Genomic DNA, 131,075 nt, shown 5'->3' on the forward strand with positions numbered 1-131,075 from the left:
CAAAGTCAGACTGCTTAAGAAAGTCAGACTGCTGACTTCATCCCATCCAGACTGGTTCAAGATCAGCGAACAGGAATGCTGCCACCTATAAGCACCCAAACTCGTCCTTCTTTCTCAGGCAAACACTGCTTAGAATTCAAACAGAATTCTAAAACTAACTTTTCCTGTCAAATAAGTCACTTCATTACAAGGTCTCATCTGACACAGAGATTCCTTTCAGTATATTTTCTCAAAACAACTTGTCATTTGAGAAGTTGAAGGCACTTCAATTGTTTTTAGTAGTAAGTCAAAATATTTGAACAGTTGTTATAATCAGGCCTAGAAATGTCATTTCCACTGAAAATTGGATCAATTTAGATATTTTATTCATTGAATAATAAGAGCAGCAGGTTGTCTTTCTAAAACTCCAACACAGAATAATGAGATCAATTACTGGGTTAACTCGGCCCTTAGGAGGTCAAGAGGGCAAATATTCTTGGCAGCTATCCAACTTGAAGAGTCTAGAAAAGCAGCAGATGTTGTACAGAGATTGCTGATAGTACAGGGCTCAGCCAGGAAGCTCAAGGTATGAGGTGGGTGCCCTAGGAAGAAGATAGGTGTTCATTTAAATTAAAAAGAAAGAAAAGAAAGAAAGAAAGAAAGAAAGAAAGAAAGAAAGGAAGGAAGGAAGGAAGGAAGGAAGGAAGGAAGGAAGGAAGGAAGGAAGGAAGGAAGGAAGAAAGGAAGAAAGGAAGGAAGAAAGAGGGAGACAATGGATTTAAAGTATTTTCCAAATACAAAGCAATTTCAAACTTTTCAATAACTGTGCAACACGTTAACTCAGTCATTCAGTAAATATTTATTAAGCATTGTTTAGAGTTGCAGATACAGTAGTATAGACCTTCCAGCCTAGTAAAAGAAATAGACATTAAACTAATAACCACTTAAATAATTACAAAACCATGACAAATGTTCCAAAAGAAAATAATATTTGTCTGGCTCTAACCTGTTTGGCTCAGTGGATAGAGCATTAGCCTGCAGACTGAAGGGTCCCAGGTTCGATTCTGGTCAAGGGTATATATATACCTTGGTTGTGAGCACATCCCCAATAGGGGGTGTTCAGGAGGCAGGTGATCGATGTTTCTCTATCCCTCTTCCTTCTTCTCTGTAATAAATAAAAGAAAAGAATATTAGTCTGGAGGATCTGAAAAAAGATGTTCTGAAGATGTGAAGGTTTTTTTAATTAAACATTTTATTTTTAGATAATTGAAGATTTACATGCAGTTATTAAAAGATGATAAAGAAAGATCTCTTTTTTTAACATTCAGTTGAAGGGTTCTTTATATTTTGTAAATGCTAGTGCTTTGTTGGATATGTGGTTTTCAAATACAGGGTATCCCCCAAAAAATGTATACACATTTTAACAGCTGATAGTTCAATTTTGAAAATGTAATGTATTTTAATAAACACTAACTTTATAATTATTCAAAGTGTGTTATACATTTGGGGGGAGGACCCTATATTTTCTCCCAGTCTGTAAACTGTCTTTTCATCCTTTTTACATGAGCTTTAGCTGAGCAAATGTTTTTAGTTTTCATGAAATCAAATATATCATTTTTCCTTCTATGGATCATAATTTTGGTATCTAGTCTAGAAACTCTGCCTAGATCCTAAACATTTTTCTCCTAAGGCTTTTCCCTAAAAGCTTTATAGTTTTTCATTGTACATTTTGGGTTATAGGTCAAGATTCACTTTCTGCCTATGAATGTCCAATTGGTCCAACTGTTTGTTGAAAAACTATTCTTCCTTCATTGAATTGTTTTTGCACCTTCGCTGGAAATAAGTTTGATATATTTGCGTGGTTCTATTTTTGGGTTCTCTATTCTTTTCCATTGACCTATGTGTCCATCCCTTCTCTGATATTCTACTGTCTTGAACATTGTAGATGTATAGTAGGTCTTAATATTGGGTTAGGGTGATTCTTTCATAATTTTTTAAATTGTTTTAGTGACTATAGGGCCTGTGGCTTTCCACATAAATTTTTTTTTTTAAATCAATCTTTATTGTTCATATTATTTCAAAGGTTCCTCATTTCTTCCCCCCTCCACCAGGTTCCCACCCCACCCACCGCCCCGTCCCCATCCCCCCTTGTCCTCATCCATAGGTGCACAGTTTATGTTCAGTCTCTTCCTCCCTCCCTTTCCCCGATAGTAAATCCCTTTTCAGATAGTAAATCAGTTACTTAGCATTTTCTCATATCAATAATACCTCCACATGCCCAATGATACACTTCACACAAAAGACATTTCCAAATAGGTCAACCAGCCTCATCAAGGCCCCACCCAAGGCACTCACAGATCAACACCCCAGCGCTATACTAACTCAACACATCCAGATCTAAGCCTTCATCACTTGATTCAGCAGACCCTCAAGTTCCCGCAAAAGTTTCCAGCCATGTCTGAGAGGCAGCCGTGGGGCAGGGGCAGGCGAGAAGCGAGCTGTTCTGGGCCTGGATGCTCCGGGCCTGGCCTCTGTTGCTCTGGTTCATTCCACAACCAGCTGCTCCGGGTCTGGTCACTGCCGCTCCTGACCTAGTTGCTCTGGACTTGGCTGCTGCTGCTCCGGGCCTGGCCGCACCCTACCCGGCTGCTCTGGGCCCGGCTGCTCCGGGCCCGGCCACTCTGGGCCTGGCTTCTCCCAGCCTGGCAGCCGCTGCTCCGGGCCTGGCCATTCCCAGCCTGGCAGCTGCTGCTCTGGGCCTGGCCGCACCAGACCCGGCTGCTCCGGGCCTGGCCGCTCCCAGCCTGGTAGCTGCTGCTCTGGGCCTGGCCACACCCGACCCGGCTGCTCCACATAAATTTTAGAATAAGATTAGCTACATCTATAAAATACCTTGCTGGGATTATAATAGGACTTACATTAACCCTATAGATCAATTTAGGGAGAATTTATATCTCTACTGTGTTCCAATCTATGAACACAGTAATTCTCTTCATTTATTTATTTATTTATTTATTTTTCTTCCCTTTTTTTTTCCTCTTTTTTTTTTCTCTTTTTTTTTTCTTCATTTATTTAGATTTTCTTTGATTTACTTTATCAACCTTTTTCAATCTTCAGCATACAAATCCTGCACATGTTTTATTAAGTTTACATCTAAGCATTTCATTTTCTTTGGAGCAACTGAAATATAATTGTGCTTTTAATTTTGGTTCCCGCATCATTAGTATATAGAAACATAATTAATGTTTGTGTGTTGATCTTGTATCCTGTGATCTTCCTAAACTTATTTATTAGTTCTAGGAGGTTTTTGTTTTGTTTTTTTGTTTGTTTTTTTGTACATTTCTTGAGATTACCTATGTATATACTCATGTGATCTGCAAATAAAGACAATCTTCCTTTTCAATCTGTATATGTTTTATTTTGTTTTCTTGCCTTATTGCAATACCTAGAACTTTCAATACTGTGTTAATAAGAGTGGTGAAAGTGCACATATTTTCCTTGTTCTTGATTTTTAAAAAGAAAGCATTGTCTTTTCCAGTAAGTATTTGTTAGCTCTAGCTTTCTGTACATGTTTTTGAGTTCTGGATGGTTTCTATTCCTAGTTTGCAAAAGTTATTATCAAGAATGAGTCTAACTTTGCCAGATACTTTTTGTGTCAACTGATGTGAGCATATGGTTTTTCCTTTGGCTTGTTGGCATGATGGGTTATACTGATTGATTTTCAAATGTTGAACCAGCCTTCCATATCTGGAATAATTTCAGTTGGTCATGGTGTGCAATTCTTTTCACATATTGCTGGATTGAATTTCCTAGTATTTTGTAGAGGATTTTCCTACTTAAATTAATGAAAAACATTGGTCTATAGTTTTACTTTTAGTAAGTATCTGATTTTGACATCATGTAATCCTAGCTTCATAAAATGAGTTAGAAGCATTCCCCCCTATTCCATTTTCTGAAAGAGATTGTATACCACTGGTGTTAATTCTTCTTTAAGTTCTTGGTAGAATTCTCCATTAAAATCATCTGGGAGCTTTTTAGGTACAAATTTAATTTATTTCATGGTTATAGGACTATTCAGGTTGTTTATTTCATCTTGGTTGAGTTTGGGCAACTTGTGGTTTCTGAAGAATTGGTTCATTTATTCTAAGTCATTGAATTTATGAAATTATTTGTAGTATTCTTTTATTATCATTTTTATGAGTGCATGATCTGTAGTAATATTCCATTTCATTCTCTATATTAGTGATTTTTGTATGCTTTCTTTTTTCTTTGCCAGTCTTCCTTGAAATTTATGAATTTTACTAGAGGTCTGGTGCATGAAATTCATGCATGGGGATGTGTATCCCACAGCCAAGCCTGCACCCTCTCCAATCTGAAACTCCTACCGGAATTGGGCCTAAATTGGCAGTCGGGCATCCCTCTCACAATCCAGGACTGCTGGCTCCCAACTGCTCACCTGCCTGCCTTCCTAATTGCTCATAACCGCTTCTGCCTGCCAGCCTGATCACCCCCTAACCATTCCCCTGCCAGCCTGATTGATGCCTAACTGCTCACTTGCCAGCCTGCTTGCCCCAACTGCCATCCCCTGCAGGCCTAGTCACCCTAACTGCTCTCTCCTGCAGGCCTGGTCACCCCTTTCTGCCCTCAGGTGTAGGTCTGGTCCCCCCAACTGCTCTTCCCTGCAGGCCTGGGTCCCCCCCACAACTGCCCTTCCCTGCAGGCCCGGTCACCCCTGACTTCCCTCCCCTGCAGGCTTGATTGCCCCCAACTGCCTTCCCTTACAGGCCTGGACCCTCCCAACTTCTCTCCCCTGTTGGCCATCTTGTAGTGGCTATCTTGTGTCCACATGGGGGCAGCCATCTTTGACCACATGGAGGCAGCCATCTTGTGTGTTGGAGTGATGGTCAATCTGCATATTACTCTTTTATTAGATAGGATAGAGGACTGGTGCACAGGTGAAGGCCAGCTGGTTTGCTCAGGAGGGTGTCCCAGATCAGTGTGGGGGTTCCCTTGGGGCATGGGGCAGCCTGAGGGAGGGGCCTCTGGTGGTTTTCAGGCCTGCCACGCACCCCCCCCCCCCCCAGTGATCCAAGAAGAGGCCCTGGTGTCTGGGATTTATTTATCTTCTATAATGGAAATTTTGTAGCCTAGAGCAGAGACAAGCCTCCTGCTCACTCCATGTCCACAGTCATTTTTGTTGGGATTTAGTTATCTTCTATAATTGAAACTTTGTAGCCTTGAGTGGAGGACTGGGCTGGCCAGAGTGTGCAGAAAGCTTTGCTTCCTCCATCGCCAAAGGCGACAAGCCTCCTGTTCGTAGCCATCTTGGTTGGCTGGTGAGCGTGGCTTATGAGTGTAGCAGAGTGATGGTTAATTTGCATATTACTCTTTTATTAAATAAGATTTATTTTTTTTAAGACCCAGTTTTTCATTGCATTGACTTTCTCCATAATTACCTGGTTTTAATTTCATTGATTTCTGCTCTTTATTATTTCCTTAATTCTGCTTGCTTTGGGTTTATTTTTCTCTTTTTCTAGTTTCTTTTTTTTTTAATTTAATAAATCTTTATTGTTCAGATTATTACAATAGTTTTTCCTTCCCCCGCCCCCCATAGCTTCCCTCCACCTGGTTCCCACCCCTCCCTCTGCCCTTACCTCCTCCCTCCCCTCTTCCCCGCACTGTCCTCATCCAAAGGTGTACAACTTTTGTCCAGTCTCTTCCCACACCCCCCAGAACCCTTTCCCACAAGAATTATCAGTCCACTCCCTTTCTATGCCCCTGATTCTATTATATTCACCAGTTTATTCAGTTCATCAGATTTTTAATTCACTTGATTTTTAGATTCACTTGTTGATAGATATGTATTTGTTGCTCATAATTTTTTAATCTTTACTTCCTTCTTCTTCCTCTTGTTAAAGAATACTTTTCAGCATTTCATATAATACTGGTTTGGTGGTGATGAACTCCTTTAGCTTTTTCTAATCTGTGAAGCACTTTATCTGAGCTTCCAATATGAATGATAACTTTGCTGGGTAGAGTAATCTTGGTTGTAGGTTCTTGTTATTCATCACTTTGAATATTTCTTGCCAGTCCCATCTGGCCTGCATAGTTTCTGTTGAGAAATCATCTGACAATCGTATGGGTGCTCCCTTGTAGGTAACTAACTGTTTTTCTCATGCTGCTTTCAAGATTCTCTCTTTGTCTTTTGCTTTGGGCATTTTAATTATGATGTGTCTTGGTGTGGTCCTCTTTGGATTCCTCTTGTTTGGGGTTCTGTGCACTTCCTGGACTGGTAAGTCTATTTCTTTCACCAGGTGGGGGAAGTTTTCAGTCATTATTTCTTCAAATTGCTTTTCATTCTCTCTCTTCTTCTTCTTCTGGCACCCCCATAATTCTGATGTTGGTAAGCTTGACGTTGTCCCAGAGGTTTCTTACACTATCTTCAACTTTTTGGATTCTTTTTGCTTTTTGCTTTTCTGGTAGAGTGTTTTTTGCTTCTTTGTATTTCAAATCTTTGACTTGATTCTTGTGTTCCTCTGGTCTGCTTTGGGTCTCTGTATAATATTTTTTATTTCAGTCAGTTTATGTTTAATTTCTAGTTGGTTCTTTTTCATATCCTTGAAGGTCTAGCTAAATTTATTGGCTTTTCTAGGAAATTCTTGAAAAACCTTATAACTGTGGTTTTGAATTCAATATTTAGTCTTTTATTTTCCTCTATTTCATTTGTGATCTGTTACTTTGTCTCTGCATTTTCGCTGCTTCCCTGGTAGGGTAGCTTTGTGTGCTAGGTTTCCTATATAGCCCAATGGCTCAGCATCCCCAGTCACCCAAGGTGGACACTCTTGCTGCACCCATTTGTAGACTGTGTGTACAGCCTTGTTGTAGTTAAGTCTTGATTGTTGTTGGTATCACTGGGAGGAATTGACCTCCAGGCCAATTGAATATGTGTATCAATTGTGTCTACACTGGCAGACCTGTGCTGGAGATAGCCTTATAAGACCAGACTTGCAAAATTTCAAAAGCCTCTGCGCTCACATTGGATGGGGTGGAGTCTGAGGGCTGAGCAGACAGTCTTAGCTTCCCATAAGTCCTGCCCTTGCATGCACACCTCCAGATCTCTGCCTTCTGCAGCTCTCCTGAGTTTCCACCTGACAATCCATATTCCCCCAGGCTCGCCTGGAACTGTGGTTCAATGAAGTCAGCAGCTTCGACTCCCTTCCACTAGGGAGAGCTAGCGGAAACCTCTGTAGTCAGTCTTGAGCATGCACCTCCAAACCCCTGCCTGCCATAGCTTCCCCGAGTCTCCGAGTCTCCATATGCCTTTTTCTCTACCTGTCAATCCAGATTCCCCCCATAAGAGCCTGGGCCCACAGGGTTTCACCCAGAACTGGGGTTCAGTGCAGTTGTGACTGGAGTTCAGTGCATTCGGGGGCTTCCTTCCCTCTCCTGCCAGAGAACTCTAGCCAGGCACTCAGCCGCCCTTCTCTCTGCACACAAGTCTCCATACCTCAATCCCTTGCAGCTTCTCTGATTCTCCGTGTGCCTTCCTCTTTCCTTCTAGTTGTAGAATTTGTACTCAACCAGCTTTCCTGTGGTTCTAGATGATGTCCATTCTGTCTTTTAGTTGTAGTTTTGAAATTTTTGTGCAAGGCAGCAGTTTAGGTGTTTACCTATGCTGCCATTTTGGTTTCTCTCTCATCTTTTTCTAGTTTCTTTTTTTTTTTTAAATATATTTTATTGATTTTTTACAGAGAGGAAGAGAGAGGGATAGAGAGTAAGAAACATCGATGAGAGGGAGACATCGATCAGCTGCCTCTTGTACACCCCCTACTGGGGATGTGCCCACAACCAAGATATATGCCCTTGAGTGGAATCGAACCCAGGACCTTTCAGTTCACAGGCTGAAGCTTGAGCCAAACCGGTTTTGGCTTTTTCTAGTTTCTTAAGGTAGGAGCTTAGATTATAAATTTGAAATATTTCCTCTTCTCCAGCATTTAGTACTATAAATTTCCCTATTGGCACTGCTTTAGCAACAGTTCATATGTTTTGATACATTGTGCTTTCATTTTGATTGAGATGATGATGATGTGAAATTTAAGCTGCAACTTGTATGATGAGTTAACCAAGAGAAGTGGAAAGTAAAAGAAGAAAGCATTAAGTTGGTGGATTGAAACTACATCGCCCAATCTTCCTTTCTCAATATCTAACAAAATAAATGAAAACTCCTAAAAACCAGTAATCATATTCTCCTTCAGGAAACAAACAGGTATAGGTTCCTAATATAACATAATATAGTCACCTTATACACCACAATAACTCCAAAAGCTGGTAGAATATGGACATAGAAAGCAGAATACCATTAGTCAGGGCAGGCTTCATGAACTTCATGGGGCCTATGCTCAGAAGGGCCCCACATTCCGTTTAATGCTCTGTTGTCACCATCTAAAAATTCTCAATACTTTGAAAGTAAGGTCAGATGGGACAATTGAGCATATGCATGAACAGAGGAGACAAAAAAATATGCTTGCCCCCATTTCTTGCTCTTCTTTTGCAAGTAGTGTTCATGATACTCCATAATGTTTGAGAATTTAGTGAGAATCAACGCAAGTACAAGATATGTTACTTCTATAACTGGGCAAGCAGGAGCACTGATAACCCCAAGAGACCCAACTCTCCATTCAAGCCAGAACCTGCTTCCATTGCAGAAAGAAGGCAATGATGGTCTAAGAAACACTAATGATCAAGAAACCTTACTTTAACCTTTTTATCTGTGTCATTGCCCTGTGTTAGCCAACCATTTAACTTTTGCTTAATTTTCTAACTATTTTTTCCTTTAAACAGATAAAGGTAATATATGTCAACTGTTACTAGACAACATTGCTTGTAATAAAAAATGACCCCTGGTTTGTAACTGGTTTGTATCTGGACTGGCAGTCACCATAGCCTTGGGTTCCTTTTCTAATCTTCAAGTCCCTTTGGGGAACCCTAGAAGCCATGCTTATGGATTTGTTAACAGAGATATTGGTTGCTGGACAGCATGAAATCAGAGCAATTTGTGCACCTGCCCAATGTAGGTCTTTTTTATTATTGTTGTTGGTTTATTAATCCCCTCATGAAAAGTGCACAAAGTCACTGAAGAATCTTTACTCCTTATGTTATCCAACCTCCCGATCACACTTTGCAGCACCAGCATTGTCCTTTGAGGTTCCCGGTTTTCTTCATTCTTTTCTTGCATTGCTTTCTGTTTTCTTGATGTCTTCTTCGCATACAGGCCAGGTCTTGCAAGTCTTTGTTTGGGTTCATTTGTCTTTATGTAATTCAAGGAATCATAAATCATGCCAAGACTAGCTGTCTTGCCACCACCAAAATAGGTTCTGAATCCAAATACAAAGATGACATCTGGTGTGATCTTACACATTTTGGCTAGTTTTCTCTGAATTTATCTAAGGTACTATTGCCTTCCCAGGGTGAAGGATGTCAGTGACCATTTGTTTCTGCAAAAGTAACCTCTTGGTTATAAACTTCCTGGTCTGGATAGTGTCATTTAAGTTGGTGGCCGATCTTCAAGCAGCCAGGTAGGAAAAAGAGTTTGTCTTCTTGCACCTGAGAAGTCTGCTGAGTAAACTACTATAAAGATTCCCACCCCTAGCCAAAACCGGTTTGGCTCAGTGGATAGAGCAACAGCCTGCGGACTGAAGGGTCCCGGGTACGATTCTGGTCAAGGGTATGTATCTTGGTTGCGGGCACATCTCCAGAAGGGGGTGTGCAAGAGGCAGCTGATGGATGTTTCTCTCTCATCAATGTTTCTAACTCTCTATCCCTCTCTCTTCCTCTCTGTAAAAAAATCAATAAAACATATATATATTTAAAAAAAAAAAAAAAAAAAGATTCCCACCCATAGGAATATCTGACACTGCCTTGTGGGCATGAGGGCTTCCTGTCCTATGTCCTTCTGAATAGGCCAGTGTCCTGGGTGGCCTCCCATAGTCTTGTGAGTCTAAATGCTTAGTGGAATTTAAGAAGACCCTTCTATGGGCATTGCAGAGTGGTGGCAGCAGTAGGGTAGCCTTCCCACCCTTAATTCAATTTGACCAATGGATTATGAAATAAAGGAATGAGGAAAGAAATGCTGACAAGGCACTGAATGCCTGGGTGGGTGAGTCCACTTAACCATTCTCTGATGTTGAAAACTCTGCAATATATGGAAGGATAAATCATCCCCTTGTGGAGCAGATGCAGGTTGCAGTAAAACCAAATTCATACTGAGGAAAAACTGCTTACTGTTCATGAAAAGGGACCTGGCCAGAAACCCAGCTGCAGCTGGACTACAGGAATGAATTAATGTCTGGCTGAGTGGGTATTGGATGAGGGCTGTGAAAACAAGAGAATGAACCCAAAGATCCCATGCTTGTGATGGAACTGTCACCGGATAAAACAGGTGAACTACCATGCTGACTCCTACTCCATTCAAACTTTAATCTACATGGGGAAATGTTGGAGAGTACCTAACAGAGTAAAGGACAAAAGCAGACAAATGTCTGTGTGGTGGCCAGAAGGTCCATGCAGAGCTACAATGAAAACAGTTTAATAGGATTTCGAATCACCAATAAAAGGTTAAGGAAAGCTCTTCATGTGTACTTATCCCAGATCAACCCCAGCCTGACAAAAGCTATGGACAGAATACTTGTGTGAATTTAAGGCTACACTAGAGCCAGACTGGAGTCCTCTGCTGCCGTCTAGTGAAAAATTGATGGGAATGCAAACATTGCTAAAGTTCCAGATGAGATTTTTAAAGCAATAATTAGTCATTTTAAAGGCCTAAACTATACTTTCAGCCTAAAGACTCTTGATTTACATATGGTATATAGGGGGAAAGACACTTCATCTAAATTTTTTTTTAATTTCACTGTATTTTTTGTTTTGCTAAAAGCTATCATATGATATCATTTGTTGTAAAATGCCTAGAATTCCCATAATAAAAGGGACATTATAAAGACAGATTGCCAAAGACTATTTCAGTCATGTAGGAGATATATATATATATATATATATATATATATATATATTTGATTTCAGAGAGAGGAAGGGAAAGGGGGAGAGAGAAACATCAATGATGAGAGAGAATCACTGATTGTCTGCTTCCTGCATGCCCCCTACTGGCGATTTAGCCTGCAACCCAGGCATGTGCTCTTGACCGGAATTGAACCCAGAATCCTTCAGTCCACAGGCTGATGCTCTATTCACTGAGCCAAACCAGCTAGGACTATTTTTTCACTTTTTATTATGAAAACAGAGACCGGTGCATGAAATTTGTGCACTCAGAGGGTGGGGGGGAGGGGTCTCTCAGCCAGACCTGTGCCCTGTCACAGTCCAGGAGCCCTCAAAGGATGTCTGAATGCTGACTTAGGTTCACTCCCCATGGGGAACAGGCCTAAGCCAGCATTCAGACATTCTTAGCGCTGCCACAGAGGCTTCTGGCTGAGCAGGCAGCTTCTGGCTGAGGGAGTTACAATTTTACCAATACTACTGCATGCTCATATCTAAGACACTTTGGAATTCCAACTAACACCAATATGATGCTCAGATCTGAGAATTCCACCATGATCTGGAACTCCAAGGAGTCTGAGAATTCCACTAACCACCATAGGGTAGCTCCTGCATCAAGCATCTGCTCCCTGGTGGTCAGTGTGCATCATAGCTACTTGTCATTCTATAGTTCGGTGGATTTGCATATTAGCCTTTTATTAATATAGGATACTTTTGAACTTACAGAAAATTTGTGTGTGTATATATATATATAGAACTCCTAGAAAGGCTTTACAGAGATTCGGTTGTTAACATTTTGCCACATTTGCTTTATTTTTATTTTCTCTATCTATAACTATGTATTCTTATTCTTATTATTTTTTTTGTTTTTTTACTTTTTAAAAATTACTTTATTGATTAAGGTATCACATATTTGTCATCATCCCCCCATTCCCATCTCAAACCCCTCCCCACGCATGCCCCCGCCCCCCTGTTGTCCATGACCACTGGTTAGGCTCATATGCATAAACATTCTTTTTATTCTTATTACTTAAGAGTAAGTTACAGCCATCATATCCCTTTATTCTTAAATTAGTGACTCAGTGCACAAAATTTGTGCACATTAAAAGGGAATTAATTAGAGGAAATATTTTAATATTGCTATTTGTCCTTTCTCTATGATAGAAGTGTCAGAGATGAAAGAAAATTAGTAAAATGTATATGAAAATTTCTCTCCTGTCAGAGTCTGGGGCGTGCCATGGAACCCAGAGTCAAGTCCCCGTCCACCAGCTCACACCTCAAAATCCCATAAGGCCCAGAGTTGGCCAGCCCTACCCGCATCAAGCCCTGCATGGCAGGGGGTGCAGCCTCAGGTCCCCTGTCAAGCCCCACCAGGCACGGGGCGCAGCCTCAAGTCCCCCAACAAGCTCCATCAAGCGGGGGGATGAGGCCTCAGTTCCCCTGGTGCAGCTTCCGGTGTCCCAATCCTGGCGCCAGAGCGGGAAACGTGACCGCAGGTCTTCCAGCCCCAGCACTGGGACAGGGAGCACAGCCTGGCCTCAGGTCCCCCAGCCCCAGCACTGGGGTTGGGGGCACAGCCCCAAGTCCCCTGTCAAGCCCCACCGGGTGAGGGGTGCAGCCTCAGGTACCCCGGTGCAGCCTCAGGTCCCCCAGCCCCAGCATGAGGGTGTGAGGGCGTGATGACCATTTGCATATTAGCTCTTTATTATATAGGATACTTTATTGTGTGTTTCCTAAAAATAAGACATCTACTTACATAATCAGAGTATAATTCTCAAGTTGGGAATTAACATTAATACAATGCTATTACCTAATTAACACGCTTTTGAAATTTTTACCAGGTGTCCCAATATTGTTTTTTATAGCTTATTTTTTCCTGGTCCCACATGCAATCTTTTAATTGTCTCATTGCTTTTAGTTATCATGCCTCTTTAGTCTTTTTTTAATTGGGAATACAGTGTAGTTCCTTACCCTTGTTTCATCTTTCATTGGATGGGCATTTTGAAGAGTACAGGCCCTGTTATAAAATAATGTCCTTAAAATTGACATTTGTCTGATGTTTCCTAATGGTCAGATTCAGGTTTGGGGCCCCTCACTTGGGAAACTTCACTCTGGCCCTCCTCTAGCTGCATTTTCTCAAGCCTAGAGCCAAGGAGGCAAGCCCCCTGGAGCCTACCACTCCCCCTTCCAGACCAGAGGTCAGCAAACCTTTTCTTAAAAGAACCAAAGAGTAAATATTTTAGGCTTTGCAAGCCATATGATCTCTGTCACAACTACTCAACTCTGCCATTGTAGCAAGAAACCAGCCATAGGTAATATGTAAATGAATGAGTGGGGCTATATTCAAATAAAATTTTACTTATGAAAACAGGTGGAGGGCCAAGATTTGCCCATGAGCCATAGTTTACTGTCCCCTATTCTAATGCATGCCCAGCTCTAAGAACTCCAGAATTCCATGCCCAAATAGCCAGGCCCATTTCCAGGGTGGGTCTGTATTGGCCTCTCTCTCCCATGTCTACCATCCTGAAGTGTCCCATATTGCCACTAGAATGTGCATTTCCCTAGGCTTCCATGTAACTAAAAGGGCTGTTTTGAGGAATATAAATGGATTTGAAATCACAGTTGAGTGTGAAGGTGAGATTTCACAGTGGGGGAAAGAGCTGAGAGTGGGAAGAGAAGAGAGATTGGCTATAGTGGGGACTGTCTCTCCCCACTTCACCATGTTCTAGAACTCCAAGGAGTCTGAGAATTCCACATTTGAACCTGGCCTTCCAGATCGGTTTGAAAGTATAATTTATCCAGAGAAAAGGGGTATAACATATTTTATTTAACTGTTAATTGTTTGAATTACAATTTTTAAACATTTAGATATACGGTATGTGATCTCCATTGGTAATTTACCCCTGCCCCCAATGCAAGGAGTTGTCTGTGTAAAAACACAAATACTTCTCAGAACAGCCTCAGTCAGGCTGAACTGGTCCCTGCAGGTGTTTACCTGCAAAGGGAATCAACAAGCTGGAGCCTGTCTCTGCATTGCCCCTGGGAGAGTCAGGAACCATCTGGGGCAATGCCTCCCAGCCTCCCTTGCCTACAACCATTCAACTTGGCAACAGGCCCCAGGCTCAGTGCTCAGCTTCTCAACAACAGAACAGAGAACACCTCTCCCTCTGGAATGCTTTCTCTTTCTAGTTTATCTATCTTCTTTGAACCTCTTGATGTTCTAACAACAAATTCCCCTATGATAGACTTAACTTTTGAAGGTTTCTTTGTCTCCCTCTTATTTATTTAAAACACCACCAACACCACCTTCATATCTACTGACACCTCTGCTATCACCACAATGCCCACCACTAGACCAGAGGCACATTTCCCTTGCCAGAACACTCCAAAGCCAGATGTTGTAGGGAGTTACAATTTTACCAATACTACTGCATGCTCATATCTAAGAGACTTTGGAATTCTAACTAAGGCCAATATGATGCTCAGATCTTGTAAGTATTGAAGTATAACTGGAATAATGAGCAATTCTTTAAAATGTTACCCCATGAAATACATCTAACTTTAATAATATTTTTATATAATTCATGTAAATATCACTTTCAATAATGTATTCATTTTTAAGACATCCAATAACATCCAAAATTAATAATTATTGTTATATAATTCACATAAGTACTATAATATAGCAACATAATTTACTGTTCTTTTCATTCTTTTCTTCAATGTTTTTATTTTTGTCCTAAAGTTATTTTATATAAATATACTCTGAAAGTTGTCCCATTATAATACGTCACTATAATTGTTTCCTGGCCTGTTATGCTCTGTTACTGAAGTTCCATCACAGTGGGATTAGAAATCATTGGAGATATATATATATATATATATATATATATATATATATACACACACACACACACACACACACACACACACACACACACACACTAGAGGCTCGGTGCACGAAATTCGTGCAGTGGGGAGGGGGGGTTGTCTCTCAGCCCAGCCTGCACCCTCTCCAATCTGGGACCCCGTGAGGGATATCCAACTAAATGGGCAGTCGGACATCCCTCTCACAATCCAGGACTGCTGGCTCCCATCTGCTCCCCTGCCTGCCTTCCTGATTGCCTCTAATTGGTTCTACCTGCCAGCCTGATCACCCCCTAACCACTCCCATGCCAGCCTGATTGATGTCTAACTGCTCACTTGCCATCCTGTTTGCCCCTAACTTCCCTCCTCTGCCAGCCTGGTCACCCCTAATGGCCCTCCCTTGAAGGCATGGTCCCTCTCAACTGCCCTCCCTTGCAAGCCTGATGCCTCCCAACTGCCCTCCCCTACTTGCCTGATCACCCACAATTGCTCTCTCCTGCTGGCCACCTTGTGATGGCCATCTTGTGTCCACATAGGGGCAGGATCTTTGACCACATGGGGGCAGCCATATTGTGTGTTGGAGTGATGGTCAATTTGCATATTACTCTTTTATTAGATAGGATAGAGGCCTGGTGCACTTGTGGGGGCCAGCTGGTTTGCCCTGAAGAGGTGTCCCGGATCAGGGTGGGGGTTCCCTTGGGATGTGGGGTGGCCTGAGCAAGGGGCCTTTGGTGGTTTGCAGGCCAGCCATGCCTCTCAGCGACCCAAGTGGAGGCCCTGGTATCTGGGAAATATTTACCTTCTACAACTGAAACTTTGTAGCCTGGAGCAGAGCCAAGCCTCCTGCTCACTCAGTGGCGGCAGCCTTTTTGTTTGGATTTGTTTATTTTCTATAATTAAAACTTTGTAGCTTTGAGTGGAGGTTTAACTTGGCTTCTTCCATTGCCAGAGAAACCCAAGCCTCCCTCCTGTTCTCTGTGGCTGCAGCCATCTTGGTTGGGGTTGATTTGCATACTCACTCTGATTGGCTTGTGGGGCATGGCTTGTGGAGCAGAGTGATGGTTAATTTGCATATTATGCTTTTATTGGGATAAAATAAGTATTTTATTGGGTACATTCTTTTTTATTTTTATTGTTTAAAGTATTACAAATAGTAGTATATATGTCTCCTTTTCCCCCCATTGACCTTCCCCCAATCTCCCCTACCCCCCAGCACTTGCCCTCACCTTCCCCCACCTCCCCCTCCCCAGTTTCTTGCATATATTGGTTGTACTTATATGCATGTATACAAGTCCTTTGGTTGATCTCTTACCTTCCTGCCCCCACCCCCAAGTCAGTGAAAGATAAGTATCACATGATCTCTCTCATTTGTGGAATATAAAGAACATTATAAACTGTTTAACAAAAATAGATAGAGGGTTGGTGAGGGGGTAAGAAATCATTGGATTTTAACTCCATGTCCCAATTGTGGCTGCCCACAGAGACTAAGTCTCCTCTATGCAAACTTTACATCTGCACATACACTTCAAAAAGAGGTACAAGAGCAGCTATGAAGCCCTACTATAGACTCCCTTTTAATTCTTCGACTCACTAAATTTCTGAACACTAGTCTGAAATATTTTTTCTGTCCCATTTTTTTCTCCTCCCCTTTTGGGACTCCAAATATGCACACTTCATAATGTCCCCACAGGTCACTGAGAATCTTTTTCAATCATTTCTCCCTATACTTTATTTGAATAATTTCTACTGAACTTTTTTCAAGTTGACTCTCCTGTATTTTACAGTTACAGTTTGCTAATAGATCTGTTTATGGGTGTTTTTCATTTCTAATGGCCCTTAATCCTGTGCTTACTTTTAAGCATGGTCGTTTGGAGTTTCAACAGAAAGCTTTAGGAATTCTTCAAACCTAAGGTGACCAGATCATCCTGCTTTTGGTAGGACAGTCCTGATTTTTAACAATTTTTCCCGCGTCCTGAGGCATTTTTAAAAAGTCCCGATTTTTGAAAAGAATCTTTCCAATCTTTAAAAAAATCAGGACTTTCTTTAAATGCCACGGGACGCGGGGAAAAAATGTTAAAAATCAGGACTGTCTCACCAAAAGCGGGATGATCTGGTCACCTTATCCAAACCCCTCTTGTTTGTCAGAACTTGAACTTCAAAGAAGTACTAAAATTTCTGCTTACAATTAGAGTTAAAACTTTCAGCTGAGTTCCCTGAGGTCTTGCAATGGATTTGAGGGGAATTGATATAAATATTTTACAACTTTTCCTGACGACTCTCTCCTTTCTGGGATGTCCACCCTCTATTTCCAGCTGTTTTGGCAACCCTAAAATCAAACTTCTACTTCTTCAGCTAGTAAGACCACCACGTTATGTTTTAGCTCTATTTTACTGTGGATGGTGTGTTGCTGATAACTGGAAGCGCCCTCAGAGAAAAAGCCTGGTAAATCAGAGCTATCGCAGCTTCCTTCCCTTCTTACAACACTCAGATGCTCTTCAGTTCCTACCTGCTCTAGATTGCTTACCATTGCCTTCAAGCAACAAGCATTTAATATTTTTTTGTCCAGGCTTAATCGGTTATCAACAGGCAAGTGGGTCCAATACAAGATACTGCCATTCCCATAATTAAATCCCCATCTTCCATAGCATTTTGAAGTAGTGACTTTTTCTCAAACACTTGATATAGTAAAATTATATACAATGAAGTTAGAAATCTTAAATATTCCCTTTCTTTAAAAGGCAGCTTTTATTTGTAATAAAATATACATAACACAAAATTTACCACTTTTATCTTTTTTAAAATATATTTTATTGATTGTTCACAGAGAGGAAGAGAGAGGGATAGAGAGTTAGAAACATCGATGAGAGAGAAATACCGATCAGCTGCCTCTTGCACACCCAGTACTGGGGACGTGCCCGCAACCAAGGTACATGCCCTTGACCGGAATTGAACCCGGGACCCTTCAGTCTGCAGGCTGATGCTCTATCCACTGAGCCAAACCGGTATCAGCAACACTTTTATCTTTTCAAGTGTACAATTTTTAAAAAAATTTTTAAAGTGTTTGTAAGTATATTCACCTTATTGTATAACCATCACCATCAACCCATCTCTAGAACTCTTTTATCATCCCAAGTTAAAATTCCATACCCTTGAACAGTAAAGCACTCATGACTCCTTACCCACAGCCCCTGGTAACCACCATTTTACTTTCTGTCTCTCTGAATTTGACTATTTTAGATAACTCATGTAACTGGAATCTTACATGTTTATCCTTTTTCAAAATGAGTGGATTCCACCCAGCCAGCTGGCTTAGTGGTTGAGCATTAACCTTTGAACCAGGAGGTCATGGTTTGAGTCCCAGTCAGGGCACATCCTGGGTTGCAGGCTCAATCCCCAGTGTGGGGTGTCCACGAGGCAGCCTATCAATGATTCTCTCTCATCACTGATATTTCTATTTCTCTCTTCCTCTCCCTTCCACTCTGAAATCAAATACATTTAAAAAATGAGTGAACTCCTGGTGAAAAACGGCTCCTTAACCCCAGACTTTTATCTCCAAGTCCTACCCCTCTTAAAATAATAGTAGAGACAGTAAAAGTGCAAATCTACAACAAGAGATGGGCATTTCAACAGAAATAAAGAGATAAAAGTGTGGGGTTAAGATAAAAAAATTTCAGGCTTATTACAGTTGTATAGAGTATACACAAAGAAAATGTTGTATGATTTCTAGAGCAGTCAAGTTCATGGAGACAGAAAATAGAATGATGATTTTTTCAGAAGCTGTGGGGAGGGGAGAATGGGCACAAAGTTTCAGTTTGAGTAGATGAAAATTTTCTGGAGGTGGATAGTGGTGATGGTTGTACAACAATGTGACTATAGTTAATGCCACTAAACTGTATACGTAAAAATAGTGAAAATTGTAAATTTTATGTTATGTATATTTTACTAAACACACAAAAATAGGAAGTGGAGATAACTGATGAAGCCAAATACAGGAGGGAACTGGAATATACATGGTGAGGAGTGGGGAGGGAAACAGCAGCCAAGATGGAGCAAATTATCCTTTGTACTTCTATTACAGCCTACTACAGCAAAGGATAGGAATAACACATGGGGCTGAATCTTACGCCTCTCCCCATCACTCTCATGTAGCAGCCATGTGGTTGCCTGACATGTACTCCCCAGAAAAATTGCAGAGGTTCTTTTGTAAAAAAAACAATTGGGTGCCCCAAAACTTCCACAATCTGACACTTAGAGGTTCACCAATAAAATGTCTAGAGAGTGGCTTCCTACCTGATCGTCCTAAGTGAAGTCTCTCAATCACTGAGGCCACTAGAAACACAGAAGCCTCATCACAGACATGATTTATGATCTTGTTGTCATATATGCTCCAATGAAAACTTCCAACATAAGTGAACAAAAACCTTATCCAAGAAAGAGGCATCTGCATATATGGAACTGTCCATATAGCAAAGTCCTTAATAGTCAGAACAGGTACCACCAGGGCATAACAGGCTCATCTTACAATTAATGCAACATGGATCTCAGTCCAGCATGGATGAAATAAAGGCAACTCAGGAATGGAAAAGAACTTTAAAATATCTCTAAGTACATACCCTGTAAAATAAACCTTCATTTATAATAGCTGAAAATGAATAGATAATGTTTAAAATGGATGAATGAAAAACTGGTGACATAAGCATATTATTTAGAGTCAAAGACACCCACCAAGAAAAGCAGCTGAAAGAGTTAAATTGGCTGTCTCCAAAGGACCACGGTTAGGAGAGGTAGGCTGGGAATAATTGCTTTCATCATAAGCCCTTCCACATGATTTGATGATTTAACTTTATGCATGTATTTAGCAGCACTTTGATTTTTTTTTTCTTCAAGAAAATGACTGGAATGTTTTTTTCTTGTTTAGCATTGTTTCATTCTGGAATTTTCCAATTAAGCTTTTGGCTAAACACATACATATGATAATGATAATTATTCAGGAATAGGGAGGTTTGTAAAAACATTGTGTGCCATTAGAGTAATCAAGCTCAATTCTAACACATCTTGGCTTCTCAGAATAATTACACCACACTGAAGGGGCAGATGGGATGTCTGAGAAAGCCATGGGTGTCTTTCGTAATAGTAACAAAAAAAACCATCACATAGAACTGTTCGACTGATGATTGGAAATTGCATGTTAACTCAGTACACAATAAGAAATTAATGTTCTACACAACTTATTTAAGTGTTCATGTATTAAAATACATGAACTAGTTCCTTCTATAACTTCTATTTTTTTTAAAGTCACCTCCTACTGTGAGCATTTTTGTTGAAAATTCACAAAATAAAAAATATATAATTAATTGCCAAAACCAGTTTACTCAGTGGATAGAGTGTCAGCCTGCGGACTGAAAGGTCCCAGGTTCAATTCTGGTCAAGGGCATTTACCTTGGTTGCAGGCACATCCCCAGTAGGGGGTTTGTATGAGGCAGGTGATCGATATTCTCTCTCATTGATGTTTTTATCTCTCTATCCTTCTCCCTTCCTCTCTGTAAAAAAATCAATAAAATATATATTTTTAAAAATATCATTAATCTATTAATTCACCTGACAGAGATATTTTGCAAGTCTACTCTATGCAAGGACCTAGGCACTGCTAAGAATGCAACGGTGGAAAGGCACATATAGTCCTGCTCTCAGCACAACTTACTAACTAGTATAGAACATTTTATCTAATAAATAGGGAATATGCAAATTGACTGTAACTCCACAACAAAGATGGTGGTGCCCACAGCCAATAAAGAAGAAATATGCAAATCCACTGTCACTCTGCAATGAAGATGGCGGCTAGGTCTGCTTCATTGCCGCTGCCACGGGGGCTGGAGGAGCAGAGACACAAGCCCACAGGGGGCCCTGGGACACAGCAGCCCTAATCCCCATGGCTGAGGTGGCGTTGGGGCCACTGGGGCCACAGTGGAGGCACAAACCTGCAGGAAACCTGTGGAAAGGAAGATAAACTATCATAACTTTATCTCCCTTTCCTCAAGATGAGAAAATTGACCCTGGTTTATTTAGTGATATGGATCACACCTTTCTGCAAGCACAGGGTATGTTATGACCACTCCCAGAAAGATCTGGTCAGAATACTGTCTCCAGAGAATAATGGCAAATCGTCTAAGAGAGGAAACAAGCTTTTGTTGGGTTTATTCTGAAGGTCAGAGAACATGCCACCCCAACATAAGCCTTGTTGTTATATTGATGATCTTGAGCTGCAGATGCTTGAAAACAGCAAGTGCAAAAAAGAGGCTTTCACTGAAGTCTCCTGATCTGCCTAAAATCGGACCACCCAAAAGGAGCTTAAATGTCATAGGTCCCCTCGATGAGAAAGTGTCATCAGCCAGCGAAGACAAGAGACTAGAAGTTGACATCACACCCAAACTTTGTTACAAATTATCTCCCACCACCACCATTCATCTTTCCTAAAAATCATTTACTCTACTCTAAGAGGCCTACATTTCCCTAGGAAGAATGTATTTAAATCTGCATTCTAAGCCACATTGGGGAGTTATTCATTTTCCCCTGGGATCTCCTACATAAACACGAGGTACTCATGTTAATGAACTTTTGTTTTTCTCTTGGTAATCTGTTTTCATTACAAGGGCCTCTGCTAAGGACTCAGAAGAGTAGAGGAAAACTATTTTTCCTCCTCTGTAATTCTATCTCTGGAAATCAAGTCCCAGGCTGAACAGTGAGGTTGGCTCAAGTGCCAAGCAGTCCTGGTTGAGGAAAGAGAAGCTTCTAGGGGGAAATCAATGATATTGGCATCAAAATATGACAGAGGGCACACACATAGTTGCTGGTGGGAGTTTAAAGTGGTTCAACATCTGGAGGATGATTTGGCAAAATCAATATAAATGTTCAAGGTACATCCAAGAGTCTTCTTTTAGAATAGCATCTGCTGAGATAAAGCATGAGTGCATAAGCCCTGGTCAGAAACCAGGATACTACTGCAGGCTCCCCTTCCATGATAGGAAAACCTGCTAACAACCTGCATTTTTAGGACAAGGAGGCATCTATACTAATAAAAGGGTAATATGCCAATTAGACAGAACAACTTCCAGACAACCTTCCAAACGTCCCTCCAGACGACCTTCTGGACAAAGCTATGGTGGTGGGGCTGAGGCAAAGGCGGTTAGAGGTGATCAGGCAGGCGGGGGAGAGCAGTTAGGAGGATCAGGCCAGCAGGGAAGAGCAGTTAGAGGAATCAGGACAGCAGGGGTGTGCAGTTAGGAACCAGCAGTCCCGAGGGGTCCCAGATTGGAGAGGGTGCAGGCTGGGCTGAGAGACCCCTCCTCCTGTGCAAAAATTTCGTGCACCGGGCTTCTAGGAGATAAATAAAGAGGCAATTTCACCACAATGTGATTAGCACAATGGCTGTCAGTACTGGTTGGATAGGATCGTGTGGAAAGATAAACTATCTCAGACAACTACTCTCAGAAAAGCAATGAGAAGGCTTCTGGACTGAAGTGATATATAGGCTGGGAGCTACAATGGGAAAACTCCATGGCGAGAATCTGAGAGAAGTTTAATATAGCTTCTAGAATGGAGGACAACGGCTAGGGTGGAGGAAAGAATAAGGGAAAGTAAGGGAGAGTGGCAAAAGGGATATAGGAGAGTTTCCGTTTCACACCTCCCCTGGTCGACGGAAGGAAAACCTCAGTAGTTGCCATGTGTGGACTGGCACATGGACATCTCGTCATGCTGCACCAGGGCTCCTGTGTAACGCTCTGAGGCTGAGTCTGTCCTGAGCAAACCCTTCTCCAGCTGTCACTGCACGCACCATCCAGTCTCTGTATCTGTGTGAAATGGCGTTCTAGATACGGTTCCAAAAAGAACCATGAGCCCTAGGCCCTCTGTGCTGGTGGAAAATAAACAAACAGCGAACTTGTGCCCCCGGGAAGGAGGAGGAGACGCCTCGGAGGCCTGCATTGTTGAAGCAGTTGACCCAGAACTTGGTACAGGGAGGAGAAGGTCATTGCTTCCAAAGCCAGGAGACAGGCTGGAGGGAACAAGCCCCCAGATGTGTGACAGACCAGCAGATGGGGGTCTGGAGAGCTGTTTTGCCGAGGAGAGGATGTCAAGGAAGACACACTGACCCAGGTAGAGCCAGCTGGGATGCAGACTTCTCAAGGAGCCACGGAGGAGCCTGGGGCTCAGGCACTTAAACTGGGCCTGATCTCTAGGAAGACCTGTTTTAAGTTAAGTCAGGCTGAACAGCAAACATTCTGTAGAACTTGAACTGGGCCCTTATAGTTTGTGTTTTTATAATGTCTCAAATGTGTTGTAAAATAGCCCATCTTGTTCTCTTTAAGACCAGCCTAAAGGGTATCTGTTGAAGATGCAATTCTGGAGAAAAAATAAAAAATAAAATAAAAAAAGAAATAGAAAGTTATTTTAAAGGCGGGGGAGGGAGGAGCCCACATCTTTTTGCCTCTGGTTTTTCTCATTGCAGAAAATTTGGGAAAAAATTAAAGACAAAATATAAAGCAAAAAAAAGGGGGGGGGCATATAGGAGAGTTAAGCAGGAGTCCAATCACACATTTCTTTTTTATAAATGATATATCCCATCCCAGCCAGTGTGGTTCAGTGGTTGAGCATCAACTCATTGACCTGGAGGTCACAGTTTTATTCCCAGTCAGAGCACATGCCAGTGTTGTGGGCTTGATTCCCAGTAGGGGGCATGCAGGAGGCAGCCAATCAATGATTCTCTCTCATCATTAATGTTTCTCTCTTTTCCTCTCCCTTTCTCTCTGAAATCAATAAAAATATATTCTAAAACAAAAATAATTATATTCTCCAAGTAATTCTAAGAACATAGAGCAATGACAAGCCATTGAAGGTTTTTGGAAGGGTTTGTAGGCCAGGTCTGCCATCATCAAATTTCCATTTTAGAAATGCATAAACTCATTATAGGTTAATTTCCATTATTTTACTTACTTTCCAATCACCCACACTTTTTTAAAAAATATTTTATTGACTTTTTTACAGAGAGGAAGAGAGAGAGATAGTTAGAAACATCAATGAGAGAGAAACATTGACCAGCTGCCTCCTGCACACCCCCCACTGGGGATGTGCCTGCAACCAAGGTACATGCCCTTGACCGAAATCGAACCTGGGACCTTTCAGTCCACAGGCCAACGCTCTATCCACTGAGCCAAACCAGTTTCGGCACACTTTTTATTTTTTATTGTTTAACGTATTACTTATAGTAGTACATATATCTCCTTTTTTTCCTCCATTGACCTTCCCCCAGCCTCCCCTACCCCTGTCGCATGCCCTCATCCCACCGCCTCCCCCACCCCAGTGTCTTGCATTCATTGGTTGTTCTTGTATGCATGCATAGAAGTCCTTTGGTTGATGTCTTTCCCCAACCCCCTAACACTCCCCAGACTTCCCACTATAATTTGATAGTCTGTTCAGTACTTTACTGCCTCTGTATCTATCTTTTTGTTCATCAGGTTATAATGTTGTTTTCCATAAATGAGTGAAATTATGTGGTATTTTTCTTTCATTGCCTGGCTTATTTCACTTAACATAATGCTATCCAGGTCCAACCATGCTGCTGGGAATAGTAAAAGTTCCTTCTTTTTTTATAGCAGCATAGTATTCCATTGTGCAGATGTACCATAGTTTTCTAATTCACTCATCTGCTGATGGGTATTCAGGCTATTTCCAACTCTTAGTGCTGCTATGAACATAGGGGTACATATATCCTTTCTGATTGGTGTTTCTAGTTTCTTGGGATATATTCCTAGAAGTGGGATTACTGGATCAAATGGGAGTTCCATTTTTAGTTTTTTTAGGAAAATCCATACCATTCTCCACAGTGGCTGCACCAGTCCTCATTCCCACCAGCAGTGCACAAGGGTTCCTTTTTCTCTGCACCTCTCCAGCACTTGTCATTTGTTGATTTGTTGATTGCCATTCTGACAGGTGTAAGATGGTACCAAATTGCTGTTTTGATTTGCAGTTCTCGGATAATTAGTGACTTTGAGCATGTTTTCATATGTCTCTAGGCCTTCCTTCTGTCTTCTTTTGAAAAAATTCAATTTAAATCCATTGCCCATTTTTTTATTGGATCATTTATCTTCCTTTTATTAAATTGTATAAGTTCCCTGTAGATGTTGGAGATTAAACTTTTATCAGTGATAACATTTGCAAATATGTTCTCCCATACAGTGGGCTTTCTTGTTGTTGATGGTTTCTTTTGCTGTGAAAAAGCTTTTTATTTTGATGTAGTCCCATTTGTTTATTTTCTCTTTAGTTTCTATTGCCCTAGGAGTGGTATCGGTGAAGAAATTGCTTCGGCATATGTCTGAGATTTCTCTGCCTGTGGATTCCTCTAGTATTGTTATGGTTTCCCGTCTTATGTTTAAACCCTTTATCCATTTTGAGTTTATTTTTGTGTATGGTGTAAATAGATGATCTAGTTTCATTTTTTTTGTCTGTCCAGTTTTTTTGCCTGTCCAATTTTCCCAGCACCATTTATTGAAGAGACTGTCTTAACTCCATTGTATGTTCATGCCTCCTTTGTCAAATATTAATTGAGCATAGTGGTTTGGGTCAATATCTGGGTTCTCTATTCTATTTCATTGGTCTATATATCTGTTCTTATGCCAGTACCAAGCTGTTTTGAGAACAGTGGCTTTGTAATACAGCTTGAAATCTGATATTGAGATCCCACTTACTTTGTTCTTCTTTCTCAGGATTGCCATGGCTATTCAGGGTCTTTTTTATTCCAAATGAATTTTTGGAGAGTTCTTTCTAGTTCTGTGGACTATGCTGTTGATATTTTAATGGGGAGTGAATTGAATCTATAGATTGCTTTGTGTAGTATGGACATTTTAATGATGTTGATTCTACCAATCCATGAATACGATATGTTCTTTCATCTGTTCTATCTCTTTTTTTAGTGTCCTATAGTTTCCCGCATATGGTTCTTTTACCTCCTTGTTAAATTTATTCCTAGGTATCTTAATTTTTTTGGTGAGATGGTAAATGGGATTACTCTTTTACTCTCTCTTTCTGTAAGTTCACTTCACCCATACTTTTTAACATTTTCTATTGTGTGTTAAGATCATTGGATGAATATTTGAGTAATGATAATAATAATGTAATTATATATAGGCTTACAAAGCACTTTACCATATGTATTCTCACTGCATATACTCAGAAGGCAAGTAGAATAGACAAAGATTTGGACCTGGTTTCGCCACACTTCCATCCTGTGTCCATTTAAGATACTGATATTTGACCAGGATACAAGGTCCTGATTGTCTCAGACACAGCCTAAAAATTCTCAACACAAATCTCCAGGCAAGCAGGGCCATCTACTTGAGTTGTCACATGATGAAAAATTCAATTTGTCCCCTAAAGCACATACATTATGAAATCATACAGATTTGGCTGAAATTCATCATTTCTCACCTCAATCCTGGATCTAAGTTATTTGATTTCTCTAACTTCAGTTTCATTATTTTATTTTATTTTTTTTAAATATATTTTATTGATATTTTTCAGAGAGGAAGGGAGAGATATAGAGAGCTAGGAATATCAATGAGAAAGAAACATCGACCAGCTGCCTCTTGCACACCCCCTACTGGGGATGTGCCCGCAACCAATGTACATGCCCTTGACAGGAATTGAACCTGGGACCTTTCAGTCCGCAGACCGACGCTCTATCACTGAGCCAAACCGGTTTCAGCTCAGTTTCATTATTTTAAAATTTGGAAGAAAAACATGATTCAGAAGGCCACTATTAACTAAAAGATAGCAAAAATGAAATTATATAACCTGTGCATTTAACTATGTAAATTAAACAATTGTGCTCTAAAAAGTAAAAAGAAAAAGTGAGACAGAACTCAGTAATAATCCAACTCAACGTTCATGCACCCCAGAGTAAATACAAGATGGGAGACATATAATAGCACCCTTAATTAGTCTCAATTTCAGTGTGTCTCTCATAAAATGGGAATCTCATTGCACCGATAGTGGTTCTGGTGTTTGGGGATAGTAGTATTTTCTATCAGGGATATAGTAGTATTTTCCAAAAAAAACACAACCCATAAATTCAAGCCAACAAAGTCATATATTATTTAACTGAAGATCTATAAATCTATCTCAACTCTAGAAGAAAAACTGGTTGTGAGAGCCTTTCTAAGAATACAATGGATATGAATATGGCCAAAAATATCTTCCAACCTGGCCAGTGTGGTTCCGTGGTTGAACATCAACCTATGTATCAGGAGATCATGATTCGATTCCTGGTCAGGGTACATGCCCAGGTTGCAAGCTCGATCCCCAGTGTGGGGTATGCAGGTAGCAGCTGATCAATGATTCTCTCTCATCATTGATGTTTCTATCTCTCTCTGTCTCCCTTCCTCTCTGAAATCAATATTTTTTTTAATCTTCCAAATTCCTCTACCAAGTAGACTATAACAGGTCTCAACAAATGACCACTTCAACTATAATAACAGGGGGAAATGAGTAAAATACCATATATTTTTACAAAGATCACAAAGTAGTGTAAAGGAACTAAATTCTAGAGCAGGGGGACAAGACTTCATAAGTGAGAAAAGATTAGTGACTACTGGTGGCATTTGCCAAGTCTGGGCATGGGCAGGCAAATGATGATGGCTGTCAGTCAAAGGGCTCTGCTTGGCTAAGAAGAAATCATTGCCTGGATGAGGTGGCTCAGTGTTTGAGTGTGAACCTATGAACCAGAAGGTCATGGATTTGATTTCCAGTCAAGGCACATGGAGGGCAGGGGGTGGGTAGAGGAAGGTGTCAGTAAGCTTGATCCCCAGTAGGGGGCGTGCAGGAAGCAGCCAATCAATGATTTTCTCTCAACTTTGATGTTTTCCTCTCTTTCCCTCTCCCTTCCTCTCTGAAATAAAAATATATTTTTTAAATAAATCACTGATACTTTAAACATCTGTATGAGCTAAAGCAACAGATGAGGATATATAAGAACCCAAAACATAAAGCTAGTCCTCCTCTTTGGTTAAATGGGGGGCAGTGTACTAGGCTGAGGCCTGGACTGAAAGACAGATCTTCTTCAACTCCCAATAGTTGAGTCCAAATCCCACTAGGGGCCCTAAGACCCTCAGAATATTCATATCTTGCCTTTAAGACATTTGAAGCCCAGGTAACCTGAAACTAACTAAAGCTGCACCCAGCCCTAATTCAGATCAGCTCTCGATTGGATCCAAATAATCAGCTGCTCATTGGAGGAGCCACACCTTACACAGGGTTACGTTCTAAACTCAGCATGTATGTCAGTTGGTTCTTCTCAGAAATATATGTAAAATGACTGGTCTAATACCTGGCACAAAGTAGACCTTCAGTAGATGTCACTTACCTTTCTTTTTGCATTATTAGGTCATGCATTTGGCTGTTATTCAAGTGATACCATGGCTGCCTCAGGACCTGCCAGCTACATTAACTGAAGACCCCTGCCCTGGCACTGACCAATCAGTAGAGACAATGACCCTGAAAGAGCATACCTGGAGAGCTGATGAATATTCTATTAAGTCCCTACCCTGAGGCAACCCCTAAGATTTCCACCTGCAAGAAAGAGATAAATACCTCAGGACAAAGGACCCAGTATGTTCCTTCCCCTCCTAGAAGCTTGCCCGTGCCATTCCCTCACAAACATGGATCCCCTAACCTCTAAGCACCTCACAAAACTTGCAAACAGGAGAGCAATGGGCAGCAGCAGCTCATCCAGGACTAACTCCCCAAACCTGTCTCCAAGGCTCCCTTTTCTCTGGGTGGGCCTTCCCTTTGTGTATCCCTATCTCCCATCTCCTTTTCCTTAATTCAATTTTCTTTAATCACTGTCTGAGATGACTATTTAGTCTGCCCATGCACCACCCACTAAAACCTTTCACTTGATTTAATAATCTATATATATAAAAGCCTAAGTGACGGCCCTGACCAGTTTGGCTCAGAGGATAGAACATCAGCCTGCTGTTCTAGGCTCGATTCTGGTCAAGGGTATATACCTTGGTTGAGGGCACATCCCCAGTAAGAGGTGTGCAGGAGGCAGCTGATCAATTTTTCTCTCTCACTGATGTTTCCAACTCTCTCTCTCTTTCCCTTCCTCTTTGTAAAAAAAAAAAAAAAAAAAAAAAAAAAAAAATTCAAAAAAAAAAATCAATAAAATATATATATATTTTTAAAAAGCCTAAATGATCATTATGACAAAATGACTGGTCACTATGATGCACATTGATCACCAGGGGACAGATGCTCAACACAGGAGCTGCCCCCAGCCCGCAGGCCCTAATCACTGATGGGGCCTGCCTGCCAACCTCCCAGCCCCTCCCCTGCCAGCAGGCCAAGATCACCTGATCAGGGCTGAGCCTCCGGATTGGGACAGGGAACTAAGGGTAGGTGGACATGGCCCCTTTCCCAGGCGGGCCAAGAGCTGGCTCCCTCCTCAGGACCAGTGGCCAACCTCCCGGGTCCCTCCCCCAGTTCCTCTTCCCCCACCCCACCAGCAAGCCCCAATTGGCCACAGTGGCAGTTGGCCCCTCCCCCTGGCTGGCAGGCCCTGATCACCTGATTGGGGCTGGGATGAGTAATTGGGGTTCGGTGGCAGAGGACATGGGTGGTGAGGGAAGGAGAAGGCGGGGAGGCAGGGAGATGAGGCCCCTGACTGGCTCTGATCACCAGCCAGGCCTAGGGACCCCACCTGTGCACAAATTTTGTGCACCAGACCTCTAGTAGGGTTATATTTTGAACATTTTTTATTGAAATGCAATTCACATAGCATAAAATGCATCCTTTTAAAGTGTATAATTTAGTGTTTTTTAAGATAGTCAGAATGTTGTGCAACTATCACCACTATCTAATTTAGGATATTTTCACCACCCTAAAAAGAAACCTTGCATCCATTAGCATCCACTCCCCATTCCCACTTCCCATCTCTACCTTCAACCCCTGGCAACCACTAATCTACTAATCTATTTTATGTCTCTCTGAATTTTTCCTATTTAGGACATTACATATCAGTGGAACTATGTAATATGAGGCCTTTGTGTCTGATTTCTTTCACTTAGTATAATCTTTTTAATGTTCATCCATCTTACAGCATGTAGCAGTACTTCATTTCTTTTTATGGCTAAATAAAATCCAATTTTTGAATATATCAAATTTTGTTTATCCATTCATCAGTTGATGGATATTTGGACTGTTTCCACTTTGGCTATTATAAATAATGTTGCTTTAAACAGCTATGTACAATTATTTTGGGGGGAGAGGGGGAGGTAGAGGGAGCGGGTTCAGTTTCCTTGAGAATATATCTAGGAATAGAATAATTGCATCATATGATAACTCTATATTCAACTTTTTCAGAAACTCAAACTTTTTTCCAAAGTGGCTGCATTATTGTATATTCCCATGAGCAATATGTGAGGATTTCAATTTCTCCACATCCTAACACTTGTGACTGTCTGTCTTTTTAATTCTAGTCATCCTAGTAGGTATGAAGTCGTATCTTATTGTGGTATTTATTTGCATTTCCCTAATGATTATAATGTTAAGCATATTTTCCTTTGTTTATTTAGTCATTTACATATCTTCTCTGGTGAGAAGATATGTAAATCATTTACCCATTTTTAAATTAGGCAACTTAATTTGTGTTTTTATTGTTGATTGTAAGAATGCTTTATATATTCTGGACATAAGCCCCTTGTCAGATTTGCAAATCATGCTTGCTTTGATTTGAAAATATTTTCTCTCATTTTATAGGTTGTCTTTTCACTTTCTGTGTAATATCCTTTGAAACACAAAGGTTTTAAATTTTTATAAAGTCCAACTTACCTATTTTTATTTTGGTTGCTTAAGCTTTTGGTGCTACATCTAAGAAAGCATTGCCTATTTCAGATCACAAAGATTTACTCCAATGTTTTCTTCTATGAGTTTTATATTTTTAATTCAGACATTTAGGCCTTTGATCTATTCTGAGCTAATTTTTAAAAAATATTTTATTGGTTTCAGAGGAAGGGAGAGGGAGAGAGAGAAACATCAATAATGAGAATCATTGATTGGCTGCCTCCTGCATACCCCATACTGAGGATTGAGCCCACAACCCAGGCATGTGACCTTGGCTGGAATCGAACCTGGGACCATTCAGTCCAGAACAAGGGTAACTACTAATCTTGCCTGTCAAGTGGAGATAGGATATAGTCTTTCATATCAAACCAGAAATGAAGGACAGTAGAAGAGGAAGAGTGAGATTTATGTTCTGGGAAGCACTTATTTGTGACCATAGCCTCAGGCATGCAGGAGTTACAGTGAATAACAGCAACCACACCAAAAGGTGGTGAGGAGTAGGAGCCTTGTTTCTGCCATATTCTCCATCAGCTACTCCCCTGTCTCACCAAGCAAAGACACTGTAAGCAAAACAAAAAACAGTGTACTGACTTGATTTGCTTTGGACAAGCTTCTAATTTTTCTGTCCCCCCTTCCAACTAGATTGCCTCTTCTTAACCCCTCCAATGTAGAAATTCTAGAGTATCTTTTGCTGAAAGCATTCAATGAGAGGAAACTGTTTTTTTCATTTATCTTTATTGTTGAAAGTATTACAGATGTGCTCTTTTCCCCCCTATTGACCCTGTCCACTCCACTCCCACTCCTATCCCAGGCTTTCACTGTACTATTGTCTGTCCAAGGATTATGCATATCCTATCTAAGAGTAATATGCAAATTGACCATCACTCCCAACACACAAGATGGCTGCCCCCATGTGGTCAAAGATGACTGCCCCCATGTGGACACAAGATGGCTGCCACAAGATGGCCAGCAGGGGAGGGCAGTTGGAAAGGACCAGGCCTTCAAGGGAGGGCAGTTGTGGGCAATCAGGCCAGCAGGGGAGGGCAGTTGGGGGTGACCAGGCTGGCAGAGGAGGGAAGTTGGGGGCAACCAGGCCTGCAGGGAAGGGCAGTTGGGGGGGACCAAGGCCTGCAGGGGAGAGCAGTTGGGAGGGACCAGGCCTACAGGGGAGGAGAGATAAAGATGACCAGGCCTACAGGGGAGAACAGTTAAGGGTGACCAGGCCTGCAGGAGAGGGCAGTTAGGGCATACAGGCTGGCAGGGGAGCAATTAGGCATCAATCAGGCTGGCAGGGGAGTGGTTAGGGGGTGATCAGGCAGGCAGACAGGCAGAAGCTGTTAGGGGCAACCAGGAAGCCAGGCAGGGGAGCAGTTGGGAGTCAGCAGTCATGGATTGTGAGAAGGATGTCCGACTGCCTGTTTAGGCCCAATCCTAAACGGGCAGTCGGACATCAGGCCTAAACAGGCAGTCAAACATCCCTCTCGGGGTCCCAGGTGGAGAGGGTCAGGCTGGGCTGAGGGACACACACACACACACACACACACACACACACACACACACACATACACCCCTTCACAACTTTCATGCACTGGGCCTCTAGTCCTACATAATAAAAGGCTATTATGCAAATTGTCCCCACAGGCAGGAGTTCAACCAGGGAGTGGCACAGAACATGGCAGGCATCGGTGATGCGATGCTGGCAGTCGGCGGCAGTGGAGGCACTGCCAGCCCCAACGAGCCCCAAGGAGAATGAGACCACAGCGGGATGGTGGAGCAGGTGAGCAGATGGCACCAGGCCAAAGCAGATGGAAAAGGAGGCCTTGGCTGGAGGTCAGAAGCTGGCAGCCACTAGGGACCCTACTTGTGTACAGATTTTGTACACTGGGCCTCTAGTATGCATATAAATTCTTTGGTTAATCTATTCTTGGTCCCCCCACCCCAGGAAGTTGTTTTTCTGGTGGTGAAATGTGTCACAGTTCTCAACTTTTTTTTTTTTAGCACATAAATTGAAGAATAACATAGATAATACACTATGGCCTACCAACCTGATCAGATGCATGTAGGCATAGTTTCTGGTGCCCTAGGGTGCAGGAAACCATGAATTACAAAGCATAAAGTAGAATCAACAAGATTGATGACTGATTGGGTGTAAGTAGATAAGGACTCTTGGTTTCAGGATTGGACTCCTGGGTGAGTCCTGAAGTCAATTATGGGGATGAGGAGCATGGATAAAGAGCAGGTTTATTTTTGGGAAGAATGGGAGTAGAGGTAGATAATACTGAACATGTTGAGTTGAAGTGCAAGTGGGACACCCAAGTAACTGCATCTAGTTAATATGTAGTTAATGTGACTCTGGAAGTCAGAAGATCTGGAACGAAGATGTAAGTTTAGGAACTCTCAGCGTATAGATGGAAAAAGATGAGCTCACCCGGCAAGCATGGGAAGGTTAACTAGGTTCCAGGCCTGCAAGGTAGAGGAAAGAACAGACATAAGAGTTCAACTCCCTGGCAGCAACCTTGCACTTAAGCAGGTATTTCACAGTCTTCCTTTGAAGCCACTGTGTATCAGCCCCAACACAGCTTCTAGTGCTTCCTCTTCTCTCCTACTTCCCCTTCTTGGAGTTGCCAGACTTTTCACTATTTGTTTACTCAGCTTACCAGACATCCTGCCTATGCTCTGCCTTCCTCTAACTGTTCATTCATGCAGCCATTTACTAAGCAGCTGTCCTGTGCCAGGCACTGTACTCAGTCCTGACCATCCAGCAGTGACCAAAACTAAGGCACCGCCTCAAAACATTTACATTCTAGTGAGAAGACACTTGGAAATAATTACACATATTGGGGAGAGATAAATGCTTTGAAGAAAAGGCAAGCTGAGTAAGGGGATGTTGAATGATGCAGGTGTTCTCATTTTATATTTATTGATTTTTAGAGAGAGAAGGGAGAGGGGGAGAGAGAGAAAAACTGGCAATCTTTTGGTGCTCAGGAGGAAATCCAAGCAACTTAGCCGCACCAGCCAGGGCAAGGTATTCTTATTTTAAGTAGGACAGTAAGGAAAGTCATCTCTGACACTTGAGCAGAATTCTGAATGAATTGTGAAAGCTCTGGGAAAAGAAGGGGTCTGAAACAGAATGGGAAGTACGGTAACCAGGAGCTAAATCATGTATGTCTTTATAAGACAAAGTAAGGAGTCTGGCTTTTACTCCGTGTGGCATGGATTCATTGGGGAGAGGAATATTGAGCAAGGAGGGACATGATTTAACTTAGATTTTAACAGCATCCCTCTGGCTGCTGTGCTGAGAATAAACTATTGGGGCCAAGGACAGAAGTTGAGGGGCATTTTAGGCCATTGCAATAATCCTAGCCAGAATAATGGTAGCATGTCACAGAGAAGTAGGGGTGGAGATGGTGAGAAGCGGTTAGATTAGGTGGGTGGTTCTAAGCAAAAGTCCATTGGAGGAGAGTGAAAATTCCGGGTAATGGGGGCTTTTCATTGGCTGAGTGTGGTGGTTTCTCATTGGCCTGGCTATTGCTGGATTAGGAGAAAAACCTACCTTACACCTACTGGAGTAGCAAAATAAACTTCTTCATGACCAGATTTGTAAAGTAGCTTCCAGAGAACTACATTTCGGGGCTTCCCCTCTCCACTTTGAATGAGGTTTTCCTTTATTCGTTTTCACACCTCAATGGATTACAATAAAGGTTAGGTTTGGAGAGGAAATCGGGAATAAGGTTTTGGACACACAAAGTTGCCAATTAAGACATCCAACTGAGGTTGAGTCTTTTTTATATGAATCCTGAGTTCACAGAATTGATCAAAGCTGCAAATACTCAATTTGCCCTAGCAGGTTTGGCTCAGTGGATAGAGAGTAGGCATGCGGACTGACGGGTCCCAGGTTTGATTCCAGTAAAGGGCATATGCCCATGTTGCGACTTGATCCCAAGTAGAGGGTGTGCAGGAGGCAGCCGATCAATGATTCTCTCATTCATTTTCTCTCTTTCTCTTTCTCTCTCTCTCTCTCTCTCTCTCTCTCTCTCTCCTTCTCCCTCCCTTTCTGAAATCAATAAAAAAAAAAAAGTATATTAAAAAATACTCAATGGTTTTGAAAGCTAAGAGCCGGAATGGGACCATCTGAAAGTATGGACAGAATCCCAGCTCCATGCCAGGGTTGGGGGGTACGCATTGGGGGTGAGGGAGCTCACTGAGCGGTGGATGCTGTCATGGGGCCATGAGACCTCTGTTAGGGACCCAGTTGCCTCCACGGGGAAAGGATTGGGTCTTAAACGAGATCGTCAGGAGTATGGTGGCGGGTGGGCCACTTTCAGGCAGAGGGATCAGCCTTTGCAAAGACAAGATACAACGGGTATGGAAATAGTGAAGGCCACAGGTCAACAGGGCCGCGCGCACCCACGGTGTCTCGGCGCCATCGAGCATTTCTCCTCTCCTCACACTCCTCTCGGGCGGCCCAAACAGGATCCCACCGGGCCAGGTCAAGAGGTGCTATCAGGACAACAGAATCGCGGAGAACTGCGGAGCCTCACGCAGCCAGCCGAGTCTCGCGAGAGCCCGACCTCACTGGCCCAGCATGCCCCGCGCCGCCGCCGCTACTGCCGCCGCCGCCGCTGCCGCGCCGCCGCGCCGCGGTTTGAGGGCGGAAGGCTGGGGGAGGGTAGCGGAGCCGGCGCCGCCGCCATGTTGGGTCTGAGGCAGCTGCTGTAGGCACCGGCGGAGCGAGCGGTAGTGCGGAGCGGCGACCGCGGCGTGGGATTTGCCTTTCTGCCAGCGGCCCAGAGCGGCGGCGGCGCCATGAGTGGGGGCACCCCTTACATCGGCAGCAAGATCAGCCTTATCTCCAAGGCGGAGATCCGCTACGAGGGCATCCTTTACACCATCGACACCGAGAACTCCACCGTAGCTCTCGCCAAAGGTACTCCGGGTGGGGTGTCGGGCCTTGCGCCCCATCAGGGCTGCGCTCTGCTCTCGGTTTGCGGCCTCCTCGCTCCATCGCTGTCCCCTCCGCCGTCCTCCGGGAGGCCGCTACCGGGCCCTGGCATGGCGCGTCCGGCCGCGGCCTCCCCCAGGACTCCCTGGCTCCGCCGCCGAGGCCCGCGGCTTCCATCCGGGAACTGCGCGACCCGGAGCGGGGCGGGCGGGCGGGCGGCCCTGAAGCCCAGAACGGGCCGGAGAACGCGGAGAGACAGGCGTGTCTTCCACTCTGAAATTCGGCCGTCTGTCGTCTCACCGCGAAACAAAAGCCCTCGTAGTCAAATAGTTTTTCCTCCTCGCTTGAATTTAGTGCTGATTTCTTAATTCTACAGCACCGTTTCCTCACGTTCTCAATTTCAATTTGTTGCGATAGTCCTTAGGTGAACTGTTAAGTCGTGTGCTGAAACTTCGGGTTTGTTCTGTGATGCAGACAGTCTCGAGCAGATCTCATCCCTCTTGTCTCCTGTGAGGTATTTACCTGTTAAACCGGAATCCTTCACTAAGCCTGTTGTGCAACCACCTCTTTAAAAGTGCTTGCTGCACTCGCATTGCCCGTGTTTCCGAAAGCGTGTGGGGAGCAGGGTTCAAGCTGGACCCAGGACCCTTGTTCCAAAGGCGGCTGTGCGCGGTCCGGGGGCGCGGACCGAGCCCTGGGAAGGCTCGCTGGGACCGGGAGTTTCGGGTGTTGAAGAAGGTGTCCTCTCTGTAGTACTTAGCAGAGCCACAGTGTCTGTGGGTTTTGTTTCCGTTTCACGCGCTCTGAGCCTTCTCTCCGCCGGGAAACCAGAAGAAAATAAACTTTTCAGCTCTTCATCATAAAAGAAATCTCACAAGTTTGGCATGCTTATGAGAGGGAAGCACCATTTTTCACAGCACATCTGGTAGACTTATGGAATAAGAAGCTTGGTAGGGGAGGTCCGGGGATAGGAAGAAAATTTCTAAATCTGTTTTAAAAAATTTAATCTTTAACCGGTAGGAGAGTAACTTCATATTATCAAACAAATATTTAATGACATTTTTGGATGCTCTGGTAGATCCCTTTTAATAGCACTGGTATTGGAGCAAATTTTATACCTGATAAGGAGTCTTATTTTGTTTTCTGTTCTTTTCATTTTTTATCCCCAGATGGTATTTAGCTGTATAATGTTTTAGTTTTAATGACTTTATGAAATTATGAAACAGGCTCTCTGACGTTCTTGATGCAAAAAGTAGTCCTTAATAAAGTGATTCAATAACTTTTTAAAAAACACTGTTTTATCTAATCTGGATTTTAAGGTATCTTGTTAGTTTAGTGACTTACTCAGTTGGCTGTGCCACCTTTAAAGATCTATACATTTTTAAGATTTCTAATATATTAACTCCAGTCTTTTAAAAATCTATGAATATACTCTTATATAGGAGAATCTAAAAAGTCTATATTTTGTTAATGGCCCACATTTTTTAATTGTCTTTTCAACAGCTTCTAGAGTCAATAAACATTTTATTAATCTGTAATAATTAAATTTATGTGCCAAATATAATTTGTTCCTTGCATCATGACTTAAGAAATTTGGTATAGTACAATAAAAAGATTTTTAATCATTTAATTTATATGACTTTGATATTTAATCCTACATATGTAATGTATGCTTTTAAAAAATCAATATGAGTAATATGTTTGGGAATTTAATTGTTTGCAAAAACTGGAATTATCAAATCTTGGTATACTGATTCAGCAGTATCTAATCTTAAATTGCTATATAACTTCCCAGTCAACACTGGACACTTATTTCAAGTTACAAAATTATAAGTGGGTGTTGTTTTTTTTGTTTGTTTGGTTGGTTTTTTAAAATATATTTTATTGATTTTTTACAGAGAGGAAGGGAGAGAGATAGCTAGAAACGTCGATGAGAGAGAGTCATCGATCAGCTGCCTCTTGAGCACCCCCTACCGGGGATGTGCCCGCAACCAACGTACATGCCCTTGACCGGAATCGAACCTGGGACCTTTCAGTCTGAAGACCGACGCTCTACCACTGAGCCAAACCGGTTTCAGCATAAGTGGGTGCTTGATTTTAAAATTATATAGGATTTATATGACTTGTTGAGTAATTTGATATCTGAAATTCCACCTTTTGCAAAATTTGCCTGAAGAATGGCATTCTAACTTTAAAGTCCAACGTTTATTCATAGAGTTTAGGATACAGTATGCATTTGGAGTTAGAGATCCCGATTACTTTTTTAAAACTATAGATTGAGTTAATCTCTTTGAGTAACAGTCTTAAGATTTTCTTTAAGATGTTAATTTTGTTTTTATTCCCTCTGAGGAGAGTCTTTTCCTTTTTCTATTTGGAAATATAACCACACATGTTGAAATGATACATAAAAACAAGAAAAAAAAGAAAAAATATATCTTACTGATTTCAGAGAGAGACAGACACATCAATGATGAGAATCATTGGCTGGCTGCCTCCTGCATGCTGCACACTGGGGATTGAGCCCATAATCTGTCATGTGCCCTGACCAAGATTCAAACTGTGACTTCCTGATTCATAGGTGGATGCTCAGCCACTGAGCCAAATAGGCTGGGCAGTTTTTGTGTTTGTTTTTTTGTTTTATTTTGTTTTAACTTCCTAAAAATTTCATTGAATCTTGACACAATGGTCTGGCTTTGGGGTAACATAAAGATGCCAAACTTAAAAAAAAAAAAAAAAATGGGAGACATTTTCCAACAAGACAAATGTTCAGTTCTGAGCTTCCAGAAGCTCCCTGATGCAGATACCATCCCAAGTGAAGTCAACAGGAGGAGTATGCATAACTCTGAGCATCGCTGTGGATCTACCTCTTCTCCCATTCTCAAGGCAAAGGAAAGGTTCTCGCTCTGTCAGGCATTATTTAGCCAGTATGTGCCTCTTTATTCGAGGGCTCCCAGACTGCAGTCCAGCCACTTTGTTCCTTGGGTCACATGTAGTCCTGAAGCATGTACCATGAAATAGAAAGCCAAGTTTCAAGAATTAAAAATGGAGCTAGCCATAATCCTGAGTGCTGTGAGGAAGGCAACAGAGTGTTCAAACAAAAGATTAATAAAAGCAATTGTTTACAGAGTTACTGGCAGGGCTTGAAGATGAAATTAATATTCAAGCATGAAAAGCAGTTCACCAGCACTCAGGAACTGGGCTGCCTGCTTGAAGTAGGGGCTGACGTAGAAATCCAATCTACTACTGAGGGTCTATACATGGCAGTTGGCAGCAAACATGATAGAACAAAATGGCTCTGAAGGGGGAGCTTGAGATTTGAGTCCTTTTTCTATGGCCGTGCGTATTCAGCCATCCAGAGCTTGAAGGTCCTGTCATATGAGCAAGTGGCTATAACCTGCCCATTAGGAGAAATTACGCCCATCACTTTGCCTTCATGGCCAGCCAAAGTCTTCAGTGGGAACCAGCTTGGATGGGTCCAGATCTTGGGTGTGTTAATATGTATAGGTACCAGTGAGCAAGAAATTCCTATGGATAGGCTCAAAATTGACACCAGTCACTAAGTTTGTTTGTGTTATGTTTGTTTGTTTTACTATTTTTTACAGAGAAGAAGGGAGAGGGACAGAGAGCCAGAAACACCAACCAGCTGCCTCCTGCACACCCCCCACAGGGGATGTGCCCACAACCAAGGTACATGTCCTTGACTGGAATCGAACCTGGGACCCTTCAGTCTGCAGGCCAACGCTCTATCCACTGAGCCAAACCAGTTGATGAGCTGGGGTTGTATAGGTGCAGCACCGCTGTCAAAGGTCCCATACTTTGCAGGTGTTGTCACCACTGCTGGTTGCAATGTGGTAGCCATTCCATAGATTTCTTTCTAGAAATATGATACAACATTCTGTATGCAGGTCCCAACTGGGCAGTATTTTTAAACCGGGAACCTTGTAAATACCACCCAGGGCAAAACAGACATTGCCAACATCTGAGAAGACTTCCACACCCTGCATCTTCCCATCATGACTACCACCCTCTTATACTAGATATAAATGTTATTCTGACATTTATAGTTTTATCTGAGAAGTTTACATCCCTAAATAATAGAGTTTAGTTTTGATCATTTTTTAACCTTACATACATGGAATCATATAAAAGGATTGTAAAAGTAGGTTTAGAGTTGTTGATATGGAAAAATATATAATCCTATATAATAAAAGCCTAAAATGCTAAGTGTTTGGTCATCCATTCAACCAATCAAAGTATAATATGCTAACGGCTGCTCAACTGCTCACTGTGACATGCCCTAACCACCAGGAGGCAGATGCTCTGACCAGTAGGTTAGCTTGCTGCTGGGGTCTGGCCAATCAGGACTGAGCAAGATGGGCCAGACAGGTCCTGGAGCCTTCCCGCATTCCCTCCCCAGCAGGCCAACCTCCCTCATCTCTCCCCAGCCCCAATTGTGCACCTGTGGGGTCCCTTGGCCTGGCCTGTGCCCTCTGGGGACCCCTCAGAGGTTGTTGGAGAGCCAGTTTCTGCCCAATCACACAGGCCATGCCGAGGGACCCCACTGGTGCACAAATTCCTACACTAGGCCTCTAGTACAAGAATAAAAAATAAATACAGGAATAAACTTATGGCCTTAGCTGATTTGGCTCAGTGAGTAGAGTGTTGGCCTGTGGACCGAAGAGTCCCAGGTTCAATTCTGGTAAAGGGCACATGCCTGGAGTTTTGGGCTCGATCCCCAGTAGTGGGTGTGCAGGAGGCGTCTAATCAATGATTCTCTTTCATCATTGATGTTTTTCTGAAATCAATTAAAAAAGTATGTATTTTTAAAGAATATACTTGGGTTTCATATGCTCACAACTATAAACCTACTTTTCCCACCCTTTTTCTCATTTTGGGTTTTGTTGTGACATAGTATCTACACTAATAAAAGAAAAGGATGCGAATTGACCATGCCTTCGTGGCGCCCACCAGCCAATCAGGTGAAATTATGCAAATTAACCCAACAAAGATGGATTGATTTGCATACACAGGCGCCAAGAAGCCAGTAACGGGAAGCTTGTGTCATCACCATGGTGGTGACACAGGTGTTCCACACCGCTCCAGGCCTCTGTGCAGCATGGGAAGGTGGAGAGGTGACTCCGGGCCAGAGTGAAGGCAATGCTGGCAGCCAGGGCAAGGAAGGCCCACTCTTGCAGGAATCTTCATGCATTGGGCCTCAGTATCATAACACAGGTTTATCTATTCTGCAGTTTTGGATATTCTGCAATTGATTAAATTGCTTACAGGTTTTTTGGCTACTATGAACAACACCTTTATGAATGAACATTGTGTTTAAGTGTACTGATGCACATTTATATAATTTTCTTGACGTTATATTCTTTGAATTGCAGGATCATGAGGAATATGTGTCTTTATTAGGTAATGCCAAGTAGTTTTCCAGAGAAGTTTACTAGATTTTGTTCCAGTTATTAGTATATGAGAGTTTTAATTATTCTACATCCCTCATCCTATATAATCCTCCTATCTAATAAAGAGCTAATATGCAAATGGTCATCACACCTTAACTGATCAGACATTCAACACTGAGGAGAGAAGAATGGGGACCAGCCAGGCACAAATGAACTCGCGAGAGAGGAATCGGGACCAGCCAGGCTGTGGCCTGGGAAAGGGATAATTTGCCCACCCCTCTGTCCCAGGCACCAGTGGCAGGGGCTGTGGCCCAGGAGAGAGACAAAGCCACCTACCCTGTGGTCCCGAGCACCGGCAGCTGCACCTGTACCTGAGGCTCAGGAGAGGGACAAGCTACAATACACACCCCATGGTCCCAGGTGCCAGCAGCTGCAGCTGCACTGCAGCCCGGGAGAAGGCCAAGCTGCCCACCTTGAGGTCCCGGGCACCAATGGCTGCGTCTGTGGTCCAGGAGAGGGACAAGCCGCCCACCCCCAGTCCTGCACACCTGCAGCTGTGGCCCAGGCAAAGTCACCCGCCCACGGTCCCCTGTTGCTGTGGCCAGCACAGGCAAAGTATCCTGGATCCTGGTTGCCTGTGACTGGCCATAGGAGGGAATCCTAGGTCCTGAATGTGAGGCAGAGACGTGTGATCAAGCCAGTAGGGAAGCAGTTAGGGGTGATCAGGCAGATGGGTAGAGGTGGTTAGAGGCAGGCAGAGGGGTTAGAGGCTAGCAGGCAGGCAGGTAGGTGAGTGGTTAGGAGCCAGTGGTCCCGGATTGCAAGAGGCAGTTGGACATCCCATGAGGGGTCCCAGATTGGAGAGGGTGCAGGCTGGGCTGAGGGCGCTCCCCCCCCCCCCCCCCCTGCACAAATTTCGTGCATTGGGCCTCTGTTCAACAATAATACTTAGGATCAGATTTTTAATTCTATGATAGTCAATCTGGTGGGTATGTAGTTGAACCTGGTTTCAATCTCTAATTACAAATGTGGTGCATATCTTTTCATATCTTGGTCATTTAGATTTCATCTTTCATAAAATGCCTTTGAAATTTTTTGACCATTTTTCTATTGAATTGCATGTATTTTTTTAGAGTTGGGTCTTTCAAATATGAATCTTTTGCTGGATGTATTTGATGGGAATAATTTTTGTTACTTAATGGTTTCTTTTGGTGAACAGAGAATTTCTTAATTTTGATACAGATATGTTTATCATTGTTTTTCTTTATGGCTAGAGTTTCCCTCCCTCCCTCCCTTTCTTCCTTTGTTTTTTTACAGGAATTTTTTTCTCTTCCAAGATCATGGATATACTTTGATGGTCTTTCAAAATGTTTCACTTTGTCTTTTCACATTTAGGTCTACAATGTACCTGAAATTGACTTTGTGTATGATGTGAGATATTTAAATCTTTAAATTTAGTAAGGGATTCACTTGGTTTATATGGTCCAGATTATAATTTAAGTCCTTTACTTTGATATCCACAGTACATATATAAAAGCCTAAGCAAGTGAACGACCAGTAGCTATGATGTGCACAGACCACTAGGGAGCAGACAGTGCAGGAGCTGCCCCCTGGTGGTCAGTGTGCCCCCAAACTCCAGCAGCTGGCCAACCTCCCGTGGTCCCTCCCCCTGATCACTGACCAAGTCGAGGGACCTGTGCACGAATTTATGCACTAAGCCTCTAGTTTTGTTACTTATCATTTAAATTCATCTGGAACTATAAAATACTTTTGAAATTTTGGCTAGTTTTGTTAGATGTAGTATATAACTAGGGTGACCATATGGCCTTGTTTGCCCTAGTGGAAAGTCCTTGTTTGTGCCTGTGGTCTGGCATAATTATTAGAGCATCTCTATTTTTTAAATATTTTTATTATGTTTTTTAAAAATTGGTTTTGAGAGAGAAACATCAATCGGCTGCCTCCTGCACAATCCCTACTGGAGATCAAGCTCACAACCTGAGCATGTGGCCTACCAGAAGTTGAACCAGTGACTTCTTGGCACATGGGACGATGCTCAATCTACTGAACAACACTGGCTAAATAGAACATCCCTTTTCTCTCTTGAAAGTATTTTGTTTGGGTGATAAATTGTATGGTCACACTATAGCTAATAAAAAAAACTAACCCCAGCCGAAACTGGTTTGGCTCAGTGGATAGAGCGTCGGTCTGCGGACTGAAAGGTCCCAGGTTCGATTCCGGTCAAGGGCATGTACATTGGTTGCGGGCACATCCCCGGTAGGGGGTGTGCAAGAGGCAGCTGGTCAATGTTTCTCTCTCATCGATGTTTCTAGCTCTCTATCCCTCTCTCCTCCTCTCTGTAAAAAGTCAATAAAATATATTTTAAAAAAAAACAAAAACAAAAAAACTAACCCCAAATGTATTGCTGAATGGATAATGTCCTTTATTTTTTGCTAGAGATTTTACAGATTAGCTCTTAATTCTATAAAAATGAGATTAGGTAAGTTTGATAGGCTTTGACATTCAGAATCTTCTAAATAAATGTCAGGAAGTCTTAAAGACAACCTAGAAAGACTTTGATATCTGAATTGTAGTTTGTCCCTATCACATCTCTGAATGTATTTTATTCCTAGCACTGATCATGACCTACATGTAATCTTCCTTGCTTATTTGTATGTGTCTATTATCAGTGTTCACCTTCCCTCCCTCATAGAATTAGCTCCTGGGATGAACAAATATTTCTTTAATGAATGAGTAAATGTAAACCATTTAGTATTTAGTTTGTTAACCTTGTAGAAATCTCTTGGGTATATCTCCAAATAATACTTTTCTATGTTCACAATTGTATTTCTCTTTAAAATTAATACACCTAACATACATTGCCCCCTCCCCTTTCAAAAAAGTAACCAATTTTGGAGAATTGGGGTACAAAAGGATATAATCTTTGGGAAGTTTATATTATTGGGGAGACAGTTTAACCTATGGCTCAACCTCAATTATAATTTCTTTTTTAATATTCTCAAAATTGACTTCAGAGAGAAACATCCATATTGAGAGAGAATCATCAATCAGCTGCCTCCTGTACACCCCCACCAGGGATCAAGCCTGATACCCAGGCATATGCCCAACCAGAAATTGAACAGTGACCTCAACCACAGCCACACCGGCCTGGCTCAATTTTTAAGAATCAGTTCAGAATATTTGAGGGACTTGCAAAGATGTGACATACATGAATAGTTTGTGGGATATTTCCAATTATATATGTGGATATGATGCCCAGGCATATTCTAGATCCTGGATTCCAAGAGATTCCCCCCCAAAGTGGAAGATCCATGAAACCAAGATTTTTGTCTCATTCATTGTTCTATCCTTAGTATCTGGTACATAGCATGCTCTTGGCAAATATTAGAATAAATGAAAGGATATTTGTAGTTTCTGAAGATTTCTAATTATGGGAATTTCAAAGTTCAAGGAAGTACACTTTTTTTTTAAACATAAATTTTAACACTGTTTAAATAAAATGGGCTAAGATGAATGAAATTTATAACTAACATATTTAGTTAGCTGAACCAGGATAATCCACTAGTCAGTTGAAAACCAGATTGCTGCTGCAGTGGGAAAAGAAACTTTGTGAAGAAGAATCCTCATATAGTAAAAGCCTAATATGCTAAGTCGACCAGTTGCTATCATGAACACTGACCACCAGGAGGCAGATGCTCTGGCCAATAGGTTAGCTTGCTGTTGGGGTCTGGCCAATTGGGACTGGGTGAGATGAGCTGGACACGCCCTGGAACCCTCCTTAGGTCCCTCCCTGGCCCCGATTGTGGGCTGATTGAGTCCCTCGGCCTGGCCTGGGCCCTCGCAATTCGGGACCCCTTGGGGTATGTCAGAGATCCAGTTTCGGCCCGATCCCCACAGGCCAGGCTGAGGGACTTCACCACTGCATGAACCTGTGCATCAGGCCTCTAGTGATTTTATTTATATCCATACTATCTTAAAAAAAAAATTATTTATATATATATATATATATATATGTGTGTGTGTGTGTGTGTGTGTGTGTGTGTGTGTGTATGTGTGTATGTATATATATTTTAACCCTTTGCACTCTGCTGTCCCCTCTCAGGGGACATCGGAATTCTAGCATATCACTCGGATGTCCCCTCTCAGGGGACATTGCAGTTTATTAGTGATTACGGGGAATTGAGTTAATTCAACGCATGTTTCCGCCGTTAGCGTCAAGTAGCTGGTAGCCAATGTCCAGAATGGTTCGGAGTGCAAAGGGTTAACATGCAAATTGACCGTACCTCTGCTACACCCACAGGCCACACCCACCAGCCAATCAGGAGCGGTTATGCAAATTAACCCAACCAAGATGGCTGCGGCCACAGAGAGAGCAGGAGGCTTGGGTTTCCCTGGCAATGGAGGAAGCCAAGCTTTCCATCTGCCCTGGTCTGCCTTGGCCTCCTCTGCTCAAGGCTACAAAGTTTCAATTATAGAAGATAGATAAATCCCAACAAAAACAGCGGCAGCCGCAGAGCTGGAGAGAGCAGGAGGCTTGAGTTGCCCCCCGGCGATGGAGGAAGCCAAATTTCTGCAGCCCTGGCCTGTCTTGGCCTCTATTTAAGGCTACAAAGTTTCAATTATAGAAGATAGATAAATCCCAGATCCCAGGGCTTCTGCTTGGGCTGCCAGGGGCATGGCCAGCCTGCAAACCACCACAGGCCCCTCGCCCAGGCCACCCCACAACCCAAGGGAACCCCCACCCTGATCCAGATACAGGACACCCTTCAAGGCAAATCATCCAGCCCCCACCCAAGCACCAGGCCTCTATCCTATATAATACAAGAATAATATGCAAATTGACCATCACTCCAACACAAAATGGCTGCCCCCATGTGTGTCAAAGATGACTGCCCCCATGTGGACACAAGATGGCCAGCAGAAGAGGGCAGTTAGGGGTAACCAGGCTGACAGAGGAGGGAAGTTGGGGGCGACTGGGCCTGCAGGGGAGGGCAGTCAGGGGTGACCAGGCCTGCAGGAAAGGGCAGTTAGGAGCAAACAGGCTGGCAGGGGAGCAGTTAGGCATCAACCAGCCTGGCAAGGGGAGTTGTTAGGGGGTGATCAGGCTGGCAGGCAGAAGTGGTTAGGGGCAATCAGGAAGGCAGGCAGGTGAGCAGTTGGGAGCCAGCAGTGCTGGATTGTGAGAGGGATGTCTGACTGTTGGTACCAGGATCGGGCCTAAATGGGCAGTTGGACATTCCTCAAGGGGTCCCTGATTGGGGAGGGTGCAGGCTGGGCTGAGGGTTACACACCCTGTGCATGAATTTCGTGTGTGTGTGTGTGTGTGTGTGTGTGTGTGTGTAAGCTAGCTGCTTTTAAAATGGTTTGTCCTTAAAATCAAGGGATTAATGGAGGAATATAAAAAAGGGTAAAGTAGTAATAAAGTATTTCCATATTCCAAGGTTGCCCATTGGAATGGCTTACCCAGTTCTTGATTAATTAGCTACTTAATCATAATTTCTAGTGAGAGAGTGGGAGAGCTTGACATGATGGGTGAAATACCTGTGAAGTGCTGTATTGATTCCTTGCATTTTCACAGGAGTGGGGGACCTAAAATTAGCAGTTCATAAAATCACTACCTAGAATGTCAAAGATCTAGTGAAACTTCAAGCTGTAATTTCTTTTGGTTTGCCCTATTTAATCAGGTTACCAGAACTTGGAGCCTTGGAAACAGTTTATTGTTGCAGTATAGTTCATAGAGTACTTGGTAATTACGAGAGTCTGAAGCCAGGTGCCAAAACTAACTGTATTTTCCAGTGGAGTAAAATAAACCATGAATCAGAAGTAAGAGAAAACAACATAAAGCCTGAAGAAAATACAGTAGTTGAAGAAGAGAGTAAAAAAATCTTGTTATGTGCATGACATAATAACAGTAAGTGCAGGTGATTTAACTTGAATGTATTACTCCATGTAGAAGATGCTCTCTTATAGAGATAATTTATGTTTTATTTTCTCTATGCTGCTTTAAAGTATCACTTTAATGAACCATTTTTAAAACTGGATGTCATTGAAGTAAATCATAATGGGCAAAGTGTGAGTCTGTAACATTTTATTCAACAAGGTTCTTATTCTTTTTTTTTTTTTTAAATATATTTTATTGATTTTTTACAGAGAGGAAGGGAGAGAGATAGAGAGTTAGAAACATCGATGAGAGAGAGTCATCGATCAGCTGCCTCTTGCACACCCCCTACTGGGGATATGCCCGCAACCAAGGTACATGCCCTTGACCGGAATTGAACCCGGGACCTTTCAGTCCCCAAGCCGACGCTCTATCCATTGAGCCAAACCGGCCTCGGCACAAGGTTCTTATTCTTATTTTGTAGAGTGTGTGTTTGTTTCTGAAAGAAAATGTTAAATACTTGGTAGCTCTTTGATCATGGACAATTTATTTAATTTTAGCTTTAACTTGTTTAGTTTTTAAATAATGCCAATATTTCAGTCATTCTGAAAATTAAATTAGCACCAAAAATAACTAGTTTATTGTACCACTTAATAGAGTAGCTATCTCATTGTTAATTAAATCGACCTAGACATGCTATCAATTTTACTCTAAAATATTCACTAACCCCATAGTCATACTATATTTCCATAGTTCATTCCATTTTTCTGAATGACTGTTCCATTTCTTCTGTTTTCCTCGGACCTCCACACCTCCTCCCCTATCTTTGCTTTCAACCTGTAAACATTGCTTCCTATTGAATAGAGAAAAAAATAGCAAACATGCGAATTTTGATGAGCTCGTCCCACATGTACCTAGTTACCTGCATCTGTGCCCAAAACCTCAACCTTGTCTCTCAGTATAGACAAACTGTTCTTCTCTTGAAGGCCACCCTTCACTTGTACAGTAGGTGTCATCTCCTCTTGATGATTCAAGAACACTGTTCCAGCAATTTTCTACTATGTTCAGCTTTTCCTTCTCTATCAGATTTTTCTTTATACAGATAGGCTGTTGTTTCACCCATATTAAAAACAGCAACAACAAAATACTACCATATTAACAGCATTAACAGCACTTCCAGATCTCCCCTTCCTTTATACCAATACTTCCTGAAGTTTTCTGCACCGCCTGTTTTTATTATTGTTTGAGCCCACTTTATTTAGGTTTTTATTCCCACAAGTAAGAAACTTCTTATCAAGGTTACCAAAGACTTCTGTGTTGCTAAATCTAGTGGTTGTTTCTTATCCTCAATCTGCTTGACTGATCAGCAATATGCTACACAATTGGTCTTTTCGCCTTGAAACACTTTCTTCATTGTCATCCTGATTTTTTCTCATACCTCACTAGTTACATCTCCGTCTCCTTTGATGATTCTTCAGTTCTTAAACCTCCAAATGTTGGAGAGCTCCAGGGTTAGCTGGTTCTTTCTCTCTTAAAAAATTACTTACACTCTGGCCAGTATGACTTAGTTGGTTGGGCATCATCCCATGCTCCAAAAAGGTCACTGGTTCAATTCCCTGTCAGGGCACATACCCAGATTTCCGGTTTCATCCTTGGTCAGGGTGCATGTGGGAGGCAACTAATGGATGTTTCTCTCTTCTTCCTTCTCCCTTCCTCTCTCTCTAAAGTCAATGAAAACTAGAAAAATTATTTACTTATTTTAGTATCTGTATTCTTCTCTTGATCTCATCTAGTTCATAGCTGCAAATACTGTCTATACATTACTATTATCTCTAAGTGGACCATCTTAAATCTTGATTTGTACAGTAAATCCTCACTTCATGTTGTCAGTGGGTTTGTGACTTTAAGTGAAACTATGTAATGAAACCAATTATACTGTAGGCTAATTTATATAAACAAGAGTTTAGTTCCTAAAACATCAATTTTGAAATGAAAAGATACTATTCTAGAAACTGCTATGTATCAAACTGCCTCATTAACATCACCTGGAGGAATGTCTACTGGCATCTACTATTCCACATGTCCCAAACCTGTTTCTCTATTAGGTTTCTCCATATAATTGAATGACAACTTATTCTTTTAGTTGGTAAGACCAAAAACCTCTGAGTCATCTTTAATTCCTTTGTTCCTCTCACACCTCATATGTTTCTGATCCTATCAGTTCTACTTTCAAAATATATCCAGAATTTGACCTCTTACCACCTCTACTGCTCTATTCTGGTCCATTATCTCTTACCAGTATATTTATAGATACTCAAGAGTTCCTGTTTCTTGTTTACAGTGTTGGCCTTTCACTTAATTCTCTTTTCCCCTCAATATTTCTTGAGTGAATCAAAAAACATGGAATGTATGGGTGGCAAATTTTTTTAGTGAACCTGTGGTTTTCTTGATTACTTGGTTGATTGGTCAGCTATATTATACCAAATTCAGAATCTTTTTTTAAAATAAATTAAAAAAAAATATATATATATATATATATATATATATATATATATATATATATATATAATTGATTTTTTTACAGAGCGGAAGAGAGAGGGAGAGTTAGGAACATAGATGAGAGAGAATCATCGATCAGCTGCCTCTTGCACACCCCCTACTGGGGACGTGCCCAACCAAAGTATGTGCCCTGATCGGAATCGAACCTGGGACCTTTCAGTCCGCAGGCCGATGCTTTATCCACTAAGCCAAACTGGTTTTGGCAGCCTTAGACATTTTTTATTAGATAGTAGAATTAAAATATCATGTAGTATTGGAGTAGGATGATTTAACTTGGTGACTTTACAATGCTGGTTCTATTGTAGGTATAATTATGCAAACCTCAGAATCCAGGAAAGAATCGCCAGAGAAGGAATTCAAAGTAGATTTTATGTGAAAGTACCCACCTTGGTCCTAAAAGAAAGCAAACCAACGGCCATAGCAGCAATTGAGTGGAGTTTTGAGCATAGAAACCCAAATACACTCACTGAAGTCAGTGTGAACAAAGTAGAGATCAACTATTGATATGTACAACATCATATGTACCATAAGAATGCGTTCAATCAAGTAAATGAAATATATGTTTCATTTAAAAAAAAAAGAAAAAAGGAAGGAAGGAAGAACTATAAGGGTCTTTCCCAGAAGACTGCAAGGAAGCATGAAAAACATATTATTTCCACATGGAAATATCACTGGTAGAGGTTTTTTTGTGTGTGTGTTTGTTTTTTGGTGTGTGTCTGTGTGTCTGTGTGTGTGTAATATTAAAAAAAAAAAAAGCAATTTATCTATCACTCATTTGTTGATGGAAGTCTGCATTGTTTCCAACTTTTGGCTATTATGAGTAACTAGAGGTCCACTGTATGAATTTGGGCATGGGTGGGGTCCAGCCAGCCCAGATCAGGGCTCTGATCAGGGCCTCCATCAGGGGCAGGCTAGCTGGGGGAAGGAGCTGCAGGTGATTGGCCGGCAGGCCCCACCCTCGATTGGGGTTGGAGGGCTGATTGGGGGCAGGGCCAGCCATGTGCGTGATGGGCCGGCCAGCCCTGCCCCTGAATGGGGTGGATGGGGGGTACTGATCAGGGGCCAGCAGCTGGGGGGAGGGGCTGCAGGAGATTGGCTGGCCAGCCCCACCCCCTATTGCGGTTGGGGGTGTGATCAAGGGTTGGCGGCCAGAGGGAGAGACTGCAGGAGGTTGGCCACCCAGTCCCACCGCTATTGGGGTGAGGGGTGCGATCAGGGATGGGCCAGTCATGGGGAGGGGCTGCAGGCCTATTGTGGGGTGGACTGATCGGGGGTGCGGCTGGCCAGGGGGAAAGAGAGGGGGCATTTGGCTGGCAGGCCTGCTCTTGATCAGAGTGGGGGAGTTCAATTGGGCAGGCTGGCAAGGGGGGTGGGCGAGGTTGGCCGATGGCCTCACCCCCTGATTGGGTCGGTTCACTGGCCAAAGAGGGCATCATAGTGACCGGTTGTTAAGTCATTATGGCTGTTAGAGTATAGACTAGAGATCCAGTGCACAGAATTCATCCACAGGGGCGTCCCTCAGTCTGGCCTACACCCTCTCCAATCTGGGATCCTCGGGGGATGTCTGACTTCCTCTCACAATCCAGGACTGCTGGCTCCTAACCACTCACCTGCCTGACTACCTGATCACTCCTAACCACCTCTGTCTGCCTGCCTGATCGCCCCTAACTGCCTCTACCTCACCCTGCACCCGGGATCCAGGATTTTTTCCTCCAGCCGGTCACAGGCATCAGGGACCTGGGCTTCTCTCCCTCTGGCTGGCCATAGGCACCCAGGTCCCAGGCTGGCCGCAGCTGCAGGGAACTGTGGACAGGTGACTTTGCCCAGGTTGCAGCCGCTAGCACACAGGACCATGGGGCAGGTGGCTTGTCCCTCTCCCGGGCCGCAACCACAGTTGCTAGTGCCTAGGACTGTGGGGCATGCAGTTTGTTTCTCTTCCAGGCCGGACGGCAGCTGCTGGCACCCAGTACCACAGGGTGGTCAGCTTGTCTCCCAGGCCGAAGCCTGGCTGGTCCCCATGCCTCTCTCCCCAGGGTTGAGTGTCTGAGCAGTGAGGACGTGATGAAGTGAGGGCTTGATGCCTATTTGCGTATTAGCTCTTTATTATATAGGATACTGCTTTAAACATTCATGTGCAGCCGAAACTGGTTTGCTCCGTGGATAGAGCGTCGGCCTGTGGACTGGGGTCCCAGGTTCGGTTCCGGTCAAGAGCATGTACCTTGGTTGCAGGCACATCCCCAGTGTGCAGGAGGCAGCTGGTCAATGTTTCTCTCTCATGGATGTTTCTAACTCTATTCCTCTCTCTTCCTCTGTGTAAAAAAATAAAAAAAAAATTTTTAAAAAAACATTCATGCGCAAGGTTCTTTGCGGACATAGGTTTTCTTATACAGTATTTAAGTGAAATTGTTGAGTCATTTGGTAATTCTATGTTTAATTTTTTGAGGACCACCAAGCTGATTTCCAGAGCAGCTGCATTCCTATTTCTCCACATCCTTGCCAGTATTTGTTATTTTCTGTTTTTATTAAAACCATCTTAGTAGTGAAGTGGTATTTTATTATGGTTTTGATTTGCATTTCCATATTGTCCAAACGATTAAACATCTTTTCATGAACTTGGCTGTTTATATATCTTTTTATGAGAAATGTCTGTACACTTTTAATTGGGTTGTTTGCCTTTTTGTTGTTAAGAATTCTTTATACATTCTGGTTATTAAATCTTTATATATGGCTTGCAAATTCATTTCAACATTCTTGTTTTTTAACATTTTCTATATTCTTTGATGTACAGTAAGTTTTAATTTTTGTGAAGTCCAGTATATTTATTTCCTTTGTTGCTCATGTTTTTAGTGTAATAACTTAAGAATTTGTTGTCAAATTCCAGATCATAAAGACTTATTCCTATGCTTTCTTCTAATAGTTTTATAGTTTTGGTTCTTAGCTTTAGGTTCTTGAACTCACTAAAAGAAAAAAATCTGTGTTTCTTCTCTACTTACCAATTTACTTTCAGTCCATCTTACCACAAAATGTATAGTAGTTTTAACCACATCAACCAACTCTCCAACTCCCTGGACACCTACAGTTCAATTCAATTCAAAGTGTCAGACTTCACAGGTTAAGCACATAGCCCCACACCTGTTCCATCCCTGCCACCTACTTCACATGCCAGTACAGAAGGGACCTACACTTCTAACCAACTAGCTATAAATAAAGGCTTCCAATGACTCCCTCCTTGGTTTGATCATTTGCTAGAATAGCTCATAGAACTCAGAATGACAGTTTCCTTATTACATTATCAGTTTATTATAATAGGGTGCAACTCAGGAACAGCTGGATGGAAGAGATGTATAAGGCAAGACAGGTGGGAAGGAGTGCAGAGCTTTCATGACTTTTCTACGCTCCCAGCACCTCCACATGTTCCTCAACCTGGAAGCTCTCCAAATCCTGTAGTTTGGGGGTTTTGTGGAGGCTTCATCAGGTAGGTATGATTAGTTATCAACTCAATCTCCAGTCCCTCTCTCCTTCCCAGAGGATGGGAAGTGAGGTTGAAAGTTCCAAGCTGCTAATCTGATGACCAGCCCCTTTCCAGAAACTATCTAGGAGCCCACCAAGAGTCTTCTCATTAGAGCAAAAGATGTGCCAGTCATCCAAGAAATTCTAAGAGATTTAGGAGCTCTGTGTCAAAGACCAAGTATTAGAACAAGATTCACACTCTACTAGCAATCTTTATTTCTTTGGAAACTACAAAGGTTTTAGGAATTATAGCCAGGAGCTGGAGACAAAGACCAAAATATATGTGTGTCTCATTTCACAATATCACGCCCACTTTGAGCTAACTTTTATTTATTTTTATTTTGTTTTGTTTTGTTTCTGAACAGGTTTTATTATACAGATGGGGTGGGGCTCAGTCCTTCTTGGCTGCTGCCTTCCTCATGGCTGCAAGGACATTGCTCAGCTCCTCTCTCTTCCTTTTGGTGCGAATGTGTGTCCCCACCCTTTTCTTGATGAATTTCAGGGCCCTCTTGTCCTTAGAGACCTTGAGCAGCTCCATGGCACGACGCTCGTAGGGGGCAAAGCCACACATCTCTCGGATCATGTCCCGAACGAACTTGGTGTGCTTGGTGAGGCGCCCGCGGCAGCGGCTGTGCCTCAGCTTGCTCACGTTCTTGGTCACCTTGTGGCCCTTGTTGAGGCCCACGGCCATGGGGTAGGTAGCGCAGAGCCATGGCTGCTGCTCTCCTCAATGGCTGCTGCGGCGGAATGAGCTAACTTTTAAAAATATCTTTTTATTGATTTTAGTGAAGAAGGGAGAGGAAAATAAACATCAATGATAAGAAAGAATCATTGATTGGCTGCCTCTTGAACACTTCCTACTGTGGATCAAGCCCACAACCCTGGCACGTACCCTGACTGGGAATCAAACCATGACTTCCTGGTTCATAGGTTGATGCTCAACTGCTGAGCCACACCGGCCGGGCTGAGATAACCCTATCTAATAAAGAGAGGATATGTTTAATCGACTGTCACACCCTCACAAAGATGTCAGCGCCCACAAACAATAAGGAAGGAATATGCTAATTGACTGCCACACTCTCAAAGATGGAAGTGCCCACAGCCACAAGATGATGGCGCCCAATCCCCTCAGCCCCTCCAGGGCAGCAGACACACAGCATGGCCGAGCTCGCTCCCGGGTTGGTCCGGCCACTCCGTGTGTCTGCCTCCGGAGTTTCCCAGTCCCTTAAGCCCCCAGGGCTGGCCAAAGCACAGGCAAGCCTCAGATGGCAGCTGCCCAGCCAACCAAGTCTTGTGCTGCTGGTAGTGGCAGCAGCAGAGGTGTGATGGGGGCATCACCTTCCCCTGATCACAAGGTCTCCTCCCTTCCCTGAGAGCTCCCAGACTGTGAGATGGGACAGGCCAGGCTGAGGGATCCCACTCCAATGCATGAATTTTCATGCACTGGGCCCCTAGTCTGTATATATAAAAGCCTAAGAAACCATTACAACCAAACGACTGGTCACTATGATACGCACTGACCACCAGGGGCAGGCACTCAATGCAGGAGCTGCCCCCTGGTGGTCAGTGCACTTCCACAACCAACCTCCCATGGCTCCTCACTCCAGCCTGCAGGCCCTGAGCCAGGACAGGGAATTGAGGGTTGGTGGTAGCAGACGTGGACCCTTTCCCAGAGGGGGCCGAAGGCCGCCTCCCTTGGAGCCAGCGGCCAACCTCCCATGCTCCATTCCTCCCCCCAGTTGGCAGGCCCCAATTGGCCAGGCGTCCGTTTCTTCCACCAAAAGCTTTTCCCTAAGATCAGAAACGAGACAAGGATGCCCACTTTCTTTCTTAAATATTTTTATTGATTTCAGAGAGGGTGAGGGAGAGAGAGAAACATCAATGATGACAGAGAATCATTGATTGGCTGTCTCCTGTTTCTGATCTCAGGGGAAAGCTTTTGGTCTTTCATCATCAGATATCACCAGCTCGGCCACCATCGTCTCCTCTCCCAACCCCACTGGGGCCTTCGTGCCCCAATCAGCCCGGCCCCGATCAGCCTGGCCCTGATCACCAGCCAGGCCTCAGGATCCCACCCATGCATGAATTTTGTGCACCGGGCCTCTCATTTTTATATGTGGAGTAAGGTAAGTTCCAAATTCATTCTTTTCTATGTGGTCATCCAGGTGACCCAGACCTTTTTTTGAAGAGACTATTCTTTCCCTTTTGGGTGGTCTTGGACTCTTGTCCAAAATCAGTTAGCCATAGATGTTTGGGTTTATTTCTGGACTCTATTCCATTCCATAAATCTGTATATCTATCTTATGCCAATACCACACTGTTTTGATTATTGTAGCTTTATAGAAAGTTTTGAAATCTGGAAATATGGGTCCTCTAACTTTTTCAAAGTTCTTTGACTATTCAGGCTCCCTTGAAGTTACATATTAATTGAGGATTGGTTTTCAATTTCTGAAGAAAAGAAAAAAAAAAATCCATTGCAATTTTGATAGGGATTATACTAAATCTGCAGATAACTTTATAAAGCATCATAATTTTAAGTCTTCAAGTTCAAGAACATGATGGCTTTCCATTTATTTAAGTGTTTATTTCAGCCAGGTGTTGTAATTGTGTACAAGTCTTTAACTTCCTTAGTTAAATTTATTCCTAGATATTTTTAATTTAATATTTTTATTTAAAATTTTTTAATATTTTTTTAATATTATCATAAGTGAAATTATTTTTTAAATTTCTTTTTTGGATTGATCATTGTTGCTATGTGTAAACACAATCAATTTTTGTGTGTTGGTGTTGTAACATTGCTGAATTTATTTATTAGCTCTTGTAGATTTTTTTAAAATGAATTTCATGTCTTTCCTATACATGAAATCCAGTCATCTTCAAAAAGAGATCATTTTACTTCTTTGTCTCCAATATGGATACCTATTATTTCTCTTGCCTGATTGTGCTGGCTAGGACTTCTGATACATTGTTGAATAGCAGCAGCGAAAGTTGGCATCCTTGCCCTGGCCTGCTTGGCTCTGTGGATAGAGCGTCTGCCTGCAGAATGAAGGGTCGCGGGTTCGATTCCAGTCAACGGCATATGCTTGGGTTGTGTCTCGATCCCCAGTGTGTGGTGTGTAGGAGACAGCCAATCGAAGATTCTCTGTCATCATTGATGTTTCTATCCCTCCCTCACCCTCTCTGAAATCAATAAAAATATGTAAGAAAGAAAGTGGGCATCCTTGTCTTGTTTCTGATCTTAGGGGATAGCTTTTGGTCTATCATCATTGACTATGTTAGCTGTGGGTTTTTCATATATGCCCTTCATGTTAACGAAGTTCCCTTCTATTCCAAGTTCACTGAGTGTTCTTATCGTGAAATCATGTTAGATTTTGTCAAATGTTTCTCTTCTGCATCTATTAAGATGATTGTGTGAGACTCCCCCTTTCAATCTGTTAATGTGGTATATTGTACTGATTTGTTGAACCACCCTGAATTCTTAGGATAAAATCCCAGTTGGTTAAGGTATATAATTTTCTAAATGTACTGTAGAATTTATTTGCTAGTATTTTTTTTTTTTTTTTTTTTTTTTTTTTTTTTTAGAATTTTTGTGTTCGTATATTCATAAGAGAGATTGATTTGTAGTTTTCTTATGGTCTCTTTGTCTGACCTTTGGTATCAGGCTAATAATGCTGGCCTCTTAGAATGCGTTAAGTGTTTCCTTTTCTTTTTTTGAAGGAGTTTGAACAGGTTTGATCTTAATTCTTTTTTTTTTTTTATGTTTTATAAAATTCACTGGTAAAACCATCTGGTTCTGGTTCTTTGGAGGTTTTCGATTACTAGTCCAATCTCTTGTAGGTCTGTTGAGATTTTCTGTTGTTGTTTTTTTGTTTGTTTTTGTTTTGTTTTTAATCACTTTTGTTAATTAGGAATTTTTCTGTTTCATCTAAATTATTTTGTTTGTTTTGGCATATGATTATCTTATAAGCCTTTTAATTTCCATAAGACTGGTAGTAGTTAGTATCCTTGTTCTCATTTCTGATTTTAGTTATTTGCAACTTCTCACCTTTATCCTTAGTCACTATCCAAGGTTTCTATATTTTGTTGATCTTTTCAGAAAACCAACTTTCGGTTTTGTTGATTATTTTTGTTTTGTTGTTGATGCTCTTATCTGTGTTATTTCCTTTGCTGGATTTGGGGTTTATTTGTGTGGGGGGTTGTTTTTTCTAGTTTCTTAAAGGTGTAAATTTGATTTTTTATTTTTAATTTTTTAGAATATAAAACAATTAACCTATCTTTTGAATATGTGTTATTGTTAGTCCTTGGAAAGCTGTGGAGCTTCTCTATGATTTTGTAGAGGAAGGGCTTTGACTTTTCCCATCCTCTGCTCCAGGATGAGCTAATCTATTACTTTGGAGGGCTGGGACATTATACATTGTGTGATGGTGGTGGTGGTGACGGTGGTGGTCCTGAGGTTCGAAGGGAGATTGATTTATGTGTAATTTTCTTAGTAGCCCTTCTTTTTCTAACTCTTTAGCCTTTCTTTTGGATAAAGGACAAAATGTAAAACCTTGCCACTTACTCCTGCCCTGATAGAGTACTGTTTGGCAATCAGGAGAAAGGGAATTTCAACTTTTTTCCACATCTGTGCCCCTATCCTCATCCACCAAGTTGGTGGGTACCAGTAAAACTTTCTAAAGGCAGGCTACATACGGTTTCTGGAATTCCTCTTCAGTTCAGAGTAATTCATTCAACATCTGAATGATATCTAACAAAATTTCATGGTCATTTGGCCTGAGGATACTTTTAACTTTTATTAGTTCTGAAAACCTACATCTATGCCACCATCTTGTCTGGAAATCTCATAAGTACTAGAAAGAACTTTTAGGATTAAAAAAAGGCACTATTTAAACTGAAATAACATTCATCTTCAGTCTAGCTTTGGATCATTTCTGTGGATAAAATGCATACGTTCAAAACTTGGCACAATGTTCAGTTACTTCCTCTAGGATGCTCTTTATGTACTGGATAATATGTGGTCTTTCATACTTTCTTATTTGAAACTTCTATATGGATGCATGCATTTTCAGAACTTTGGCATTTTGTGGACTCTGTAAAATCTTCACACACTGCCCTCTCCTCCCAAACCCCACTTCCTCTCACCACACACACAGGAAATATTGCATAGGTTTCCAGTTTTTTATTTTGCTGAATGAGGACCTTAAAAATAGATCAAACAGTGAAAATAAGTAAACAAAAATAAATCAACACTGCCTCTCACCACAGTACCAAAGATATCCTATTTAATGAAAGGCTAATATGCAAATCGACCAATTGGCAGAATGACCAGTCACTATGACATGCACTGACCACCAGGGGACAGATGCTCAATGCAGGAGATGCAGGAGCTGCCCCCTGGTGGTCAGTGTACTCTCACAGGGGGAGCACCACGAAGCCAGAAGCTGGGCTTATAGCTGGCAAGCACAGCGGTGGTAGTGGGTGCCCAGCTCCGCAGCAATGCTGAGGACTCCTCGGAGGATGTCCACAGGGAGTGGGCCTAAGCTGGCAGGCAGACATCCCCTGAGAGTCTCTGGACTGTGAGAGGGCACAGGCCAGGCTGAGGGACCCCATCCTCACCCTCAATGCACAAATGTCATGCGCCAGGCCTCTAATCTATAATAATTCTATAATAATAAAAGCATAATATGCTAATTAGACCAGAAGCTGGCGCTGCAAGGGAAGCCTGGCCCTGGGTGCCCGCCAGCAGCCTGAGGGAAGCCAGCGCCGGCACTGGCAGCCAGGGGAAGGAAGGCCTGCTCCTCCACAAATTTCATGCATTGGGCCTCTAGTAAATAAATAAAAATCTGGGAAGAGCACAATCTTGTAATATAGTCTTTGTTTAAATTGAATACATTTAGCTCTAGGCAAAACTCACTTTATTTTCCTCTTTAAAAAAAAATTATTTAGCTATAAATTAATGAGTACTTTCTCATGGGTGACATTTAAGAACTGCTGCTTAATACTTGGAACAATACACTTATAAGAGGTACTACCTGAATACCATGAATAGGCACATATCTTATGTCTTCTGTTTTTTTACCAGTTCGGTCCTTTGGTACCGAAGACAGACCAACAGATCGTCCAATACCACCTCGAGATGAAGTCTTTGAATACATTATATTCCGTGGAAGTGATATTAAAGACCTCACTGTTTGTGAGCCGCCAAAACCACAATGTTCTTTGCCTCAGGACCCAGCTATCGTTCAGGTAACTGATAATAAGTTTGTCTTGGCGTTCAAATAAACTTGATGCACATGGCTAGCTTGGCTTTTGCCATTCCTGGGTTTTCAGGGTTTTGTTTGTTTCTCAGTTGAAGCCCATATATAGCTTATCGTTTTCTATTTCCCTAGATACCTAAAATACCTGGATAATGCTTCATCTAGGTTTTTCTCTCTAGATCATAAGAAACTAAATAAAGTCTGAAATAGCTAATGAATTTATTTTTATCATAAAATATTTTCTAATTTCAACATCAGTTAAAATGTTTATCAAGATCTAATTATATGAGAAGCACTATTCAAACCACTACACATAAAAGTCAATCCTCACACCACCCTTTTTTTGTGCTATGAGTGATAAAAATCTGTTTCCCACAAATCAGATTTTTTTTTTTTTTTTAAGAAAGGCCCCTCTTGGCCATATATATACATATATACATATATACATATATATATATATATATTATTGATTTTTTTATAGAGAGTCAGAAACATCGATGAGAGAGAAACACCAATCAGCCGCCTCTTGCACAGCTCCTACTGGGGACCGAGGCATGTACCCTTGACCAGAATCAAACCAGGGACCCTTCAGTTCGTAGGCCAGCCCTTTATCCACCGAGTCAAACCAACCAGGGGAATTTTTGAACTTTTAATTCATTTATTGAGCACCTACCCTGTTTTCCCGAAAATAAGACAGTGTCTTATATTAACTTTTGCTCCCAAAGATGCGCTAAATCTTATTTTCAGGAGATGTCTTATTTTTCCATGAAGAAGAATACGGTACACATTTATTGTTAAATGAAAATAAAGGAAATTTATTACTTGTATATGGTACGGTAGTTGTCAACACAAACCAGACAAACTGTGAATCCTACAGTATCAAGAATTTACTCATTTATTCAGTGACAGTCATGTCGTCATCTTCTGGAACATCATCATAACAATCCAATTCCTGAATTTCCTGGTGAATTTCTTGTGACTCCATTTCTTTTAGAATCAGTGGACCAAATCTCTCATGTTTAGCCTAGGGGGGGCCTTATTTTTTGGGGGATGCCTTATATTTCACTCAGAAGGAAACCTGTAAGTAGGTCTTATTTTCGGAGGATGTCTTATTTTCGGGGAAACACGGTCCCATGTGCCTGGTACTAGCAGTGAATACGCAGACAAGTCCTACCATCAGTGAGCTTATATGCCAGTAGTTGTTATTACACTTCATATTTATATTATGAAACTAGAGGCCCAGTGCATGAAAATTTATGTACTGGAGGGGGGTCCCTCAGCCTAGCAATCAGGAGAGGGCAACTCCCCCATCACACCTCTGCTGCTGCCTCTGCCGGCAGCATAAAGCCTTCGCAAACCCTGGTTACCTGAGCCTCAGGCCCTGGGTGGCTGGGCAGTCAACATCCAAGACTTGCCTTTGCCTCAGGCTTTGGCTGGGCAGTTGACATCCAAGGCTTGCCTGCACCTTGGGCTTGCCCTGTGGGCTGGGAAGCTGCCATCTGAGGCCTGCACCTCAGGCTTCAGCTGGGCAGCCAACATCCAAAGTTTGCCTTTGCCTTGGGCTGGCCCTGGGTGGCTGGGCAGCTGCTATCTAAGGCTTGCCTGGGCCTCAGGCCGGCCTTTAGTGACTGAGGGGACTGGGGAACTCTGCAGGCAAGCGCCCCAGCAGGATTGAAGGGACTGGGTGTCGCCATCTTTGAGGGCATGGCACTCAATTAACATATTCCCTCCTTATTGGCTGTGGGTGTTGCCATATTTGAGGGTGGGGCAGTCAATTAACATATTCCCTCCTTACTGGCTGTGGACGCCACCATTATGCGATGGCATGAGGGTCAATTAGCATATTCCCTCTTTGTTAGGTAAGATATTTTGTATTAAGATAAATTCATATTATAAATGTTTGTGTATCTGCCGAAACCAGTTTGGCTCAGTGAATAGAGCATCGGCCTGCGGACTGAAGGGTCCCAGGTTCGATTCCGGTCAAGGGCATGTACCTTGGTTGCAGGCACATCTCCAGTAGGGGGTGTGCAGGAGGCAGCTGATCGATGATTCTCTCTCATCGATGTTTCTAACTCTCTATCCCTCCCTCTTCCTCTCTATAAAAAATCAATAAAATATATATTTTTTTAAAAAGTCATCAGTAAAATGTTAAATAAAGAAAGAAATGTTTGTGTATCTACATATTTAACTATATTTCAGGTTTAGTAACTTAAATGCTTTTTTTAATATTTTCTTTAACTTGATAACTATGTTTAAAAATTAAATTTTTGTTTGGAATACTTTGTTTTTCCATCTCTTTCCTGTAAATTTAATAGTGCGCTTCACATGATAGAAAATAAGAGTAAATGCAAAAGTGAGATGTCTTATTTGTCAACATGGATTTAAAACTCAATATAACCAAGTATGACTTTTCATGTTTTTTCCCTTTAAGCAAAGTTATTTTACTTGATAGCCAAGTAACTTTTCTTCAGTTTTTTCCTAAATCTGCCATAAAACTCTTTACTCAAAGGAGGAGGTTATTGTAGAAAAAAAGTATATATCATGAGTATAAAATTAGCACATATGGCCCTTGAACAACACAGAATTTGGGGGTGCCAACCCTCACACAATAAAACATCCACGTGTATCTTTTTTTAACTTCTATTCTACAAAAGATACTCTTTTTTTTTTTAAATCCTCACCTGAGGATATGTTGTTTTCTTTTTTCATTGATTTTAGAGCAAGGGGGAGAGAGAGAGAGAAACATCATCAATCAGTTGCCTCCTATGCGTCCCCCTACCATGAATCGAACCTGCAACCTTTTGGTGTATAGCAAGCATATCATACTCATGGCCACGTGCCTCATTTATTTGGCCTGTGTTAGCCTTTGAGTTTGACATGGTTGGTGTACAAGATGATACTCCGCCAACTGAACCATCTATCCAGGGCCACATGTAACTTTCGACTCCCCAAAACTTAGCCATAGTTGTTTCTTAGATTGTGCGGGTTATTGGTTCGAGGACTGTCTATAGATACCAAAATCTGTGGATGCTCAAGTCCTTTATATAAAATGGTGTATAACAACACATACAATGGACCCTCTCCATTTATTGAGTACTGACTATATTGAAAAAAACTCACATATAAATGAACCCTCACAGTTCAAACCTGTGTTGTTCTAGGGTCAGCTAGGTACACAAATAGTAAAATCAGATTATCCAACTGTTCTAATGTTAAATGCATGTTGTAAGATTATAATTGCTGTTGTGTCTAGTAGTTATAATTTAATAGTTTTCTTAAAAGTGTAAATATTCAAATTTCTTTCCATTATATGTATGTTGTTTAAAGCTTGAAAAAAATAACTCATGGTTTTTCTTCAGTCTTCACTAGGTTCATCTACTTCTTCATTCCAGTCAGTGGGTTCCTATGGACCTTTTGGCAGGATGTCGACATACAGTCAGTTCAGTCCAAGTTCATTAGTCGGGCAGCAATTTGGTGCTGTTGGTGTTGGTATGTTTTTCTTTTCTTTTTTTATAACCACATGTTTTTTGACCTTGTTTGATACTCCTTTTGTAGCCTGTTACTGTATTTTAAAGGCTTTATTTAATGTCCTCATTGACCAGTGGTTCTAAAATTGTCATCTCTTGGCCCCGGCAAGGTAGCTCAGTTGGTTAGAATATCATCTCAATGTGCCAAGGTTGTGGTCCAGTCAGGGCACATGCAATAATTAACCATTGAATGCATAAATAAGTGAAACAAAATTGATACTTCTCTTTCTCTCTTTCCCTCTCTCATTTTTGTCTCCCTCCCTCCCTTCTTCCTTCTTTAAAATCAATAAATAAAATGGTCATTTCAAAAGAGTCACTTTTAAAAAACACAAAAAACCTAGATATATCCAATGATTAGATTTCATTGAATATTATTTTAAGTTTACATAAGATATATACATTTAAAATAAGTTTGTTTTTAAAAAAATATATTTTATTGATTTTTAACAGAGAGAAAGGGAGAGAGATAGAGAGCTAGAAACGTCGATGAGAGAGAAACATCGACCAGCTGCCTCTTGCACACCCCCTACCGGGGATGTGCCCGCAACCAAGGTACATGTCCTTGTCTGGATTCGAACCTGGGACCTTTCAGTCCGCAGACCTACGCTCTACCACTGAGCCAAACCAGCTTCGGCAGTTTTTTGTTTTGTTTTTTGTTTTTTCAGTAGAATAGATTTTCAAAAAGGGATTGGAGGTAATGCCATTGTGAATAGGGAATATTAATGCCATTAAGGAGTATTTATGTTATGTTGAATGTGGGTGATTATTCCATTACCTATGGAAGATGCTCACATATAGCATATTTGGGGGCTTGGTGCTTTGTTTATAGTAACAGTGTTTTAGAAATATGACACTATATGAAGAATGTGTGGGAGGGCTGGGCTAATAACAAACAGTTCTATTATACTTAAAAGGACAAAGGCCATTCATTGTGTGCAAAAGCTAGATGTAACCAGATCAACTCGGTGTTGAGTTGTTCTGTTTTGTTTTTATGTCTTAGTATGCTAATGAGTTTTGTTAAAATTACTTTTTTTATATAATTGTAACTTTTCAAGTATGTAAATGTTTGACTTACAATATAAAAAAGGATAGGGACAAAGGTGAATCCAAAATTGAATGGATATAAGCTGAAGCAACTGGTATTAAGTATATATCAAATCGATAACAATAGCCACATAGGAAAAAGGTATTTAATTTAAATAACTTTTACTCTCTTAATAGGATATATGGTAGTAAGTAGAACTATTAAAAATTTTTGACTTGGAGTTTGTAATTGGTAGTGGTATAGGTGTTAATTTTGAAACCTTTTTTAAAAATATATTTTTATTGATTTCAGAGAGGAAGGGAGGGAAAGACAGAAATATGAGTGATGAGAGAGAATCATGGATTGGCCGCCTCCTGCACACCCCCCACTGAGGATCGAGCCTGCAACCCAGGCATATACTCTGGTTAGGAACCAGGAATCAAACTGTGACTTCCAGGTTCATAGGTCTGCACGCAACCACTGAGCAACACCGGCCAGGCAATTTTGAAACCAATTTGTATGTATAATGGGGTAGGGAAAATTAGTAGTATGTTAATTTTGTTGGGAAGTGGTGTGGAGAAGGGATATAAAAATATGGAATGGGGAAGGTACGGAAGAACCCTGTGATATTGAAGGCAAATTGGAGGTATGAGAATTAACTCATTTAAAAAAAAAAAAAACAAAAACAAAAACTGCTTATTTCCTGACTGACAGGCCTACAAGCAGTGATATCCCGTAGCAAAGAACATGTGTAGACCGTGTTTTTGGTTTCTAAATACCATTCCCCACTAAAAGAAGGGGAACCTTGCTCTTTTTTAACAGAAAAATACCAGCTAATAAAAAGTAAGGAATGATAATAGAAAATCACCATTTAATAATCTGGTGTAATAGCAGCACTATTATCAGTGGATGCTAAAATCATTGAGTGAATGGTGTTGAAACAGCATATTAAAATGGCCTTAAGGTAGGTATTCAACCCACAATTTACTTACTAATTACAAGGGGGAGAGGAGGGGAGTGCTGTGCCTTTATAATGGAACTAAGAGGGCCAGTGCATGGGATTCGTACACTGGTGGTAGGGCAGGGGATCGGCCTGCTGTGGGAGCACTGCTCATCCCAGTCAGCCTAGCAGCTGTGGGCCCACCCTCTGAGCAGCTGCTCCGTGGTCCAAAATCTTACATGGAGCCGGAGCACTCACTTCTCTAAGGGACCTGGTTGGGGCCAGGCCCAGGAAAAAATAGCACTTAGAGGCAGCAGAGTAGGCCTTAGTCTGTGGCAGCCACAAACTGCCTCCCAGCCTGCTGGGAAAGTCCTGCGAGCCCAGCAGCAGCCTTCGGACTTTCAGAGGAGGCAGCAGGGAGTGAGGAGGAGGAGCCTGGGGTGAGGAGGCGAAAATCAATCGCAATCAATCGCAGCCAGGTTCCTGCCCAGCAGCCTGAGGTTCACAGTGGGAGCCACTCATTCCAGTCAGCCAAGTGACACTCCCACTGTGGTAGCGCACTGACCACCAGGGGGCAGCTCCTGAATTGAGCATCTGCCTCTTGGTGATCAGTATGTATCATAATGACTGGTCTACCGGTTGTTCTGGTCATTCAGGCATTACATCGCTGGGCTTGTATTACATAGGATGTTATATAGGATGATTTGGTAGTCACCATCTTAATCAGATTGTCAAGTTTGACATTGCCATAGTTAAATAATTAAATCTCTCTGGATGTAATTATATAGGGGAAGAGAAAGAGGTTACCCAGCTCTCTGGTGTTCCTTTGATGTTCTTGCTGAAAATGCACATTCTAATCGGGAAGAAATGTTACATATGTATCCAGAAGTCCAAACTCTTCAAAGAATTCAGTGTTGTAAAATACAGACTTGGGGAGACTAAAGAGACATAGCATCCAAATATGTGATTAGATCTGGGTTTTGTAAAAAAAAAATTATCTGAAGAACATTGTAGGGACTCCTGAGGAACTTTCGGTATGTTGGATGGTGTTATTTTGTTGATTTTCCTAGATGTGGTAATGGTTTTGTGGTTAGCCATGTAAAAGAATGTCTTTTTATTGGAGAGATAGTTTTGAAGTATTTAGGGGTGTTTATACTCTACATTGGCAAAAGAGAAATGTGTATATCATAAAGAAATAAAGAAACAGTAGGCCTAGAAAGATGTTAGCAGTTGATGAATTTAGATAAAGATTATATCAGTATTCAAGTGTATACTCAATTTTGACCTAGGTTTGACATTTCTTAAAATTAAAAACTGTAAATAGTTAATTCTTTTTAGACTTATTCTTGGATAGGTGAAATAATATAACTTTTTTTTTAATATATTTTATTGATTTTTTACAGAGAGGAAGGGAGAGGGATAGAGAGCTAGAAACGTCGATGAGAGAGAAACATCGACCAGCTGCCTCTTGCACACCCCCTACCGGGGATGTGTCCGCAACCAATGTACTTGCCCTTGACTGGAATCGAACCTGGGACCTTTCAGTCCGCAGACGGATGCTCTACCACTGAGCCAAACCGGTTTCGGCAAAATAATATAACTTTTATTCATGTACCTCCCAAACCTACTCAAGCAGTAAGACCAGTGTTAATTATACATATTAAATCTAGATATATCCTATGTTAGCTATAACTGTTTAGAATACTATTCAAATAAGAGACAATTGCAAATTATATTATTCTTTTAAACTCCTTTCACTAAGTCAGATAATTAATAAACATTGGTATTATCATTGTACTTGTCTCCTACTTTACTGTGAATTCTGAATGACTTAATATGTATAAAGCATTTGAACAAAGTCTTAACACAGTGTCTACCTAGTAAATATTGCTCTGCCATTCTTCATAGCCTGCCCCTCTAATCAAAGTATTTTGTGGTGATGAAATATATGTGCCTTGTAAGTGCTTTTGTTTAATTTTAATATTATTGGGGGTTAATGGTGTGGTGTTCTTTGGGTATCACAGAGGCAGTGTTTTCCATGCTGGTAGGGTAATTTTTGTAGTGGCAGATTCTTTTTAGATTGTTTGATTTTCATATTGGTAGGATAATTTGTCAAGTGGCTTATTAGAGAACATATATTTTAAAGTTGTGCCAGCCAGTGTTGCTCAGTAGTTGAGAGTCGACTCATGAACCAGGATGCCATAGTTCAATTCCTTGTCAGGGCACATACCTCAGTTGCAGGCTTGACTCCCAGCTCTGGTCTCCGCCCCTGCAGGAGGCAACCAATCAATGTGTTTGTCTATCATCGATTTTTTCTCTCTCTCTGTTCCTCCCCCCCTCCCTTCCACTGTCTCTAAAAATCAGTGGAAGGAATGGGTGATGATTAACAAAACAAAATTAAAGTTAAGTGAGGAGAAAAACTATAGCATTGATTAAGGTGAAAATTAACTAAAATATAGTCTGTGCTGACACAAATTAAGCCAGATTTTAAGCTATCTCTTGTTTTCAACTTGTTTTTTACATTCTCACCTGATAAAAAGAGACAAAGATGGACATTATCTTTATGTATAAAAGCCTAAGCAACCATTCAACCATTTGACTGGTAGCTCTGATGCGCACTGAATACCAGGTGGCAGACACTTCCATCCCAGCTTGCTGCTGGGGTCCGGCCAATCAGGACTGGGCAAGATGGATCGGACATGCTCTGGACCCCTACCACGGTCCCTCCCCAACCTCAATTGTGTACCAGTGGGGTCCCTTGGCCTGACCTGCGCCCTCTCTCAATTAGGGACCCCTTGGGGGCTGTCAGAGAGCCAGTTTTGGCCCGATCCTCACAGGCCAGGCTTGTGCACCGGCCTCTAGTCTATACTAATAAAAGTGTAATATGCTTATTAGACCAGGAGACCTTCCAAACATCCTTCCAGACAAAGCCATGGTGGCGGGGCTGGGGCAGAGGTGGATAGGAACGATCAGGCTGGGAAGGGAGTGCAGTTGGGGATGAACAGGCCAGCAGGGGGGCAGGCACTTGGAGGTGATCAGGCCAGCAGGGGAGGCAGTTGGGGGTAGAGTTGGGGGTGAGCAGGCCAGCAGGGGGCAGTGGAAGCAATCAGGCCAGCAGGGGGTGGGCACTTGGAGGCGAGCAGGGGAAGCAGTTAGGGGCGATTAGGCCGGGGGGAGGGGCAATTGAGGCTGAGCAGGCCAGCAAGGGGGCAGATGGGGGTGAGCAGACCAGTGGGGGGGAGGGGCAGTTGGAGGCGAGGAGGCTGGCTGGGGACGAGCAGGTTGGCAGGCAGAGTGGTTAGGGGCAATAAGACAGGCTGGCAGATGAGCAGTTAGGAGCCAGCAGTCCCGGATTGTGAAAAGGATGTCTGACATTGGAGAGGACGCAGGCCCCGCCCCGCGCCCCCATTGGCAGCTCTAGGTACTTCATCCAAACAGAAAATGTGTGTGTGTGTGTGTGTGTGTGTGTGTGTGTGTATACACACACACACACAGGCACGCACAATTCTAATATGCAAATAGACTGAACGGCAGAATAACCAGTCTCTATGACATGCGCTGACCACCAGAGGGTGTGCACAGGACATTGCGGACGTCGGCAGCAGGCAGGATGGTGGAACAGGAGAGCAGGGGTGCCAGACTAAGGCAGGGTAGGGTGCAGGTTGCTGTCATAAGGACGAGCCTCTGGTGATTACTGAAAATTCTTTGTTCCTGCACACTGCAGTCGGCACTCGCACCTGCTTCCGAGCCGACCCTTCTCACATCCGCTGCCAGTGCCAAAGCCACTGCTCATAGCTGCTGCCAGCACCTGGCACCAGCCCCAATCACTCAGCACCGTCAGCGGGTGTGAGTGGCAGCTGCTGGACCCCATCACCCCTCAGGACTTCTCCATCTCCCCTGCTCCTGAGGGGCAATCGGGGCTGGCAGCCACTGCTCGCACCAGCCCCAATAGTTCCATACCATCTGTGGGTACAAGTGGGGCTGGCACTGTCAGTGTGAGGCAGCAGCGGTGGCTGGAGCCAGGGGCCAGCAGAAGGGGCTAGGCGGGGGCACGAAGAATTGGCCGAGACCTGCTCCTGTGCCCACCACAGCCTCACGCCCACAGTTCCTTTTCAAGGTGCACAAATTCGTGCACTGGGCCCCTAGAAAAAAGAATATCACCATTAAATGACACATTAGAGTGATTCCCAAAGTGGTCTATATCGACCCCCAGGGGTCTATGACAACCTGCAAGGGGTCTACGTCAGCGAAAAAAAAATTTGGGGGTCCATGATAGTGGATCTCAACATACACTGATAGTACCTATTTACTTGCATCATATTATCTTATAATATAAAAACATATAAATTATTTATAAAAGTACCTATGAAGTAAAAAAATTTATTATATATGTTTATAAAATTGTGTAAGTTGTAGGATAAAAACCTGCACATAATGATATACCAGTATCATCTTGTTACAAGCATATGCGCAGTAAACATTCTTGCCAATTTTTGTCTCGAAGCTTCGCGAACTTGCACCGACTTGTTCAATTCGTCACTCTATAAATATGAATGTGAGAAAAATACGTTCATTTGTTTCCTGAATCTTGAATAGGAAAGTGCTGAGAAAATATTTTAAAAAATATAAACTGGTAGTTTATTATACAAATTATAGTGAATCAGTGTTATTTTGTTTGAGAATGCCGGAGAAAAGTAGGTACATTATTTTTTATTAAATTTTAACACTAAACTTCACTACAGTTAGAAATTTACAAAAAAATCAATATCAGTTAAGTAGGGGGTCTACCCAAAACCGAAAAACATGGCAAGAGGTCTATGGCACAAACAAGTTTGGGAACCTCTGAGTTCCCAAACTAGACTCTAATGATTAGACCAAATGGGTGTAATTGATGTTTACAGAGCCTTTCATCCCAGAATATCAGATTATACATTCTTCTCCAGTGCACATGAAACATTCTCATCCAAGATTTCTTTTCTTTTTGTGTGTGTGTGGGGGGGGTTGTTTGTTTGTTTGTTTGTTTTAGAAAGAGAGGAAGGGGAGAGCAACATCTATCAGTTGTCCCCCATACTCACCCCCCGGCACTGAACCCTCAACCTGGGCATGTGCCCTGACCTTTCATTGCAAGGGACAACACTCAACCAACTGAGCCACACCGGACAGGGCAAGCACTATTTTTTTAAGCTGAATTAATTCTTGTGTGTGACAATTAGGTCATTATTAACTTTAGTGATTTACCACCGACCCTTAGGGAAAATTAATTATCTCACAATAAATAAAGAAGCAAAGCAACCATGGCATGCTGTTTAAGGCTCATAATACTATTATGGGCAAGATGGAGGAATATTGGCTGAACAGACAGACAGATGGATATATTTTATTTTAACTGGTTAACTAGTCAAATCATATTGCATGACGATTCTCTTAGTCTCCAGTGTTTTGTACAGATTAATTTTTAATTTAGTTTGATGAATACCTAGAAGGCATGCTTATGAACTTTACAGTTATAAAACTGGAGGTTATTTCATGCATTAGAACTAACAGACTAAAGGGTTGTTAAAGATGTACTTTAGTAAAGTGTGAAAGAACAGAGGTTATCAGACTGATTAAAAAAAAAAAAAAAAAGATCAAACTATATGATGTTTACTAGAGGCCCAGTGCACAGATTCATGCACTGGTGGGGTCCCTAGGCCTGGGCTGCCAAGGGGTCCTGGACATCCCCTGAAAGGTCCCAGATTGTAAGAGGGCACCCCACTGGTGTACGATCAGAGCCAAGGAGGAACTACGGGAGGGCTCCAGGGCGTGTCCAGCCCGTCTCACCCAATCCCAATTGGTCAGACCACAGCAGCAAGCTAACCTACCAGTCAGTGCATCTGCCCCCCTGGTGGTCAATGCGCGTCATAGTGACTGGTCAAACCGTCAGACATGTAGCATGTTGGGCTTTTATTATATAGGATTATATAGGATGAGAAATGCACCAAAAGACAGAAATAGCCACAACATATCACACAAACACTGTTAATAAAACTGTTAGTTAAGTGAACATCAGACAAAACATGAGAAGTACTATCAGAGTTAAAGTGATTCTTCATAACGGCATGGAGAATAGGCAGCTCATCAGGAAGTTATAACCTAAGTGTGTGTGTAACTTTTATAAAAATAGAATACCCAACTATTGTAGAAAATAGATTCTTTTCAAATAAAAATAGACCAGTCAATGGGGTAGATCAAATCCTGGGCTATAAAACAAGTACATTAAATTTAGAATGACAGAAAGCATTCATGGTGCCAAAACCAGTTTGGCTCAGTGGATAGAGTGTCGGCCTGCGGACTGAAAGGTCCTGGGTTCGAATCCGGTCAAGGGCATGTATCTTGGTTGCGGGCACATCCCCAGTGGGGGGTGTGCAAGAGGCAGCTGATCGATGATTCTCTCTCATCGATGTTTCTAACTCTCTGTCCCTCTCTCTTCCTCTCTGTAAAAAATAAATAAAATGGTGGGGGTTTTTTTAAAAAAGAAAGAAAGCATTCATGGTATCTTCTCAAGTCACAAAGATATTAAATTTGGAATTAATAATGATAACCTGAAAATATCCTAATAATTGGAAATTGAGAAAACTTGTAAACCACTAATGAATCAAATAAGCAATCATAAGGGAAATTAGCAAAAAACAAGTTTTTTAATTTAAAGTTTATAAAATGATACAACTCCCATAGCAGTATGTTTACAGATACATCTCCTAGGGCAAAGGAAACTAAAGAGAAAATAAACAAATAGGAATTCATAAAAATAGAAAGCTTCTGCACAGAAAAAAAAAAAAAAATCAACAAACTGAAAAGAGAGCCCACTGGATGAGAGAAGGTATTTGGCAATGATATAATACATCTGATAAAGGATTAATATCCAGCCGGGACCGGTTTGGCTCAATGGATAGAGCGTCGGCTTGGGGACTGAAGGGTCCCGGGTTCGATTCCGGTCAAGGGCATGTACCTTGGTTGTGGGCATATCCCCAGTAGGGGGTGTGCAAGAGGCCGCTGATCGATGACTCTCTCTCATCGATGTTTCTAACTCTCTATCTCTCTCCCTTCCTCTCTGTATAAAATCAATTAAAAAATATATTTTTTTAAAAATTAATATCCAAAAACTATAAGGAACTCATACAATCCAATTAAAAGGAAGACAATCAAATTTAAAAATGGGCAAAGGACCTAAATACACTTCTCTAAAGTGGACATACAAATGACCAAATGACATAAAAAAATTGCTCAGAGTCACTGATCATCAGAGACATACAAATTAAAATGACAAGTAAGGTATTACCTCACACCTGTCAGATGGCTACCATCAACAAATGACAAGTGCTGTCAAGGATATGGAGAAAAGGGAACCCTCGTGCACTGTTGGTGGGAATGCAGAATGGTGTAGCCATTATGGGAAACAGTATGGAATTTCCAAAAAAATTAAATGTGAAACTGCCATTTCACCCAGTTTCTTAGGAATATATCCTAAGAAACCTGAAACACCAATCAGAAAGAAAGTATGCACCCCTATGTTCATAGCAGCACAATTTACAATAGCTCGGGTTTGGAAACAGCCCAAGTGCCCATTATTTGGAGAGTAGGTTAAAAAAAGCTGTGATACATTTATACCATGGAATATTATGTAGCAGTAAAAAGGATCTCTTACCCTTTGAGACAGCATGGAGGAACCTGGAGAGTATTATGCTTAGCAAAAATAAACCAGTCAGAAACACAGGTATCACATGATCACACTCATGTGGAATTTAATGAACAAAATAAACTGGTGAACAAAATAGATCCAGAGGCATACAAGCATGGAACAGACTGCAGTATATCAGAGGGAAGGCAGGGGAGGGAGCGTAGATGGGAACTGATCAACCAAAGGACTTGTGTGCATATATGCGTAACCCATGAACACAGACTAGAGTGAAGTCCTGTGGTGAGCGGTGGGGGATGGACTAGAAGGGTTAATGGGGAGGGAACATATATAATACTTTCAACAATAAAGGTTTAAATAAATGGCCGAATCTGGTTTGGCTCAGTGGATAGAGCGTCGGTCTGCGGACTGAGGGGTCCCAGGTTCGATTCCTATCAAGGGCATGTACATTGGTTGTGGACACCTCCCCGGTGGGGGTTGTGCAAGAGGCAGCTGATCGATGATTCTCTCTCATTGATGTTTCTAACTCTCTCCCTTCCTCTCTAAAAAATCAATAAAATATATTTAATTTTAAAAAATGACTTAAATAAATGAAGTTTATAAAATGCAGCATACCAAAATTGACATTAAGCTTAATTAAGCATTGCTGCTGAAGGAAAATTCCATGCCTCTAAGTACATATATTAGAAAACAAGAATGTTTTAAACTCAGTATTGTAAGCTACCAGCGTAAACTAGAAAAACAAATTTAGTCCAAAAGTAGCAGAAGGAAGAAAAAATTTTTAAAGCAGAAAACAAAATAGTAGAAACAAGCCAACAGTTGGTTCTTTAAGAATTTTCATAAAATTAATAAGCCCTTATCAAGACTGATCAAGACAGCCCTAACTGGTTTGGCTCAGTGGATAGAACTTTGGCCAATGGGGAGTGTGCTGGAGGCAGCTGATAGATGTTTCTCTCTCATTTATGTTTCTAACTCTCTATTCTTCTCCCTTCCTCTCTGCAAAAAAATCAATAAAATATTGTTATTTAAAAAAAAAAAAAAACTGATTAAGACAAAAAGGAAGACCCACAAAAACTGATTAAGACAAAAAGGAAGACCCACATCACCAATATCAATTGGTTTGGAACGTCGTCCTGTACAACAAAATTTTGCAGGATTGATCTTCAGTGGGTTGGGAGGCAACTGTTCAATGTTTCTCTCTCACATTTCTCCTCTCAAAAATCAATAAACATAAACTTGGGTGAGGAAATTTTTTTTTTTAACCGAAGCCCTGGCCTGGGTTGCTCAGTAGTTAAGAGTGTCAGCCTGCACACCAAAGAGTCTCGGGTTCAATTCCTGGTCAAGGGCATGTTCCTGAGTTGCAGGTTTGTTCCCTCCCACAACCCTCCTTCCCACTGTCTGAAAAACAGTGCAAAAAATATCCCCAGGTGAGGATTAACAACAAAAAAGAAAGAGTAGACATCACTATATATCCTAAAAGAATATGAAAATATTGTTCATAGTATCAATAAATTTGACATCTTAGGTAAATTCCTTTGAAAATAAAACTTTCCTAATCTAACATAACAGGAAATAAATCTCAAAGAAAAAAGCTGTTAAAGAAATTGAAGCTGTAACAATCTCTCACAAAGAAAATTCTAGACTGTTTGCTTTACTGATAAATTCTACCACTTAAGGAAGTAATAATTTTACGTCTTAACACAAAATCTTTGAGAGAATAAAGGAAGAGGAATACTTCCTAACCAAATAAACCCGGCAACCTGATGATGTCATTACAAGAAAAAAATATTACAGCTCACCATCTCCCATGAACACACATGTAAAAGTTCTTAACACAATATTAGCAGTGAAAGCTAGCCATTCATAAAAAGGAGAGTACATAATGACAAAGTCAGATTTATCTCAGGAATGCAATGCTATAATTCAACACTCAATAATCATCTAAGAAATGGGAGGGAATCCTAAATTTGATCAATGAAATGAAAAGGCTTACATAATGATGAAATAATGAATGCATTTCTGTTGGGGTAAGGAATAAAAAGCAAAGGCAAATTTGTCTCAATATTAATGTTGTAGATGTCCTCAATTCAATGAGTCAAGAAGAAAAAATATTTAAAGAATGAAAAGGAAGAATTGAAAGTCTTTATTTGAAGGTGACATGATTGTGTACATAGAAAATGCAAAAGGCCCTGGCTGGTTTTTCTCAGTGGGTAGAGCATTGGCCTGCGGACTGAAGGCTTCCGGGTTGGATTTTGGTCAGTGGCACATGCCTGGCTCTTGGACTCAATCCCTACTAAGGGGCGTGCAGGAAACAGCCAATTCATGATTCTCTCTCTCTGAAATCAATAAAAATATTTTTAAAGAAAGAAAATGCAAAGGAATATTCAAACCACTAGAATGAATACGTGAATTTAGCATAATGAGATAAGTGCTAAATATACAACAATCAACTGTAAACCCATGGACATGGACAATAGGTATTGAAGGCCAAGGGAAGGGGAGGCGGTACCAGGTAGAAGGGGACAAATGAGAGAAATCTGCAATAGTGTCAAAATTAAATATTTTAAATATATTTTATTGATTTTTTACAGAGAGGAAGGGAGAGATACAAAGTTAGAAACATCAATGAGAGAGCGTTGTCAATCAGCTGCCTCTCGCACACCCCCTATTGGGGATGTGCCCGCAACCAAGGTACATGCCCTTGACTGGAATTGAACCCGGGACCCCTCAGTCCGCAGGCCAACGCTCTTTCCACTGAGCCAAACCGGTATTGGCTAAAATTAAAATTTTTAATAAAAAGTAAAATAATGCCCTGGCCAATGAGCTCAGTGGTTAAAGCATCAGCCCTCCCACCAAAGTGTCACAGGTTCGATTCCTAGTCAAGGGCGGATACCTGGGTTTCAGGTTCCAGCCCTGGTTGAGGTGGGTGTAGGAGGCAACCAATCCATGTGACTCACATCAATGTCTCTCTCCTCCTTACATACCCCCTCCCCGCCTTGCACTCTAAAAATCAATGGAAAGCCGAAACCTGTTTGGCTCAATGGATAGAGCGTCAGCCTGCGGACTGAAAGGTCCTGGGTTCGATTCCAGTCAAGGATATGTACCTTGGTTGCAGGCATATCCCCAGTAGGGGGTATGCAAGAGGCAGCTGGTTGATGTTTCTCTCTCATCGATGTTTCTAACTATCTCTCCTTCTCTGTAAAAAATCAATAAAATATATTTTTTTTAAATAAAAATCAATGGAAAAAATATCCTCTGGTGAGGATTAAATAAATGAATGAATAAAATCGACTGTATTTCTACTTGTATTCTGTGATTATCTGTCTGTGTATTCTAGTACAGACAGGTTGGCAAACTATGGCCTGTGAACCAAATTCAACCAGCCTCCTATTGGAACACAGTAACACTCATTTATTTACATGTAGTCTATGTCTGATTTTACAATACAAGGACAAAGTTGGGCAGTTACAAAAGATCATATGGCCTGTAAAGCCTAAAATACATTAACTCTCCGGCCAATTACAGATAAAGTTTGCTGACACCTGATTTAGAATAGATTATTTGGAAATAAAATGTAACATGCAGCACAGCTTAAAATAGCATCAGTAACATCAGGTGCCAGGAATGAATATAACAAAAGATATTTTTAAAACTACAACAGTGGTTTTCTATGGAGGGGAACTTTACCTTCCATCCTCAGGAGACATTTGGTAATGTGTGGACACATTTTTGGTTATCACAACTGGAGGCTACCACTGGTATCTAGTGGGTAGAAGCCAGGGATACTACTTAACATCCTACAATGCATAGACAACCCTTCACAACAAAGAATTACAGTAACTGGCCCAAAATGTCAGTAGTGCTAAAGTTAAGAACACTGCTATATGTTGGCCTGCAGACTGAAGGGGGTCCTAGGTTCAATTCCAGTGAGGCACGTCTGGTTGTGAGCTTGATCCCCAAGTAGGGGGTGTGCAGGAGGCAGCCAATCAATGATTATCATCATTGATGTTCATATTTCTCTCTTTCTCTCTGAAATCAGTAAAAACCATATGTGTTTTTTTTTTTTTTTTTTTCTTTGGCCTGTGAACTCAAAGGTCCTGGTCAGTCCCAATAAGAGGTGTGCAGGAAGCAGCCAATGAATGATTCTCTCTCATCATTGATGTTTCTATCTCTCTCCCTCTCGCTGTCTCTGAAATCAATAAAAAATATATACATACTTTTTCTTAAAAAGTACACTGCTCTACAATGAAAACCACAAAACATTGCTGAGAAATTAAAGATCTAAATCAATGGAGAATTAATCCATGCTTATGGCTTGAAAGATTCACTATTTTTTTTTTAAATGACTTTTTCCACAAAATTGATTTATAGATTGAACATAACCCTGATCAAAATCTAATCAGACATTTTAAAAATAGCAGTTGACATGACAATTCTAATATTTATATGGAAGTACAAAACCTAGATTAACAAAAACAAAACAAAACAAAAAACAGTCTTGGGATTGTTACTGTAAAGTTATAGTAATCAGAACAGTGAATTATTGGCACAAACATAAAGAATAAAGAAATAGACTCATTTAAATCCTGATTTAAAATAAAGATGGCCAGTGTGACTGAGCATCATCCTATATATCAGAAGGTTGCCGTTTCAATTACAGTTCAGGACATGCCTGCTTTGCCAGTAGGGGATGTGCAAGAGACAGCTGATCCATGTTTCTCTCCCTCTCTTTATAAAAATATTAAAAAGTATGCCAACACTTCAGCTTTCCGCCAGCAGGGTGCACACTCTGAGGGAGCTGGCAGTGCTCATGAGATCAGCAGAGGTGAGCTCAACGCAGATGGAATGAGGCAGCCACTCGAGGCAGAACTTCCCCTCTGATCCAACCATTAAATTAAGAGATTTCAATGGAGCCCAGTCTGGACTCACTTGTTCTGAGCCTCACAGGAATGTTTCTCATTCACCTTCTATCGGACAGGACAACTCTCAAAAAGCCAACATCGTGGTCGTGACAGGTGTGATGTGTAGGGAATGGGCTGGTGTGAACGAGAACAGCTCACAGGAATCACAGGAAAGGACCAACCCGGGTTTTTTCTCTCTCCCACTTGCACTCACGTGAGCAAGAAAAGCAGCAGCAGGCACAGGGTGGGTGATGGGGTCTTCTGTCCTTCTGCTCCTCATTCCTTGCTCCCTCCTGCCCTGGCAGAGCCAGAGCCGCGCCCACGGGTCTGGTTTGGAGATCAGGAGAGTGAAGAAAGGGGAGGCTGCCCAGGTGGGATGGGAAGGAAGAACAACTACACTGAGATCCTCCCGTCACTTTAGATTGTCTTTAAGGATTTAAACTTAGGAATCCTTTATAAAGCACTGATTATACAAAAACAAAAACAAAAAGTATGCCAAAACCCGTTTGGCCCAGTGGATGGAGCATCGGCCTGTGGACTGAAAGGTCCCGGGTTCGATTCTGGTCAAGGGCATGTACCTTGGTTGCGTGCACATCCCCAGTGGGGGGGGGGGGGGGGGGGGTGCAAGAGGCAGCTGATCGATGATTCTCTCTCATCGATGTTTATAATTCTCTATCCCTCTCTCTTCCTCTCTGTAAAAAATCAATAAAATATATTAAAAATAATAATAATATTAAAAAGTAAAAGATGCCAGTGAAGTACAGTGGAAAGAGGAATTTTTTTTAATTAATTTGAGAAAAAGACATCAATTTGTTCTGCTTGTTTATGCATTCGTTGCTGGTTTCTTGTATGTGTCCTCCCTGGATATCAAACCTGAATTTGGTTCACAGGCCATAGTTTTCCAACCTATCTGTACTAGAAATGCCTGCGGCCACATGCGGGAGGCAACCAATCTTTCTCACATGGATGTTTCTGTCTCTCCCCCTCCCTTCAACTCTCTAAAAATCAATAGAAAAAATATCCTCATGTGAGGATTAACAACAACAAAAGAGGGATGGATACACTACTGTTCAGTAGACCGGTGAAAAGGAAAGTGATGAGAGAAGAGGTAGACAGATGAGGAGAAGGCCATATAAACGGAGGTGTGTAGGTAGTTTGAACTTTTATCTTTAGAGCAGTGGAAACCCATCAGCATTGTAGTAAGATTATATTTATATTATAAAATATTGATTACTCTCTTTAAATAGGATTTAGGGATGGGAGAAGGACTATAAAAATATTTATATTTTGTTGTACATGCTTCCTAGAGAAAACCTGCATAGATTAAATAGTAAGAATAGAGCACAGAAAATGAAAATTTAATGATTGCCCTGACCTGTGTGGCTCAGTTGGTTGTATGTCATCCTGTGCACTGAAAAGTTGCCAGTTCTATTCCTGGTCAGGGCATATGCCTAGATTTGGGGCTCGATCCCCAGTGGGAGACGTGTAGGAGGCAGCTGATTGATGTTTCACTCTCACATCAATGTCTCCCTCCCTCTAAAAAAAAATCAAAAATATATTTTAGAAAGAAAAGTTGAATGATCCAATGAGTACTGTAGAAACTTATGGAAGAAAGAAAATTGACATAAACTAGTATAGCAAAAAATTTCTAGGGATTTATTACTTGCACTAATGGCCTGGTGCATGAAATTCATGCACATTAAAGGGAGATTAATTAGAGGAAATATTTTAATATTGCTATTTGCCATTTCCCTGAAATAGAGGTATCAGAGATGAAAGAAAATTAGTAAACTGTATATAAAAATCTTTGTCCTGTCAGAGGCCCACCCGGGGCGCCTCAAAATCACATGAGACCCAGCCAGTCCTTCCCCCTTGTCAAGCCCGGGGCCGCAGCCTCAGGTCCCCTGCCCCAGCCCAGCACCACACAGCCTCAGCTCCCTGCTGATTGCTCCTTAAGGCTTGTTTCAGGAACTCGGCCTCCACTGTGGGTGCCGCCGGCTCTGTGATGGCATGGCAGTCAATTTGCATATTCCCTCTTTATTATATAGTATTACCAAAGCTCTTGTGGTTGCTTTGGGCAGATTGCAGCCCCCCACAGTGCCATCTGAGTAGAAACATTAAAATGGACTGATATCTATTGTTGCCTTGGAGATGCTGGGAAAGCATATCATAGACCTATCTGCTGATTTGGCTATTTGTGCAGATACTTGGAATTAAAATAATGGAACCTTAATGTTGGTGTAGAATGTACCGTTTCTGCTTTATCTCATGTGGGTCCCTGCTATACCATCCACATAACTGCTTATGACAGTTAATCTAGGATACTGGATTATATATATAGCATGCTTTTTTCCTGTATAGTATTGTCAAAGATTTCTCAAACTAGTAATTTTTATTACACTTTCATTAAATTCCAGCATTATCAATAATGTGTAAGTAATACAGGAGTGCTTATGACAGAATTGCACCTTAGAAAATATTTTGCATCTATTATAGTATGCTGGATTATATAAATGGCATGCTTTTTTCCTGTATAGTATTGTTAAAGGTTTCTCAAACTAATTTTGTACACTTTCATTAATTTCCAGCATTATTAATATATATAAGTGATACAAGATTGAGATGAAAATTATCACTAAAATGGTACATTACTTTATATAACTTAAAGGTTTAAATTTTTAAAAAAGATTTTTTGTCATTATAATAATCTCTTTAAGCTGGAAGCTCCTTGACATCCTTTGGAACAGAAACATCAAACAGCGGTACCCTGTCCCAAAGTAGTGCAGTTGGTTCTGCCTTTACACAGGATACAAGATCTGTGAAAACACAGTTATCTCAAGGTAAGCTGTCTTTCTTTCATATATTTTCATTCTAAACTTCTATACTGGTTTTATCTTTCTCTGAATGTAAGAACTTTTGCAATTTGTTTTTCTCCTAATTGCTGTTGCAATAAGTATATTTAGACTTTTTCCAGTCTTAGATCATAAAACTAAAGCAGTGACCTTTCTGTAAGTTTGACAATTTTTGCAAAGCAAATATAATATAAATTGTATGATTATACTTAAATATATCAAATTAATCCTAGAGTCACCACTGAAAATGAACTCTCCTTGATTACTTTAAAATAACAACTGAAGAAAACAAACTATTTATTATGCTCTTGCATCTTTCTTAGCATCCTCACAGGATCTAGAGCAACGTTCAGTGGGTGTACTGCAAGAATTTTGAAATCATTATTTATTATTACCTGACTATTTTGTCAGGGGCACAGGCGTATTTTCCCTTTAATTGTCAAATGAAAAAAAAAATGACAACAGCCAACAACAATAGCCATCTGGTATGAATGAATGAAAATTATACAGTACCTGGGTGTTTGTTTTTTTGTGTTTTGTTTTTTTCTCAGATCAGCAAAACATACATTTACTTTTGGTTTGCCATAGAATTTTGGTAATTTATGTGCACCTTGGAATGAAAACTGCTCATATAGAGCAATGGTTCTCAGTGTTAGGCCACCCACAACCAATCATCTTGAGTGCTTAAAAATGTAGATCCTGAGAACCACATCAGAATCCTTCTAGAGTCAGCATTTAATAAGCTTCTTAAACTATCCTGTTCTTTTTTTTTTTTTAATTATATTTTTCCCTCCAGTGGTCCCAAGATATCTATTTTTACTTGTTGCCAAAGTGAATGTTACTGGCTCGTTGCTTTATATAGATGTTTACTTTTAAATAATGTGAAGTCATTTCAGAAAGATGCCATAATCACAGGACAATATTTTAAAAATATATTGAGAATAAAATCAGGCTAATTATCTTTCTTACTGCAGATATTTTGAAATAGTTGTAGTTACTATTACTCATATTGATTTAAAATACTTTTTAAACATTCTAAAGATTTGTTATAGATTAATTAGAAATACAGTAAGCATAAGGAGAAAATTTAAATACCCACAATCTCTACCCAGAAATAACAAATATTTATGTTTTGTTGTACATGCTTCCAGACTTTTTTGTAGGCTAATTTAAGTGTGTATTTGTATGTATGTGTATTTGTTATTTTAGTTATTAATCTTTTTAAGCATTAGTTCCTTAAACTATAAAATGGTACTTTACTGGTAACTAACAGAATTATTATGAGGATTAAATTTTTTTTAATGTATACAGTGCCATCAGCATCATAGTACCTAAACTTCTGTACTGGTTTTATCTTTCTCTGAATGTAAGAACTTTTGCAATTTGCAATGACCTGTATAATTTTTATTTGGTTCTTTGAAATTTTTTCTCCTAATTGCTGTTGCAATCAGTATATTGTTGAATGACTTCCACTATTTAGACTTTTTCCAGTCTTAGATCATAAAACTGAAGCAATGGCCTTTCTGTGGCAGCTCTTGATCAGACCTTGCCTCTCTCTCTCTGGGCAGCTTTGGGGGATTCTGATCAGGCCCAGAGATAGGCCTGGAAACCCTGACTAGCTGACCAATCAGAACCAAATCTGGTAGTCAGTATGCTCTGGGTGAACTGCGAGGAGCCGATGGCTCCCTAAGAGGCGGGCTTTTGATGCTGACTGGCATAGAAACTGACCAATCAGAATGTGATCAGTAAATGTTAGCTTTCTTAATGAATATCCAACATTAACCTTAATATGGAAGCACCAGAAGAATTCTTATTAATCATAAATAAGGATGCCTGTCATCATTGCTATTCAGCATTGTTCTGGAATTTTTAGCTAAATCTGAAACACGTAAAAAAGAAATGAGGCATAGTTATTAAAATTAGCATTATTTGTCAGTGCTATGAATTACTACTCGGAATTAAGAATTCATTAAATAACCTAGAACTGATAAAAGACTTAAATTAGAAGGAAAATATAATGTATAAACATCAATCATTGTTCTAAAATTTAACACACTAATTATGTAGTGGGGATAAAAGATGATGTTCACAATAATGAGAAATTATGTAAAAAATACATAACAAGAAATAAGACCAATTTCTATGTTGAAAACAAAATATAACAGAGGGATCTAATAAGATAATATAATTAAAGAATTATTTTATTCCTAAATACAGAGATAAAGTATTGGGAAGGCTTTACTTGTCATATTAATTAAGTTTATTTAATTTCAATAAATCTAAGTGGAATGTTATGAGAACTTAATAAAACAGATACACATACTATCTTAAAAATAAGCGTGGAAGTATAGTTAGACGTATCTAAAAAAAACAATGAAATAGGGCTTTTCTATTCAATAATGTATTCATAAAATAAAACAGTGCAGGAATAAGTTAATAGATGAATGGAATAAAAATCGGGAACAAATCCAAGTATAACTAAGTTATCTATATATATAAAGAGCCAGGGTCCGTAACATGCAGAATGATCAAACGGACGACCAAACACCAGAAGTCAGTGCTGGGTTGCTGCAACAACCCAGCACTAACTGCTGAGGGGGCTGCAGATCACGAGAGAGAGAAGCAGGGTCTGATCCACAGCCTCCATGGCAGCTGTGGATCAGCTCTTGCCTCTCTCTCTCTCTCTCTCTCCAGGCCTCGCCAGCAGCCTCGGAGGCTTCTGATCAGTCCTGGAGATAGACCTGGAAACGCTGACTGGCATAGAAACTGATCAGTCGGAACCAAATCTGAGTGAACTGCAAAGGCAGAATCTAAGGTGGTGGCTGAGGAGGGGTTTTAAGGGCAACAGCTGTTTGGTGTAAGAAAGCAGTTAAATTTTTTTTAATGACTGGTTTGGCTGTATAGTGTATATGGCTGGCTATCAGTCCAGATATAGGGATTATATATTTTTGTCGGCCAAGAGCTTCTCCTGCTGAAAAAAACCTTTAACCCCATTTAAGCAATCCTATCCTTTGTAATCTTGTCTATACTAATAAAAGGGTAACATGCTAATTAGGCCAGGTCAACTAGCCATCTTCCGGTCATTTGACTTCCTTCCACACAAAGCAGTGGAGGGCAAGATCAGGCTGGCAGGGGAGGCAGTTAGGGGCCATCAGGCAGGTAGAGGCAGTTAGGGGTAATCAGGCCAGGAGGGGAGAGCAGTTAGGGGCAATCAGGCAGGCAGGCAAATTAGTGGTTGGGAACCAGCAGTCCCAGATTATAAGAGGGATGTCCCTCAAGGGGTCCCTGATTGGAGAGAGTGCAGGCTGGGCTGAGGCACCCCCCCTCCCTTGAACAAATTTTATGCACTGGACTACTAGTTAGTATATTATAGAGGTATTATTAAGTTAGAGAAAGGGCAGCTGTTCAATAAATGATATTGGGACAGACAACTGCCTGATCATTTGAAGGAAATAACTAGATTCCTTCTCTCTTAGGATTAAATTAAATTCTAAATCTAAAATTTTTAAAGTACATATCTTTATATATAAAAGCCTAAGCAAACGAACAACTAGTCATCTGGTCATTATGACACGCACTGACTACCAGGGGGCAGACACTCAATGTAGGAGGTTCCTCCTGGTGGTCAGTATGCTCCCACAGCGGGAGCACCACTCAGCTGACTGATGGGCGCCAGATGCTGGGCTCACAGCTGGCAAGCACAGCTGTGGCGGCACGAACCTTTCCTGCCTCCACAGCAAGCACTACCAAGCTGGGATGAGCAGGACCGGCACGGCACCTGGCCTGGGCTTGGGCTCCTCCCCGGCCACCTGCTGCTTCACACACTGCTACATCCCCACGGGGATTGGGCCGAAACCAGCAGGCTGAGGGACCCCACCAGTGCATGTGCACTGGTCCTCTAGTTTATTATAAGAAAGATGTATATTTATATAAAGAATGGCAGTCCTGGCTGGTGTGGCTCAGTCACAGGTTCAATTCCAAGTCAAGGGCATATGCCTCCTGGTTATTGGCTTTACTCCCCATCTCCTGGTTAGGGTGAGTGCAGGAGGCAACCAGTCTCTCTTTCTCCCCCCCCCCCCCCCCCCCTCTCTCTCTCCTTCCCTTCCACTCTCTCTGAAAAGCAATGTTAATTGCTTTTGTTAATCCTCTAGTGAAGATTAACAAAACAATAACAAGGCTGATATGGCCTGGGAAAATACATTTTTTGCCAACTATAATTTCTAAATTTTACAAAATTAGAACATCTAGAATTTTAACTGTGATATCAGTATGTGAAGATAGCTCAAGGGGTGTGTTTTTATTTAAGCTGAAATGGCTATTGTATATATTCCTAATAATATTTCTAGTATCGCCTGTATTTCCCTATTTATAACAAAATTGCCATTGTGGCTAGTAGATTTTAATTATACAACAAATGAGATGTTGCTGTGATTGCCATATTACTTGTGTTTCTTTAATACTTGTCATAGGGTCTTTTCTCAAAGAAAAATCTGATAAAGTAAATTTTATAAACTTAGAAGAATATAGAACTGTAACATTAACTAAGCAATAGGATTTTCAAAAAACTTAATACTTATTTTATAAATTAAATCCCTTTAGAATATCATAAGTGATTATGAAATGTCTTCTGATAGGCCAAAACTTTTATAAACCTCCATGATTTCCCAGTATATACAGTGTTTCCGTTGATGGCAGAGTAAACTTTGGCATTAATGGCAGGAAATGCACATTTGCAATTGCATGCTTTAGATAACCATAATCTTGGGGACTGTCTTATATAATAAAAGCCTAATGTGCAAATTGAATGGCAGAACAACCGGTGGAACAACCAGTTACTATGATGTGCACTGACCACCAGGGGGCAGACGCTCAGCACAGGAGCTGCCCTTAGGCCCCAGGCCAGCCAAGGCAGGTGCCAGCAGGACCCCACCCCCATCATCCCTCCAGTCACCCCACAGATCAACTCTGATTGCCGGTCAGGCCTAAGGATCCTACTCATGCTTGAATTTCATTAATTGGCCCTCTAGTTACTAATAAATGATCCCTAGAGCATCCAATAAACAACAGCCAATGCTTTGTTAGCACTCACTAGTTCACCAGTTGTTGACATTTGCAGCATATATAATTTTTTATTTTTATAAAATGAGCACAATTTTTTTTTTAAACAAAACATTTTGGTGCAGTATCATGAGATATGAGAGTACCTTGAACAGAGATTTATCACAAACAATAGGGACAAAAAATATGGTGGGAGCACCAAATGTTGCATTATTCTGTTCATATTGTAACCATTTTATGAAGCTCTAACCTCTATTAAGTAAAAATTTGACAAGATGTTTTAAATAGAAAGAAATTATTATCACTACTACAGAATTACCTTAAGGGTTTATTTGTTAGTGGCCTTTTTGTTGTTGTTAATCCTTACCCGAGGATATTTTTCCATTGACCTTTTAGAGAGAGTGGAAGAGAGAGGGAAAGACAGAGAAGCATTGATGTGAGAGAAATACATTGATTGGTTGCCTCCTGCGTGTTCCCTGACCAGGTACGTGCAACCAAGGTACGTGCCCTTGACCAGAATCAAACCCAGGACACATCGGTATGCAGGCTGATGCTCTATCTATCCATTAAGCCAAGGACTGTTGCTTTCCTTTTAAGTATTTATGTTTAATTTACCCAAGCCCCTAAGGTATTGAAGAACTTAACCCATCTTTCTAGTTCTTTATTTATAATACTAATTTATTGGAGATAATATCTGTAGATATAAAGGTATCACTTTACACATCTTCAGAAAGTATTGAAAATATTAGAGCTTCTGGAAATAATGGCTTAAGTATCAATAGAATCTTGTGGTTATGGTTATTGGTATAAACCTGCATCTGACCAACAGCATGATCTTTGATAACATTCTTGGGGAATTTTGTATCAGGCAGAAATTTTTGAAAAACTTACTTAAACCTTATTTCAGTAGGTAGAAATACAGATAAAATTTCAGAGTATGTTGTTGTTGTTGTTATTTTAACTAATCTAATGACCAGCCCACTAAAGATTATCAGTTTTAAACTCTGGTCTAGTCAGTAGAAGAATTCAAGTTTGTGCTAAGGATTTGAATTGGTAGAAATAAAACGACATTTTTTTTAGAGTCTAGGTTATTTTGAAATCCCCAAAGGATAGGGTAGTTTCTTATCTTTTGGTTACGTTTTAGGTCGTTCAAGCCCTCAGTTAGATCCTTTGAGAAAAAGCCCTACCATGGAACAAGCAGTACAGACCGCCTCGGCCCACTTACCTGCTCCGGCACCTGTTGGGAGAAGGAGCCCTGTATCAACCAGGCCTTTACCATCTACCAGCCAAAAAGCAATAGAGAATCAAGAGCACAGGCGAGGTAGAACTTTAGCTGTTTACTAATTCCTTAATTGACTCATCAACATTTTCCATTCACCTTATTTTCATTAAAAAGATAAACTTTATATGAATGATGGATCCTAGAAGGTTTAAACTGAACTTGGTAGAATGTTCATTCTTTCAATTTTAGCTCAAAATAGTGATGGGGGGGTATAGATTTGGAGGGTTTTTTTGTTTTGTTTTGTTTTGTTTTCCTCATTTCTAACATTAAATTTTGATTTTTGTGTCTTGAGTTAATTTGTTATTCTGTATGCCTTATAGCTGATATACACAAAATTTCAAGACCAGAAAATGAGCAACTCAGAAATGATAGCAAGAGACAAATGGGTAAGTAACTTGGATTTAAAAGTCATATTCTATGCTTCTCAATAGAGAGAATATTTGAAATGTGTGGTGAATAACTGCTATAAAAAAATTTAAAAAATAATTGTAGCCTCAGCTAGGTTGCTCAGTTGGTTGGACCATCATCCCTTGCACCAAAAAGGTTGCAGGTTTGATTTCCAGTTACGGCCCATACCTAGTTGTGGGTTTGATCCCCAGTAGGGGTGAGTACAGGACACAACTGATCATCATTTTCTCTCTCTCACTCTCTCTCTCCAAAAATCAATAAAAATAAACAAATATCCTTGGGTGAAGATAAAAAATTTTAAAAAAGAATGGCAAGGGTTGGTAGCTAGCTGTAGCATGGGAGTTTCATTGTGGTAGCAGGTTGTTTTTTCTTTAAATATTTTTATTGATTTCAAAGAAGAAAGGAGAGGGAGATGAGAGAGAATCATTGATCAGCTGCCTTCCTGCACCCCACACTGGGGATTGAGCCCACAACCCAGCTTTCAGCTGGTCAGCCAGTCCGTTAGGCTTTTATAAAGAGAGAGAGGGAGGGAGGGAGGGAGGGGGAGAGAGACAGACACCTGGTGCATGAAATTTGTGCACTGGAAGGAGTGCCTCCACCCTCTCACAATCTGAGACCCCTCATTCCTGCTTGCTACTCCTTACCACTTAGCTCTCTGCTCCTTAGCATTGCTGCGGAGGCAGGAGAGGTTCCCGCCACTGCTGCTGTTCTTCCCAGCCATGAGCCTGGCTTTTGTCTGAACGGCGCTTCCCCTTTGGGAGCGCACTGACCACGGGGGGGGGGGGGGGGGGGGGGGGGGGGCTGGCACAGCTCCTGCATTGAGCATCTGGCCCCTGGTGGTCAGTGTGCGTCATAGCAACTGGTCATTCCACTCTAATGGTTGCTTAGGCTTTTATTATGTAGATATATGTGTTTGTGTCCGTTTCATATAAGCATTATGAAAAAAATATTTTGTTTTTAAGAATAGAATTATCTGTACCTTAAAAGTTTGACATTTTTACACTGGCTGGTTTGCTTAATGGTTAGAGTGTCGGGCCTAAAAGGGTCTCTGATTCAATTCCCAGTTAAGAGCATATACCTTGGTCAAGGCATGTACCTCAGTTGCAGGTTCCCCAGTCCCAGGGACCTGTGCAGGAGGCAACCAATTGACATGTCTCTCTTATCTCAAAGTGCCTCCCTCCCCCCCCCCCTCTCTCTCTCTCTCTTTCTTTTTCTCATCTCCCCCTCTCTCCTCTCCTCCTCCCTTCCTTCCTTCCCACCCCTAACCCCTCCTAATTTCCCATCCATTCTCTAGAAATCAGTGGAAAAAATATCCTTGGGTGAAAATTAAAAAAAAAAAGTTTGACATTTTCTCATTTAAATTATTTGTGCCCTGAACCTTCTTTTGAAGTAATTGTTCAAGAACTTTAACTTCCGCCTGGCCTATGTTATCAGTACTTAGTTGAACTTCTACCTGTGAATCAGGAAGTCACAGTTCCCAATCAGTGATTCTCTCTCATCATTGATGGTTCTCTCTCTCTCTCCCTCTCCCTTCCTCACCGAAATCAATAAAAAATATATTTCTTTAAAAAAATAACTTTAACTTCCTTTCATAATTATTGATTTAATAAGATTGTATACTTTGTGTTTTATAATCTATATTATTAATCCCAAATTTACCCATTCTATTAGCAGAAAACAAATTATAATTTAAAAGTCTTCCAAATTAAAAAATTAAGGCAATGTGTAATTACCTTGCTCAGATAAGAATGGAAAGTGGTCTTTAACTTAGTTTTTAAAATCTAGCCCTTTGCACTCGGATGTCCCCTCTCAGGGGACATTGCAGTTTATTAGTGATTACGGGGAATTGAGTTATTTCAACGCACTCCGCCGCAAAGTAGCGTCGAGTAGCTGGTAGCCAATGTCCAGAATGGTTCGTAGTGCAAAGGGTTAGATATATTTGAAATGTATAACCACCTCATTTGTCCTGTACATTTTTATCTGTTTTTTTAATGTTCTACGTGTCATGGTAACAAAGTTTCTGTTTTGATTTACTATATTACCTTTTTGTTTGTGATGGTTTTTTTTCTATTGCTTTTAAGAGAGAGGAAAGGGGAGAGGGTAGTGGGGAGGAGATATCAATGTGAGAGATGCATCAACCCATTGCTTTCTGCATGCACCCTAATGGGTAGGGGGAGGCAGAGAGTGAACCCAAAACCCCAGGTATGTGCTCTTGACCGGAAATCAAACCTCAGACCTTTTAGTGCACATGCTGATGCTGTAACCACTGAGCTTGCTGGCCATGGCTATAATCCACTTTTTTAATTTGGAAAAAGACAGAACCCTTTCTCAAAATAATTGCTATACTGCATCACTTAAAAATTATATAAAATAATAAATAAATATCTTTTTTATTATTATTGATTTTTTACAGAGAAGAAGGGAGAGAGATACACAGTAAAGAGTTAGAAACATCAATGAGAGTTATCGATCAGCTGCCTCTTGCACGCCCCCTAATGGGGATGTGCCCACAACCAAGGTACATGCCCTTGACTGGAATCGAACAGGCCAACACTCTATCCACTGAGCCAAACTGGTTTTGGCATAAATAAATATCTTTTTTTGTTTTTTGTTTTTTTAATCTTTATTGTTCAAATTATTACAGTTGTTCCTCTTTTTTCCATAGCTCCCCTCCACCAGGTTCCCACCCCCTCCATGCCCTTACTCACCCCCCCAACTGTCCTCATCCATAGATGTATGATTTTTTATCCAGTCTCTTCTCGCACCCCCAACACCCTTTTCCCCCCAAAGATTGTAAGTCCACTCCCTTTCTATGTCCCTGATTCTATTATATTCACCAGATTATTTTGTTCATCAGATTTTTAATTCACTTCATTTTTAGATTCACTGTTGATAGATATGTATTTGTTGTTCATAATTTTTATCTTTACCTTTTTCTTCTCCCTTTTCTTAAAGAATACCTTTCAGCATGTCATATAATACTGGTTTGGTTGTGATGAAGTCCTTTAGCTTTTTCTTGTCTGTGAAGCTCTTTATCTGACCTTCAATTCTAAATGATAACTTTGCTGGGTAGAGAAATCTTGGTTGTAGGTTCTTGCTATACATCACTTTGAATATTTCTTGCCACTCCCGTCTGTCCTGTATAGTTTCTGTTGAAAAATCAGCTGATAATCATATAGGTGCTCCCTTGTAGGTAATTAACTGTTTTTCTCTTGCTGCTTTTAATATTCTCTTTGTCTTTTGTCCTTGGCATTTTAATTATGATGTGTCTTGGTGTGGTCCTCTTTGGATTCCTTTTGTTTGAGGTTCTCTTGGCTTCCTGGGCTTGTAAGTCTATTTCTTTCACCAGGTGGGGGACGTTTTCACTCATTATTTCTTCAAATAGGTTTTCAGTGTCTTGCTTTCTCTCTCCTTCTGGCACACCCTTAATTCGGATGTTGATACGCTTGAAGTTGTCCCAGAGACTCCTTACACAATCTTCATATTTTTGGATTCTCTTTTCTTTTTGCTTTTCTGATAGAGTGTTTTTTGCTTCTTTGTATTTCAAATCTTTGACTTGATTCTTGCAATCCTCTAGTCTGCTGTTGGATCTCTGTATATTATTTTTTATTTCAGTCAGTGTATGCTTAATTTCTAGTTGGTCCTTTTTCATATCCTCAAGGGTCTCGTTAAATTTATTGGTTTTTCTAGAAAATTCTTGAAAAACCTTATAACTGTGGTTTTGAACTCTATATCCAGTCGTTTGCTTCCTCCATTTCTTTCATTTGTGACCTGTTTTTTTCTCTCCACATTTTAGCTGCTTACCTGAGTTGGTAGAGTAGCTTTTTGTGCTAGGTGTCCTATAGGGCCCAGTGGCTCAGCCTCCCCAGTTACCTGAGGTAGACACTCTTGGTGCACCCCTCTGTGGGCTGTGTATACAATCTTGTTATAGTTAAGCCTTGATTGTTGTTGGGATCACTGGGAGGGATTGACCTCCAGGCCATTTGGTTGTGAGGGTCAGCTGTGTCTATGCTCGAAGAACTTCTGTATTGGAGATACCCTTAAGGGCAAGACTTGCTTCAGTGGGGCTTTGGTGCTCACTGAGTCTGCCCCCTGAGTGTGTTCCTTATGGATCTGAGGAGTTGTAATGTAGATGGTCCCACTCTGATTTCTGGATACACTGGCTCTTGGATCTCCAAGGAGGTGCTAGTTTAGCCTCTGCCTGAGGCCACCTAGTAGGAGCTTTGAAGAGATCTGCAGATTCCTCTTCTTTGTTTGGGTTTTGGAGGTGCCCAGATTAGGGCCAACTGTGAAGCAATGCAAGCTGCTGTAGGGCCTTGGGCTTTCATTTGGATGTTCTGGGTATCTCTGACTCAGCTGCAGTTTATTAAGTTTAGATTTCCAAGGACCGGGCCATTCATATGCAAAAGCCTCTGTGCACAGCTTGGATGGGGTGGAGTCTCAGTGCAGAGCAAACAGCAATGGCTTCCTTTTGAGGCCCCTTGGTCTCAGTGTCCCTTGGTAATCCTTTCAAGAACCTCTGAGAGAAAGCTGCCCTCAAATTCCACCCACTGCCAGACAGTCCAGTTTTCCCCCATATGAGTCTGGGTCCCCAGAGTCTTGCCTAGAACTGGAGTTCAGAGCAGTCGGGAGCTTGTGTCTTTCTCTTGATTGAAAAAGACAGCCATGTACTCAGTTGTTAGCCCTCTCCGCACACCCTTCTCCGTACCTTTGCACTTTACTTCCACAGCTCCTTCGAGTCTCAATGTGCTTTTCTCTTTCCTTCTACCCTGTTTCCCCAAAAATAAGACAGTGTCTTATATTAATTTTTTCTCCCAAGGTTGCGTTAGGTCTTATTTTCAGGGAATGTCTTATCTTTCCATGTGCTAGGTCTTATTTTCGGAGGATGTCTTATTTTCGGGGAAACACGGTAGTTGTAGAATTTCTACCCAGCCAGTCTTCCTGTGGTTCTGAATGATGTCCGTTTTGTCTTTTTGTTGTAATTTTGAAGTGGTTGTGTGAGGCAGAAAGTTCAGGTATTTACCTATGCCACCATCTTGGTTTTAAAAACAGTATCTTTCACTCTAACTGGTTTGGCTGAGTGGATAGAACGTTGGCCTGTGGACTATAGGGTCCCAGCTTTGATTCTGGTCAGGGGCATGTACCTTGGTTGCAGGCACATCCCCAGTAGGAGGCATGCAAGAGGCAGCTGATTGATGTTTCTCTCTCATTGGTATTCTGGCTCTCTGTCCCTCTCTCTTACCCTCTGTAAAAAAAAGATACTTTTTTAAAAAAAAAAAAAAATATATATATATATATTTTTTTTTTTTTAAGTATCTTTCATTCTTCAAAATTCATCACCTGAGACTCATTAACAGAGCAGTGGATATTCTTTAGATCTTTTTCTTTAAATTTTATACTTTATAACCCAAGGTTATTTTTATTGATTTGAGAGTCAGATATCATTGTGAGAGAGAAACATCAATCTGCTGCCTCCCTTACACGCCCAACCTGGGGTCAAACTCACAACTTTTTGGTGCAGGGGACAACATTCCACCAGTTGAGCCACCCAGCCAGGCCCAGTGCACAAATTCATGCACCAGTGGGGTCCCTCAGCCTTACCTGCGGGATTGTACCAAAACGGGCTTTCCAACATTCCCTAAGGGGTCCCAGACTGCAAGAGGGCACAAATCAGGCCAAGGGACCCCACCATTACATGATTAGTGCTGGAGAGGGACCCTGGGAGGGCTCTAGGGTGCGTCTGGCCCATTTCATTCAGTCCTGATTGGCCAGGCCCCAGCAGCAAGCTAACCTACTATATGGAGCGTCTGGCCCCTGGTGGTCAGTGCATGTCATAGCGAGCAGTTGAGTGTCCTTAGCATATCATTAGCATATTACACTTTGATTGGTTGAACAGCTAACCACACACTTAGCATATTAGAATTTTATTATATAGGATAAATCCTGTTATAAAGACTAAGTATAGGAAGACTTGAATAATATGGAGCCACTTACAGCATAAACAATAAAGATGGAATAGAAATTGTTTGGAATGGTTGATACCTAGTGCTTCTTATCTTTTGTGTTATTTATAATGTGACGATGACACCTCCACCTTGCAGTTTGTTCTGATCCATGTTCATTTCTTTTTCTTACTCTAAATCTTGGTCCCTCTGATCCTTTCCATAAAAGGCTTCCTAAATTTTGGGACCCCACAGTGTATTTGATACTCTGTGGGTATTCTATATAATAAAAGCCTAATATGCTAAGGGTCTTGGTCATCCAGTCATTTGTTCAACCAATCAAAGTATAATATGCTAATGATATGCTAAGGCTACTCAGCTGCTTGCTGTGACCTGCACTAACCATGTGGGGGGGCGGGCAGATATTGGAACTGAGCAAAATGGGCCAGACACACCCTGGAGCCCTCCTGTGGTCCCTCTCCAGGCTGGCCAACCTCCCACATCCCTCCATGGCCCAAATTGTGCATTGGTGGGTCCCTCAGCCTGATGTCAGAACAACCAGTTGCTATGATGCACACTGACCACCAGGGAGCAGATGCTCAATGCAGGACCTTCCCTCTGGTGGTCAGAGTGCTCCCACAGGGAAAGCACTGCTCAGCCAGAAGCACTGGTGAGCGCAGCAGCAGTGACGGGAGCCTCTCCCACCTCCGTGGCAATGCTAAGGATGTCAACTGATGGCTTAGGTCATCAGTTGGACATCCCCCAAGGGCTCCCAGAATGCGAGAGGACGCAGGCCAGGTTGAGGGACGGACCCTTCACCCCCATACACACACACCAAGTGCATGAATTTCGTGCACCGGGCCTCTAGTAAGGAATATAAGTAAGCAAAACATAGTAGTCCCTGCCCTCAGAGAGTTACAGTAATTTAGTACCAACATCTCCCAAATTGTTTGGTTGTGCACTCTCTCGGCTATATATATTAGTGTGGACCTCATAAATATAAATTCATGTGTGCTGTTTGTATATATTAAATGTTAGTGGCACTTCATTTCTTTTTTATATAAAAATATAAATATAATGTATAGAGACTTGTAAGCATTTCTGTTGTTTTGTTGTTTTATATATTTTTTTATTTTATTAATTTTTACAGAGAGGAATAGAGATTTAGAAACATCAGTGAGAGAGAAACATCGAACAGCTCCCTCCTGCACACTCTCCACTGGGGATGTGTCCACAACAAAGATACATGGTTGACCAGAATTGAACCTGAGACCTTTCAGTCCCCAGGCCAATGCTCTATCCACTGAGCCAAACTGGTTAGGGCAGCATTTCCGTTGTTGACCATTCGATATAAAAACCATAATGATGACTTCTGTCTTAAACCAACTTACTTCTTTCCTTATTTCTTTAGTTCCAGGTGCTCCTTCAGCTCCAAGGAGAGGGCGTGGGTGTCATCGAGGTGGCAGGGGAAGATTTGGTATTCGGCGAGATGGTCCTATGAAATTTGAGAAAGACTTTGACTTTGAAAGTGCAAATGCACAATTTAACAAGGAGGAAATTGACAGAGAGTTTCACAATAAACTTAAATTGAAAGGTGAATTTTTATTTTTCTACTCAGAAAATACTCTTATTTGACTTGTAAAACATTGATGTTTAGTACACAAGTCTTGACTTTTATGGTATGTGCTTGTTTTTCAGTGGAAGATAAACTTGAGAAACAGGAGAAGCCTGTAAATGGTGAAGATAAAGGAGACTCAGGAGTTGATACTCAAAACAGTGAAGGAAATGCAGATGAAGAAGATCCACTTGGACCTAATTGCTATTATGACAAAACTAAATCCTTCTTTGATAATATTTCTTGTGATGATAATAGGTACTGTCTTTTAAGCTGTTCTTAAGCTTTTAGGAGGTTGGTGTGTGAAATGATTTCTTTTTTTATGATTTTTTAAATTTTTTTAATTAAATTTTTATCTATGTACATATACCATTGCCCCCCATTTCACAAAGTTTATTAGTAATGAATACTTAAAAAATATCTGCCCTGGCTGGTGAGTTCCATAGCTAGAGCATTGGCCCACACATGGAAGGGTTGAGGGTTAGATTCCCTGTCAAGATCAAGGGCTCCTACCTGGGTTGAGGTTTGTTGTGTAGGAGGCAGCCAGTAAGTGTGTGTGTGTGTGTGTGTGTGTGTGTGTGTGTGTGTGTGTGTGTGTCCCTCCCTCTCCTCCTTTCCCCCTTCCCCCTCTCCTTTCCATTCTCTCTGAAAAGCTATGGGGGAAAAATATATTCAAGTGAGGAGTATAAAAAATAAAACAAAAATATCTAATGACAGCAATTTTTTGATGTTTTATTTTGCTAAAAGAAAATAATTGAACAAAAATTAAAATTAGTAAACAGAAGCTTCCGTATAAGTTAATACCTTTTACAGTACTTTACCCTTTGCAGTGTAGTTCAAATAAACCAGGACCAAAAGTACTAATGTTACTTTGTGATTTGCTGATATAGTAAAACTCTGCAACATTTAAGTAAATGGAGATCCAGAAATTTGTCAGGTTAATTGTCAGGACCTAACATAAAACTAAAAGAGTTCCAGGAATTCTGCTGATCAGTCCAAATTGTCCCCCACGCTGTGGTTTAGTGCCACCTGGTGGTCATTGTTTAAACATGAATGGGGATGATTCTGAGCCCTGGGGGCTCTAGAATAGAACCCAAAACAGCAGCAATTCATACACTTGCCTCAGGCATCAGATCCAGGGATTGGGCTGGGATCATACTGGGAACTCTGGGACCTACCCTCCTGCTCCCAACTTCCTAAACAGTGTTTTCTTTTCTGGCTTTACTTTCTCTTCCGCAGGCTGAGCAGAGAGTGGAGTTAATTGCCAATCACATTATATCTAAATTCCCATTATATTGGTGCTGTTATCTTGTTTATTTTATCGACTGTATTTGCAAGAATCTAATACCAATTATATTTTTACATGAAATTTAACAGAATATTAAAGGAACATGAACAGTTCGTGATGGCTTTCACATGTGTCAAACACAAGGCCCGCGGGCCAAATCCAGCCCACCAGGCCTTGCAATGTGGCCCGCACCGCGCTGTCATCACTGCACTCCGCTGTCAGTTTATGCCATTGTCAGTTTATGACTGTTCAGTAAACCATTCAGCCCGCGATTTAGGCTGGATTTTAGATTTTGGCCCCTTCTCTGATTGAGTTCGACACCCCTAGATATAAGATGCTTTTTTAAAAATATATATTTTATTGATTTTTTAAGAGAGGGAGAGGGAGAGAGTTAGAAACATGGATGAGAGAAAAACATCAATTAGCTGCCTCCTGCACACCCCCTACTGGGAATGTGCCCTCAACCAAAATATATGCCCTTGACCAGAATTGAACCTGGGACTCTTTAGTCTGAAGGCCAATGCTCTATCCACTGAGCCAAAACAGTTAGGGCGATGCTTATTTTTACTTGATCTTTAAGAATTGCTTCACCTTAATTTAGGAATTAGTGTTACATAGTTTTGCTTGAAAAATGTTCTTTAAAACCTGATATACAGTAAAAATTATTTGTGCTTAAAATAGAGAACGGAGACCAACCTGGGCTGAAGAAAGAAGATTAAATGCTGAAACCTTTGGAATCCCACTTCGTCCAAACCGTGGCCGTGGCGGGTACAGAGGCAGAGGAGGTCTTGGTTTCCGTGGTGGCCGAGGACGTGGTGGTGGTAGAGGTGGTACCTTCACCACCCCTCGAGGATTTCGTGGTGGATTCAGAGGAGGTCGTGGGGGCAGGGAATTTGCAGATTTTGAATATAGGGTAAGTATTATATGTTTTTCATAAAACTACATGCCAAACAGCATGCATTTTAATGAAACTCAGAATTTTTTTCTTCTATCTATTTTGGATAAATATTTTTAGGGCATTGGTATAACTTTCATTTTTACCTGATTAGGATATTTATATAATTTTAAGGAGTAGTAATTTAGCTAATAAGTCTTTTTTGTCTTTTTATTATAGAACTATGGTTTTCGACTTTGCAGATTGGTAAAATTTCCCAAAAAAAACTATTAGAGACTGACTTAGCATTGTTTCTTTTTCTTTTTCTTTCTTTTTTTTTTTTTTTTTTTTAATTTTATTGATTTTTTTACAGAGATGAAGAGAGAGAGGGATAGAGAGCTAGCAACATCGATGAGAGAGAAACATCGATCAGCTGCCTCTTGCACACCTACTGGGGATGTGCCTGCAACCAAAGTACATGCCCTTGACCGGATCGAACCTGAGATCCCTCAGTCTGCAGGGTGACGCTCTACCCATTGAGCCAAACCGGTTACGGCCTGTTTCTTTTTTTATTTCTTCTTTTAAGATTATATTTTGTTGGATCACTTAAGGCATTAGCCACAAAAGTATTATTGCATACCATCTTTTTTTTTTTTTTTTTTAATATATTTTATTGATTTTTTACAGAGAGGAAGGGAGAGAGATAAAGAGCTAGAAACATCAATGAATCGACCAGCTTCCTCTTGCACACTCCCGCAACCAATGTACATGCCCTTTACCGGAATCGAACCTGGGACCTTTCAGTCCGCAGACCGACGCTCTACCACTGAGCCAAACCGGTTTCGGCCTTTTTTTTTTTTTAAATAACAAAGTATGCTTTAACACTAAAAGAATTTAGGAAGGACATACTTTACAATGGAAGACAAACCTATATGTTTAATAGCAGCTAATATTTATATAGTATTTTGCATATATATATCAACTCACTTAAACCTCCCAGCAACTCTGGTGTAGGTTCTCTTTTTAATCCCCATTTTACAAATGAGGAAATAGGAATAAAGATATTAAATATTTTATCCGAAGTCAGCTAGTAAGTGATGTTGCTGGGTCTTGAACCTAGTAAATTTTTTCCTGAGTCAGAGCTCTTAATTTAGTTTTGTGAAAAACTCAACCACATTTTCCTTGGTTTTCTTATTTTGCCATGGTCTTGAAAATCTCATGATATTGACATTTGGGAACTGCTGCTAGAAAATTGTATAGTTCTTATAGTATGTTTATATGTATTATTTACCTGAAGGAGTCTGTCACTATCCTAGTTTATTGATTTTTAGGCATAGTGGAGAGGAAGTATATAAACAGAAAGGTGTCTATTCAGCCATGGTGGCCTAATGGAGCTGCAGCACTTCTGACACAAAATTGCCATTCCAGCTAAAAAACTATATCTTAGGAACCTACTGCTCTTGCCTGTGACGTTTTGCTTACATAATTCAGTAGCCTTTTCACAAATATTTGCTCTTATTCCTCTGCAATATTTGACACCCAAGTGTTTTTTTCTTTTTTTTAAACATTTTTATTGATTTCAGAGAGGAAAGGAGAAGGAGAGAGAGAGAGAAACATCAGTGATGAGGAGAATCATTCAGCAGCTGCCTCCTGCACATCCCCCTCGGAGGGATCAAGCCTGAAACCTAGGCTTGTGCCATGACAGCTCATCAAACTGACCTCGTGATTCATAGGCTGATTATCACCCTCTGAGCCACATTGGCTGGGCAGTGTCTTTTTTTCTTGTTTTTTATACACAAGTTTTTTTTTTAATAAAACAACACATGTTTCTCAACACAGCCTATAAGATGCTTCAGGATCTTCTCCAGGTTAAAAGTCTAGAAATATCTCTAGTTCTTTTTACCAGTGGGACTTCCTTTCTCTTCATTCACCCTGCCACAGATACATGGGCCTTCTTAATCTTGTTTAGGGACAAGCTTAATCCTATCTCAGGACCTTTTTATCCATTCCTTCTGCCTGGAACATTCAGTTTGCTGCTTGAAAGCATTCATGCTCCCGTTTGCATCTTACATATGCTAAAGCATGCCCCAAGTGCGTACTTTCTCTCTTTCTTCCACTCTACCCCCCTTTCCTCTTCCTTCTCTGACTTTCCCTTTCCCCCTTTCCTTTTCCAGCTTGTCGGTGCAAAGCTTCTAATCAGTTTTTCAGTTTGGACCTCATATGCTTCCATCTGCATTACTCTATCTTCACCTGCTTTGTGCCTGTGATCAACTTAAATTTAACCTTCCTCAGAATGACCTCATCATCTTCTTGCCTTCCCATTATATCAGCTTTGCCTCTTTCTAGTGTTTGATTGGCTAATAATATACCATTCTTTTTCTTCCTTTTTTTCTTTTTCATTAATCCTCACCTGAGGATTTTTTTTTTTTTTTTTTCATTGATCTTTAGAGAGAGTGGATGGGATAGGGAGAGACAGAGAGAAACATCGATGTGCGAGAGACACCACATTGGTCTCTCACATGGTGCCAGGGTCGTGGTTCCCATACATCTAATTATTTTAATTTCACAGATATACATTGGCCTCTCACAGGTGCCGGGGTCGTGGTTCAAGCCTGCAACCAAGGTGTGTGCCCTTGACCAGTATCGAACCCGAGACCCTTCATTCCTTAAGCCAGTGTTTCCCAAAGTGTGGTACGCGTACCCCCAGGGGTATGGGAAGAGTTTGGTGGGGATATGCACTGCACCGTGCTTAGCTGCGCCTAATTCTACGTTCTCATGAGTACGAGGGATACTCAGCATTACGAAAATTATAGAAGGGTTACACATATGTCAAAAATTTGGGAAACACTACCTTAAGCCAACGCTCTAACCACTGAGCATTAACTCACCAAGGCTGACATTCTTTTGTCCCCAGGAGTGTGGAGGTATTCATGATCATGGCCCATTTTCACATCACCACATTCATTCCTTTGACATGTCCCGGCCAACTAACACAATAGCCTACTGATTGGTCTTCAGACCTTCAGTCTTTCTTTACCTTACTTTAAGCATATCAGCTACCTGTTGAAAAACTTAGGACAGTTCCTTGCTGAAGACTATATTGAGTCAGCTTGGTTTGAGGAAAGGTGCATTTAAATTAGAATGTGGTCCCAGTGAGGATTTTATTGCTAGTATGATCTCAAGTCGTTAAACCTTTCAGTCACTCAATTTTGACATTTGTGAAAAGAGAGTTGCACAGTCTTATCTCAGATACACCTTTTACAGATCATTAAAGTCTCGGTTGGAAAGCGTCTGAGAGGTCGGACCTAGCCAAACCTCATCTGTAGCTGGGCCCTTACTTTTCCTGAGACCATTATCCCACTCTAGGGATATCTAATTACTGGATTTCACAGATATACATATAGTTTGAGTGAAAATCTTTTTCCTATATCTTCGAACAATTAGTTTAACTCTGTCCTTTGTAAATACACAGAATATATATACTCTACATAATTTTTTAGATATTTGGAAAAATATCTGTCATGTTGTCTGTGTAAGACTGGACTGTTATTTCACTTTATCTAAACTGAATAATCACTGTGTGCATGATACATGCACTTACTAATGCAAATATTTTCTTGAAACTGTCTCACTATTCAGTCATTTTGATCCTTTGGTTAAAACCATTTCACAGCCGAGACCGGTTTGGCTCAATGGATAGAGCGTCAGCTTGGGGACTTAAAGGTCCCGGGTTCAATTCCGGTCAAGGGCATGTGCCTTGGTTGCGGGCATATCCCCAGTAGGGGGTGTGCAAGAGGCAGCTGATCGATGACTCTCTCTCATCGATGTTTCTAACTCTCTATCTCTCTCCCTTGCTCTCTGTACAAAATCAATAAAATATATTTTAAAAAAAAAAAACATTTCACAGACAGAGTGGAGCAGGAGTAGGTTTACAGTTGTAAATACGTATGCAAAACCTAGGCTTTGTTCTTTATTATTATTAATTGTATTATTTTTCATATGAACAACTGTAAACCTGCTTTTGCCCCACCCTGTATATTGCAGTATTAGAATACATTGTAGATGTTGTCTACATGAATCTTTGTCTGCACTAGTGTATTTCTGACACAATCTGCTTGAGTGTTTCAAGAAGTGACAGATTCACTGGACCCTGAGGCATTGCTGTGGTGGTTAAAAAGTTCTAATGTGACATTGCACTGCCGCCTCCTTTTTCTTTTTCTTTTTTTTTTCTCCCCCCCCCCCCCCAATAAATTTTATTGATTTTTCACAGAGAGCAAGAGAGAGGGATAGAGAGTTAGAAACATCGATGAGAGAGAACCATCGATCAGCTGCCTCTTGCACACCCCCCACTGGGGATGTGCCCGCAACCAAGGCACATGCCCCTGACCGGAATCGAACCTGGGAGCTTCCAGTCCGCATGCCAACGCTCTATCCACTGAGCCAAACCGGTTTCGGCTGCCTCTTCTTATTGTGAGGGTCCCACTTGACATGCCCAGCCCCATTTCTTATTACCCTTTAACTTATCTGATTTAAGCAAGTTGACTCATAGTCACATTGTTTTTTTATTCAGACTCTGGCCTCATTCATTCATTGACCAAATAAATATATTTAATTATTTTATATGCCAAGCACTGTACTGGACATTGGTAGTAAACAAAATAGACTCAGTCCTGCCTCCTTGGTGTTTATAGTCCAGAGGGAAGTCAGGCACAGCTAAAAGTCAAGGCCTCCCTTTTACTTACACTTCACAGTCTTACCCAAGGTTTCCTCTATCCTTATAAACATTATCTTCCTCCACTGATTTCTTCCTTTTCTCACCTCCATAGTATCTGCTTTCACCTATGTACATGTTAAATACATTCATGTTCTCTATTTCACGCATTTTGTTTTGTATCACCAGCTATGTGGGAGCCTCTTGACATTAGTGAATATGTATTCCACAAAAATACTTGCTCAGCATGGAGCCATAATGGGCTTGAAGTGCTTAGCATATGTTCATTAGAAGTACTTACTTTAGCCTTCAGTGGCAACAAAGGCCCATCAGTGTGGCTAGCCCTTGATTGTTCATTACAAGTTGAATGACCCTTCTGCCTGCCATCAGAGGTCTTCTCAGCAGCCTATGCCTTCTAGATTATATCATTTGGCTCCTTTAAAGGTAGAAATAGTGAGTGATCACTATTACATATAAGAGATTTACCTGCAGGAATTAAACTCATTTTTCAAAGTGGATGTCAATATTTAGAGTAGCTTTCATGTAATGGTTGGTTTTGGTCATTGTGCTCTGTTGGCATGAATCATTACATTTTTAGGTTGAGCATAAACAAATCTGATTGCCTAATGAAAATGTGTTTGAGAGGATTGTCAATTTTTAGGACTCTTTAAAAATAGCCATATACTGCCCTGGCCAGTGGGGCTCAGTGGTTACTGGGGGAGTCACAGGTTCAAATTTCAGTCAAGAGCACATACCTGGATTGCAGGCTCGATCCCCAGCCTTGGTCATGGTGTATGTGGGAGGCAACCAATCTATGTATCTGTCTCTTTCTCTCCCTGCCCCCCGCAATTCTCCTTTTCTCCCTTACTTTTCTCTCCCTCCCTCCCTCCATTCTCTGAAAAATCAATGAAAAAATACCCTCATGTGAGAGACTAGAACCTTTCTCCAAACCCACCCCAATCATAGGATTAGGAAACCAAGGACCCAGAGAGATTAACTCTCTAGATTTAGGTACAAACTACTGTATAAAGCCAAAACTCCCTCTCTTTGACATCTAGCCCAATTTTCCTTAAGGATAATGTTAGAAGCATAAACTTATGTTGCGTTTGGTCCTATGGCACTTTCTTTCTTTTTTTCTTTTTTTTTTAGTTGGGGGGTAGGGAGGTCAGGCCAGGGATAATAAGAGGACAGCCAGCTCCTGGTTTAAATGCTGCTGATAGCCAAAACCGGTTTGGCTCAATGGATAGAGCGTCGGCTTGGGGACTGAAGGGTCCCGGGTTTGATTCTGGTCAAGGGCATGTACCTTGGTTGCGGGCATATCCCCAGTAGGGGGTGTGCAAGAGGCAGCTGATCGATGACTCTCTCTCATTGATGTTTCTAACTCTCTCTCTCCCTTCCTCTCTAAAAAATCAATAAAATATATTTTTTTTAAAAAGAGCTCCTGCCGAAGCCGGTGTGGCTCAGCGGTAGAGTGTCCGTCTGCGGACTGAAAGGTCCCAGGTTCAATTCCGGTCAGGGGCATGTACATTGGTTGCGGGCACATCCCCGGTTGGGGGTGTGCAGGAGGCGGCTGGTCGATGTTTCTCTCTCATCGACGTTTCTAGCTCTCTATCTCTCTCCCCTCCTCTCTGTAAAAAATCAATAAAATATATATATTTTTTTTAAAAAAGAGCTCCTGCTGGGTATTGAAGTAAAAAGTATTTTCTGAAAATCAGTAGTACAGATTTATATGTTAGAGTAAAAGGAGAATATATTTAAAGATAATGGGAAGTATATTTAAGCATATTAGAAAGAAATGATTATTAACTAACCAATAATTTGAAACATGAGCTAATTTTTTTTTTTCCTTTTTTAGAAAGACAACAAAGTTGCTGCATAGTCTACAAACAAGTCTTTGGAAATAGGTGAACTTCTAGCTCTTCATGGTCCTGAGAATTGGTTTCAGTCTTTACCAAGAATGAAGAAGTGAATTCGCTGTATATTTGTCACCAGCACTGGGTTTTTGTTGTTGTTGTTGTTGTTGTTGTTGTTGTTGTTGGTTTGTTTGTTTTTCTGCTTAATTTCAAAGATATGATGTAGTTATATTGGGGGGGTAAGGGGCAGCTCATCTTTAAAAATGAGCATTAAATATATTTGAAATAGCAGAAGGTTAAGTAATTTCTTATGTGTAAACTAAAGCAGTACTTCAATGGGACTTACAAGTATTTTTTCATCACTGAAAGGATTTTTTTTATCACTAAATTGTATTTGGCAATTATTGTAAGTTACCTGCAGATAGGGCCGTGATACTGTGTTTCAAGCCACAGAAGGGTGTGTGTGTGTGTGTGTGTGTGTGTGTGTATGTATGTGTCTGTGTCTGTATCTTTTTCCCTTTCTTTTTGGCAATCCTGTAATATCCCTTTTGAGGTAGTTTATTTCATCAGTTAATTGGGATGCTGGATGGGAGAGAATTTTGTCAGTCAACTATGTACACACAGTAAATACTGTTTCTTAGGCAAAGATAACTTTTTTATATAGTTATAAAATTCCATTATATAGCATTGCCAAAGAAACATTAAGAACTTTGTATAGCTGTATAAAAAGCAACTAATTTTTTAAAGAATAAACATTTTAAAGTCAGCAAACATACTGTGTCCTTGCAGAAGTTGTGCTGAAGATCAGAGCTATGGGTGGGTCTTTTTTTTCTTCTTTTTTTTTTTTTTTTCCATAGCTTTCCAGGCTTAAGATTTTTTATTTTGATTTTTTTTTAAATGTTTAGAACACAAATGAAGATTTGATACATTCTTTTGTTAAATTATGCTCATTGTAAGAATTTCATTTTATAGTAAATGGCATATCACAGGATTTGTCCAAATAATAAATATTTTCAGTATATGAATGTAAATAATCATAGATAATAATGTACTTAGCTGTATTTTCAAATAAGTAAGTCCTCCCCTTTTTTTAAGACAGTAAAACTAGGCATCAATTAACCTGTTCTTCCTGATAATGCCTGGAATTTTGTCGTGATAAGTTGACTCATTCCATTATATTTCAAGAGGATTCAGAGTGTTAGAAATTATTTTGACAACTTATCAGATATCATAACACTGGTCCTTTGGCCTGTGATTCACAAATGACTCAATATAGAGTTCATTGCTAACTATAAATTACTAGTAAATCTTTTTGATACTTTAAGCTATACTGGGGGGAAAATCTGGCCACCTTTGTGTTTTTATGAAGGCCATGGAATAAAGGGATCCAAAGATTTAAATATTCTTATCTCTCTTGATTTTGTTAACTTTCTCCTTAAGCTACTCAGTAGTAATAAAGATGTGAAAAACTGCACAGTAGAATTAGAATATTTAAAGATGGTTGATATTTTTAATTTTATATCTTTTGTATAGCTCTACAAGATGTTTTGTAATTTGGTTTCATTATTAAGTTTCAGTACTTGACAGTCATAATTTAGATAATATTGTTTAATACTGTTTGCATGTTAACAAAATCTTTTGGAGGACCCATAAATCATGATATTGAACACATTTCTGAGGCATTCTGAACATTAAAGCAAGTGCTATGGCAATACTTATAGACTGTTTAAGATGTCCTGGGCCTATTTCAAGAAGAAAAACTGTAAATACCAGTTTTACATGCTCTAAAAATATGAATTCATGCAATTTCCAAGCCCTCTGGGTCACTGACTAGGGCATTTGGTGCCCTAGTAACTGGCAGCATGGCATACCTGCAGTGCACCTTACAATATTAAAGCAAGGTTTTTATTCTAAGACAGAATAAAACTCTTCAATTAAAAGTGTTCGTCAAAGTTTTTTCTCTTTAAACAGAAATGTTTTCTTACAATAGAAAGATAAAGGCATCTTTAAAATGTCAGAATGGAATTATGGTCATGTTTATATTCCCTAAAAAAACTAAATTATTTTCTCTCTAAGACTTACTTATTGTCGTAGATGTTTAGGTAAAGGAACAAGCCCCTTTCTCTCCCTGTATAGTGGAGACCACAACTAAGTTCAAATCTGTGACATGAGGGGACAGCCAAGTGGAAAACCTCAGGCTAGAATGTGACCTCTGGCCAGGCAGGTGCAAATGAGGGGAGAGGGGAGGGCTGGCTCCTTCTAAATTCACTTATTGGAGAGACCATTTTTCCCTCCAAAATCAGAACTTAATGTAAGTGGTAGAAAGATAGGTTTAGGAATGTTAATCCAGGTCAGTGCCTCTTAATCAGAGTCTGAATTGACATCCTAGGAGCAATTAGAAAAGTGAAGAAATGTGTTTTGGGCTGTCCCTATAACTAGGAACAATTGGCATTTAAGTGTCGGGTCAGGGATGGTAAATGTCCTACACTATGCTGGACAGTGCCACATAATCAGTTATCTAGCCCAAAATATAGCAGTGGCCCTTCCACTTTGAGAAATACTAGCTGAACTCCCTCCACATGTGAAGACAGTGAGTGGGGAATTCATCCCTCCCTGCCCCCAAAACTAACTATACATGGAACGTGAAAGGACAAGTATAAAGGAACTTTACTCCCAATAGCAGCGTCAACATTTAGAGAACCCATTATCACAGTAGGAGTTACCACTCCATCCAGTTCTCTCTGGTAGTTCACAAATCTCTTATCAGAATCTCCTTAGAAGCACTCTTACATAAAGTCCAAATTTCCATGCTCCACACCTAGAAACTCTCGTTCTGAAGTTTTGTAGTGGAGCCTGGGAATCAGTCTCGCTTCCATAGGCAGTTTCAATCATCCAGGCTTAGAAAAAGAGTTTTAAAACATCACAGCTGGCTCGTTTAAAATAGCCCCCTCCTCCTGTAGGGTTTTGGTGAAGTTTTCTCAATAGGATTACTTTTTCATTTCCCCATCCTTCCAAATCTGGTATATCCAGGTTGTGACGAGGGCTTAAGAGAGGGAAAGGACCAAGTGTGTGTTTGAGGGGGAGTGGGGGGCGGCATTTCTGGAGGACAGAATCTTTCCTCCAGTGTTAGGCTACTTTGAGTACCAAGACTTGAATATTTTGTTCCTAGCATACAGGAAATGAATGTGTGTTGTGTCTGTCAGATTTACATGGCTGTTGTCCTGCTTCTGTGTTACGTCTGAAAGAAGCTTCTGTAAGCACCAGTGCTAACAGATGTAATCATGTCTGATTCAGTGTTGCAGGATATCCCTGCCCTCTTAGTTTAGAGACTGTAAGCTGGTTTAAACGAACAGTGGGGAGAGTGTCACAATCATGAGTGATCTCTTAAAGGAGCTTAGATGTCTTCAGTTTGCTTAGTTTTCCTGTTATGAGTGTGTTTTTAATGGATGACAAGTATTAATACAATTGGACTCAAATTTAGGGAAGTAAAATAGCACCGTTAATCCCTTATTGTGAAGATGCTAAATGGGGATTTGCTCAGAGCAGGCTGTCTTAGCTTCTTGCAAGATAGAGATACAGGGACAACTTCTTAAAAGAGGAATCCCGTGAGGAGAAGTTGAGGAAAGTAAGGGAGAACGTAGCTTTGTGCAGCAGAGGCCAGCGCCAGCCAGCCAGCCAGTGTGTGCACTAGGAAGCTAGAGGTGCAGGTCCCAGTCCCTGCTCTTACAATCCCAGCCTTCTGAGGAGGGGTGATACAAAGTTCATATCCTGTTTTTCAGAGCCAGTGTTAATAAAAGCAAGCTTCTGGTTTGGGGACATCTATAAATCTAGCTACAAGAGCACATGCTGAAACTATGAATCTAATGTGGTTTCTGTTCTCAGTGATGGTGCATAGCTGAAGCCAGTGAGATGTGTGTCCTTTAAATTCCAGCTGTCTTCATATTAATTAACTTGGCTGACTGATATAATGTTCTCAGGTTTAGCTCATAAACATACCAAAATAGACCTGAATCTGATTTCAGTCTATAGTGAATGTTGGTTTTAAGGAAATGTTTTAAAATGCACTGATGTTCAGTGTTGTGGTTTATAAAGAAACAAAGCAGCTCTGTGAGACTAAAGCATATTTTAATTCAATAATGAGGCTTTCTTAGAGTGACTCATACTTTAGATGCACAGAAAAAAACTGAGAGTAGGCAGCAAAAGAGCTCATGGCTCAGAAAGCCTTGCCTTTGGCTCCAGACTTAAAGAGCAGTCTGGGAGTGGAAGGGGAAGAAAGCAAAGAATGCTAATCTTGAAGGGGTAGGAGAAGCCTGGGCCCAGACAAGATTGTACTGATTGTAAATGGTTTACAGTCATCCCATTACAGAGGACAGGAACAGCTGTCTGTGTACCTCTGTAATCCTTGTACTCACCTAATTCTGGTAATCCTTGGGTATTAGCCTCACACAGGATTGATGAGAATGCAAATTCCAACATTGTAATTCAGGATTTTGCTTGTGCTGAAATTGTTCTATAAAATTTTTTATGAGTTGGTTGAGTGATGGTTATCCCTTACTCCATTCCCTGTGTTTAATAGCATTTCTTTGTCCCAAAGTTGCAGCTTATAAAATGCAAGTAGGTATAGTTTTTTGTTTTGTTTTGTTTATATATATTTTATTGATTTTGTACAGAGAGGAAGGGAGAGAGACAGAGAGTTAGAAACATCGATGAGAGAGAGTCATCGATCAGCTGCCTCTTGCATACCCCCTACTAGGGATATGCCCGCAACCAAGGTACATGCCCTTGACCGGAATCGAACCCGGGACCCTTCAGTCCCTAAGCCGACGCTCTATCCACTGAGCCAAACCGTTTCGGCTGTTTTGTTTTGTTTTGTTTTGTTTTGTTTTATAAATTAATACAGTGTAAAAAGAATATGGGGAGTACTGAGGATGTTTTCTAAAACAGACAAAAGAAAAGAAAAAAATCAGCCAAAACCGGTTTGGCTCAGTGAATAGAGCATTGACCTGCGAACTGGGGGGTCCCAGGTTCAATACCGGTCAAGGCATGTACCTTGGTTGTGGGCACATCCCCAGTGGGGGGAAGGGAGGTGCAGGAGGCAGCTGATCGATGTTTCTCTCTCGTGGATATTTCTAACTCTCTATTTCTCTCCCTTCCTCTCTGTAAAAAAATAATAATAATAAAAAAAATCATCTACAATTCCACTACCAAGAGCTAACCATTGTTAATACTATTTGAGTGTATATTCTGCCTGGCATTGTTCTGTATAGCCATGTACTTTTCAACAAAAATGGATTCATGGTAAATGTACTGTTATAAAATATGTACTTGTTTTTTTTTCACATATATTGAGTATCCCTTTTGTTTTAAAGTATATGCACACAGAAATCATGTGCATAATAATCATGATTGCCTATGTAACAAGCACCCAGATTAGAAATCCGAATAGTAATAGTATACCTATTAGCTCACACACACACACACACACACACACACACACACACACAACTGCCTTTCAGTAGCCCTTGAATTACTACTGTCCTGACGTCTAACAGGATGAATTGCTTTTGCTTGTTTTTTATTCTTTATATAAATGGAATTATATAGTATATATTTAATGTGAGCTTAGCTTCTTTGCTCAATACTGTGTTTGTGAGTCAAACATATTGCATTTGGTTGTGGAATATTTGTTTTCATTGCAGTGTAATATTTCATTGTGTTAATAGACTTCAATTTATGCATTCTGGTGATGCCACATTTGGATAATTTCTATATTTGGCTTTTAAAATAATGCTGGCAATATCTTTCCCTCTGCAAGAGAAGCCAAAGCTAGAGTGGGTGAGAGGAACATTGGTTTACACTACTTGAGGACTTAGAATATGGTGAAAGATAAGAGTGCCCAGCTGTAATACCACTCCACACCAGTGTTCTCAGCAAGAAACCCTGATGTACTGTCAATGTAGACAGATGTGTATAGTAGAGCAGATTCAAAATTAATACTCTGTGTTCTTAGCCGTTCACCTCTAAAAACAGTTCCACATTTAGGCACAGTGAGCCACTCTTAAAAGTCCTGGACATGGAAATATTCCCATCACCAGCTTTCCCCGTGGTGGCATTGGAGTATTTCTTGTCCTACAAACCTATGTTCAGGCTGTGGGCTTGGTGTCTTTGATCTCTTCCCTCTCCTGATAAAACCTCAATTACTCTGTTGAGGTTCATATAATCCTCTCACCCTGCTGATTGGATCATTTAATGCCCATCATCTTGAAAAACCTGTTACCTGCTTGCCTCTTACTCTATGCTTCTATTCTTCCAAATGACTTCAGCTTTTGTGTGGTTTACACATCTCTGTTCAGAATCCCCAAATAACCATACTCATGGTTATGATTTCTTACAGCAAAATTAGCAAATGGAAAAGATGAACTGGCAAAGTCTGGGGGAAACAAGGCTGAAACTTTCAGAGGGAATTTTGAAAGGAGTCACACAGGATGTGCAATTTAGGCACAGTGAGCCACTCTTATAAATTCTGGAAATGGTGGAAAAACTGAAATTCAGGTTTCCAGATGTCAACAAGGGCCAAAAAGCAGGCCTTATAAGCAGGCCTGAAAAAATGATAGAAGTCAAGCTTGCTATGTTAACTCTTCTAGACAAAGCCTGGTTCTTGTTTCTGATCCTGTGGCTTTTTCTTTTATCCTTTTCTATCCAAAGCTTTAGATATACCTGGACCTTGCCCATCAGCCTCATCTAAATCATGGATTTAGACACTTCATACTTTGATCTTCCAATTGGCTTCCTCAAAAAATAACTTTTCTGCCGAAACCGGTTTGGCTCAGTGGATAGAGCGTCAGCCTGTGGACTGAAGGGTCCCTGGTTCGATTCCCGTCAAGGGAATGTACCTGGATTGCGGGCACATCCCCAGTAGGGGTATGCAAGAGTCAGCTGATCGATGATTCTCATCAATGTTTCTAACTCTGTCTCCCTTCCTCTCTGTAAAAAAAATCAATAAAATATATTTTTTTTAAATAACTTCTTTTAAATTTTATTTATTCAAGTAGAGGCCCGGTGCACAAAATTTGTGCATGGAGGGAGTTGTCCCTCAGCCCAGCCAGCACTCTCTCCAATCTGGAACCCCTCAAGGGATGTCCAACTGCCCATTTTGTCCTGATCCACGGGCAGTTGGACATCCCTCTCACAATCCAGGATTGCTGGCTCGCCTGCCTAATTGTCCCTAACCGCTTCTGCCTGATCACCCCCTAACTACTCCCCTGCCTGCAAGATCATCCCTAACTGCCCTTCCCTACCAGCCTGGTCATTCCTAACTGCCCTCCCTTGCTAGTCTGATCATCCCTAACTGCCCTCCCCTATCAGCCTGGTCACCCCCAACTGCCCTCCCCTATAGGCCTGGTCGGCCCTAACTGTCCTCCCCTTGTGTGTTGGAATGATAGTCAATTTGTATATTACCTCTTTATTATATAGGATTGATTGAGGTGACTTTGATCAACATGAACATACCAGTTCATGAATAGGTTTCTGTGTTAAAAGATTTAAGCAATGTACCATGTGCCCAACACCCAAAGTCAAATTTTCTCTTGTCACCTCATATTAAAACCCCCTTCTCTCCTACCCCCTTCCCTCTGGCAGCTGCCACTCTGCTGTTTCTGTACATAAGTTTTAGTTTTATATCCCATATATGAATGAAATCATATGGGTCTTAGCTTTTTCTGTCTGACTTATTTCACTTAGCATAGTGTTCTCATCCATATTGTTGCAAATAGTGCTATTTCTTCATTTCTTATGGCTTAAGTAGTATTTCATTGAGTGTATGTACCATTTCTTGTTTATCCAGTCCTCTATCACAAGACACTTTGGTGGTTTCCATGTCTTGGCCACCGTGAATAATGCTGCAATGAACATAGGGGTGCACATAGTTTTGCGAATACATGATTTTGCATTTTTCAGGTATATACTCAGGAATGGGATTGCTGGGTCAGATGGTAGCTCTATTCTTAACTTTTTGAGGAATCATCCGACTGCTTTCCGTAGTGATCACTCCCTAACTACTCCCCTGCCTGCACGTTCATCCCTAACTGCATTCCCACCAGCTGTGAATGAGGGTTCCCCCTTTTTTTTTCTTCCACAATTTCCCCAGCACTTGTTTGTCTTGATAATGGCCAATCTGACAGGTGTAAGATGTCATCTAATTGTATTTTTGATTTGCATTTTTCTCGTTGCCAGTGAGGTTGAATATATTTTCATATACATGTATCTATTAGCTCTATGTCTTCTTGGGAGAAGTTGAATTTCCAGGTCCTCTGTCCCCTTTTTTTTTTTTTTTTTTTATATATATATTTTTTGATTTTTTTACAGAGAGGAAGGGAGAGGAAGGGTTAGAAACATCAATCAACTGCCTCCTGCACACCCCTACTGGGGATGTGCCTGCACCCAAGGTACATGCCCTTGACCAGAATCGAACCTGGAACCCTTTGGTCTGTGGGCTGACGCTCTATCCACTGAGCCAAACTGGTTAGGGTTCTGCCCACTATTTGATTGGGTTGTTTGTTTGGTGTTGAGGTTTACAAGTTCTTTGTATGTTTTGGAAAATGAAACTTTGTCGGAGCTACAATTTGCAAATCATCTCCCATCTGGTTGACTGCCTGTTTGTTTTGTTGTCCATTTCTTTTGCTGTGTAGAAGCTCTTCAGTTTGATATAGACCCATTCATTTATTTTTGCCTTTACTTCCCTTGCCTTTGGGATCAAGTCTATAAAACGTTCTCTATGACCCAGGTCAATAAGTTTGATACCTATATTTTTTTTCTATGTAACTTATTGTTTCAGATCTTATATTTAGGTCTTCGATCCACTTTGCAATAATTTTGGACCTGGGGACAAACTGTAACCCAGTTTCATTCCTTTGCATGTGGCTTTCCAGTTGTCCCAGCACTATTTATTGAAGAGACTATCTTTTCTTTTTTCTTATTTTTTATTTATTTATTTATTTATATAATAAATCTTTATTGTTCAGCCGAGACTGGTTTGGCTCAATGGATAGAGCGTCGGCTTGGGAACTGAAAGGTCCCGGGTTCGATTCCGGTCAAGGGCATGTACCTTGGTTGCGGGCATATCCCCAGTAGGGAGTGTGCAAGAGGCAGCTGATCGATGACTCTCTCTCATCGATGTTTCTAACTCTCTCTCTCTCTCCCTTCCTCTCTGTACAAAATCAATAAAATAAAAAAAGACATTTAAAAAAAATCTTTATTGTTCAATTATTACAGGTGTTGTACCTCTTTTTTCCCTCCCCCCATAACTCTCCTCCTCCTGATTCCCCATCCCATCCCATACCCTTACACCCTGCCACTGTCTTCATCCTTAGGTGTAAGATTTTTGTCCCAATTTCTTCCCACACCCCTCAGACCTCCTTCCCCCTGAGAATTGTCAGTCCACTCCCTTTATGTCCCTGGTTCTATTATATTCACCAGTCCATTCTGTTCTTCAGATTTTTTATTCTCTTGATTTTTAGATTCACTTGTTGGTAGGTATGTAATTGATGTCTTTTTGTTGTTCATAATTTTTACCTTTACCTTTTTCTTCTTCCTCTTAAAGAATACCCTTCAGCATTTCATGTAATCCTGGTTTGGTGGTGATGAACTCCTTTAGCTTTTTATTGTCTGTAAAGCTCTTTATCTGACCTTCAATTCTGAATGATAGCTTTGCTGGGTAGAGTAATTTTGGTTGTAGGTTCTTGCTGTTCATCACTTTATTTCTTGCCACTGCCATCTGGCCTGCATAGTGTCTGTTGAGAATCAGCTGACAGTCATATGGGTACTCCCTTGTAGGTAACTAACTGTTTTTCTCTTGCTGCTTTCAAGATTCTCTTTGTCTTTTGCTCTTGACATTTTAATTATGTGCTCCTCTTTGGATTCCTTTTGTTTGGGGTTCTGTGTGCTTCCTGTACTTGTAAGTCTATTTCTTTCACCAGGTAGGGAAAGTTTTCTATCATTATTTCTTTCAATAGGCCTTCAATATCCTGCTCTCTTCTGGCACCCCAAAAATCTGGATGTTGGTACGCTTAAAGCCGTCCAGAGGCTCCTTACACTATCCTCACTTTTTACACTATTCTTATTTCTTTCTGCCTCTCTAGTTGGGTGTTTTTTTGTTTTCTCATATTCCATATCTTTGGTTTGACTCTTGGGGTATGTTGATCTACAGTTGAGTTTCTGTATATTCTTTATTACAGACAGTGTATGCTTAATTTCTGACTGGTCCTTTTCCATTTTTTTTTGCTTTCTCATTAAGGTCCTTGAAGGTCTCTTCAAGTTTCTCAGCGGTTTTTAGAAGATTCTTGAGTAACCTTAGAAATGTGATTCTGAACTCTATGTCGTCCAGTAGTTTACTTTTCTCCATCTCTCCCATTCGTGACATGCTTCTGTGTCTCTTTTTGCAAAAGGAATTGTTTTTTTCCATTTCTTTTCCTAAAGTTTTATACAGAAAGGCAGTGGATTTTTGCACATTGATTTTGTATCTGCAACTTGACTATTTGTTTATTGTTTCTAATAGTTCGGTAGTGTCTTTAGGGTTTTCTATATGCAACATCATGTCATCTGCAAAAAGTGACAGTTTGACTTCTTCCTTCCTTATTTTTATGCCTTTTATTTATTTCTCTTGTCTTATTGCTCAGACTAGAACTTACAGCACTATATAATAAAAGCCTAATGTGCAAATTGACCAAACAGCAGAATGACACATACTGACCACCAGGGGTCAGATGCTTAATGCAGGAGCTGCCCCCAGCTCGCAGGCCCCGACTGGCAGTGGCTGTGGAGGGTGGGGCCAACAAGCGGGCGGCACCAGGCCAGCCAAGATAGGTGCTATTGGTGTACCCAGATCAGTCCTGATCGCTGGCCAGGCCTAGGGACCCTACCCATTCACGAATTTTATGCACTGGGCCTCTAGTGTTGAATAAGAGTGGTAAGAGAAGACATCCTTATCTTGTTCTTGATCTTAGGGGGAAACCTTTTAGTTTTTCGCCATTGAGTATTATATTAGCTGATGGTTTATCATGTATGAATGGTCTTTATTATGTTGAGGTACTTCTATTCCTATTTTATTGAGTATTTTAATTGTAAATAGATGTATCTTATCAAAGGCTTTTTCTGCATCTATTGATAAGATCATACGATTTTTATCTTTTGTTAATGTGGTATATTACCACATTGTAAATGTTGAACCATCCTTGTGCCCCTGGATTGTGATATATTGTTTTTTGGATGTACTATTCTATTCGATTTGCTAGTGTTTTGTTTTGGATTTATGCATCAGTATTCATCAGGGATATTGGTCTATAGTTTTCTTTTAGTGTGTTATCTTTGCCAGGTTTTTGTGTCCAGATTATATTGGTCTACTAGAATATCTTAGGAATCTTTGTACACTTGGTAGAATTCACAGGAGAAGCCATCTAGTCCAGGACTTTTATTTGGGGGGGAGGTTTTGATGGTTGTTTTAATTTCCTCACTGCTAATAAGTCTATTTAGATTTTCCAATTCTTCATGAGTTAGTTTAGGGAGGTTGTATATTTCTAGGAACTTACCCATTTATTCTAGGTTATTGAATTTGGTGGCATAAAGTCTTTCATAATATTCTAGTATAATCCTTTGTAAATCTGTAGTGACTTCTTTCATTTCTGATTTTGTTTATATAGTTCTTTTTTTTTTAATATTTTTTATTGATTTCAGAGAGGAAGGGAGTGAGAGGAGAGAGAGAGAAAAAGAGAGAGCACTCAATGAGGTGAAAGGATCATTGATCAGGTGCCTCCTTCATGCTCCACAGTAGGGGATCAAGCCTACAACCTAGGCGTGTGTCCTGACCAGGCACTGTGACGTCCTGGTTCATAGGTCAATGGGCTGTTTATGTGGGTTTTTTCCCATTTTTCCTTAGTGAATCTAGCCAATTGGTTTGTCAATTTTTTTTTTTTAATCTTTTCAAAGAACCAGCTTTTTACTCTTGATATTTTTTTGGTATAGCCTTTTTGTTCTCTATATCATTTAATTCTCTAGTTTTTATTATTTCCTTTCTTATGCTGACTTTGGATTGCTATTTTCCTTTTTCTAGTATTTTAAGATGTGATGTTAGATTATTTACTTGGGTTTTTTTCTTGTTTCTTGAGGCCTATAATGATATAAATTTCCATCTTATGGCTTTCGTTGCATCGCAAAAGTTTTGATATGTTGTGCTATTCTCATTTGTCTCTATATATTTTTATCTTGTCTTTAATTTCTTCTCTGATTGAGTCATTTTATAGTAATATCTTATTTAATCTTCGGCATTTGTGGTTTTTTTACTTGCTTTCTGCAGTTGATTTCTAATTTCAAGGCATCATAATCAGAAAATATGCCTGGTATTATTTCAGTCTTTTTTAGTTTGTTGAGTCTAGTTTTTGATTCAATTATATGATCTGTCCCAGAGTGTTCCATGTGCTCTGGAGAAAAATGTATAATCTGATGTTCTGAGATGAAATGTTCTGTAAATGTCAATTATATCCATTTAGTCTATCATATCATTTATGGCTGGTATTTCTTTATTGATTTTCTATTTAGTTGATTTGTCTAGAGCTATGAATGGAATATTAAGGTCTCCAACTATGACTGTGTTTTGATCTGTGTCTCCTTTTAGTTCTGTGAGTAGTTGCTCCCTGGTTGGGTGCATATCTATTAACAAGTGTTGCCCAGCCAGTGTGGCTCAGTAGTTGAGGTCAGTCCATGAACCAGGAGGTGAGGGTTCGATTCCTAGTCAGGGCATATGCCCCGATTATAGGCTTGATTCCCGGGGGGGAGCATGCAAGAGGCAGCCGATTTATTCTCATGATTGATGTTTCTCTCTCTCTCTTCCTCTTCCTTCCTATCTGAAATCAATTTAAAAAAGAAAAATAAACTATAGCTGCAAAAATTCTGAAGCAGGAGCAAACCTAGTATAGCTGGAGTGGAGTGAGTGGGGAAAGGATGGTAGCATTTGAGAAAGGGAACATTGGGGGCAACTGTAATGATTGTTATTTATCCTGAGGTGCAAGCAATTGTGAGGTTTTGAGCAGAGGAATGACAGTCTGACTTAATTTACAAAGAATCTTGGCTGCTGTGTTGGGAATAAACTACAATATATAGTAGAGCCAGAAGCAGAGAGGCCAGGTTGGAGGCCAGTGCACTAATCCAGAGTGATGCTCCTGGCTCCCTGGCAGTTGGATCATGAGGCTGAGACTTCCAGTACTGAATCTATTGCAGAGGCCTTTGTGGTGAGCCCTGTGGTATGGTGGCCAGTGTGGTATCCTCAGCAGATTTGGCCTCTGGCCAAGGCTTTAATGCATGCATTCATTCACACGTCAAAATTAAATAATAGGATACAGTCAAGTCTATTTCTCATTGTCCCTCAGACTTACAGTTACCCTCTCCATGTGGGGCGAGACTGTTTCCAGTTTTTGCTAGTACAAACAGTGCTGTATGAAGAACCTTCATGGATCGTTTAATAAATGGTGGATTTATCTGTAAAACAAATCCAATAACTGGAAATTCTGGATAACAGGAGACATAGCTTTGTAATTATATTTCTGTGTCCCCCTCAACAGAAATTTATGGCAGTTTACACTTTAACCATTTTTTGAGGGTGTCTGTTACCCCATATTTACCAATATGATGTTATCGAACTTTTGAAAGTTTCTGCCAGTCTTTTTGTTGTCGTTAATCCTCACCTGGGATATTTTTTCCATTGGTTTTTAGAGAGAATGGAAGGGAGGGGAGAGACAGAGAGAGAAGCCTCGATGTGAGAGACATATCAATTAGTTGCCTCCCACAAATGCCCCAACCGGGGCTGGGGATCAAGTCTGCAAGCGTGATTGGTACGTGCCCTTAACCAGGATTGAACTCCATAGGCAGACCAAAGCTCTAACCACTGAGCAACCTGTCAGAGCTTGCCAGTCTTATAATTGAAAAGTGTTACCATGGTACCCTGTGCATTTCATGTTGTGTGAGGTTGAACATTTTTTTCATAAGTTATGAGTACTTTTTTTGTGTGAACTGCATATAAATATTGTTTGATTTTTTTTTTTCCTTCAATGTTTGTCTTAGTAATTTGCAGGAGCTCTTTTTGTATTAGGGGGGAAAGGTGTTTTGTTTTGTTTTTTTATTGACTAATACCTGAACATAGTAATGAAAATGAAACAAAATAGTATGTAGTCAGTCTGCTTCTCTTCCTTAAAGACAAATACTTTTAACTGTTTATTTGTATTCTAGAAGGTGTTCCTCTCTACTAGTAAATTGTGTGTGTGTGTGAGAGAGAGAGAGAGATGTGTCCCCTTATTATTAATATATCACTAGGAAAAACCTATATGAACTGTTGTTTACTTTATTTACCTGTTTATCAACTGTAGACCTCCTGATATGAAGATATACTGTCTTAACCTCACACAGACACAAATCACAATCATCACTCTGTATCTTATTAATGTACTTACCATAATACTTGGTTATAGCTCATATATATTACATATGAAGTAAACATCATAATGAATGAGCCAAGTAGCATAAGCCCCATATGTATTTTTTTTTTTACAAAATGTTATTCTTCCTGCCATTAAAAATTGCCTTAATAACTTGTTGGTAACTTTAAAAGCTGAAAATAATAAGCAATATTCTGCTATGATTTTATAAGAATTCTTCAGCACAGAGCCAAGTTGTATGCCTTCCCCACAGCTGTAATCATAAATACTGTACATTTAAAAAGATATTACTTTGATCATGATTAAATGGGTTGTCTTTTCATAGATTCAAAATCATTATTTTTTAAGACTTTGTTTTGTTTTAGAGAAAGGAAGGGAGAGAGAGAGAGAAACATCTGTGTGAGAGTAAAACCTTTCCTGGCAACAGGATAGCACCCAACTAAATGCACACCAGCCATGACAAAAGCATCTACATTTTACATTTTAGTTTGCTTCATGATTGGACCTTAACTTCTCCAGTTTTTAAATTGTTTTTCCATCTTGTTCTCATAGTCTCTATTTCTTGGAATTTGTTCCATTCTTGAGTTCACAGATTCTGTAATCTATAATAATTTAGCCAATGTTTTCTTAGACCATTATTTTCTTTACAATTTTTGTTGTTGGGTTGTTTTTCTTAGAGATTCTGAATGCTCTTCCTTTTTGCTTGTATTTGTTACCTTTATCCTATCTAATAAAAGAGTAATATGCAAATTAGCCATCACTCCGCTACACCCACAAGCCGATTAGAGTGAGTATGCAAATTAACCCCAACCAAGATGGCTGCAGCCACAGAGAGGAGGGAGGCTTGGATTTTCCTGGCAATGGAGGAAGCCAAGCTTTCCACACCCTGGCAGGTCCAGGTCTCCACTCAAGGGTACAAAGTTTCAATTAAAGAAAGTAAATAAATTCTAATAGAAATGGCACAGTCACTGTGCTGGAAGAACAGAAGGCTAGGGTTGCCCCAGGAGATGGAGGAAGCCAAGCTTTCTCACACTCTAGCCGGTCCAGGCCTTCACTCCAGGCTACGAAGTTTCAATTATAGAAGATACATAAATTCCAACAGAAATGGCTGCCACCACAGAGCTAGCAGGAGGCTTGGCTCAGCTCCAGGCTACAAAGTTTTAATTGTAGAAGGTAAATAAATTATAGATACCAGGGCCTCCGCTTGGGTCACTGGGGGGCATGGCTTGCCTGCAAACCACCACAGGCCCCTCGCCCAGGCCGTCCCACTCCCCAAGGGAACCCCCACCCTGAACCAGGACACCCTTCAGAGCAAACCAGCTGGCCCCCACTCATGCACCGACCTCTGTCCTATCTAATTAAAGGGTGATATGCAAATAGGCCATCACTCCAACACACAAGATGGCTGCCCCCATGTGGACACAATATGGCCACCACAAGATGGCCAGCAGAGGAGGGCAATTGGGAAGGACCAGGTCTGTAAGGGAGGGCAGTTGTGGGCAATCAGGTCAACAGGGGTGGGCAGTTGGGAAGGAGAAGGCCTGCAAGGGAGGGCAGTTGGGAGCAACCAACCCTACAGGGGAGGGCATTTAGGGGTGACCAGCCTGGCAGAGGAGGGAAGTTGGGGGCGACCAGGCTTGCAGGGGACGGCAATTAGGGGTGACCAGGCCTGCAGGGGAGGGCAGTTAGGCGCAATCAGGCTGGCAGGGAAGTGGGTATGGGGTGATCAGGCTGGCAGGTGGAAGCAGTTAGGAACAATCAGGAAGGCAGGCAAGCGAGCAGTTGGGGCCAGCAGTCCTGGATTGTGAGAGGGATGTCCGACTGCCCAGTAGGATTGAGCCTAAATGCAGTTGGACATCCCTCAATGGGTCCCAAATTGGAGAGGGAACAGGTTGGGCTGAGGGACCACCCCCCCTGCCTGAATTTCGTGCACTGGGCCTCTAGTTGTTAATAATTAACATGATAACAAAAATGAGGGAATTTGTGGTCTCTGCCTTGGTGCATTGGTTGTACCCTGAGGGAAAAGGGAAGGTAACTCAGTTACCCTGACATTATAAAGGTATGTTATCTTAGATGCAAAAAGACAATAGGCTCAGTTAAGATCAGAATTGATCTTTGTCGCCCTGACCAGTTTGATAGAGTATTGGCCTATGGACTGAAGGGTCCCACGTTCGATTCTGGTCAAGGGCAAGTACCTTGGTTTTGAGCATATCCCCAGTGGGGGGTGTGCAGGAGGCAACTGATATTTCTCATCTAATGTTTCTGGCTCTCTATCCTTCTCACTTCCTCTCTGTAATAAAATATTTTTTTAAAGAAATTGATCTTTTCAGTGAAGATACAGGCGTAGGAAATGACTACTACCATTAGTGCTTTTTCAAGTTAATTTCAGACCATCCTTTTGTGTTTACTGTAGGTCTTTGATTTTGCAAGACTGCCATGCAGGCTTTCCCTGAACTAGTCAGGTTAGCATGTGGCCCCTTTTTGTCCATAAAACCTTTCTTAGGTCAGTTGCTAATCCTTCATCTAACATGGAGTAGTGCTAAATCCAATGCCAATCTGATTCTTTTTCTTTAGACATGATGTTTGTTTTTCATGTCTGGAAACTTAGCAATATCTTTTGTGTTTAGATATTTTATAATAACTTATCTGGGTATGGGTCTTTATTTATTTATTTATTTATTTTATTCAGTGTTATACTGGGTAGTTCATGGATTTTTTTTTTTAAATATATTTTATTGATTTTTTTTACAGAGAAGGATAGAGAGGTAGAAACATCGATCAGCTGTCTCTTGCACACCCGTCAATGGGGATGTACTCACAATCAATGTACATGCCCTTGACCAGAATCTAACCTGGGACCCTTCAGTCCGCAGACCGACGCTCTATCCACTGAGCCAAACCGGTTTCGGCAGTTCATGGACTTTTTTTTTTTTTCTTTTTTTTTATTGATTCTCCACAGAGAGGAAGAGAGAGAGAGATAGTTAGAAACATTGATGAGAGAGAAAGATCAGTCAGCTCCCTGGGGATGTGCCTGCAACCAAGGTACATGCCCTTGACAGGAATTGAACCTGGAACTCTTCAGTCCGCAGGCCGACGCTCTATCCACTGAGCCACACCGGTTTTGGCAATTCATGGACTTTTGATTTAAAGATTTGTAACTTTCCTTTAGCTTGTTCATTTATTACTTATTAAATAATTTGATGCAATCCACCATGTTCTTTTACTAAGATATGAACTGTTGAATCCATCCTTGTATATTTCATATATATATATATATATATATATATATATATATATAATTAATTTTTAGAGAGAGGAAAAAGTGGGGGAGAGAGAAATATCAATCACTTGCTTCCCATCTGACATGGAATTTCAAACTGAGCCACACCAGCCAAGGCTGTCTTAGTTTTTTCCTCATTTTCTTTTCTTATCCTGATTGTTAATCTCCTTCCTATAATAGATTTTATTCAAATATCTTAGGACAGTGGTCAGCAAACTCATTAGTCAACAGAGCCAAATATCAACAGTACAATGATTAAAATTTCTTTTGAGAGCCAAATTTTTTAAAATTCAAACGTCTAATGCCACTTCTTCAAAATACCCTGTTTCCCCGAAAATAAGACAGTGTCTTATATTAATTTTTGCTCCCAAAGATGCACTAGGTCTTATTTTCAGGGGATGTCTTATTTTTCCATGAGGAAGAATACGGTACACATTTATTGTTAAATGAAAATAAAGGAAATTTATTACCTGTATACAGTACGGTAGTACGGTAGTTGTCAACACAAACCAGACAAACTGTGAATCCTACAGTATCAAGAATTTATTCATTTATTCAATGACAATCATGTCATCATCTTCTGGAACATCATAACAATCCAATTCCTGAATTTCCTGGTGAATTTCTTGTGACCATTTCTTTCAGAATCAGTGGACCAAATCTCTCATGTTTAGCCTAGGGGGACCTTATTTTCGGGGGGATGCCTTATATTTCACTCAAGGAAACCTGTAAGTAGGTCTTATTTTTGGGGAAACACGGTAGACTCCCCCAGGTCGTGGTATTTTGTGGAAGAACCACACTCAAGGGGCCAAAGAGTCGCATGTGGCTCGCGAGCCGCAGTTTGCCAACCACTGTCTTAGGCGATAGAAGAGTTAATTGTCCTAGAGCTCTGTATGTGGCCAGGATTTGTCTTCTGGCAAGGTTTGCTTTAAGGTAGTAATTTTTGTCTGAATTCCAGGGGGCTTTGTTCAAAGATGCCATTAGTTCCAGATCCCCACTGATGCCTGCAGAGAAGAGTCTTCCTTTTACTGTTTGTGTTACTCAGGAGTTTGTTGCCTAATTATAGGTCATTCTAATTGCAGCAGTGAGGCACAGGATTGGTCACTGCTTGTGCAGACAGACCTTAGTTTTCCTGATTTTAAACCTATTTTTACTCTGCCCTCTGCCACACTTGCTGCCTCAGAGTCTGAAGCATTTCCGAGCTCCAAGTGAGTAGCTCCTCCGACACACTAGCACTCCAGGGGCTCCTCTGCCCTTGGTCTCCATACTTCTTCTGTTTTCATCAGTCTAGAAATTTGTTGGAAAAATACCTCATAGTTTCCTCCCTGCCCAGTTCTATTTATATTTTAAATGTCATTTTACTCATTTATCTAGTCTTTTTAAAAAGAAGGTAAATATTTGTAGACATTTGTAGTTTGTTTGCCATATTAAAGAAGAAATCTGTTTGCCTCTGATGGAAGCACTTTCAACTCTTGCTGGTACTACTACTACTCATTGGCCACCCTCCATCTATACTACACTCCTCCAAATTATTGTATGTGCAGTAGCCAAAATAACCTTTGGGAACACAAATCTGATTGTCAAATTATACATCTTAATACATCTCATATGATGGCCTCAAGAGATGGTGTCCTACAGGAAATTGTATCACTGCAACTATGATGTGATATGGATGTGATCATGGTGTCAAACAGCAAGACCTGTACTCACAAGAGCTAGCCCCTGAGCAGGGTCTTCTCTCCTTAAGGCCTTGGTCTAGGCCTCTGAGCCACAGACCTAAAAATAAGTCACAGGGCTGTGAGCTAGCAGGGCAACTGCACACCTCTGGTTCTGTGGCTAACTGCTGTTCAGCAGTAGTGAATCCTCGTGTCCAGCACTGCCACTGCTCTGGGCAGCCTGGACATCCATCTCAGCTTCCAATTAGGATTCAGAACTGGGCTTATATCTAGGTTGAGAATTATCAGAATTCCAGATCTATTCTCTGCAAGTGTCTAAAGTCTTCTTAACAAAGCAAGAAATGCCATGCCAACCCATACTTAGAATAACCTCTCCCTGGATTTGTCCATGTGTCTTGATTCCAGACTGTCAATGGATTTGCTCTGCAGCTTTCATCATCCTAGGTCATGACTTCTACTCAAATCAAACCCAGTGTCTGGGCCAGCTTTTCTCTTCCAGCTGCTACTTGGTTTAAATATGGAAATCCTGGAGTCTTCAGACCGCCATCAAACTGAGATGGAACTGTCCTGGTGTCTCTCCATAGCATCATCAGAAGATAGCTGCTTTCTCTTTACCCAGGAATGGAAAGCAGCTGTCAGACATGCTCATTTTTGCATTATCCCTACTTGAACTTCTCATTTAACTTAAGGAATCAGAGAGGGAAGTATAAAATCAAGCATTAGTAAGTGCAAGTAATGTCTGCCACAACCAACTTTGGAAAAGGACAGCCAGAGGACCTGGCAACGATAGCCCCCAGAGATTTGGTGAAAAGCCTGGCAATACCCCAATTGCTGGCATGAGCCCCAGGGTGCCTTTAATAGGCTGACATCTTTTCACTTTTGATCTCCTGACAAACACCAACACCAAATGAACAGTGTGGGCACAGTCTTCAGTCTTTTCAAAAGAAAGGAGATTAAAGGAAAACCTCAGCAAATTGAGAATAAATGGAAATCTTACTAATCTAATAAAGAATGTAAAACCCACATTATATGTAATGGTGAAATACTGACCTCTTTCCTCTTGAGACTGGTGTCAAATTTACAAACTACTACTATATAATAAGTGAACTGTTAGAGGAAGGGGGGAAAATATGCAAGACATACATTGAAAACATTTCTGAGGGAAAAAATAGCATATCTTCAGGACCTTGGACTAGGCAAAGAGGACAAAAAAGTGATAAAAAGAAAATATTGATAAATGACCATTAAGACAAAATTTGTTTATCAAAAGACATCAAGAGAAAATGGGAGCCACAGCCTGGGAGGAAATATTTGCATTATGTAATATTAGTCATCAAAGAGCTCATAATCCAGAATATATAGAGCTAAATCAGTTTTGTAAAGAGAAAGGATCAAAAATTGAATTTTTTAATCTTTAACGTAAGAGCATATATTCAAATATCTAATGAACATATGAAAAGTTGACACTATGTCCTCAAGAAAATAAAAATGAAAACCACAAAGCCATGCCATTCTACCCCCACAAAAGTGACTGAAACTTTTTTTAATATATATTTTTATTGATTTCAGGAAGGAGGGAGAGACAAACATCAGTGATGACAATCACCAGTCAGCTGCCCTCTGCATGCTCCCTACTGGGGACTGCAACCAGGGCATGGTCCCTTGACCAGAACCGAACCAGGGATCCTTCAGTTCACAGCCTGACATTCTATCCACTGAGCCAAACTGGCTTGGGTGTGCCTTAAGCTTTTTTTTTTAATTTAATAAATCTTTGTTGTTCAGATTATTACAGTTGTTCCTCTTTTTCCCCCCAATAGCTCCCCTCCACCTGGTTCGCATTGCACCCTCTGTCCTTACCTCCCCCCATTGTCCTCATCCATAGGTGTATGATTTTTGTCCCGTCTCTTCCCGCACCCCTTTCCCCCTGAGAGTTGTCAGTCCACTCCCTTTCTATGCCCCTTATTCTATTATATTCACCAGTTTATTCTGTACCTTAGTTTAATTCACTTCATTTTTAGATTCACTTGTTGGTAGATATGTATTTGTTTTTCTCCATTTCTTTCATTTGTGATCTGTTTCTTTGTCTCCACATTTTTGCTGTTTCTCTGAGTTGGTAGGATAACTTTGTGTGCTTGGTGTCCTATATGGGCTAGTAGCTTGGCTTCCCCAGTTACCTGAGGTGGACACTCTTGATGCACCCCTTTGTGAACTGTGTGTACAGCCTTGTTGTAGTTAAGTCTTGATTGTTGTTGGTATCAGTGGGAGGAGTTTACCTCCAGGCCAATTGGCTGTGAGGATCAGCTGTGTCTATGCTGGGAGACAGCCTTATTCCACTAGACTTGCAAAATTGTAAAAGCCTCTCTGCTCAGCTTGGATGGGCGGAGTTTCAGGGTGGAGCCTACAGCCTTGGCTTCCTGTCAGCCCGGCCCTATGAGGTTCCTGAGTCTCAGTGTCCCTCGGTGTCCCTTGGTACTCGCTGCAAGCATCTCTGAGATAAAGGTGCCCTCGAGTTTCACCCGCTGCCAGTCTAGTCTCTCCCCCAATGAATCTGGATTCCCAGATTCTCGCCTGGAACTGGGGTTCAGTGCAGTCGGAGTTGGGGCTCAGCGCAGTCCGGAATTTTTGTCTCCATCCAGCAGCACAATCAACAGTCCGTCCTCTGCAGGCATTCACGTGCACGCCTCCAGAGCTGTGCCTTTTGCCACTTTCCTCAGTTTCTACCTTACAGCCCAGATTCCCCCCGTACAAGCCTGGGTCCCCAGGGTCTCACCCGGAACTGGGATTCAATGCATTCGGAACTGGGGTTCAGCAAAATCTGAAGCTTTTATCTCCTTCCCATTAGAGAACGCCAGCTAGGCACTCAGCCACCCCATCCTCTCTGTACACACGTGCACATGTCTCCATACCTCAGGCTTTTTCTTTTACATATATATATTTTTTAATTGATTTTTTTTTACAGAGAGGAAAAGAGAGGAACATCGATGAGAGAGAAACAATTATCAGCTGTCTCCTGCACACCCCCTCCCTCCCCAGAGTTTTGTGTCCATTGGTGGTTCTAATATGCATGTATACAAGTCCTTCGGTTGATCTCTTATCTTCCCCAGATCTTTCTACCCTCCCACTGTAATTTGACAGTCTGTTTCCTTTACTGTCTCTGTATCTATCTTTTTGTTCATCAGTTTATAATGTTCTAAATTATCCATAAATGAGTGAGATCATGTGGTGTTTTTCTTTCATTGACTGGCTTATTTCACTCAGCATAATGTTCTCCAGTTCCATCCAGGTCACTACAAATGATAAGAATTCCTTCTTTTTTATGGTAGCATAGTATTCCATTGTGTAGATCAGGGGTCCTCAAACTTTTTAAAGTGGGGGCCAGATCACGGTCCCTCAGAGAGCTGGAGGGCCGGACTATATGAACTACTAATCCCTACTGTAACACCTTGGCTGCGCTCACTGCCCAAAAAACCTGGCGGGCAGGATCAGACTCCCCTGGGGGCTGCATGTGGCCCGCGGGCCGTAGTTTGAAGACCCCTGGTGTAGATGTACCATAGTTTTTTGATCCAATCATCTGCTGACGGGCACCTAGGCTGTTTCCAAATCTTAGCTATTGTAAATTGTGCTGCTATGAACATAGGGGTGCATATATCTTTTTTGATTGGTGTTTCTAGTTTCTTAGGATATATTCCTAGGAGTGTCAAATGGGAGTTCCATTTTCAGTTTTTTGAGGAAGCGCCATACTGTTCTCCACAGTGGTTGCACCAGTCTGCATTCCCACCAGCAGTGCACAAGGGTTCCTTTTTCTCCGCATCCTCACCAGCACTTGTCATTTGCTGATTTGTTGATGATAGCCATTCTGACAGGTATGAGAGGGTACCGCATTGTCGTTTTGATTTGCATCTCTTGGATAATGAATCTGGGACCTTTCAGTCCGCAGCCACAGCCCCTATGGCTGTACCAATAGCAGAACTTTGTCTGGTTACCTCTCCTGCCGGAAGTCAATTACAGCATGTCAGCAGGGCTGAATCATCTGGGACAGTTAAAAAGCATCTTCCCCAAACCTGAATAGTATTGTTTGCTGACAGATAGCTCAGGGCATCTTAAATCTGTGTGTTATTGCCTCCTGTTGGCCAAACACCTGAACAGCTATAGGTTATTACCCTTTGAAGAGTATGTCTCCACCTTGCCTTAGGACAGATTGTGTTAATAAATAGCACAGGGTCCTTAGCGGGTAGTCTTTCAGCTTTTTTAGCTGAAGATCCTCTGACCCCCAAAGCCTTTCAAAATTATCTTTCATCTTTGGACTCTTTCTTAATCATCTACACATCAGCTCCTTCCTCCAGAATGCTGAACCCTTTTGTAACACTGAAATAAGAACACTAGCACTCCCCAGTACACTTTTCCTTCCTTTGCTGGTCATAAACTCTTGGACCCCTGACTAGGGGGCCTGGAAAATAACCCTCTCCACCTTCATAGCTGATAAATGGTGGGAAGAGCCTCCAGGGTGGTCCCTAGTCCATCTGGCAGCTCATACATCCAGGAACCTCTGCTTTATCAAGCTCTGGAAAGCCCTCAGTAGCTCTTCCTCCCTGTATCTTACATGTTTTCTAAGGTGGTACCAGGCATCCTGTCCTGTTTCTAAGGGAAGGAATCTGAAAGTTCTGCAGTCCAACCCACACATCAGATCTCCCAGGCCCTGGCCAGCCAAAAATCCTCAAAACAATCAGAGGCAACCTGGGATCTTAGAAGTAGGGATGAGACAGAAGCTGATGTGCCTGGCAAGGTCCTCTTGGCCACAGTACAACCATTTCCAGCCAATGGAGGATGGAGTGAAGAAAGGATAACAGGATACTCAGATGGTAACATTCAAAGGAGAGGGAGGGATAAGGAGTGACTTCTTCAGGGAGGCAGTCTGAAGACTGAATATCTCTTCAGCACATGACCCACACTGCCCTCACCCCCTTTCCTGCCAGCCACACCACCCAAACTAGACTGGACTGGTCTTGCTCCAGCCTTTTCATACTAAGCAGACAGCCAGCTGCTTTGTGTGCAGAACGTCTGGCCAACCCTCTCCAGACTTCCAAATCCTGTGGATTCTGGAATGCAGCTACCCCTCCTGGGCTCACAGCCCATCTTCCAGCTTCCACACTCTGCCTAAGGGAGACTGATAAGGTAAAATAAAAAATGTTACTCTCTCTAAACTCAAGACCATTGCTCCTGACATACCTCCCCCGAATCACCCCCGCAAGAGCAGTTAGCTGTGAAAACTTCCCTGAAGGTTCTTTCAGACAGGCCAACTAAAAAGTAACGTGTTAAAGCCCAGACTGGAAGCCCTGGCTTTTACATCCATGAAGGCTGCACAGCCAACAGTAGGAACTTTGCCTGCTTAAGAAAACCAGTTCTCCAACCCTTTATGAGCCCCTCTAGGGATGTTTGTATTCTTCAGCCCTTCTGACATTAGAAATGTGAAGCCCTAGCCGAAACCGGTTTGGCTCAGTGGTAGAGCGTCGGTCTGCGGACTGAAAGGTCCCAGGTTCAATTCCGGTGAAGGGCATGTACCTTGGTTGCGGGCACATCCCCGGTAGGGGCTGTGCAAGAGGCAGCTGGTCGATGTTTCTCTCTCATTGACGTTTCTAGTTCTCTATCTCTCTCCTTTCCTCTCTGTAAAAAATCAATAAAAATATATTTAAAAAAAAAAAAAAAGAAAGAAATGTGAAGCCCTAACCTATCTGGTTTGACTCAGTGGATAGAGCATCAGCCTATGGACTGAAGGGTCCTGGGTTTAATTCTGAGCAAGAGCATATGCAACAGGTTGCAGGCTCAATCCCCAGTCTCTTTCTCTCCCCCTTTCCCTTCCTCTCTGACATCAATAAAAAATTTTAAAAAAAGAAAAGAAATGTAAAGCCCTCATGAAAGCTAGTCATAGCAAATCTGCTTTTATTTCCTCAGTAAGGGGGGGCATCTCAAGCCAAGGTCAAGGTGCATCTCGGGCCCATCTCACTAACACAGGGCTCTTCAGTCTCTGAGGAGCTTCTGAAACCTTGTTCTATTCTCCTCACCAGCAGTAACCCCCAGGATTCTCATTCCTTCCACAGGATCTGGCTCCAGTTCATCTAACAAGATGTACAGGGTGCTGGGTGGATTCAGGGAGACCCTGTCCCTGGCTTGGATCTTCTTGACCTCCTAAGTAGCAAATTGAGGTGTTGATCTGGTGATCTTTTTAATATATATATATATATATATATATATATATATATATATATATATAATTTTTTACAGAGAGGAAGGGAGAGGGATAGAAAGCTAGAAACATCGATGAGAGAGAATCATCGATCAGCCGCCTCCTGCAGACCCCCTACCGGGGACGTGCCCGCAACCAAGGCACATGCCCCTGACCGGAATCGAACCTGAGACCCTTCATTCCACAGGCCGACGCTCTATCCACTGGGCCAAACCGGTTTTGACGGTCTGGTGATCTTCAGAGCACCATACTATCCCTCTGTGCATGTTGAGGCTTCAACCATAAACTCTCTGGAGAGCTGGAGGATCACAGCTTGTGCCTGAAGACAAGGGCTCCAGAAGGGCCCACCCCCATCTCTAGACCCTGTGGGCTCCAACCTCTTTTCTTGGCACTCTGGTACAAGAGAGCTTGGAATAGAGGTGACATGAAGTGACAAGTGTCTCAAACCTGTGTGATGGGAACATGGGTGCTTTTTCCTCCTTTTCTATATAAATGTGTGTTTGATGAATGAAAACAAATAGTTCAAATCTTTATGAGGTGGGTATGATAACTGTAGAGGAGCTCTCAAAGAGGACTTGATAAGTCCACAGTTCAGGATGTCTTCAGGTAAGCTTGAGGGGGCGGAGCTCCACAGAGACCACCCAAGGTTGGCAATGTTCACACTGAGCTCAAGTAAGAACTATATGTATGGCTGAATGGTTCTCCAGAACCTCCTGGCCCTGGATTGAAGTCTACAGAAGGGGGCCAGATGGTGCCAGCACGAGTGGTTTCCAGAGCTTACTCTGCAACCATGATGTTTGGAGTGAAATGAGCAGCAGTGGTTGGGAATGTGGGTCAGAGCCTGCCACATGGGAAGGGGACCTCTTTAAAGTCCCATCTGGCAGTTAGCCGGTGCTTCTAGGCATGGACACTGGAGGCATCTGGGACCTGGAATAGGAGCTAGGGCCTTCAAATATAAGACAGGCTTGTCCTGAGACTACAGGAGCCACAGTTGGTCCTCTTAGAAGCCAGCCATCATTCTCTCTGGTCCCTTTTCCAGCCTACATAAGATGACATCAGCACCCAGAAACACCTCCTCCAGCCTAGCTGTTCTCTTTCATATCACATTCCTCTTCCCGTAGCTTGGATTCCACAGCCATTCGTGTCAGTAATAGTCTTACCTCTTCTCTGTCGTTCAACCCCAGGTGCATCCTTGCTCCACCTTCTTCGTTTTTACCTGAAAGCTGCTGGAGCAAGCCACTTCATCAGAGGGAGGGCTCTTTTCTGAATTAATGATTATCAACCTGAAGTAGATCCTAAGTACAATTTAGATATTCTACCACATTTCTCCTGTCATTTCAGCTTTCTGCTTTCAGACCTTTTTTACTCTCCCCACACCTGTTTCCCAAGTGCCCCTCACTCTTCGCTACAGTGTGAGGTAAACCCATTGTCAAGCATTTTGTTTTATTTTTTAGTGATTTGAAAGAGAGATCGATTTGCTGTCACACCTATTTATGCATACAATCCTGGCCTATCCGGGCGAGGCTCTAACCAATCGAGGAATGAGCAACCCAGCCAGGGCTTGTCAAGCTTTTTAGATCCCCTTCCAACCTTTTCAGAATCACAAGATGAACCAGAGCATCTCTCTCCTGTATACTTATTCTTGCCAATCAGATCTTCCTGACATGGAAACGTTTTAGTCTCTTCCTCCTTAAAAAACCAACCACCAAATAGCCTCCCCTCAATCTACACCCACTTGCAGCTTCTCCCCACGTTCAATGACGACCTAAGCCCGTCGCATCCCTAAGCACTCTCCTAAACTCCAGACCCTCATCCCCAGTGCCTACTTAGTACTTCCTTTTTGATGTCATGTTCACAATGGCAGCCAATGGCCTTCTTTCCCATCTTCTTCAGGGGTTTCCCACCAATGTGTCATCAATACAATGGTTAGTTCCAGAAACCAGAAGAAATAGAGGATTCCCTCCCCTTCCTGACCCTCCATATCTATTTAATCACTAGCTGTGGCTCAGTCTGGTTAAATGGAAAAGAAAGAAAAGAGAAAGTGCACGTTTCTAAGATGTTTAATTTCACAATGCTTGTGGGTATAAATTTTTTGT

The 131,075-nt window shown here is 41.2% G+C and overlaps 2 protein-coding genes and 1 long non-coding RNA gene across 4 annotated transcripts; 1 reads left to right on the forward strand and 2 right to left on the reverse strand.

Annotated features, from left to right (window-relative positions):
• The first annotated feature begins 35,373 nt into the window (after window positions 1–35,373).
• On the forward strand, window positions 35,374–105,245 carry LSM14A (LSM14A mRNA processing body assembly factor). Of its 2 annotated transcripts, XM_084905150.1 has the most exons (10): window positions 35,374–35,710; window positions 59,181–59,344; window positions 62,715–62,844; window positions 80,140–80,262; window positions 86,477–86,653; window positions 86,935–87,000; window positions 94,376–94,558; window positions 94,663–94,837; window positions 96,549–96,780; window positions 103,308–105,245. In XM_084905150.1, exons 1-10 carry the CDS (start codon window positions 35,590–35,592, stop codon window positions 103,329–103,331), a joined length of 1,395 nt encoding a protein of 464 aa, XP_084761276.1. In that variant the 5' UTR covers window positions 35,374–35,589; the 3' UTR covers window positions 103,332–105,245. The 2 variants fall into 2 exon arrangements, with proteins under 2 accessions (XP_084761276.1, XP_084761277.1); XM_084905151.1 differs by lacking the exon at window positions 86,477–86,653.
• On the reverse strand, window positions 53,423–53,837 carry LOC311610325 (large ribosomal subunit protein eL36-like). The gene has a single exon (XM_084861418.1). It carries the CDS (start codon window positions 53,787–53,789, stop codon window positions 53,490–53,492), a length of 300 nt encoding a protein of 99 aa, XP_084717544.1. The 5' UTR covers window positions 53,790–53,837; the 3' UTR covers window positions 53,423–53,489.
• On the reverse strand, window positions 103,814–119,321 carry LOC311633029. Its single transcript, XR_014796886.1, has 2 exons — window positions 110,473–119,321; window positions 103,814–110,417 (listed from the first exon to the last, which is right to left on the reverse strand). It is a non-coding gene; the product is annotated as an uncharacterized lncRNA (long non-coding RNA).
• Window positions 119,322–131,075: the final 11,754 nt, after the last annotated feature.

Source organism: Pipistrellus hanaki (genome assembly GCF_964339955.1).
Source record: "Pipistrellus hanaki genome assembly, chromosome: 15".
In the NCBI taxonomy this organism is placed as follows: Eukaryota; Metazoa; Chordata; class Mammalia; order Chiroptera; family Vespertilionidae; genus Pipistrellus; species Pipistrellus hanaki.

Coding starts and splice junctions, on each gene's coding strand:
- LSM14A (XM_084905150.1), top strand. CDS start 35,590: ATGAGTGGGGGCACCCCTTACATCGGCAGCAAGATCAGCCTTATCTCC. Junction 87,001..94,375: donor TGATAGCAAGAGACAAATGG/GTAAGTAACTTG, acceptor TTATTTCTTTAG/TTCCAGGTGCTCCTTCAGCT. Junction 94,559..94,662: donor CAATAAACTTAAATTGAAAG/GTGAATTTTTAT, acceptor CTTGTTTTTCAG/TGGAAGATAAACTTGAGAAA.
- LOC311610325 (XM_084861418.1), bottom strand. CDS start 53,789: ATGGCCGTGGGCCTCAACAAGGGCCACAAGGTGACCAAGAACGTGAGC.